Source organism: Hippocampus guttulatus, chromosome 8 (genome assembly GCF_054856545.1).
Source record: "Hippocampus guttulatus isolate MCC_2025c chromosome 8, RoL_Hgut_1.0, whole genome shotgun sequence".
In the NCBI taxonomy this organism is placed as follows: Eukaryota; Metazoa; Chordata; class Actinopteri; order Syngnathiformes; family Syngnathidae; genus Hippocampus; species Hippocampus guttulatus.
Window position 1 is genome coordinate 17,549,075 of NC_141268.1, and position 143,510 is coordinate 17,692,584.

General features: G+C 43.7%; 6 protein-coding genes and 1 non-coding gene across 20 annotated transcripts; 2 read left to right on the forward strand and 5 right to left on the reverse strand.

Moving 5' to 3' along the window:
• The first annotated feature begins 7,976 nt into the window (after positions 1-7,976).
• LOC147201555 (twist-related protein 2-like) lies at positions 7,977-14,111 on the forward strand. The gene is made up of 2 exons (XM_086117778.1): positions 7,977-8,970; positions 13,285-14,111. Exon 1 carries the CDS (start codon positions 8,208-8,210, stop codon positions 8,778-8,780), a length of 573 nt encoding a protein of 190 aa, XP_085973904.1. The 5' UTR covers positions 7,977-8,207; the 3' UTR covers positions 8,781-8,970; positions 13,285-14,111.
• Positions 14,112-15,161: 1,050 nt separating this feature from the next.
• Positions 15,162-50,769, reverse strand: LOC147201556 (histone deacetylase 7-like). 3 transcript variants are annotated; one of them, XM_086118157.1, is made up of 25 exons: positions 50,476-50,766; positions 35,834-36,015; positions 35,566-35,653; positions 34,990-35,104; positions 34,823-34,899; positions 33,922-34,035; positions 33,670-33,761; positions 33,038-33,136; positions 32,582-32,735; positions 31,679-31,923; positions 31,021-31,215; positions 30,416-30,611; positions 29,451-29,584; positions 29,211-29,331; positions 29,006-29,055; positions 28,149-28,256; positions 26,959-27,014; positions 26,053-26,140; positions 25,632-25,751; positions 23,665-23,762; positions 19,582-19,700; positions 19,362-19,495; positions 19,192-19,276; positions 17,316-17,463; positions 15,162-16,370 (listed from the first exon to the last, which is right to left on the reverse strand). In XM_086118157.1, the coding sequence occupies exons 2-25, from the start codon at positions 35,963-35,965 to the stop codon at positions 16,328-16,330; spliced, it is 2,811 nt and encodes a 936-aa protein (XP_085974283.1). In that variant the 5' UTR covers positions 35,966-36,015; positions 50,476-50,766; the 3' UTR covers positions 15,162-16,327. The 3 variants fall into 3 exon arrangements, 2 of the variants coding, with proteins under 2 accessions (XP_085974283.1, XP_085974284.1); XM_086118158.1 differs by lacking the exon at positions 50,476-50,766 and adding an exon at positions 45,254-45,571; XR_015101644.1 differs by lacking the exons at positions 15,162-16,370; positions 17,316-17,463; positions 19,192-19,276; positions 19,362-19,495 and adding an exon at positions 21,200-21,356 and having other exon boundaries at positions 19,584-19,700; positions 50,476-50,769.
• A 13,141-nt stretch (positions 50,770-63,910) lies between these two features.
• LOC147201557 (vitamin D3 receptor B) lies at positions 63,911-94,025 on the reverse strand. Its single transcript, XM_086117551.1, has 10 exons — positions 93,939-94,025; positions 93,187-93,260; positions 79,375-79,522; positions 78,207-78,337; positions 76,464-76,660; positions 75,461-75,560; positions 74,671-74,851; positions 72,290-72,441; positions 71,845-71,961; positions 63,911-70,519 (listed from the first exon to the last, which is right to left on the reverse strand). Exons 3-10 carry the CDS (start codon positions 79,518-79,520, stop codon positions 70,266-70,268), a joined length of 1,278 nt encoding a protein of 425 aa, XP_085973677.1. The 5' UTR covers positions 79,521-79,522; positions 93,187-93,260; positions 93,939-94,025; the 3' UTR covers positions 63,911-70,265.
• A 6,380-nt stretch (positions 94,026-100,405) lies between these two features.
• Positions 100,406-100,477, forward strand: trnaq-uug (transfer RNA glutamine (anticodon UUG)). Its single transcript has one exon. It is a non-coding gene; the product is annotated as a tRNA-Gln (tRNA).
• Positions 100,478-100,665: 188 nt separating this feature from the next.
• Positions 100,666-127,926, reverse strand: LOC147201559 (tensin-2-like). Of its 8 annotated transcripts, XM_086118716.1 has the most exons (28): positions 126,516-127,926; positions 126,147-126,185; positions 125,918-126,026; positions 124,010-125,715; positions 110,927-110,959; positions 110,803-110,852; positions 110,523-110,703; positions 110,232-110,282; positions 110,039-110,161; positions 109,897-109,961; positions 109,463-109,546; positions 109,029-109,141; positions 108,870-108,930; positions 108,570-108,645; positions 108,323-108,452; positions 107,920-107,985; positions 107,725-107,835; positions 106,029-107,351; positions 105,803-105,944; positions 104,253-105,049; positions 104,038-104,169; positions 103,845-103,937; positions 103,648-103,725; positions 102,963-103,040; positions 102,505-102,673; positions 102,343-102,411; positions 102,069-102,098; positions 100,666-101,926 (listed from the first exon to the last, which is right to left on the reverse strand). In XM_086118716.1, exons 4-28 carry the CDS (start codon positions 124,124-124,126, stop codon positions 101,782-101,784), a joined length of 4,317 nt encoding a protein of 1,438 aa, XP_085974842.1. In that variant the 5' UTR covers positions 124,127-125,715; positions 125,918-126,026; positions 126,147-126,185; positions 126,516-127,926; the 3' UTR covers positions 100,666-101,781. The 8 variants fall into 8 exon arrangements, with proteins under 8 accessions (XP_085974842.1, XP_085974841.1, XP_085974843.1 ...); XM_086118715.1 differs by having other exon boundaries at positions 126,147-127,926; XM_086118717.1 differs by having other exon boundaries at positions 105,803-105,941; positions 125,918-127,926.
• A 150-nt stretch (positions 127,927-128,076) lies between these two features.
• On the reverse strand, positions 128,077-136,152 carry eif4ba (eukaryotic translation initiation factor 4Ba). Of its 5 annotated transcripts, XM_086118722.1 has the most exons (16): positions 136,085-136,152; positions 134,415-134,555; positions 134,321-134,350; positions 133,886-134,091; positions 133,605-133,721; positions 133,425-133,479; positions 133,160-133,309; positions 132,655-132,777; positions 132,338-132,505; positions 131,977-132,244; positions 131,768-131,856; positions 131,430-131,673; positions 131,294-131,331; positions 129,664-129,793; positions 129,248-129,320; positions 128,077-129,044 (listed from the first exon to the last, which is right to left on the reverse strand). In XM_086118722.1, exons 1-16 carry the CDS (start codon positions 136,095-136,097, stop codon positions 128,970-128,972), a joined length of 1,920 nt encoding a protein of 639 aa, XP_085974848.1. In that variant the 5' UTR covers positions 136,098-136,152; the 3' UTR covers positions 128,077-128,969. The 5 variants fall into 5 exon arrangements, with proteins under 5 accessions (XP_085974848.1, XP_085974849.1, XP_085974851.1 ...); XM_086118723.1 differs by lacking the exon at positions 134,321-134,350; XM_086118725.1 differs by lacking the exon at positions 129,664-129,793.
• A 1,787-nt stretch (positions 136,153-137,939) lies between these two features.
• LOC147201561 (keratin, type I cytoskeletal 18-like) lies at positions 137,940-141,602 on the reverse strand. Its single transcript, XM_086118728.1, has 7 exons — positions 141,112-141,602; positions 139,983-140,065; positions 139,431-139,587; positions 138,769-138,933; positions 138,550-138,675; positions 138,225-138,445; positions 137,940-138,127 (listed from the first exon to the last, which is right to left on the reverse strand). Exons 1-7 carry the CDS (start codon positions 141,517-141,519, stop codon positions 138,106-138,108), a joined length of 1,182 nt encoding a protein of 393 aa, XP_085974854.1. The 5' UTR covers positions 141,520-141,602; the 3' UTR covers positions 137,940-138,105.
• Between the last annotated feature and the right edge of the window lie 1,908 nt (positions 141,603-143,510).

A 143,510-nucleotide genomic window follows, 5' to 3' on the forward strand; every position in this document is an offset into this window, starting at 1 on the left:
GGTCGTTTTTTTCGGCTAAAAACGCCTTACTATACATGGTCTTTTTTTTGGTGAAAAACGCCTTACTATACATGGTGGGGGGTTTTTCTGTGAAAAACGGCTTACTATACATGGTCGTTTTTTTCGGCTAAAAATTTCGTCCAAAAATGCCTTACTATATACATGATCGTTTTTTTCGTCCAAAAAGGCTTTACTCTACAATCTACATGGTCATTTTTTGGGCTAAAAACGCCTTACTATACATGGTCGTTTTTTCGTGGAAAAAGGCCTTACTATAGATGGTCATTTTTTTCGGCTAAAAACTTCGTCGAAAAACTTCTTACTATACATACATGGTCGGTTTTTTTCGGCTAAAAACGCCTGACTATACATGGTCGTTTCTTTCGGCTAAAAATTTCGTCCAAAAATGCCTTACTATACATGGTCGTTTTTTTTTTTTTCGTCTAAAAACGACTTACTATACATGGTCGTTTTTTTCGTCTAAAAACGACTTACTATACATGGTCGTTTTTTTCGGCAGCACAACAGCTAAATCCTGCTGCACCATCTTTGCTTCATACTCCAGGCTTTTTTTGTTGTTTTTTTGGTGTGTAGTGTAGTTTTCTTATGAAATGACTTATGAATTGGCTTGCGAAATCTGGACCTCTTAAATCGAACACAAAACGGATGTACTGGCAAGAAACCATACTTAAGGCAATATGCGGATGCACGGGTTGATTTTACCTTCCGCCATCTCATGGAAGCGCATTTAATTTTCTGTCTGTGATTATATAGATAGCTGAACAAAGATAGAGTTGTAAATCATGAATAATAATTTTCCAAAAAGTTCAGTGAAGGTTGATCATTTCCTGTCTCATGTGGCCCATGGTTAGGAATGATTGATGTACCTAATGTGCACATGATTCTATAAATGGATTATCTGTTGACTTAATGGCAAGTGAGATGTAGGGTGGCTGCAAAGGGTCAAAAAGGAAAGTTTTTTTGTGTCGAAGATGCACTTGGAGTCAGTTAAATACTCAATACTCAATCATGTTTCATCTGTCACGTTGACACTGCCAGCAAAGCCAGTAATGATGTGTCATGATGTTTCCAGCGGGGTGAATTTTCAAGTAAGGTCACTTTTTCTCCACTCATAATTTCATTTTTCACATATTGACTGTTTTATTGACCTTACACATGTTACACGACGTGACAATTTTGGACTCTCCTTGAGCAGCGAACGAGAGACTCGGGAAAGCACGCAGAGGCCAGATGGTCACTTTGTCTGCTGACTCACTTGAAGCCCTTGCACAGAATTCAAACCGACTACAATGAATTTCATCTGCTGACTCAGCGGTGAAAATGACTTTCATGTGCTGACTTGCTATAAATAGCGTTGCTTCACGCCTGATGAATATGCAAAAAGATTTTTGTTTGGCGCCCTTGCCACGTTGTATGTCAACATGAGCAACTCGATGTCAATAGAAATACTGATGTGCATTTATTTCTTTGCGTGTCAACCCACAATGTCCTTTTTTTTCAAGAATTTGGGTCACTTGAAGGCTCCTATCAACACTCGGGCCTCGGATGTGTTTCACATTAGCACATGCACACAAAGACCAGATGACCTCGTGTCTACACATGTGGACATGATGCAGCTTGTCCACGCAACCTTCCTCCTGGTCACGCTCTCTTCGATCGCCACGCAAACAGAATCACTTTCCATCGTCGTCAAATTGGGTCACAGGTCTTTTGTAGTTTTATTTAAAAATAAAAAATAAAAAAAGTGGTGGCACCGTGGAAGGTTCGTTAGCACTTCCACCTGACAGCTCTGGGGTTGGAGGTTCAAATCTGGGCTCCGACCTTCCAACCTGTGGAGTTTGCATGTTCTCCCGTGCGTGCCAGTACTCCGGTTTCATCCCTCATTCCAAAAATATGCATATTAGGTTGATTGCTTTCCAATTTACTGGTGACCATTCAAGGGTCTATCCTTGCGATAACTCTGGGATAGGCTCCATCCTGCACTTACATGTATTTTACCAAAGAAATAAAATTGCGTACCGCGTTTTTCCGTTGAACTGAAGAATTTTACGTCACCGAGCTCAACTGGATTTTGTTGTTTGAGGCTTTATGATTACCATAACATCTATGTGAATTTTCATTTGCCCGTCTATGGCATTTCAGATTAGTATACATAATTTTTCCCCCCTAAACGCATTTCATCGAATATTCTCTGGCTGGCCAGATCCTTTCACTGCACTCAATCAGGAAACACTGAGGCATTACTCTGATGTTATCCCTCTACTTCTAACAAAACCTAAGCTTGCATGTTTTCAGGGTTTTTTTTTTTTTTGCTTCGATAGGTTGCGATGGATCGTTTTATTCACTGGATAACATTCTTTGCATTACATTGGATGTAACGAGGCATGATCCTCAGTGGTGACTTTTAGATCCTAACTACCGAGCGGCTAAAATTTGTCCACAATGGACTTCCACTTGTCACAATCATGCAGTGTAAAAATGTCCAAAAGTGAGTCATGGATTCGACCCCAGCCGGGCTCGACGCGGCATGCCGCAGTTCCTTCTCAGTTGTGAGCTCCAGCGGGACGGACCCCTGAACTTAGACAGTGTAATCAGAGCCGGAGCAGGATATTAGCTAAATTACACATGAAAGCCGGGATATTTGAAGGAAGCCTGTGCACTAAATATTATGATAAATTATAGCCTAATGCAAGAAGATAAGGCGCAGCTACACAAGAATAATATAGGCAGGCACGCAGCAGGGGAGCTTGCTGGTTTGGAAGAGATACGGCGACTCCATCCATGAGAATGATGTCTACAAACATTTGCGAAAACAATCTCACCTCAGGGTCCACTTGGTGGCTGCTTTGGAGCTTGTGATCTTATCACATGATGCTCAACAGATGGCAGGTTTGCTGATTTTTTTCCACTCAACTGTCACAGTTCGAAGATACAACATCTGAAATGCCCTGAAATACACAATCGACTGGCCGGGGTGTTTTCATCCCTTAGAGTCGTCATGACAAGTGCCACTTTTTCTATGCAGGAGGAGTGAACTATTCTTCGAGAGGAGACAAAGGGTGTGAAGAAACGACGGATGGAGCAAAGTGGAGACTGTGGAGTGTCAGCATCGAGAGTGAAGACTCAGCAACGGGGTAAGTTAAGAGTGATTTTTCGATATTTTCCTCATTTCTAGCTGCGTATCCTCAAATAATGATGTAGTAGTGGCAACTCTGTTTTTTGAAATGTCATAGCTATCAATTACAGCGCATGCTAAAATCCATATTGCGCAAGATTTTCAAGGTCAAATTTAAAGGGGAAGTCAAGTCAAAAATATTCTTCAGAGTAATATGCTCTATGCAGCCCCACTAGTCAAAATGCCGCATTCTGATGAATATTGCATTTGTGGGATATGAATTAGGCCGCAAAACCCACCGGTGTTTATCCATATCAGAGAGCAACCATTTTGCCTTATACAGCCACTTAGCCTCGGCTGAAAATGACATCACGGTGCCGACGGGCTCTGGTTACGACCGATAACCCTTTTTTTTAGGTTTGGTCAAGTGAAGGTCGCAGGCTCGGCCCTTTGGCACTGTGATGTCATTTTCAGTTGCCAGCAAGGCAAAATGGTCACCCCACCTAGATGGGCCAAACCGGGTGGATTTTGCTCCTTAATTTTTAGACAAGTGGGGGTTGTATCGAACATATTGTTGAAAAGAAAATGTTTTTCATTGACTTCCCCTTTCAAAACCAAAAAATGAAAAATCTCCAAAACCTGATGTGCTCGAAAAAAAGGGAAGGCCTTTTGTAAATCAGCATCAAAAATACATTGAGGGAGACATAAAGCCAACTCAGATTTTACTTTTTTTGTTTTTTTCTAAACTTTTCATATGTATGAATGTGACTTGTCTACTAGATTAATATTTATCCATCCATCCATTTTCTGGTCCTCTTTATCCTCACAAGGGTCGCGGGGCTAGAGCCTATCTCAGGTGTCTTCGGGCAGTAGGCGGGGGACACCCTGAACCGCTTGCCAGCCAATCGCAGGGATTATTTAGAAGAGCGTAATTGTTCCCAATGCAAGTGGATTGTAACATGAAAAGAGAAGGCGGTTCAGTAGACGTTATACTACACGGCGACATCTGAAGTTTAAAGTCGACCTGTCGCTAAACACCTGTTTTTGGCATCTACCGAGGACTATCAACTCGCCAGACTATAATGCCCCGTGGAGTAGCGACAAGGCAAAAGCCTTCTTCATACTTCTGCAACAAACCAACCATTTGCAGCCATCTTCAAACTTGCTTTCGTCAGCTACCTTTTCGTTTTGCACCTTCATATCTCAGCTCAACTTCAAACCTATTAGAGCACTTTATGACAAATCTTGCCGCGTTCAAAAGTGCTGCACAGGGAGTCCAAATTAGTCATACAATAACAAAGACAGTTAAAACAAATGAGTTCCATAACATCAGTAAACACCGTAAGACAGCCAAACGACGCTGAGTCTCATGCTGGGTCAAAACCTGTCGAGTAAAAATATGTTTTTAAGACGGGTTTTACAAATTAAATGTACAAAGGAACATTTTATTTGATGAATGCTGGGCCTCTTTGTCTCCAGCCTCACTCAGCGTTGACTCAACCTGCTTATCACCCACACCTCCAGTCCTCATTATTAGTTTGCAACCCCCCCCCCACCCCCCCGGCACCCCGAGCCCACCACCGCCATCCCCCACCTACACTGCACCCTCAGCCTCCCCCACCCGCCATCCTCCTCCCCAGCCACTCTAAGTGGATACCCCACAGGAAGGGCTTCTCCAGGGGGGAAATGGGTCCCAGATGTGTGCCTTTGTGCCACTATAGGCTCCTCAGGAGGGATGGAGCCATGGAAGGATGGGTGTGTGGCTATGAGGGGACGCAGGGGAGTTGGGGGGGGGGGGCAATGTGTGGGCAAACATCAATAACAGCAGCCGAGAGGGCGAAGACTCCCAGCGTGAAGTCGAGGGGGAAATTTTAGGATCGGTTCCTTTCGGTTGAGGCTATATGGATTTCTAAACACATCACTTAGGATCGGTCACAGTGTCGTACACCTTCTCTCGGCGCTTCTCTGACCTCTGGCCATATGATGGTAATTGAATTGACTGCATTATGAACTTAAAGAAAACTGCTTTTCTCCTTTATTTCCCCGGAGCTCTTCAAACGCTTCGCCGTGGCCCGTATTTCATTTCAGAGCAAACCATATGGTGGAGAGAGCCCAAAAGACAATACATATCTCGGCCTTCTTTGATACCTAAGCCCCCCTCTGTGTACGTGTGGAAGCCTATATATACACCGATATATATCAATATACCTGTGATCTATTCTCAGCCACAGAAAGGGTTAATTATGACCACTGTGGAAATAAAACAAAGACAAAAGCAGGGCCCAAGTGTTTAGTGAAACATTATGTCAAGGCTCTGACAAGAAAATGAAATGTGCAACATCAATCAGCCGATGAGGACCGAGATCAAACGGGCCTCCGCACTCCTGCATCTGGTTCTGTTTGGACAGCCTCGCCCCCCCCACTCGCCTTTCTTTCCCCATTTTCTCCTTCTCCTCCCGCGAATCTGCGACATTCCTGCTCGGCCCCCCTCGCTTTGTTCACTCATGTTTTCCATCACGGTGGCACGACGCCACGCTTTTGCTAAAAAGGTAAGCGGGCGGCAACGATGGCTTTCCGGTCCCTCCGCCGTCTCCAGCAGGTCTCCCAATAAAGCCAAATCTAAAACCGATCAATCCAAGAGTGGACCGGGCGTGTTTTGTAACATGGATCCTCATGTAGTTCACCGTCTCTCCTGTTTCGAAGGCCACGTGAGTTTCAAGCTGATTGAACCCAAATGGGGGCGAGCTACTTTCCGTTGAATGAAATGTAAACCGGCGCAATCATGGGGCTCATCAAAGATCCTCACACACAATCACACCCACGCTGTCGAGGTCCACTTTGAACCATTGCTGCTCAGATGTCTTTGAGGTCACGTCGGCTTTCTTCGGCTCAGATCAGGAAACGTACAAGTCGGAACCGATGGTGGATGGTGAAGGAGTTGAAATTATTCAGAGTCTGTACAGTCATTCCACGTTAGTCACTCTGATTGTGACGCAGGAACGTTTAATGCTCATGTAGGGTTGCAAAATTTCGGGGAACAAATGATGGGAATGAATGAGAATTCATGGGAATGGTTGCGAGTGAGGTGATAGTTCACGTTTCGGTTATTGCGGCTTTGGTCTTTTGCCAGGTTTCAATTTGTGACCATAACTTCATCTATTGTAGGTTTACCTTGCTATTTTGCAAGTTTTCTTGCTTTCTTTCTTCCTTCTAAGTCAGACCAGTCAAAAATGTTTGATTTATTAATTTAATTTTTTTTTACAAATACAGAGACCCTAAACATTAGAGATCATCGACCCCAAAAACCACACTTCCCTCATTGTGAGCACGTTCAGAAATACACTCTGAGTGCAATGCATCATCAGACTGTTCGGCAACTCAGACCGTTGTTCAGAGTGTCGTTTGGTTATTTAGAGCCCCCCCCCCCCCCCCCCCCCCCCACAAATCAGAGTACCGGAGTCCAGTGTGTCAGGCAGTACAATTAGACAAAAAGTTGAAGAAATGAACATGGGCGGAGTGGGCTCAAGTACTACATTAAAGTTTTTCATTTTAGTTTAAACTGGCTTACCTTAACCAGAATCCTGCATTGCGATATACAATCCTGGTGCGTTAGGGCTGTAAATGTAAGCTAGTTGCCAGGATTACTGTTGTTGTTGTTGTTCTTCTTCTTCTTCTTCTTCTTCTTCCCCCCCTTCTTCTTCTTCTTCTTCCCCTTCTCTGCGTTTTCTCAAGATGAAGATAAAGAACTTCTGCCACGAGTACGGAAGTAGAAGAATGGTAGTGATGGCAACTAGCTTACATTTTTACAAGGATTTCAGAGCGCCGCTATTTATTCTTCATTTTGTATTTCAAAAGTACATTTAACAAGTGTAGCAAGCGTTTAGAAGGTTTGGGAGCAACCATCCATCCGTCCATCCAAGCTGGAGCCTATCACAGCCCACGCAAACTGGAGCTGAGATCCAAACCCGAAGCCATTTGACAGCGTGGCAGATGTGTTAGCCAAATGTCCCACCAAACCGTGATTACACAACATGTTGTCGTGGAGTGAAGCAGCCCACTGCGTCACCACCGCCAGTTTGTTAGAAAAGTGTCTGGAGCTCCACTTTTTTTTGGAGGTTTCCAAATGGAGGTCGAGAAACATGTGTTGACTTGAGCCCGAGGACATGGATAGCACAATTAGGTGCTCTTTCACCTCGGCAGTCTCAGGTCATCGGGCCACGGTGGGGTTAAAGGTTGTTCTGTCGTTGAGCAGCACAGCTGAGGCGTTGGGTCATCAGCGAAACAGGCATCGGTCAGGTGTTGGAGGTTTTATGGATCGGCGTCTCCACCGAGGGAATCCTGACCCCAAAACAGACTTCTTAACGGTGTTGAAGAAGGGACACCTCTCATGTCACCTCATCGTTGAATTTGAAATGAGCAGATTGGAAAATCTTGCAAAGGTTTTGTACTTTAGCCAAGGAATTTTAATTTCACGATAGGAGGAAACTCTGACTTTTTTTTTCTCCGACTGTTTCGCTAACTGTCAAGAATGCGACTTCCTTTTGATACCAAACGTTGGCTTTCAAGTCTTCCCTCCAGTTGACTTTTTGTGTGATCGTGAATGAGACGAGAGCACGCATGTGGGCCCAATCTGGAAACCATAAAGCCGCCGTCATCGCTGCAACATGAAGTCGGGACCTCTGATTGGCCGAGAGGACCACTTACCCCCATCCTCACATCACCCGCCCAGCCGACACGCACTTCCTGCTTCCCTGCCTTGACCACGTCCCCTGGAAGTATGCTGAGCCAATGAAATGTGCCCACAGGCACCAAGTCAGCGTTTGGTTATAAAAAGGGCGACGGCGGGGTGGCCTGTCAGATGGTTTGTTGTTGTTCTGTCTGCCAGGTTGCGAAGGGAACGCGAAAATCGAACGAAAGTGTGAATTCAAGAACGGCCACCGATGGAAAATCAGTCATATTAGAAGAAGAAGTAGGATTTTTCTTCTTTTTTTTTCCGTTTTTTTTTTTTTTTTTTTTTTTACAGCTGTCTGAAAGACTAAAAGAGAAGACAGAGGCTTTTGGAAGGTAGAAGATGAGAGAAGAGGTGTCTTGCACTAACTCCCCTGAAGGAGGTCTTGGGGCCAGCGAAGAAGAACTGGAAAGGGGCTCCAAGAAGAGTCAACAGTCAGGTCACCGAAAACGGTCTCCTCATTCCAAGAAAGACAGCCTGGCTCAGACGGAAGACAGCGCCGTCAGCAGTCCAACCGGCCTCCTGCCAACCGGACCCAAGAGGGTGAAGAAGAGTCCCTCGGCCGTGGTGAGCCTGGCCCCCGACTCGCTGGGCCCGCGGCTCGACCAGCCCTTTGAGGACCTGCACTCCCAGCGGGTGATCGCCAACGTGCGGGAGCGCCAGCGCACCCAGTCCCTCAACGACGCCTTCGCCTCGCTGCGCAAGATCATTCCGACGCTCCCTTCGGACAAGCTGAGCAAGATCCAGATCCTGAAACTGGCGTCACGCTACATTGACTTCCTGTATCAGGTATTGCAGAGCGACGAGATGGACGCTAAGCTCGCCAGCTGCAACTACCTGGCCCACGAGAGGCTGAGCTACGCCTTCTCCGTCTGGAGGATGGAGGGCGCCTGGGCCATGTCCGCCAGCCACTAGGACCCCCTCGCTCCCGTCTTGACCCGCCGCCTCTTTCTCCCTCTATATCTTTTGTACATTTCTTATTTAAATCTCCTTGTCTGACCCCATCAGCCTTTCACCTTTTGAGCCCCCGTTGCTTCCACTGCTCTCTTCCTGTCTGTCCCACCGTTAAATGACTGCAGGAAGACACTCCATTGCTAACTCCCAGGTATACACACACACACACACACACACGTGCATGCGCACACACACTCGAACCCTCCATGACATCTGTGCACAGGCCCGCATGTTTACGTCGACATTATAAAGCACGCACAATGGCTTTTGGAAGCCAACATTTGCCTTTGAACTCGACAAATAAATAACGAGGCAGGAAGGAAAACATGTTTTCTTTCTGGGTGAAACAATCGCGTATAAACACGCCACACGCCATGCATTTGTGTATGCTTGTGAGATTAGTTTAATTCTTCACAAGGCAGACTTTGTATTCCAATGGAGCATTTGCATGCCGATTGCATTACGTGTGTATGAACGCAATCAAAATGAAAACAAATAAATAAATAAATAAATAAAACACTTTCGGGTTGTCTTCAGTCGTCATAATAATCCAAATAATCGTGGGAATGTCTTACATTGGAGCAAAATGCAATCTGCGCTTTGACAAATTGTCATGTATAATATGAATCTAAACACAGAACACACAGAACCTTTTTTTTCAAATTATTGCTGGATTTTAATTATTATTTAGAATGCCGGTTTAATTCTCAGAGATTTTATGAAGTATGACACAATATTGACAAGGAAGCTAAGAAAGAATAACATCGATCCAGGGTTTACATTTGTGAACTCCAGTTTTTATTCTGCCAGTTTGAAAATATTTCGGTGGAGGGAGGGGAGAGTATTTTAACCCAAGACAATCACATCTGCATCGAGTCTTAAGAACGAAAAATGCATACTCGCATGGATTAAAAGAACAAAACAAAATGAAATCAAATAATATGTATAAATCGGTCCAAAAAAAACACATCACCTCTAGAAAAATTGATAGTCCAACAAAAAAAAACAAACGCTTGACTATAGTTCAATTATAGTTGCCCAAGATCATCTTCAAAACACTTTAAACAAAAACTTGATTCTGAATGTAAAGCACGTGAATGTAAAAGGCGATTGAGCAGGCCTCCTTCCCCCTTCGCTCCCCTCGTGGGGGGGATTTAGTATGTTGCATGTTGCGTGTTGTATGTTGTATCCAGTGTCGTGCAATCAGGCGGCGGCGCTCGGGGCCCAGACAAGCAGGAACCTTTAGATTGGAAACACTTGTGAGCTATTTGGAAGGTGTGTGGACTCGGGTTCTGGGTCATGTGTGCATGTGCGCTTGTGTGTATTTGTTGTCAGCTTTCATTAGCGATGCAGAAGTGTGTACCAATGTGTGTGTGTGTGTGCGTGTGTGTGTGTGTGTGTGTAATCTGTAAACAGAGATCATTTTATGTTTACCTTCATTAGCAATGTCGATGAAAGCACTGACACACACATCCATGTATCAGTGACTGAAGCAAAAAAAAAAAAATAATAATAATAATAAATCATAAATAAATACGAGAAAAGTGCCCCAGCGCATGCCAAAAGACGGTTAGCGCACATGACAATGTCCAGACGCAAAGGAGCAAGCATGTGCTGACTGCAGGTGCTCCCCCACGGTTATTACGAAATCTCCAAGGGCCTCAGCGGCGCGATGGAAAGCCGAGGCCGAGCGTCCTTGAACGCAACGCGGTAGTCATTACCGTTCACTTTGCCGGATCTGCTTATTATCACGAGATCGGCCTTCAGGAGAAAACGTCGAAACGTGGTGGGCCGCAACGGGCCAAAGCATCTCGTCGTAGGAGCAGATGTGCTACGCACCTATGCTGGAGTAAATCAAAAGTGCTGTACTAAAATGCCAGTCGAGATGATTTTTGGATGACTGGCAAGGAGAAAGTCCACCTTGCAGGGCAAGGTTCTATAAAGTTATCTTCAAGCGGTTGTGCTGAAACGGACACCACGTGAGCCGGTAGCAGAAGGACGTGATGGTCTCTCAGCCAATCAGCGAAGAAAGAAAATGCTCGCGATGGAAAATATATGACCCTCATTCTGGGGTCAACGACCTTTTCGAAACCGAGAGCTACACCTTTCGGAGATTAATGGAAAGGACGACCAGTTTTATAACAAATTTGCAATGACAACTACCTTCAATGAGATATGACCATTAATAATTAATTGTATTAATCTCCGTGAAGACACCGATTATATGCTTTTTCACGATAATAATCAACAATAAATTCACAAGGTAGGAAGCCGCTAAATAATAACTTGAAGCACTTTTTTTTTCTTTTTCCTCGAATGATCACTTTTACGAAAACACAATGTCCCATCGCTGGCGAGCTTTTTTTTAAGGCCCCCGTGGGCTCCTCCCGCGGTCCTTGCGGGTGGCCTGGTGCCCAGGTTGGTGAACCTTTGCACTCATGTATCATTACTACGAATGTAACACGAATGATTCAAGAAAAAAAAAAAAACAGGTCATGAGATGCATTGCAAATACGTTTTTTGTCATATTGCCACAACTACAAATGTTTGAGTGAAAGTTTCGTCAACAGCGGCAACACATTTTTTTTTTTTTGCTGACTCCTAACGCATTCAAATGTAGAGCTCAATGTTTTGCAAATATTTGTGAATACTGTTCCAAAATTAGATTCTTGCTTGTGAGAAAAACGCTAAAGCCATGAAGTTCGTTGCTTTTGTGGAGAAATATTGTTTGACAATTTGAGTATGATTTGTATTATCCGAGAAGTTAATTAGCCGTTCACAATGAATTTTTGCATTTAAAAAAAAAAAAGCACATTTAACGTCATCTTCAAATATTTACGTCGCTAGGTTCTGTTGTTGCTTTGCGCCGCATTTCTAGACGTCTTTGACACCCGTCAGAAACAAAAGACCACATGGATTCGTCACGATGAGCAAAATTATAGCCTGCATTGTCACGCTGAGTGTGCCTCGCTGTAATTAAATCAACTCGACAGTTTATGACACACACGCATAGACACAAACACACACAGAGCCAGAGGAGATAGAAGTGCAGCGCATTTTCATTGTAGTTATATGCAAAAAGAGGATAGCTGTTTTTTTTTCCTCCGTCACAAACAAACATCTCATTTTCCAAGCGCCACACCGTACATGTTTTGTGTGTGTGTGTGTGTGTGTGTGCGTGTGTGTCTGTGTGTGTGTGCACGCGCGTGTGTAATGTACAGTTTGGCCTGTTGAACGCTCTTCAGTTCATCATAAATCTCCGGCTGCTACTCTGGACTGATCTGAGAACAGCTGTGGCTCATTTTTTCGAAGATTCCTGCACAAGTTGCGGTTTCTGATACCGGTCTTTATATGTAGACACACACTGGAAATGGGAAATTAGTGTGTTGACTTTTGTACACGCGTGCAATTATCCAGGAGTGTGTGTTCGTCTGCGCGCGTGTTGTGTGCATGCAGCTGCACGGATGGCGATGCTTGGCCGCTTGTTTGATACGAAGGCATGAAAATGCCACGTCACTGAAGATGGGTCACTTTCTGTCACACAGTATTTACCGTATTCATGCTTGGATTGCTTTTCAAGGTAGCCCGATATATGTCTGTTGACCTCTCTGTATAATATCTCTTTTTTTTTTTTTAAACACCAAAAGTGCCTAAAATTCAAATGTAATGCAAAACAATATTTTTTTTCCTATGGTTAATTTCTCCTTTTTTGTGAAGAGTTATAATGTCCATATGAGTGTAAAAATTGTTGATTGGGAAAATATTTAAAAATTTGAAAATATTTTTCAAAATGTCACTATGTGCTAAATCACACCGAAGTCATTGACATTCCTACTGAAAAATTACTGAATGGCTTAAATCATAGGTGTCAAACTCAGGTCCTGGAGGGCCGCCGGCTGCCCTGCATTTTTTCCAAGTCTCCCTGTTGCAACACACCTGATTCAAATGATCAGATCATCAGCAAGCTCTGCGCAAGCCTGACATTGAACCTGTTCATTTGAATCAGGTGTGTTGCTGCAACAGGGAGACTTGGAAAACATGCAGGGCTGCGGCCCTCCAGGACCTGAGTTTGACACCTATGGCTTAAATAAATAATAAGATTTAGTTTGTTGAGAATACTGGTATGGTGTATCAGTACAGTATAAAAAATTTCTGCTAAATTATATATTTAAAAAAAAGGCAAATAATTTTTAAGTTACTGTCGGCTGTGGGAATAAAATGAAAGCAAAAGTAAAGAAAAAAAAAGTTATAAAAAAAAAACGACGTGTGTTGGGGAAAATGTCCTTTCGGAAGAAGTGGAGCTTCCTTGACCAAATGCCTGCTTTTAAGCGTGTGAAAGTGCATTGCACAAGGTACTTCATACTTTGTGTAGTAGTAGTAGATAGTCAGAAAGTAGCATAACAGTATGTGGTCAATATGGTGGTGTCACCGACTATGTTGACCCGTCTCTCTTTTTCCTCTACAGAAATCCAACAAGTGGAAAATTCCAGCCGACAACAATGAAACCTTCCCGCTTCGCCGCCATCCTAACTTTTTTTGGGGGGCGGAGGGGGTAACTTTTTTCCCTTCCGTTGGACCCGTGCTTGACATGTGAGACTGAGATGGACTCCTCCAACATGACTCTGAACCAAAGGAGCATGACGGTCCAGGAATGGACGCTTCCAAACAATGTTTTCATCGACGAACTGCTGGCCTGCACTGACAATGAAACAAGACGGGCGCCTGTAAGCGCTTCTGACGCGGGCAGGCACAGCCGTTGAATGTTTACAGCTAAAATGCTAATAAGCTAATCACTCTGGCTCTCAAGGCCCCCCGCTCGCGGGAAGAGGGAGAGCATGAGGAATCAAATCTGATTTGGTTCCGCAGTCATCGGACCACTTTTCGCATCTGATTCTTCCTTTGTAAATAAAATGAACTGCTTCCAATTTCAAACACATGCAGAAGCACTTCTTCTCTTGTGCTGCGTTATACTGTAATGCAAGAATATATGATTGGTGTACGCCTGGGATTTCTTGAGGCAAACGTGTTGTTAAAATGTGTGTTGATCAGGAATCGCTGCCACGTTAAGAGGGGCAGAAGTTGCTCTTCCATTTGTATAGTTTTGGATCTGCTTGTGATCATCTTTGTTGTGTCGGCCCCTATGGCCAATACAATTTTTAATTTTTTTTTTTTGTAGTGACTGCTGCATCTATTGGTGTATATCGTCTTTCAGGAAGATTTAAATCTAATCATGTTTACATTTACTTTTTAAAGTCATGATTGTTTTAAAAATAAAAAGTGGTCATGCGGTAATCTGTTTCCTTCGTGGAATCGAGGGCCAAAGAATGTGGTGCAAGTATGGATTACGGTAGTCTTAAAATTGGTTCAATGCTAGCTAAATACTATTTTTAAATAGACAGCACAGTGTGGTGGTTTGCAGGTCAGCCTCACGGAGAGATTCTCGGTTCGAATCTCAGTTGAGGGGTGTTTGGATTTCCTGCCCTGTGCAATTTAAAAACTTTCAATTGTTCATATTTGTGAATGTGAGTATGAACGTCCGTTTGTCAAATGTCCGACTGGCGGGTGATCAATGCAGGGTGAACCCCAAAATCAGCTGGGATACGTTTCAGCTCATCTGCGACCCGAACAAGTGCAACAGAAAATGAATACTAATTGTGCCTTGAGCCTTTAGGGAAAATGAGGAGCAAAAATAAAATACATTAGCACAAATACACCTTTTTTTTGTAGTGATTGCTGCAAATATATTTGACCACATGGTTATGTCCATCAAAACGAGGGGCATGTTGTATACACAAATTTATATCATTAATGTTAATGTATTCCTTTTAATTTTATTAAAATACATTTATTATTAAAAAAATCACTAAAAATAACGAACAATAACTAATTACTGTATCTGAATCTATATGAATACAATTATCATGCCAATGATTAGCAATAATTGTGAACAGGTATTAAAATAGGCGGGAGGCCGATAAAAATGAGGAGCCAACACATGTTTCTATCAATCTTGGCGATTGTTTTCATTTTGGAAATAGTGACTTCTATGGCATACCGAGGAAATTACAATGTCCCATCAGCGGTGAGCTATTTTTAGAACAGGAGCTACCCAAATATTTGACCCAAGCTACCCATGTGGTTCTTGTTGACCCTCGGCTAAACGATATAGTCTTTTGCTTAAACGAGGGGTTGGTCGTGCTGAACGAAATATATTAATAGAATGTGAATATGAACGATTATGTTGATCAATATTTGTTATTTATTTTATTTGTCAAGTAAAAGACAATAAAAAAGGGGCTATTTTGCAGAAATAATTTAGCTGAGACCATGTACACAAAAAAGTCAACTTTTTCAAATGAATATAATTGAATCTTTTTTTTCTTCCAACAGTATAAAGATTAAAAAGCAGACAATCAAAAAGGCATCGTGTCAATGTGCTCTTTTACACAAGTTGGTCAGGTACTTCATTTCACCGTTTGGTCTCTTTAAGTAAGCACACGGGGCAGTTTTTTTTTCCTTTTTCGTTCTGTACAAAATCAGCTTTCGTTTAAGACAACAGGTGAATAAGATATGTCAGATGCAAAGTACAACGTCAACATAGTAACAACGGATTGATCAGCCAGCTCGCCATGATTTGTTTTCACATTGTGAGCACATGAGCGATGGGGGGGCAGCTTTCGGGCTGCATGAACAACCTGACCTTAACAAAGACATAAAGAGCAGACAAAATGTATGAAAAACAAAAGAAAACACGGCGCATTCACATACAAGAGCACCTCGGAGAATGTTACACATAAATAACACAAAATTACAGAATCCTTTCTTTGAGATGGGAATTTCTTTTTCGACATTTCGGGGATACTTAAAAACAAACAAACAAAAAGACATTCACAAACTTCTTAAAGCCATGCCAGTCCATGGACGGCACATGTTGTCCTAACTTAAGTAACGACGTTCAGTTGCGAACATGAGTCAGTTGAATCACAAAGGCCTTCTGCGGCGGAGCCAGAGTTAGTGAAGACATACAAGTATTATGTACTTTTTACAAAAATACAGCAGGAATGCTCATCCACAGGTAGAAAAAAAAAACACTTGACACCATCAAGTCCAAGCGACTCCCCTTCCCTCCGTCCCGGTGGGCATGTGCACTGTGGACTCCTCACAACATGACATCAATCATCTTCGATTGGTCACGCCGCATTGAGGCTTGTCTCGTGTGTAAAGAAATCCTTGCAGATTATGATACGATGACGGTGGGCTCGGTCAAAAAGCACGACATCCAAGGCCAATTGAAAAGATTTTAAAAAAAAAATCACTGTCGCCGGACCAGAAAAAAAAAATCTCTCTGAACTGTCAACATACGCTGGTACATAGTGCAAAATGAATGATTTCTTTTGGCTATTCATGTCTGCTCTCCTTCAAAGGCACATTTGTGTGTGCGCGTGGGTATGCGTGTGTGCTTCCATTAAGGAACGCGAGAAGGTCGTCTGCTTCCGAAGATTCCCTCTTCATGTGGAATGACTGTTCTCTGGCATTTTTGCTGCGTTTTTCCTGATTCAACAAGAAGCACCGTTATGAGTCATGTGATTCAGCACACGACAAACCAGTTCAGTGAACTCCCTCCTTTTGCTAACCGAACCTAATTGCACTCTTTTTGTGGTCTTCCTGTAAGACCAAAAGATGCTGTCCAAACAGACGGGATGTTAACATCTGACTACAGCTAGCATTGGCCACCAGCTAACAGCAAACGGATTTTTGGCGGATTTACGTTTGCATTTCGCTAACCTGTCTGTAACAACATGGTTAATGGAGCGCACCTTATCCACACCATAATATGTTCTGTGTTTCCTGATTTGTCTAAAAACAATATTCTGATTAATATTGTATGTGGAATATGAATTAAGCAGTAAAATCCGCCCATTTTTATCACTCTCAGCGGGCGGCCATTTTGCCACTTGCTGTCGACTGAAAATGACATCACAGGGTCTAAGTGCCCAGGTAACGGCCGTCGTGGCTCACCTGTTTTCAAACTGAGCCCATCATTTTCAGTCCGAATCAATTCCATAAATGTAATATTAAGCAGAAATCGTGTTTGGACTCGTCGGGCACAAAAAACATTGTAAACAACATTTTCAATTGGATTTTCCCTTTAAGTCGAGGTCCGACAGGCAAATAATGCGATTTGCGAAGTTAAAACCAGAGAAACTTCTTAAAATGATGCAGAGAAAAGTCCATATCACTATTGGCGGTGGTATAAGGCAACAGCTAACAGCTGGTTGTTGCTTAACATCAGCGACGGGAAGTAACCAGAGAGTGGTTTGTGGTATAATCATTGAAAGAACAAGTGTGTCTTTGACTACTCAGTCAAAAGTATAATAAAATGGCAAACGGGATCCGACCAGAAAGTTTCCATTTGTGACGAGCAAACCGTGAATAGGCGGGCGTTTCGCCGTACTGGCAGATTTTTTACACATTTGCCGTAAACATTTGGCTAACCTGTCGGAGGTGCCAGCTCCCATGGAAAGCGAGGCGATGGCATCGACGGCGTCGCTGTCCGAGTCTCGCCTCAGCCATCGCCGCTGGGCCTGCAGGTAGGACAGCTCCACGGTGGCGGCCGAGTCCTTCACGCTCTGCCAGTAGTCACCTGACAGGAGTGAAACGGAAAAGGGAGGGGTAGGAAGATGGATGTCGTGTTAGCGGCGAAGGCTGTCATCTGCTCGGCGCTGTTTAATGTCACGCCGTCCAAACAGCCCGCTGTCTAAATATCCCCGTTGATAACATCAGAAATGTAAACTGAAAGGGCGTGTGACACACATTGAGAGGAAGTTTCAATCAGGCCAATGTGTTGCGAGAATACAACTCCCATATATTTCTCTCCAGGCCTAAATCATAGGCTTAACATTCCTGTGGCTTTGCAAATATTTTTAATTAATCTAATTTGGTTGGGATAACATTTGTGCGCAATCAGGAGGGGATGTTGTGAAGGTCGTGTGCCAGAGAAGCGTTTGAAGATAATTGGAGCCAGGGCGGCATTGTGTGTGCGAGTGCGTGTGTGTGTGGGATGGCTGGAGGGAGGGATGAGCGCCGGGGGTGTCAAGGAGGAGAGGTGATCGGGGAGCGGCGGTGATGAGGAGGAAGAAAAAGAAGGTGAGCACTTCGGAAGATTCAATTACAGAAAATAGAAAAGGAACTATGCCGGGATGCTGCGCGACCTTTGTTCGATTTCCCAATGGAAACTTTCCCCAAAGGAAATAATAGAAATGAATCCATTCCAGGCTTAAACTGTTCCTATCATTACATGGTCTATTCGGTACACAGGCAATGTTTGATGTAACACTTTGACATTGTAAAAATGTCTTAGACCAAGCTGGGCAGGCTGGCGCTTCAGACGGAGTGTCTTGGAGATACTCAATTTGGTGGAAGAAGGTTGATATGAACCTTGCGTCTGCTCAGACCAGTGCAGTGTCGATAGCTGGTCTGGTGCAACATAATTTCATTCATAAATATGTTCACAGCGGGGAAGTCATCCCACTGGGCGGCAAAGCTATTCATGGGGCACACGAATGATCGGGGCAGGGGGACCGTCTCCATCTGCCTACTTAACAGCGCAGGTGTGTTTCCGCCACGCCGCGACTGTAGTGCGCAACTAGCGCGCCGCGTTTGAAGGGAGTGAAAGGAGCCGCTTTAATTGGCCATGATTGAAGTCAGATGTGACCACTCCCACAGTGGCGCAGCCCTCCCTACTTTTCTGCAAAATTATCAATATCGGGTCTAACCCTCCTCCGCACAGAGCAAGGTTATTACAGTCCGCAAAAACTAACAAAAAACTATTTAACCCCCCCAAAAAAAAAATTCTTTGACGAAATAATATAATAGCAAAAATGGACAATTTAGAGTGTTTAGTTATCCAAGCCAAGGTTGAGCAGACCTAAGATTAAAAACACTTTTATCCAAAACGTCACTTATTAGAGTGTTGTTTTGTTGTTGTTGTTGTGTTACAGTAGGTAAATGTTTAAAAAAAAAAAAAACTTTTTTTTGATCACACAGTGAAGTACATGACATGCAAACACGCAAGGGAAAATGTCACATAACACATGACCTTAGTCCATAACGGGACTTGAACTGTCATTCTTGAGGTCCAAAGCTCAAGTCTTAACAGATGAGCTCCTGCTACTGTTCAAGTGTTACCTTTAGGAGCCATATTACAGAGAATTTACTGTTTATTGTATCCAAATGGTTGAGTTTCAGGTTGCCTGTCCACCCGTCAAGTGTCAAATTAAAGATGCGAGTGAATCTGACGGAAAATATGTGCTTTTTTGTTTCTCCCTGTTGATGCTGCCAGCTGTGGTGTGTCTTGGTCATTTTTGCTCACCTTGAACCTGGATGACACTCAGTAGTGACTGCACAGCGTTTTCGCAAGGCTTTTGGTCCAACACTGATTGGGACAAAGGCTCCACCTGACGTACAGAAAGGAGGCATGTTGGTATGTGAAGGCCCCCCACCCCCACACACAGATGTAATCACCCATCCACACATTCTCACCTCCATTCCCAGCAAGGCGCTGACGCAGGCTTCAGAGGCGTCACAGATGGCCTTGAGGTCATGTCCCCCCTCCAGAGCCAGAACCACGCGACCTCCGGCTAGTGACATCAACTGTCGAGTGAGGAACCCAAAACCTGGTAGGACACAAGCACACACATCAAGTTGAATCCAGATCAATTTTGCGCTTCCATCTGTGAATGCAAGACCAACGGAGTCTTACACTTGGCTGTGACCACATAGCCGCCCAGCGACGGCGAGTGGCCTTCGACTGCGTCGAATCCGGCTGAGACCAGCACCACGTCAGGGGAAAACTCGTGGGCGATGGGCATCACCACGGCTCTGCGGAGGATCACAGGCAAATGTAAACATGATGACTTCATGCCTTCGCCGAGATTAGGGGCCTGTTTGGAGTTAACAGATGAACCCCGAAATCTGAGCTCCTCTTAAGAATTTGGACTAAAAACTGTCATGGCGAAGACATAGAGGCTAGCAAGTGCTAAAGCTACATGGTACCAGCAGCCATGCAGCCCCGATTTACATTTTTCACATTCCTCCAATGAAGCTCTTTCAAGCATTTTAAAAATTAATTTCACTATATGGTATTTTTGTAATTTCAGAAAGAAACATTTTTATTTCCTTTGCATTTATCCATCCATACATCAATTTTCTGATCCGCTTTACCCTCGCCCAGCTGGCTTTGGGCGAGGGTACACCCTGCACTGGTCGCCAGTCAATTGCAGGGCATATAGACAAACAATCATTCACACCCCTGGACTATTTATCTAACATGCATGTTTTTGGATTATGGGAGGAAGCCAGTGTACCCGTAGAAAACCGAAGCAACCACAGGGAAAAGATGCAAACTCCACATAAGAAAGGCCATAGCTGAGATTCCAACCTGCGACCTCATAAGTGTGAGGCTAACCACTTTTTTTACCATGAAAATGACACTTGCAAGGTGCATGCAGCCTCATTCGTCAAAGTAAGCGATTTAGCTAAAACTAACTGCGGTTACATTATTATTTACATTTGTACAACATTTGCTTTTTAAATGTTTGACACTGCGACACATTATTTCTATTTCCATCCTTTCCTTTGGGAGAATATGTTTTCAATTCCGAAAAAGAAAATTTGTCCCAGATCTGATCACTTTGGACCTTTGAGGTTTCAATCAACATGACAAACAAAAGAAACATGAAAGACAATGGTGACGATGGATGCTCCATCGATAGTGTGACTGACAATTCACTGAAAAATGTGTTAATTTGAAAACATTTGACTAATGATCGAAATGTGACGCGTGTCATCGGTTTTGATTGGACTGGTGGGAAGAGCAGCAAGGGGTGAGAACATGTGCAAAGGGAGCGCTTGTGAAAACAACGTGCGAGGGAAGGCCTGCGACACAAACAGGTAGAAATCAGATACCCTGTGCACTCCAGGGAGAACACTTTTCCTTGGTTCCTACTTCCTTCCCTCACCGGCTGCCAAAGCGCGCACACGGCCCATGCCGCGTTTGATTCTCTCTTTCCTACGGCGGCACTTCAAAGGCGTTTGTGTGCGTCTGGTTCCTATTAGGAGCTCGTCCCTCTTCTCACGTCACTGACAGCCACCCATCTGGGATCCATTGGGCCTAATTACGCCGCCTTTGGATTCTCAAACAATTGCACCCCCTACTTCTTCCTCTCTCCTCCTCTGTATTCTTCTTTCCTCCACACTTTTGGGAGGTGTCAGCAGCCATTGAAAGATGAACACCAAAAGCTACTGGCCAATAGATTCACCTAAAATATGGCCCACCGTCGTGATCCTCCAAACATACACAAAACATCATGACACCTCACCTCGGTGCAACTGAGCTTTTGCTTGATTGTACTTGAGTCTCTCCACCACTGGGAACCACAAGCCTGTCACATACAGGCAGCCAAAAACTGACACACATCACCAGCGACCTGAGTCTGGCTCGCTTTTTCCTCCATCCTGAGGAGAGTCCGGAAGACCCTGTCATCCAAACAATGGACTCAAATTAAACTTCGAAAACTGGCAGGGCACGGACAGCATAAACAGAAACTTACGATGCGTTAAATTGTGTCCATTTAGCCTGTTATGCCTTTCGTTGCTCTAATCACCTAATGAGAACAAATGCAGTGAGACATTATTGTTCCATTCACATCCATGTGTGCTCTACTGTTTGAAGTTGGTGAAGAATGTCAGATTTTGCTCACTTCTTGACTTCATTACAGCAATTCCTTGATTGATTGCAGCACAATTTGATGTTGGGTGGACAGATCAACTAATTGCCTGTAACCGGGAATTCTATCTATCTAACTAGCTAATAATCCGGATAGACAGATGTGTATCTATCTATCTAGCTAGTTAGTTAGCTAATTACCTATCTACCTAGCTAGCTAGTTAGTTAGCTAGCTAGATATACAGATATGAATGTTGTAAGGAAAATAATTTACGATTTTAAATTTTTGTCAACTTCTATGGCAAGTTGGCCATGCATCCACGATGGCTCCTTCTACCATAATTATTCTGCTCAGTTACAACACAGCCATACAAATGCCCGTTAAAAATGCTGAGACAGATTGTTGTGTTGACCGAATTCAGAAAAGAAGTTTTACAAGGTTTCCCTCTTTTTGGGGGGTGGTGGGAGCGGGGTTGCAACATATCCCTGTGATGAATTGGGATTTACAACATACATGAATATGATTGCTTTTTTAGCCTCAAATTGTGTGTGTGTGTGTGTGTGTGTGTGTGTGTGTGTGTGTGTGTGTGTGTGTGTGTGTGTGTGTGTGTGCGTGCGTGTGTAAAGAATGGCCCAAATGGTTGAAAATGCTGTCATGTAAACTTCCCCTGAGGCTATGGTACATCCTTACCAGGAACCTTCGCCCCCTCAGAACCACACAATACTGCAAATACTGTAAAGCAGGGGTGTCAAACTCATTTTTGTCGCGGGCCACATTGTAGTTACGGTTTCCCTTGGAGGGCCGTTATGAATTTGGAGAAACCATATAAATGTTTAATCACCTCCACATATTACATACACAGCGCACAACAAATTGATGGATAACTAGTTTTAAAATCAGAAGTCAATAATAATGATTGTTATTGTGGATTACTGCAAAAGGCAAACTGAATTCACTGCAAAATGTGTTCATTTGAAAACATTGACTAATGATCGAAATGTGACGCGTGTCATCAGTTACATAGGACAATTTGAAGTTTTGGTTCAGACTTTAGCAAGCATCATGGAACTTGGCATGCTTGATTTGCTTTCGCGGGCCATATAAAATGATGTGGCGGGCCAGATCTGGCACCCGGGCCTTGACTTTGACACCTGTGCTGTAAAGATTGTGGTTAGCTAAGGAAGTTTTACACATTACAGTTCTTATTTCCCGATACTGGGTTAAAAAAAAAAACTACTCCGGAAAGAACCAGTTGTTCCTTAATTACTGTTCTAAACTCTAGTAAACACTGGACTTACTGTTTCAAAGCCGGCAACCCAGGCCTATGGCTTCTTTTTTTGTAAATCATTATGGGTAAGCTCATTAGCATTTCCCTTTGACAAGGGGCCCACCCACCAAGCGAGAGGGATGTTGATCTGTAACACGGTTTCATCATCTGGTGGTGAGCCACGAGTGGAAACATTTCACAGTATTGAGCTGAACAAACAAATTTATGATCGGAAAATAAAAACAAATCAAAGAAAATATGAGGTGAGTGACAGCCAAAAGTCTAAATTCTTTTCTGTGGATTGGTTTATCATGAGAGGAGAGATTATATGACTGTCAATGCCTGAAGCTTGATCAAATCATAGTGTAGGTACACTGTTAAAAGGCAAATATGTAAGCATTGTGAATATTGTTTACCCTTGACATTTTTCGGATGACCCATCTAACAGAGAAGTTTCATGTTTCTGCCCTGGCTTGTGGATTTAATACACAGCAAAGTTCAGCTCCGCAATTTTTACCGGTACTTGTATAACAAATTCTATTCTGTAGGCGTACAATTTAAAAGTCATCCATCCGTCCATTTTCTGGAGCATTTATCCTCACTGGGACCTAAGTAAAATGAGTATTCAAAATAGAATAATGACATATTCAAACGAAAAAATATACCACAATTACTTCAAACACACATACTTGATATTTTTCAAAAACATGTATAACCTTTAACATGTTTTCATTTTGAAAAAGGATAAAGCCATCGTAAGTAAAAAAAACAAACAAACAAAGTATGTTACTTAAAAGCTGTATTCCTGAGACTGATGTCAAGAATTGATGGCAACAAATGTTATTTTTACCTGAATGCAGCCAAGTACTCCGCATCACCCATGGGAGGTTTCAAACCACCTGTCCATCCAATGTTCACATTGAAGCCCTCGCCTGCCCCCGCACCGACCTGTAATCGCACAGTAAGGGCAAATGTTCAAAATGTTAATTGAAATGTGCACTCTGGGTTTTTTTTTTTCAACTGCTGCAACATTACATTTAGGTCGAGCCAAGGGAGCTCCTTCGACCCTACGTATTAACGTGAACTAAAAGGGAACTGAGGCCCAGTCTTGGAAAATAAAGGTCGAAGGATTCCTCGTTCTCTTTGTAGTCCTGCTAACAGCCATTTAGCCCCTCTCTCAGGCCTTTGCCATCCGTCAATGTGTCAGTTTGAAGGGAGCGTGTGGAGGCTGATTGACACCCTCTTGGCAACAAGGTGTGGTAGTGTGTGTGCATGTGTATGGCGGAATGCTGATGAGCATTGCAGAGCGCCCGACTCCATTCTTCTCTCTGAGGACGGGATGTTCACAGGGCAAACACAAAACACATGAGGCCTTCCATCCTCTGCCAACTGGTAATGTACTTGCTTGCGCGTGCGCGCACAGCCACACGGGCGTGTGCGCCACACACACACACACATACGCACACACACCAAACAGTCACACAATTCCTACTATTGCTCCAAGTATCTTGTGCTCTCTTCTGTTCTGCGTCCTCCTTTCATGTTGAAAGCGTTGCTGGAATCGATTAGGACTTTGCTGGTTACTGTGTGGTACACAGCACTCTGCGTTACGGCTATGACATCACAACCTTGCCCCATGGTGAGTTATATACCTACACGAGGGGACAGTTAGACTCCAGCGGTTTACCGCGCAGCTAAACAGAGGTTGAGGGGCCACTTAAGGCGAAACCACATCCAAGTCAACAGAGTGTTTTATGTACAGTCCTCATCGGGGGAATTTATGGGAAAACATTGACCATTTACCCTCATTATTGGAGGGGGAGTGGCAGAAAAAGATGAAGGAACGTGTGGGATTGAATGAGTTGTGAATTCGATCATGGGCACAATGGAACTGTGAACAATCGCCGCACTTGGTTTTTGGGGAAGGCCGCAGGCAAATTTCATCGGCATCTTCAGCTCATATATGAAAACAAAGACATGTAAGCATTTTTTCATGAGGTTTACCCTAATCTCCATATACATGTGACAAATACAATATAAAAACTCAGATGATATTTAAAAGCAAGTGAAGACTGAGCACAACAGCAAAAGTGAGGTTAGAATTGCTTTAACCTGGATCGAATATATTCGGATAGTTCCTCCCCCCGACATCTTACATCAGTGGCAGATTCATGAGCTATGTGAGCAGATGAGCGCACTATCAATAATTATCTCTCAGTGAATTTGAGTTTTAAGTACAGGGGCTTCTCCAGTGTGGTTGATATGAGTGCCTTTACTTGTGCTACTCAAGGGGACATTACGCAAGACTAGAGTGATTTCTAAAAGACTTGCCGAGGCCCATAATGATAACTACCACTTACCTAATCATAGACCTCCCATTGAACAACATACTTATTTTAAACATCAACTCAGAATGCACAGTCACAGATGACCACCATTTAACCCAATGGACATCTTTTCGTGACATCATGCCCGCAGCTACAAATGGGAGCTTTTGTGGCCCATGTTGAGAACTCGAGGACTCTTACACAAAAATGTCAACAAAATGTAACAGTGAGCTCTGGTCAACACATAAGCATAATGTAACACTTAGTGTTCCAACATTCGGACTGTTGTGCACATTCACCTGCATGTAGCTAGCACAATACGGATAATATGGGTGGCAATGCAAGTGTATGAATATTAAGCCAACAGCAACAATTGAATTCAACACAAGAGGTTGCCAGTGGGCCTACGGTATCTTGGTATCTTTCGCAACGGACAGTTACTCTACCCGTGGGAAAGCGGTGAAAAAGACAGCTCTTTGTCAATGGCTACCTCATTAGGATGTCCACCACCGGGAAAAAAGTTGCCGTTATCGTAGCGATGTAGCGATATATACAGGACGCTCGGGTCGTTGTAGAAGGCTTCCTGGGTACCGTTGCCATGGTGAACATCCTGGGCAAAGATGGCGACAGAAGGATTTAGGTTAACAAGCGAGGCATTCCAGACATAACCCAAATAAGAATTGCTTGGAACGTCCATGTCAACATTTCTCAGAAAGGAAGAAATGGCTGTCTTGTATTGAAATGCAATGATGAAAAAGAGAGCGCTCCAGCATCACGCACTGAACTCGACAACAGAAGCTTATTTGCGTTCACAACTGTAAAAGACTGCAGTGCTCTTGTACTAATCGTGTAAAATGGTGTGTTTCTTCCTGCGCATAAGGAAACTGGCGTCAGGCTATATAGCACCTCACCCAGTCCACAATGAGGATTTTGCCCACGTTGAGTTTCTGTTGCAGTTGCTTGGCAGCGATGGCCACCGAGTTGAAGAAGCAGAAACCCCTGTGGACAAACAGGAAGGCCATATGTGTTTATCGGCATATCATCAGCGTATTAATATCAAACAACCACCATATGGACTGTTGGGACATCTAAAACAAGTCATGTGGGTGCTTATTGAACACAGGTTGGGACAGTCACAACACGGACAGCCCTTGACACGCGAACGTGTAAATATTTTCGGAATGAAGGCTTTTTCGGAGATGAGGGAAATGTTTTAATAAGAGAATGTCACGCTGAGTCCAAAATCTTGAAACTGCGAAAAACAAAATACAGAGGCCACAGACTATGTGACAAAGTGAACACACGCTTATCATAAAATTTCCTCCTCGAGCCAAAAGATTTCTCTAAGCATTTCGAACAGGATGTGATGAGGAATGAGCGTAGAATGTGGCGGAGCAGTTCTTCCCACCCGCCCGGCAACGGTGGAAAAAAAAAATGGTGATGTGTGAAAAACAGTGGAGGAATGTTCGTGTCAGCACTGGCTGTAAACTGTGTGAGTGAGTTTGTGTATGTGAAGGATATAGTGTATATACAGTCATCTCATTTAAAAAAAAAAAAGTATAGAATCCCATAAATAAGTGGTGACATGCCCTGCCGAGGACACACACAACCAGTCGCAGCCGAATGAGGCTAAATGCTTCCATTCAAAGACTGTCACAGATCCACGCCCACCCATAGAGTGCGCACTCAACCTCACACATGCTCCATGGGCCCGGTCTTGATCAAGTCAAAAGTGCAGTTAATATGTAATAAATGCTTTGGGAAAAACAAAAAAAGAAAGAGAGAGAGAGAGAGAGAGAAAAAAAGAGTGCGCTTACAGAGGGGAGGAGTGCGTGGCATGGTGCCCGGGCGGCCTCACCACTGCAAATCCGTTCTGAAAAAGGAGTGGAAAAGAAATTCAAATAAATTCAACACCTCACCGACTGAAATGTGCCACACATCACTCGGGAAAAGATTCGCGTCTGTGTGTTTACACCTGGAGGTGCTGCTGCAGGTAAGTCAATAAGGGTGACAAATCCATGTCGACAAACAATCATGTTTACCTTCGCTCGGAACTAATAAATGCAAACAAGCAACTACATAGTGAGTGGGGGGTGGAAGGGAGGATAATTAATTACCCGGTATGTCCTATTAAGAGAGACTTCTCGCTGGGCTTGATTGTAAAAAAGTCAACCAAGACCAAGTGTGTGTAATTTAGCACTTATTAAGAACAGCCATCAGGTAAAGCATGTAAATCATGTATTGGTGACTAAGGGTGAGTAGATTTTGTATTCTGTCATTTTATGATACAGTTAAAAACTTATACTATACCGGTATGAACATTTGGAACATTAAAGTGATCATTAAAACACTGTCGAATGAAATTAAAAGAAAAAAAAAATCCGATTGGGAATTAGAAACACAATCAAGTCAACCAATGTCATTGATCTTGTAAATAAATAAATAACTAAATAAATCATCGTCATCATAATAATAATACATTTTATTTGTGGCCGCCTTTTCGAAGCACTCAAGGACACCTTACAACAAGCAGTTAAAAACACAAATACAATACAATACACAATAAATAAATAGTTTTGTTTATGTGTGCGTGTGCGTGTGTGTTTCAATCGTTTTCAGTAAGCTGTTCTCAATGCGTGGATCCCGGCTGAAGGATAATTTAAAACGTGAACCCAAGGACAAGTTGGGGAATATGAGATCCAAGGGAATATGATGTCCAGTGACTTAGAAAAGGGTGAAAGGGTTTTCCCATTTACATACAATGTTAAAAAAAAGAATGTTTCAGATTTAGATGTCAGAGTTCGGATTTCTTGTTCCACATTGTATTTAGTGCTGGCGCCGCAATCCCTGAACGGCATACAATTTTGCCACCGTTAGGATACTCGTTCGCGAGTGTCCTTGTTTCAGGTTTATTATTTGAAGAGAGTGTTTTACCCTGTTTCACTTCAGCTTTGAAATGCCTGCTTAATTATCAGCGTTGAGAATTTATTGAGCAATAAAGACGCACCTTCAGGTCTCCTTGCGCCACCTTGAGTGCCAGGTCGATGACACAGCCGGCAGCGATACGAGACGCTGCTGCTGTGTGAAACTCATTCCAGATCGTGTCATTATCGACCTGTCAACAAGATAACACAAGAATTCATTCAACATTGCGTCTAGCTCTACATACAATATGTAATGTTTGATTACTTTGTAAAGACGGGTTGGTTTTTTTTCCCCCCCAGGGTTAAAGCGACAGTAAGTCGGATTTATACGTTTCATCAACTATTTAAATCGTCTTCAAAAATCTAAAACCAAAATGGATCCAAGTCAACATCCAGCCGCTTTCTACACGACTCCTTTTTTTTATTCAGTCACATGTCTGGCAGCGTCCCACTGTGGAAGAATAAAATCAGAGGAATTTCTTTTATCACAAGCGTTGCCATCTTGTTCCAATAACTCCGCAAGAAAAGTCATGAGACGGAAATCCAGGCAGGATCAGTCGTCTTATCAACTGATACCCCCCCACTCCCCTCCTTTCCTCTCCTCTCCTTTCAAATGAATGCCTTTTCTGTCATGTTGACTGCTTCACAGAGAATTTTCTTTTTTTACAGGAGCATTTTTACCATCAAGATGTCGATTTTCCCTGAGTAAGTTTACCATCACTGCTGCTTCAAAACAAATTCGTTTCTTGCCTCCCTCCCACCCCCCACACCACCTTCTTTTTTTCTTGTGCACAAAAACTACACGACTTGAAGGTCTGTCTGCTTAATTAAGTCATGACGAGTGTCAAATTTACTTTATGGTGATGCAATGAAAGATGTGGTAAGATTCCTGAATGGCGATTGAAAGATGTAAGATCGCCATGCAGGCAGTTACACTCACCCCCACTCCTCCACATGGTAACATTACAAATATACGTTGAGCCAAGATTCCTACAGGGAAAAAAAACAACAAAAAATGATTACATTCAGTCAGGGTGTTATTATTCTTATTTGAATTACCGTTTATGTCAGTGACTTGTTCTCGAGCGCGCTTTATAAATGATTTGGATTGGACATAGTGATGTCAATTGATCTGCGACACTTACGAGCCAACTTGGGGTTGTCGATCTTGAGGCGGTGCAGAGGGTTGGTGCCGTACCGGAGCACGTGTTTTTCAGAATGGACCGACTGCAGCTCTTCTAAAGTGGCCTTCCTACTTCCGAGATGCTACAAAGCCAACGCGGATGCACACAAAAATACAGTCGGGTTTTGACATCCGATCTCAAAAGAAAACCAACATGACATTCCCCGTCAGCAATGAAGCAATGCCTCATTCGGTTTCAGACCTCACACTGGCTCCGCAGGCCTCTTTCATGCAGTCGGCACCAAATGCTCTGGACTCTCCCGGGATGCTCGGGGTGGCTGCTGTTGTCCCCGCAGGTGCACTGGTGCTTTTGCATCTGAGCGTCATAGACTATTCCTTCACACACACACACACACACACACACACACACACACACACACACACACACACACACACACACACACACACACACACAAGGTTAAACATACTATGTCACATTTAATGAACAGCAAAAACTGTTCTCTGCATTTGACCCATTCCGGAGAAGCAGTGGGTGGCCAGATCCTGCGTCAGCACCACTTTCTACCCACAACCTAATTACTTTTTATGTCAAAATACACAAGCTGTCACTTGTGAGCAAAAGCGACCAGGCACTTTATTTTCTTCAGATTCTATCCAAAGTCACCCGTCTGATCCGTTTTTTAAAATTTGGTGCTGTTAGAGCGGGGCTCGTAAAACCCAAATAAATGCCAGTTGCAGCTTCCAGACTGCCAGGGTCGGATTTTGAGAATGTCAGCTGGGGTGAGTGGTTCCACCTTGCGACTGGCCACAAAGCCGCACCAGTTCCGAGCCAAAGCCACTTCAATATACATGTGCAAGTCAGAGGACAATAAACATGGCACAGACGAGTTGGACTTGGTGTGAGGTAGCTTGATTCCCAGAGCTTTGACAGCAAAACATTAACAGCCTCGAAACCAAACCGCCATTCAAGAGTTCAATCATTTTGAGTTGGGAATAAAAAAAATGCTTTAAAGGTGTCGAATCTGTCAATGGTCATTTTTGAAACATGAAATCATAGTGCAGATGAACTGTTCTGTGTTTAATACATGACTGAAGAGGGGGTTTTTTTTTTTAATGCGCAAGATTTTTGAACACAGAGGAAATGTTGACAGGCAGAGAAAGAAAAAAAACCCCAAAGTGTTTCTGGTTTCTTTCTGCGTGACTCACCAGTGGTGAAGCGGAGCTTCACATCTGGAGCAGGACTGGACAGAGAAACGGGCACGGTTGCGGATGCATTGGGAAGGGGAGGCAGGGAGGTAGACGCCGGAGAGGACTGGGTTCGGACCAAAGGCTGGTGAGGCCACATCAGGATAGGCACGTTAGGCGAGTCCATGTGGAATCCTGATCGATGCACCAACTGCCTCTGTGATTGCCACGTGAAGCGATCAGAATATAAGAATAGAACAAGCGGGGACACATGACAAACTATCAAATCAAATTTCCATCCCGTGTATCCCACAACCACTCTTGACACTTAAGTGAGTCTGTCTTGAAATTGAGTCTAAGACCGGCGTCAGCTGTTTTTTTTAAAGCTATAGCGCCCCCTTATGTTAAAACAAATATTAAAGGTGGCGCAATTAATTCAGTTCAACACTCAAGAAAAGATGGAAATAAATCCTTAGCTTTGTATTTCAGTCATCGGCGGATATTTGATCGAGAAGATTTTGGATTACAACATGCAAGTTTGGATTTCAAAATAATTATTCATTCAGCGGCTTTGTTCAGAGCCCAGTGGTGAGGTCTCGCATACACAAAACAACGTTGATTTTTACCTGGCCGACGGAATGCGAGGTCTCAATCAGGCTTTCCCGTGAAGAGGTGGTGGACTCGGTGTCATAAACCGAGTCCGTACTGGCTGAGCTCTGTCTCCTGCGACAGTTGTCCTCACAAACCGAGCCCGGTTCAGAGCCGCACACGGATCCGGACTCTGATCCAATTTCCTCCAGGTCCATGTCCTCCGATGGGATCTGTGTCAAATGAAGACGTGGACATTAGGAAGTTCACACAACCATTATTGAGACGAAGGATACATTTTTACCTTTCAAAAATCTTACAGCGTGTCACAAAACAATAATGTCACAAAAGGTATAAATCGTACACTGAAATAAGAATGATCTCGGTCACCTTTACTCACAAATTGGGCCTGCTTAGAGGAAACACAAAGCTGACAAAGACGCAGAAAGTCATTCTGCGGTATGAATGGCAACAGGTGGGCACACAGGTTCATTATATTCTTCACCATCCAATAGTATTGAAATATTCTGCCTGTCACTATACGCTGCTGGCATAATTTGGACAAAGATACATTGTTTGCCTCTCATAACGCACTTACGTGCCTCAGCACAGTGGTTGGGAATCACTGCTACAACCACCCTAATATTGAACGAATTTGAGTGGAGCGTGCGTGCGTGTGCATCCACAAATCCTCACCTTGCTCAGGAGGGAATTCAACTTGAACCTCTCCATGCCACTCTTGTGGCATTGCTGAGGCAGCTGGTGCTGAGTGTGACACTGAAGGCCGGCGTGCAGAGTCAAGGGCGAGTGGCTGTAGGGCGGAGGTTCGGAGCGTGTTCGCTCCAAAGGTTTGTGGGCGGAAAAGGTGTTGAGGCCTTCCTTTCTTGTAGGGGAAGTCAAGTGTCGTTGCTGTTGCAGGGAAGGAGGACTCAAACCTTGATCTGTGAACATTGGGCAATCACAATACGGGAATACAATAGGAGGAGGGGCAGAAAAAAAAGAAAGGGAGGAAAAGAAAAGAGAGAGGAACATCAGAAAATGATCAAAACGCACAGAGTGTAAGATGGAATTCAGTTAGAATAAAAAGAACCATTCATAGTTCATGCATATGATTTGCATTGAAAAAACCCCCCAGACGTCTAAAAAAAAAAAAAAAAAGCCACATCTCAAAACCAACTGAACTATATGTAGGATACGACTGAAGACTGGAGAATGCATTAACACCCAATGGTCACTAGGAGGAGGCCTTGTGTTTATTATAATACAGTCCCAGCAGCGTGTGTGTGTGTGTGTGTGGGGGGGGGGGGGGGGGTATTTAATTTACCCCTTGGAGGTACAACTAGTGACAAATACCTGACCTGCAAGGGTCACTAGCTTTTTAAAAAACATTGCTCAATGTGTTCATGAAGACTAGCTTGCAAGGGAAATGATTTCATTCTTATTTATTTTGCAAAGAACAATGAAAAAAAAATGGAATCAATAAACCAAAATGTTTTCTTTGCCTGAATCTGTGCCACAATATATCTGCAGATTGCCAAATGTTGAGCTATTTTGTATTTGTTGCAACAGGACAAACTCAGTAAGTCATTCGTGACTCACAGGAGATGAGTTGCGATTGTACAAGCCCGGTATGCGGTTCCAATATGAGTACGGGCTGCAAGCCGTGAGCCTGGGCTGGAAAATTTCCATCGAGAGGTAAGTAGACTTGAGGCAGAGCGGATACTGCCAGAGTCCTGGCTACTCGCAGGTCAACCTAGATAAAACAAATTAAGAAGGTGGAGAAGGGAAAGACAGAATGAGAGATGTCGAGGACATAAGACAACGCGCTTTTATTCTTCTGAACGCAATCTCAACACACGGATCACTCTCGATGAAATTCCTCACGGTAGTCAACGCAGCAACAAAAGGAGCACTAACCTTAATAGATCAACTATGCAAAGAATTTGGGTTTGGCCCATTAAAGAGATGACCACACTCGAGCATTTCCCTTTCTTCACACTCCCAACGTCGACTCCTTGAAAACAATCCATTGTCAACGCTGAAAGACTGACTCACCTGCGCGGGAAGTCCTGCAGTGATGTTGGGCCTGGCGGTTGGATTGGTGGGCAGGGTGAAATTGGCCAATCGCCCATCCTTCAGCAGAAGCTTTTGGGCCTAAATCAGATGAACGTATTGAGTGCAAAAGGACTGTGCAAATGATACAATACATTACGATACATCCTGACTTATATCGATCTTTCACAAAAGCTGATCACCAAAAACATCCTGTTCATTATCATCTGCGAAAGAGCTCCAAAATATTGTGCATCACGCCACGAGTAATTTGAGGCCATGTTATTGTAGCGCTACATACACACACAACGTCGCTGCAACTATTTTTATGAGACGCGATCATTAAAATGGGACCGTAAATAGTGCGGCGCCCAGCGGACGCTCTGACTGTTGCTCTGGCGAACAAACAACAGGAAATACCACCACGGACTGCTCTGTATCATGTCGACACATTCTTGTCAAGGCATTTGCTATTGCTGTTTATTTGTAACGTGATGGCGAGCACGCGTTGAAGAAAATGAAGGCACCCGAGAGAAAGGCTTACGTTATCGAACACATAAGGTGCAACCCAAACACGACAACTCATACAGATCGGAAAGTCCGATCTCATGCGGAGGATATCCACTTGTCGGTACCTCGTGAGCGAGTGGGAGGGTTCCATTGTCTGAATGGAGGCTGTCGTTGGGAGAGCTACGATTGGATGCCGGAGTGCTGCTGGGAGAAGAGTCTGGAAGACAGATTTGCCATATTAAGCCAGTGTTTGTGAGATCTTTGTAAATCAGCCACGATCGGCATCGGAAATATGTTTCAACAACAAATCATGTGTTGCCAAAATACACCAGGGTCACCGATGGTACATTGGTCCAAGCAGCGCGCAAATCGTCTACCGAGAGTTTCTGTCCTGTGCTTGACCGCAGGAGGGGCGCTGATCTTTCTCTGCAACGGGTTTGGTCTTGTGCTGATGAGTTTCTTTAACTTCCACTTCAGTGTCGGCTCAGACACTGCATGCATACACAAAAAACAGAAATAAACACGTGAGGAAACACGCGCACGACGCACAACACTCACATGCAAATATATATCTATATTTAGCCCGTGAATGGCAGCCTAAAGAAAACAGAAATGAAAGACGCACAAAGTGCCTCAGAAAAAAAGAGAGCACCACACAGATGAAGTAAAGCTATGAACTTCAATGTTAAAATTTTAACATCCGCTAAAGAGATTAAGCCAATATCCGAACCATGTCAATGGCATAAAATGTTTATTTCAGCGTCCGGTACTGCCCCAACTCAAAAAACAAAAACCAAACAAACAGTATCTGGTTCAGAAAAAAAAAAAAAAACCACCAAAAACAATAGACGACTGGAATAAAGCATGTTAATAATCCCAGTAAAGCAAGTCGTGCTTGGTGTGCTTTCGGATGTTCGCGAGAGGATCTAACCGCACCTCCTGTCATTCTCACGGTGAGAGAAACCTGCTGTACTCTCACACAGTTCATTTTACACATACCTAAGTCAATGTTATGTAACTGTTTTGCTCTTTGTGTCTCACTGTCACTGTTGCTTTTACGACTTGGGAGATTTTGCTCTCTCGTATTCTCTTTCTGGCCCTGCAGGCCTGGCGTTTCAAAACTCGCCTTCATGCTAACAGAGAGTACGCTCCCGTTCGTTTTTTTTTTTTGTTCTGTTTTTGTGGCTGACGAAATCCAAAGACAGTTAAAATGGAAAAATCACAAGTATTTATTTTTTCTCACATGGAGACGGGAACAAGAAAGGAAGAACGGCGCACCTGTTCTCCGCAGTTCCTTCCGCTGGATGTCACCGGGTGACGACTGAGACTTTGGGGGCATGTCTGGAAGTGGGCGCCTTGGTAAGCAAAACAAATTTTGTTTCACAAATGTACACTCAGAGGACTCTCTTTTTTGTTTGTTTGTTTGTTTGTTTGTTTGGACTGACCCGTATCCTGGCGTGGGACTGTTGTGTTTGGGGGTGACCCTGTCATGGGTGGGCTGGCTCTTCATAATGATGTGCTCTCTGAGTTTCTGCCTCACCAGTGGACTGGCTACCGCACCTGCAGGTCAATGTCGAGATCAAATCATGACCACTTCTGCGAACACTATGACTCCATATTTTTCTCTCCTTGAGGAATTTTGGACGCCTCCAAATTGCACCGACAGGCCAACCGCACCCTTTCAAGTGAAACTGAGAAAATGAGGAAAATCCGCAATATTTCTTCTGAACAATGGCGCAAGCAGGATGGTTGACGAATAGCAACATCAAAAGTTGTCCCCGAGGCCACTCTCCGTTTCCTGTATCGGGTACAGCTTGAGGTGCTTCCTGAAACAATCTGTCCGGTTTGACGTCGGTTTTTGCATTAACGCAATTTCCTTGGAATCTGAGCGCAAAATGGCTGGAAATCCCCTTTTTATTGGAACATAGATGCAGTGACTCAGATAAAGACCATGTCACCAATCTGCCAAGAACAGAATCGAACACCGTGAGTCAATCAATCTTGTCCACAGGAACACTCACTTTGTTCATTTTTGCTCTTTCGTATTAGCTGCTGCAGCTCTTCTTGCTTCTCAGCCTCCATCTCCCTTTGCCTTTGCTCGGTGTTGTACTGCAAGAAGAAAATGATGATGAAACCAAACATGAAAATTCGCAAGGACCACGCTACCAATGAGTGGTCCATGGAAAACATTGCTGCTTCACAACAGTGATGAGGCGGTGGCGACCAACGGTCTGAGTTTGCGCAGGTGCAAATCCATCTGCGAGGACTCAAGGGCACGTTTGTACGTACCTGCAAGTGTTGGTATGGAAACTGAGAGCAGGGCTGAGAGGTAAAGGGTCCCAGGAACAAGGGACGGTGGGGGGCCAGCATAGCCGAATCTCGGCCTGGATGAACCAGCCTGTGGGAGACACTTAGGTCCATGGACTGCTGCCCACTTTTGGGTAGTGAAAGACCTTTGCTGATGGCATCCACTATGGAGGGGAACAGAAAGAGGAAGAAATTATTTTTACTAATGGGCGAACGGGTACCTGATGACGTATTGCGTCAGACATGTGAGGACAAACGGTAAAAGACAGAAAATCGACTCCAGCATTAAAAAAAAAAGGTCTTGTGACTTGTGAAGTCAAGGCAATAAGTTTGAGTTCATTATTCCGTTTTTTTTCCCTCTCCCAGGGCGAATTAAAACAAAAAAATAAAGGCAAAATTCAGCACTCGTGCGACAAGCGAACCAAACGTCGGTTGTCTGAAAGATAGACAGATAGATACAAAGGTGAACATGATTAAGCAAAATGTGGCAATTATGTGGCAAAATGGAGAGCGCCACTGGGCTGCAACCACTTGTGCTTTCGGGGGGGAAGGAACAACATGACATCAGCGACGGGAAGTGGAGTGACTTGGAAGGAAATTTACCGAGCCTATTCGCCTTCATATGACTGCAACCCACAACATTGCTCAACATTTGTCATAAGACAGACAAACTGTTCTTTTTTACCGATATGTAATAGTGGAAAAGATTCTATTATTAACCCTTTCAGGGGACAGCGGTGACGACAGTGGGCAGCTTATCATGTTATCGGGTTACAGGGTGCATGAAAGGGTTAAAAATACAAACTCATCAAACCAAACAGAAAGCTCAACAAAGCGTCGTATATCCTAAGGTGTGGCGAGGCCCTAGGCACCTGCGAATGGGAACTGACGCCACCACGGCTGCGTGCAGGTCCGCATGCCGCTGGACACTACGGACGGACAAAGGTCCAAATTAAAGCTCCGAATGGCGACAGTAAACGTCTCTTCAGTTTCGTGGTCACATGCAGCTCCATTTTGGGCCCAGTTCCCAAAAGTCCGACTGACTCACAGTGAACTAATCATCTCTGTGAGGGTGTTTCGGGTTTGCAAAAGTGTCTCCCACGCCCGCTTGCACACGGCAGAATAATGAAGGGAGTCGATGAGACCAGGAGGATTTACAGTACATGCTAATGTGCATGTAAGCTTCATCCGTTTCACTTCTGCTATTTGTCACAGACGGCCTTGAGCAGCAGCGTTCACATTCGCGGAAAGTTGTGAGGGATTTCTGGGTATTATTTGAAACGGCGAGGAATGTAATCAATCCTAAAAAGAACACCTGGATGGCACGGCTGCCTCAAACTCAAAAGAATTTGGGTTCATATCATAATTTGGGCTTTTCAGTGAGCAGTTTGCATTGTTTTTCCCATGCGTCCATGGATGCGCTCGATACAAGAATGCTGCGCTGCGATTGAATGGTGACCGTTCGGGTCGTAGCCCGCTTTTCGTTTGTTGAACAGGATGAGCGGGAGAAAATGGATGGATGAAAACTAGAATCAGTCACTTTAATACTCACTTGTCACACAAAATAAGCAGGCTAATAGTCAAGTCATGTGGTGCACATGGAAATCACAACATGATAAGATGCCAGGGTATTAGCGAGGGCAGGCGAGCAGGAATTAGCTAAACTCTTTTCAAATGTTTCATTGACTTTTATTGACTCTTTTTTGATGTCCCGTGGTGTCCAAGAAGACGGTCTTATCGGTTACAAGAAAGACGGATGATTTACCGTCAACGGGACAATGTAGTATTTTAAGCTGCGGCCGGCTGCTTTGGTAGCGTGTGGAAGAACCATACATGGCCACCACAGCCCATCACCGAAACCATTCTAAAATATTCACATTGGTGGGTCTTAAAATTGTAAATATACACTTACAGGACACTATATTAGGTACGCCGACAGAATCCACTTTTGATTGGCGGTCAAGGTATTAATTCAACAATACAGTGTGAGTATTGGAGGAGTTCTCAGGACTTTTTGCAACCCTCCCATCGTGTGCGGTGCCGTTTCAGACCGGCGCAAACTCCAGTTAAACTCATAAGCATGGACCTGAATAAGTATTGTTTTTTGCCATGATAAAATCTTTATGTGTTTTATGAATAACCAGAACGGTACAGTATCTCAAAGTGATCCTGTGTGAGTAGTTTCTCTCTTTCTCTCTTCTCATTTTGAGCATTGTGGCGCTAAAAATAAACAGGAGACAAACTTCTGGTTTCTGTAATGGCATATTTGTTTCACAACCATCCATCCTCTTTCTGTGGGCCTTCTGCACGCAACGCATGCACACACACACACACACACACACACACACACACACACACACACACACACACACACACACACACAGACACTTGTGAACTTCCTGTATCTAAAGTTAGTCTTCACCATAACATCCTCTTGGTTCATTTAGGCAAGCAGAAGCTGCTATTTTGGTTGAATAGATTTACTGGCACATTGCTGCAGCTCGAGAGTGCAGATGTCTGTCAGCTGTATTTATATCCACGCCGCGGCCTAAAAGTTTGGCTTTTGTTTATTGTTGGGTTGAAACGAATGCCACTTTTGTCACTGGACGGAGTTCAGTCTGCAAGTCACGCTTTAGACTAAGTGAGAGTTACTATTTGCGTACATACAGTAAGCACTGCATCATACTTGAGGCTTTGACCTGCTTCAATTAGCAACGGTGCAGTGAGACTATATGACACACGCATGCGGTGACGTGCGCAGAGGTTCATGACTGCCTCGACTTGTTCCCACACTTTGAACCACGCGGCCTTGAATGTGATGCGGTTTTTTTAATGACTTTTTACCGATGAGCTTGAAGCCGTTCCATAGTCATTGTTATTTTCCCCCAAAGTCTCGTTACATTCGACCAATGAAAATACCGAACACGTCACAGTGGACCAATGAAACCGTCTCAGGCCGCCTTCATACTGAAAATTCATCAGCCATTTGCGGTTGGAGTGTCGGCTGCCCAAAATGTGGAAGTCGGTATGCGAAGAAGATATATATAAAAAGGAGACAGTAGATAGAGCGAAAATAAGCATCTTGAGTTAAGTGTAATGAACATAGGGAACAAGTGCCATAAATACAGCCATCTCAAATGTAGCCACCCCTCAGTTTGGCGACTGACTCCTACCGTCGCTGGCAACTGACGACAGGTGGTAACGGCTCGCCATCAATTGCCCGTGTCAATTAATGGGTGTGTTGTTGCTTGAGCCGCACGGGGAGCGATGCCTCTCCCAGCTGCGCTTCGCTTCTTGGCCGTGTAGCCAAACAGGAAAAGTGCGCATTCAACTATTTTAATATTTAAAGCATTGACATGATTGGACTGAAAGTGAAAATGGATGTCGAGCACAGACCAGGGAACTAAAATGAAAAATAATTTCATGTAATCATCATTAGGTTGTCGCTTTTTTTTTTTTACTCTTTCCACGCCCTGACATGATGACAACAAACACCAACACTCCCACTTAGATCCACTTGATTGGGTACGCCTGCGGATTCGATCTATCTATCCATTTGAGCAGCTGGAGCCTTCGTCTGATGAGGTTCATTCAAAGAGCTCACTCAAAAATCATCAAAGGTATCAAAATGAGCTAACCATGATATTTGAAACAACTGTCGGCACTCGGCAGAAGATTTCCAAAAACCTACAACCCCAGTAATTATAATCAGCATATTTCCCAACGATTAAAGGCTCTTGCATTTTATTAGCTTGTGACAGCGTACTGACGTCACCGTCATGCCCACTTTTAGCAATTCATGCTACTTGCCACCTAGCCCCGAGTTTCCCGCCCTCCCCCCTTCTATTCTTACGTTGAGAGGAATGCACAGCTGCTGGGGACATTCTGTCCCTCTGCTTCCGAGCAGCTGGAGTATCAATCTCCAAATGCGTGCATCCATACGTGTGTGTTCTTGTGTGTGTGTCCACTCTATGCCTGCCAAGATATTATTAGCTTGCAGTTGCTTCTTTTGAGTGTACACAGCAGGTCTTGGTGTTTGCATATGTCGGAGTGGGCAACAGTTGAAGGTGCGCGTCCGTACGCATCAGCAATGGTGTGTGCCGGTGTATTAACAGGGCCCTTAATAGAAGCCATTTGTTTCTTTTGAAGGGACCCCTATACTATATTGCTAAGTGCATCTTTCAGCCCATGCAGCCAGCGCGGCTTATTTTTAGCGTCACCTGTCGTTGTGCACACGTTACATTGTGCGATCATGCAAGCGTGTGGTCACATATTAATAGCAGTGCACAGTGCATTCTTTGTTATGATGAACGTGGGGCATCAAGTGCATTAAAAGCGAGAGCAACTGCCGCCCCACACGTGTTTGTAATGGTTGCCCACGCAGTTGGGAATAAAATCAGTCCGAGATAATTGCGGTGCAATTTGTGTCCTGCAAAATTTCACTTTATCATTGATTATCAAAGACGTCCAACGGTATGTGCACAAACGACCCACCCCCCTCTTGTATTGTTTACAAATCTGTCGAAATATGCGTTTGTGAGCACTTCTCCTTTCCCGAGATCATCGGTGTGGCAGGGCTGGACTGGCACTAAAACTCCATGCAAAAGGAGAAGTGTTGCGCTTGTCAGAGGCACAAATGGTGGTCACATCAGACACTGTCCGGCTTCCTAAAATTATTGAAACCCACCGGCCCTCATCTAATAAAACTGCACATTTTCGAGTGGCCTTTTATGATGGGCAACACAAGAAACGACACTGTGCCGCTTATTTTGTACTAAGGTCACGGGTCAACCGGTGCCTATCCCAGATCACTTTGGACGAGAGATGCGGTACACCCTGAACTGGTCGCCAGTCAATCGCAGGGCACACAAACATGTAGACAAACAACCATACACACCTTCGGACAATTTTAGAGTCTTCAATTAACGTTCCATGCATGTTTTTGGAACGTGTGAGGAAACCGGAGTACCTGGAGAAAACCCACGCAGGGCCGGGGAGAACATGCAAACTCCACACAGGAATGCCGGTGCCGGGATCGAACCCACAACCTCTGCACTGTGAGGTCGACGAGCTAACCACTGGACCACCGGACCGCCCCCGTTGTAAGTCATGTTAAAATTTAGCTACGGTCGCCCAAGTTGGGGTGGATTAATTCTATCACAATTATTTCCTTTGGGAAAAATTGTTTGAGAATTCAAAAAGTGAACTGGTCTTATCATAGCTCCTATGCTGTGTGCGGTTTGCACTTTGCCTGCCACGTTCTTCAACTAACATGAGTCACAAAGTCTCTTGATATTCCGTCCCTGAGGCTGTGCAGGCTAAGCAAGGTAAGGTACTGTCAGCTCACTTTTAACGAGCGTGGGCGTGATACAATGTCACAAGCTAGCATGTTCTTTAGTGGGACTTAAATTGATTTCTCGCAACACAGACAGACTGTCGTTTGTTCCAAGTGTATCGCTACAAAGGTCATCCTGAGTGGACGGGCTGCTTCCCACGAGACTGTTTTGAACTGGGAACATATGAAAAGTGTTATTCGGGCCATTTGTTTACACGAGAGCATTGATGGAAGCGCAAACGGTGGGAAGCCAGTCTGATGCAAAAATGATTGAAATGTATCGCAGTCGAGAGGTTTTTAAATTTGACTATTTTGTCAGCTACAGGCGAAACTTTCTTTCTTTCTTGTTGTGTGAATGAATTCCTGGATTTATGTATGGCGCTGAGATGAAAAAGTTTTTCACCTGGATAGTTTTTCACACTAGGTTGGCTTCTGGCACCATTCTGGTATTAACTTACCAGCAGTTTTGGCTTAAAAATAAATAACTCAAATGTTGCTGGCTTTGTTTGACTCGTGTTGCTACTGCTGATTCTTCCCATCTTGTTTCCCACACACAATAAACAAGTAGTCCTATTTCTGTTTATTGAGGAGTGTATCACAGTCATATGAGCTGAAATCTGAAATCAGGAACAGGAAATGTGATCTACGGCTGTGGCCTGTCCAGAACACTGCGCTTATTGTCAGCACGCCGCGACGGATCACGTTGGCAAACACTGGAGACTTGTAAAAGGTTATTTCCTGGGTAAAAGGTTGCGATAAAACGTACACGCCAAACGGATACCTCGCAATGACTATCTCAGGTTTACAGGTGGCTTCACTTCACGATCAAGCCTTTACGAATTGAGTAAATACATTCGGAGCAGGAGACCAGAGGATGGTTGGTTACCTTCACATTCAAAATCAGTCAGGCGATTACACAGATAAACTCAATCTTTATTTTTGGTAATTTCTATTTATTGCCGATAAACACTGATAAGAAGCCTCGACAGCCCAATCCCTTCTTGTCATGACTAAATTAAGAGATCCGACTCATCCTTTGGTGGCTGAAAATTTAAATTTCTTTTGTAAAGGCAGTATAGAAGAATTGTTGTTAAAGCAACAGAGCCATGAGGGCAATCGCCAAGTGCATGCAGCATCTGCCGTTCATTAGTTCAGCTCGAGTGGCTTGTAAGATGACAGGAATGATTTCATTCTAGAGTAAACAGTAAAAAATAATAAATCTAAAGAAATGCAAGTGGCATGCTAGTTGAACTGAAAATTTAATTTGTCTGTAGGTGTAATTGTCAGCGTGAAGGGGTGTCCGATTTGTTCGTCGCCGCATCCCTTCCACACAGGGTTTGCGATTGGCCGAATCCCATCTAACGTTATCATCGTCGTATCCTGCTCGATTCCGTTATTAGTCCCTGTCGTTCTTTTGTTTCAGGTGCTTTCTTTCCCTCTCAAATTTGGTTTGGTTGAGCCGATTTCAGCGCACCAAACTCCTATTTTCGCACAGAAAAATTGTTAGACGCTAATTCTGGGTCACCGTTCTGCGTGACCTAGTATTAGGGCAAGATTAATGGGGGGAAAAAGAGGAAGAAGAAGAAGGGAGAAAAAAGGACAGCAATCAATTCTGTCTATTTGTTCCATCACTGATGAAGCCTTTGATGAACAATAAACCACTGCTGGACAGCAACAAATAATGTCAGATCTCATATCTTTATCAGGCCTCTTCCAAGGAACAGCCCATGAGGCGGTCACAACTTGAGGTAAAGTGACACCCTTGGTGTTGAATAAAAAAAGGCTGCTTATTGTTCGTTTCCAGCCTTTCACACACACGCATACACCGGCGGATTCGATATCAAGCCATTCAAAGGACGAATGATATCTTCTATAAATGAGATAAACAGAGGAACACATGATCTGAGAAACTTGAGAGGCAACAGAAAGCCAGACAGTGGTGTCAAATCCTTGGATAAGGGCGCGCACACACACACACACACACACACACACACACACACACACAAAATGAATGTAAGTTGAATTCTGCTAATAGCAGCCAAACTATGACCTCACCCATCCCAAAAAGGGTCACGTCATGGCAATATTCCACGAACTGTTGCTAAGCGGGTGCGTATTTCTGCATGTATCACGACTCTATACATGTGCAGATTTTCATTTTGAGGCGCTTTGAGGGCGTGATACGCCAACGCTTTTGTCCCGTGAATGTAAACACATTCAACACAGCTGCCCAAAAGTTCTGACATTACGCAAGCAAACATCTGTTGCCTAGCAGAAAACTTTCCAATTTTATTGCGAGTCGAAATTAGTCCAGCAAGGGAAGGGGGGGTCACATGCACGGTATTTGTGATTTTTGTCTCCTGTAGCATTCACGTTTTCGTAACTTGGAATATGTACATACAGGGGGTCAGACGAATGTAAATATAGCCCTGCTTCCTTCCTTCCTTCACTGAAAAAAATATATACTTTTCTGCTTTCCTTTCTTCCTTGGTTCCAACCTTCTTCCCTTCTTTCTACCATCGTCTATATTCATACCCCTGTTTTTTTTCTGAGTATCTCCTCTCTTCCTTTCTGACTTCCTTCAAAACCCCTTTTTCTTTCATGAGTCGAAGCAGGTTTTTATTTTGCATCTTTCCTTCCTTTGCTAAAAGCTACGTTTCTGCCTTCCATTCTCCCGTCACATCTGTTATTTATTCATGCGCCCTTACGTCCTTCCTTTCAGCCTTAAAACTGCTATTCTGCCTCCCTTCCTTCTCCTCTTCCACCGCAGACCTGCGAGTTTCTTATTTTCTTCATTGCCTCCATGAGTTCCTTCCTGCTCTCCTTCCAGTATCAGAAGAACACTTTTTTAAAGTATTTTAAATACACATGTTAATTTAAAATGCAGACCTGTATGTCTACTGTGTGTTACAGTATACAGTTCGGACCATGAATATTTGACCAGAAATCAAATTTTACAACAAACTGTCACAACCTTTGACATTGGAACAATTTTGGCTTTTTTTTCTGTTTGTGCAGCTTCGGGATGGCTTGTTTTCCCTGCACAGAAAGCTTCTTTGACCCTATGTCTTTGCAACAAAACCTTCCACATGCAAACAACACACCTCATATCAACTCCAGGCCTTTCATATGCTTAATTGGTAACGATGTAACCCGAAGAATTAATCAAACCTGCCCATGAAATGACCTTTGAGTCAATTGCCCAATTACTTTTGGTCTCTTTTAAAGTACATGCTAAGGCGCTGAAACGTGCATTTCCTTCATCCAATGTGAAAGTGGTTAGAGTGCTCTCAAATGAATGCTGGGAGTCGGCACTTTATATCCATGGTCATTATGTAACGATAATTGGAAGATGTTTCATTCAACAGGTAAAAACAACAACAGCAACAATGGTGGAGCGAGAGGAGGGGCTGGGGGCGATGCATTGGCTCCAGGGGAATATGCTCGCACTCCACGGGTGCCAGGCCAGAAAATTGGCTTTTGGGTATTTTCAGATTTTTCTGTGGATTTTCTTTCTCTCCACATTTACCCTTGTTCTTCGTATGGAATATATCATGAATGTTTATCAGGGTTTTTCGAAGAATTTGGGGGATTGTAAAAAAAAAAAAAAAAAAAAAAAAGGTTAGGAACATAAAAATGAATGTTGATCACTTTTTGATAACGTGCTTCCAGGTTTTTGGTTTGCGGACCCTCTGCAATAGCCTTGGCCACCCCATTGCCCCCACCCTTCCAAGGATAAAAGTCTAGCTCTGCCACTGAACAACAACAACTTGTTTCAGTATCATAAATACTGTATATATATATATATATATATATATATATACATATATATTTGTTTTCATTATTAAGCTTGCAGGGACCACGTTAGCATTTAAATTGAAAATGAGTTTGAACACATATTTAATGAAATATCAACATTCTCACCGAGCATAACGAATACATGGCGATGCCATTCGAGTTGTGTTGTTTTGTACAGCAACATTAAAGACAGGACAGGGCTTATGTTGAAGTCGTCGCTTTCGTAAGGCATTTCCATGTTAGCTTAAATGTTAGGTAATATTGCCTACCTGGTGAAGGTGAAGTTCAAAACAGTCGAGGCATTTCCATTTTTGCATAATAAGACCGATGGGTTTATTTAAGGGAAGAGTATCGTGTCACACAAATGAAACATCCTTGTGGCCGTTGTTAAACGACTGACTTAACAGGTTAGTCCAACCCGGATCTCACACTGAGCGGCAAAAGCTTGTCGCTCGTGACGGTTGCTGCTCGTGCTCGCATTCGGCCTTGGCTAGCGAACTTGGACGCACTGAGTTCTCGTTCGAAATGTGTTCGCAGTGACTGAAAAGTGTTCCTCATTCCTCGCCGCTCGCACGCAGTCTCACCTTGAGTGTGACACGAGTGGGAGGGCGTCATCTGCTCAAGTGAGACTTGAGGGATGCGCAAATGGCGTGGGTGCGGTTTTTTTTCAATCTTGGAAAGTATCACGAACAGTCTGAACACAGTTTATTTGTAAATTTGTCGGGGGGGGGGGCGGTGTTTGTTTTTGTATGATGACAGCTGTAAAGAATATTTGGTGTGGCCAAAAAAGGTTGTCAACGGATTAGAAACGCCTTTCAAAACAATTAAGTGCACACCTTACTTGGCAGGTTGTGGTTCTCTCTCTCTCTCTCTCTCTGTCTCTCTCTCTCTCTCTCAAAAGAAAGAGAAAACAATGATGCCAATGGCCTAACAGCCTGATGAACTTCAGGAATTGTGCAGTTAGTGTCTAATCAAAGCATTTCTCAAACAGTGGCATTTGTCTACTCACCTGCAGAGTACAAGGCATTTATTTGAAGGAAGAAGACCTTTTATTTGGATGAATTCCCGCAGATATTCGTAATTTCCTTATTTGGGGGCGGGGCTCGGTCCCACCTGCTGCTGTACTATTTTTTTTTCTTTCAAATGAGATGTTCTATTTGAGGTGAGGCATTTATTTGTTTAAGGGGGGGGGCATGCATAGTTAGAATTGGGCCGGCTGTGTGGAGTGTTTGTATAAAATTACTCCCACATCTTTGACCATAGCAACAATAACAAGGAGGAGAGTTTACCAGTTCAATATGGTTACTAGATAACAATTTAGCTTCTTTTACGACTGTTACTAGTGTTAATCTTAATTCTTCTTTGTATTTCCCCGCATGTCCCTTGGCACGACGGCCCCTCTCGCAGGTCACTCTTGGTACTACGACAGACAGTTTGGGGGAGTGCAGGTGCTGCAGTCAGGAGACACATTATTTTCTTGTCATGTGTGGGGAAGCATTACATTAACGAAGACACCAGTTAAAGAATACAAGTACAATGTTGCAGTAATGATGTTTATGTCCAATTGATTCTGCTCATATTTTGTTATTATTTATAATATTTATATATTTTATAAATAGTATATATATATTTAAACTATAAACAAATAATAATATATATCATATATAAATAGTCTTATAAATTAGTCTAATATTATAAATATTAGACTCTAATATTTATAATATTAGACTAATTTAATATATTTATTCTACAAATATATTGATAATGCTTTATTTTATATTGCACTTATATTGAACTGTGTACAGTTCTTTTCTGAAACATTTATTTTGTGTAATGAAACACTTAATTTTTTTCTCACCCCCCCCCCCCTAATTTTGCTGCTGTAGACTGCAAATTTCCCCAGTGTGGGACAAATAAAGGTTATCTTATCTTATCTTCTTATCTTATCTTATCTGCATTGCTCCAATATACACCTGCAGTCACAGTGCACAGCGGTTCATCATTTTCACAGAGTTGCATCTCTCGCATGTTGTCAAATCTCACGTGTCCATCTCCACCTTTCGTCAGAACAAACAACGTGCGACAGTGAATCCGAGCCGGTGTTTTATTTCATTTGACCCAGGCTGACCCTGAACATCATCAGATTAACCATTGTGCAGCTCAGTTGATTAAGAGGAAAACGGTATGGCTTGAGTGAGAAAACATCATTGTCTCAACAGCTCGTACTTCCAGCCGACTGTGGCCCGAATAACTGGCGGTACTGTCTGTTCAAGTAAATTGAATTTCATGGTAATTCCTCCAAATTGAATGATAAACGTTTGACTCCCAAGTATTATCTTTTTCCGTCCAGTGGGTTTGGTAGCTGTTGTTTTGCGTGAAAGCTAAAAGGGAAATATCACGAACATCATATGACCTCTAGTTGCTATTTGGACCAGATTGTAAATCATTTTTAAATGAGTAGAGCGTTAAGACTATAATACGTTTTCTCTTAACATACAGTTCCTTTCCCTGGTTGTAGCACTTTAAATCAACAATATTGCTGAGGCAATAAGGCACATGAATTTCAGACTAATTTATTCCTCCGAAAGTGTGTGTAAACATTGAGAGAGGCTGCCTCTCAAACCAAAATTTAAAAAAATTAAATGCTTTGAGGACGACGCTGTGCTAAAAGCTTTGGGCCACCCTTCACCCTGTCATTTTGAAATAGTAAAAGAGCAAATGTGAGGACAGATTCGCATTCATTTTGGATGAGAATCTGGATAAAGTTACGGGTTCATGTCACATTTGCATCAATGGACCGCCCCTTATAAATTCCAAAATAAAATAATTATCCCCGATATTTGTTTCACGCTTATTTTAAAGCATTCCGATAGGTTGAGTTTGCAGTTCATCTCTAAACTGAATTTGAAAGTGAAAAGGGTGAGAATGGAACACATGGAATATGTGGGTAGGACTTCAAGGTGGAGTTTTGCGGCCAGTAGGCCTTACTCCTCTTGGAGTCACAGGAAGCCATTCGGAATGGGAGGAATGCAGTCAGGCAATACGTTGATGGAGGGAGCAGCGCTCGAAGGGCACATTGCCAGAGAGCGTGCTGGAAGGAGAGTGACGGTCTGCGATGATGACGATGATAGTAAAACACGGAACAATTAAGCATGCCACCATAAATGACACTGTCAAAATAAACACGAGGCGTTTGCCTTCGTGGTTGCCTGCTGGACAGGACGTGACTTGATATAATCACGTGACTTGGTAATCAAAGTCTTTATTTTGCTGGAAAAATCTTTTTTTTTAGCTTCCCAACACACGTATAGGATGCGCCGCGCGTTGAGGAAGCGAAATGGAGTCGGCGACTGCATCGTAATGTTGACGCAAGAAGGTCGCAAAGGCTTCTCGGGGTGGTGGGTACCCTCGAAAACCTTTCCACTCCCAACGGCGAAACAAAGTCAAGCCACAGAGGGGAGAGATAACGCTCGGCGCTCGATTTGTTCCTCTGGAAACTGACTGTGAGAGTGGAAAGAGTCCCACTGGGGAGTTTAGCTCGAACGCATGCACTTCTTTGCATCGCGGGCTCGAAATCACTCAAAAGGTGGAACTTACGGAACAAACATTTGATGGCAAAATCATATGGCAGAAATACCACCCGTGTACACGACTGCACCGTCTTATTATCCAACGTTGTGTAAACAGAGATGAGTGTCGAAAAGGTACAATTGTATCTTGGACATTTATTATATGTGCAAGTTCCCTTCGCTGGACAGAAAAAAAAAATCCCCAAATATTTAGTTCAACAGCTTCCATCATGCCAAAATCCTTCTGACGGTCTTTCTCTGTGCAATTAGGCCTCCCTTGGCAGCCACTTTCAAATGAGATCAGATTCCTGCAAATGAACTTTTTTTCCACCAGGGGGTGGTACTCACACAAGTAACGTCATCTTTCATTTGTTACCGAAACACACAAGTGCCTTCAATCTTCATTTCTTGACTGGGGTCATATGACATCAGGAGTCCAACTGCAATTTCTAGGGACGCTCCCCAGACCAATACTGTACATACTTAGAGGTCATGCACCAGACGCTCGGTCCACCATCAACAGAGTAGATTGTAACGACGTGATGCCATTCTTTGCAACCAAACACAACCCACCGAAGACGCGTTACTTGCACGGGCTAAAAATGTACAACTTTAAAACCTAAACACACTCCTGTGTCCCTCAAGAGCCACTTCCGCCTAACTGGCCTCTTAACCTGCTGCCCCCTTGACCTTTCCAACCCAAATAAATATATTAGAAGTGAATTCAAGGGCGGCACGGTGGTCGACTGGTTAGCACGTCCGCCGACTGGTTGGCACATCTGCCTCACAGTGCGGTGGCTGCGGCCTTCCCGTGCGGAGTTTGCACGCTCTCCCCGTACATGCGTGGGTTTTCTCTGGGTATTCCGGTTTCCTCCCACGTTCCAAAGACATGCGTGGCAGGTTAATGGCACACTCTAAATTTTCCATAGGTGTGATTGTGAGCACGAATGGTTGTTCGTCTCTGTGTGCCCCCCTGCGATTGGCTGTCAACCAGTTCAGGGTGTTCCCCGCCTACTGCCCAAAGACAGCTGGGATAGGCTCCAGCACCCCCCGGCGACCCTTGTGAGGATAAGCAGATTAGAAAATGGGTGGGTTGGGGGATGAATTCAAAACACACACACACACACACACACATTGAGGGGCGGGGGAGAGAGAGAGAGAGAGCTAAAAAGGATTTTGATATTTTTGGCTGTTATTATAATGCAGTTTTAATCATTTGGTTGAGTTCCACTGGATCATGGTGGCGAGAACCATGATCAGTTCTGATTAGTATGGTGGAAATGTGATTTATAAGGCGGGAGGAGGGCTTCTGTAAAAGATATATTTTTATCTGGAAAAAAAAACAATACGCAGAGTAACTTAACCCTGTTTTGAATACTGCTCGCTAGGAAGAAGCGCTATCTGGTGTTGGGACAACTACTTCCGTACTCCCAGCCTCTTTCCGGGCTTTAACTATCCAGCCTCCATGTCATGTTCTGATCCCTGTATGTCCGTCTCCTGCAGCACTGCATCGCATTAATGTTCTGTTTCACATTTTTCTCAAAGATTGAAGTGGACCCTCTTTGGGGTGGGTGGGTCTGTTTCCAATTTTCTCCCCTTCCCCATCTTAAGGGACAACACTTGCAAAACTAAACAAATACAACCAATGCACACAATATTTTCTTTTCGGACTGCAATGTTTCCTCTTCTTTTCATACGCACAAACACGAGTTTTCAAAAGCCTGTTTTCACTGATAAAAAGTTCTCAAACTTTCTCACATCAGTTAAACCCCCCCCCCCCCCACAAAAACAACTTCCACTGATCAGATTAAAGAGTATAAAAAATGACATTGGCAGTATACTGGCCACCGATTCCTACTTTCTATTACAACCATATTTATTTTCGAAATATATATATATATACATTGTGTAATATTTCCTACCAGCTTTGAGGTTCCTCCGGTCAAGTTAAACAGTGGCAGCAGGTCTGAGAGGCTGTGTGAGAATGCAGATCCCGCTCTGACAGGGAGTGGTGCTGAAGCGCACACTGACTCAACCGCTTGACACAACTGCCTCTCCGATGTCTCGCGCTCGCCTTGGTGTGAGCGCAACCAACTCGTCTCTCTCCTTTCACCCTCTCTCGTCTAATCACTCCCTTCAGCTCACTTTTTTTGTTGTTGTTGTTTTCACAGACGACGCAGTTGCTCTGACGTATCAACCTCCCGTAACTTGTTAGTGCCGCCCCTGCGCCAGCAGCCGCACAGAGGTCGTGTGTTTCTCGGAGCGCGCTATAGTGTGCGTCCGCGCGCGTGATTGTGTGCGTGCGTGCGTGTGCGTGCGTGTGCGTGTGTGTGTGTTGCACAGCATAACAGATTGAGTTTGTGTCTGACAGACAATAGCAGGAAGTCTTCATTTAGTACTCACAAAGCACAGAGGATGGAACTAGAACAGCGCTGAGCATTACCTGAAAAAAAAAGAAAATAATTCAGTAGAATGTGTTTGTTTGTTTGTTTGTTTATTGAACATAAAACATATATACAGTAATAATTTGACAGAAAATAAGGTAGATAAAAAAAGTAAAAGTTGAACAGAACATGATGATAACCAAGAACCAAAAATCCAATCGCAATTTACTTTTTAATCATACAATGAGACAATGGACATGTATCGTGGCAGGATGTGTCAGAAAAGTTTCAGGACTGACGTCCCAAAAGATCTCTTTTATTTCCAAACTACAATTTTTAACCTTTGAAGTGAATGCAAATGAGATCTAACGCACCTTTCAAGCCTCTGCCTTGCCTTCATGTACTCCTGGAATGTTTCTGCCCAGGGTCTCTGCTTCACCATTTTCACAGCCATCTTGACGTGGTCCAGGTCTTCAAAGAGGCAAAAAAAAAAAAAAAATCTTCTCGGCCAGGAAGTGTCAGATGCTCAGGGTGTTATCGTCTTGCCATAATTTCCACCTCTTCTCGTGCACTGAATGAAGCAAACACTGATCTTGTGAGGATATCGATGTGCTGCTTGATTGTTGGGCCCTCAACGAAGGGGAAAATTGAAGCTTGTAGTTTGCGTGACACCAGTACCCCCCCCCCCACACACACACATGCTAAACCATCATATTCACCTAATTTTAGCAATACATACAATGCAATATTTTCACTCTTCTGTTCGGCTGCAGATTACCCAGGGTGGAGATGCGTGTTCTGAGTGGAGAAATTTTACAAGAACAACGTCATAAAGTCAGCTGTTAGCATTGTGCGTTCAACGTGATTAGTTGCACAAGGCCACTTATTTATTCCTGACAATTGCGTTTCAGAGACATGAACAAGGGAGAAAAACACAATGCTGGGGATTTAGCCGTGCCAATCCTATTCTTTTTATTATCAATCTTAATTTAATTGTTATTGTCATGTCTGAAAATGTACAAAGCGTTTTGTTTTCATCCATCCATCCATCCATTTTCCGAACCGCTTGATCCTCACTAGGGTCGCGGGGGGTGATGGAGCCTATCCCAGCCGTCTCCGGGCAGTAGGCGGGGGACACCCTGAATCAGTTGCCAGCCAATCGCAGGGCACACAGAGACGAACAACCATCCACGCCCACACTCACACTTAGGGACAATTTAGAGCATCCAATCAGCCTGCCATGCATGTTTTTGGAACGTGGGAGGAAACCGGAGCACCCGGCGAAAACCCACGCAGGCCCGGGGGAGAACATGCAAACTCCACACAGGGAGGCCGGAGCTGGAATCGAACCCGGTACCTCTGCACTGTGAAGCCGACGTGCTAACCACTGGACTACCGGGCCGCCGTTTTGTTTTCATTTGACCCAAACTATCGTCTGAAATATTCCGATGAAATATTCATTGATGGCCAAAATTGGAAATTATGATGACAGTTGGAAAGGTTATCTGCACTCTCTCACGGTTTCTGTCTGACATGTTAAGAAGAAAGAGGGTTTATGTGTTAGGATATTATTATTACTAAGTCGCGTTTTCAAGGGATCACGTAAAAACAGACACTCACACAGACAGACATGCACGCGCACGCGTTTGCAATCTAGCTGAATGTGCAACAATAGCAAAAGACAATTTCATACTGATAATGCCGTTAGCCTCCGTTATTTTTGTCGAACCTGAAACACCAAATCAAATTGACACACTGTCACCAGTGGCACCACGTCTCCCATTTGCTCTCGCCGATGGCTAGCCACCGTACGGGACAACAACAAAACAGTGAGGCGTGTTTGCTTTAAAAACAGCAAAGTATCTCTTGGTACTGCACAGAGTTGTTCGGTTTCCAAATTTAGAATGCCGCAGGTGACACAATATTTGTCCTCTTGCTATATTCTCCCCTGCATGCTATTGTCATTTGTAGATGTATATTTGTTTTGCTGGCCGACAGCACGTGATACAGGCTCGACGCCGACATATGCTGGCTAACGTAAGCCCTGCATGGCCCTGGTATCACATTACGCCACACACAAGGTCAGTTTGACTTGATTCTCTCAACAGGATGGAAAACAATGACCGCTTCAAGCTTTGGTAAGATAAATGCACCTCGTTATGTCGTTTTTTCTTTTTTCTTGAATGTTATGAATTCGTTTGGCCTCAACGTGGACAACATGGCCTTAAAATAACATCTCACATTTTTTTCCCCATAAATAGCCGATTCCCAATTTTCACGAAAAACAATTAAAAATAAGCATGCTTTCTCTTGTGATGTTTTTTAAATTAAAATATATGTAAAGCCGATCCTGAATCACAATTTAACAACTTAAGTGACAAAGAGTAACGTCAGACCCGACTTGCTTTCATGCTCTTTTCTTATGTAAAGTTGCACGGGGTGAGGCAAGGTGACCTCGGCAAAATGATTTGCAAGGTGGCATTGTTCGGCACGAGACTGCCTTCAGTGGAAAATTCCCTGTGTGGAAAATTATTTTGCTCATGACGTTTTTTTTCTTAGCGGGCAACTAAAAACGCTCTTTGCTTTTTGAGAAATAGTCGCTCGCGGGGTCGGAACAGACGCTAAACGTAGCGATGCTGCTTTTGTGAACAAGTATCTATCTTTTCGCTGCTATGTTGCTGGTGTAAATAGTGCACATAAGCGAGGAAGACAGAAATCACCCCAAAAAAATAAATAAAATTGAATGAATCGAATCGAATCGCCCTTCACCCGTCGCTTGCCCTTTAAATTGTTCCACACGGAAATTAAGATGAAAATTGATTAAAAAATAATAAAATAAACTCTCAAATTTCATTTGACGGTTGAATCATGTCGCATAATTGCTATGTTAGTCAACGAAACACGAATTCCCACATGGCCAAAGGCACGGGTTTTTCAGCCGACACAGAGTCAGTGGCGCATCAACCATGTTAGTCGTTGAATTAACCTGTTGATCTCTTTCCGAGGGCGCGTTACGTGTCTCCGCCCTGTTGCTGAGAAACGTGGCTGAGCGGGTCAGCAGGGAGCGTGACCTCAGCTGCCGTGTGGTCTGCCCCTCCGCTAGATGCCCTGGATCAGCCTTGTGGTTCAAATGTAATTTCATCCTTTGGGAAAACACACTGACCAAAGGAAACTCATTTCTGGGGGTCATGGACTTTTGTATTCATGAAGCGGGAGAGGGATTTTATTGGTCTGAGTTCCTCTTTCTGAGGAGTACTGTGTTGGGGGAGGGTGAGGGGGGCGTTCAAGACAGAGCAACCTGTTTATTTGATACATTATATTTAGCGGACATTGTGACCGTTATTTTTGGCCACCTCGACGCAGTGAGAGCTTGTGTCTCCATAAAAGAAGCAAAACCGCTTGATTTTTCCAAACATCTAAAGCAGCCCCGCTTTGACACAACATTTGGAGCACCGGGGAGGACAAGAAGACAAAACCAGAGAAAAACGTCAGCCGTAGATAACAAGCAGCTCAGAAATCCTTGAAGAATACAATGGGATCTGCATCATCATCTGGAAACGTGCTAAGTGGAAACATGGAGCTGAAAGGAGACCTTCAAATTCACGAGGAGATAAAGTACAGGCTGCTAACTGGGAAATGACTTTTAAGAATGAGATACCAGAATGATCTGCCAGATATTGTTTTCCTCTGCTCTAACGAGTAATGAAGGCAGGGTCTCAGTGGAAGAACTTTGCTGTAGAGACGAGTCAGGTTCAAGTACACACACACACACACCGACCGTATTTTCGACACTATAAGGCGCTTTGGAGTATAAGGCACACTTTCAATGAATGGCCTATTTTAAAACTGTTTTCATATATAGGGCGCACCGCATTATAAGGCGCAAGGAAGAGAAGTTACAATAGTGCATTATGCATCCACTAGATGGAGCTACGCTAAAGGGAATACAATACAATACAATACAGCTTTATTGATATAGAGCTTTCCCAACCGCTGCAGCTGTGACAAAGCGCCTTACTGAACATTTAAAATACTACGTCCAAGAAATCAGGATATTGATCCATACATGAGGCGCATCAGATTATAAGGCGCACTGTCGACTTTTGAGAAAATGGAATGCTTTTAGGTGCGCCTTACAGTGCGGAAAATGTGGTGTTCCTAACCCACTCGCTGGATAGCTGTGGATTTTCAGCAGATTGGGTAATCCCAAATTGGGTTACTATTTCCTCCGCCGAATGCACTGCGTATAAATAACCCAGCATTGGCTCTGTCCCTTTTGGACCCAACGCTGGGCTAGCTATTTCACCAACTCCGGGTTACTCTTAACAATAGGCTGAAGAGCGTGGAAATGTTGTCCCAAGACGTGTAAACTGCATGTAGTTGTGATTTCCTCCCCCGGTAGTCTGGGGAGCATTTGGACGCCAAGTCCCATGTGAGGGGCTCCAGCTGCAGTCCCGATCAGCTTTAGCGCTCTAGAAAATGGATGGATGGACCTTGTCAGAGTCAAGGTGAAGGTGACACACTTTCCCACAGCTGAATGCGAGACCAGCCAAAATAGATTTTTCATTGTTAAATATGTCATCCTTAAAACAAAGCAATGTCCTTTTGCGTATATGCCTCAGTGACCTCTCATAGAGGCGCGCTCACACACTTTGGAGAATGTGAGACTCCAATCAGGCCGAATGGCTAGTCGACCTGTGTCGACAGGAAGGGAGAGTTTCCTGAAAGGTCATGCTTGTTCCAGCCAGACCAAACACTGCCTAATTGCTTTGTTGTTTGTCGGGCCGGGCCTGTTTTTGTGTCGCATTTTTTCCTTTGTTTAGCATTCCCAAGAATATTACCTGCAACAGTGGCCAAAAAGGTGGGGAGGCTCAAGGAGGGAAGTCTGAGGACTACAACACAGAGGGAGGAAGGGAGAGAATATAAAGGCATGATGTGTGTGTGTGTGTGTGTGTGTGTGTGGAAGGGGGTGGAGGGATTGCCTCTGACTTTCCTTTTCCTCTTTCAAGCTAAAAATAGCAAACGTAGGAAGGTGGTGATGGGAGGACCTGAATGAACAGGGGTAATTGGCAAGAGACAAACAGCTGGGGGAGAACATCTTTTTTTGGGGGGGGGGAGATGGCGGTCTGCCATGCAGCTGTACTCTGTCCTTCAGGCTCTGGCTCCCTCTTAACATTATTACATCGGCCCTTTCTTTCTCTCAGACACGTACACTAAGCGGGAAGGAGAGTCATGGGCCCCTGACAACCCCGAAGAAGCAAAGAATGTGCAATATGAGGCAAGGGAACAGCTGTACAGCGGGAGAACAGCAAGCGGAGGGGCGGGGGTCAGTCCATTCACAGAAGAGGTACAACTGAAGAGAACCTTTCTGGAAGTGGAATCAACAAATGTATTTAATCAAGCCCAGAACGTCCCGGCTGGGACGGCGGAGGCCCGACAGATGTGTTGCTCAGCTGTTGCTTCAGAACCGATCGGCTTGTGGTGGTTGGGTCTCTTATTAGGTGGGCTCCCTGTGGCCAAACGGTCTTGGGAACTTGGATGGAGGCGTGCAAAAAAAATGATGTGATGGAAATATGATAAGGTCACTCTGGTGATTCTTTACTTTTGCCAAAGACATTAACATAAAGTAGAGGTTTTTTTTTTTTTTTTTGCTGCATTGTTTCAATGGGCTGTTCTACGCTTCATGGTGCACAGAACCATATCTGAAGTCCTCATTTAAAGACCTTGCAAATAAAATTCATAGATCTGGTTGAAAACATGTTGAATGATAATTGCTTGAAACTTGTGAAAGACAATATTGCAACATTCACAACGGGTTTTCCTCCCCAGTGTAAATGGTCGAGTTGCACCAAAGACAAATTCACAATGCCTCCATGGTGACTTTGAACGTAAAGTCCTTCATCCAAACATTGCACAGGGGAAAATTCAACGTGATCAAAATAATTCGTAATTCTCATCTACCATTTCGGTTAAATTGCTTAATTCTGGCGACAACGCACCTGAATGAGGCCCACTTCTCATGAATTCCCCTCCCTTACAGCTGAAAAGCCAAACTCTTTGTGGTTGGACATCACATATCGCAGCATTCAAAGTGTGTGCGTGTGTGTATATGTGTGTTTGTGAGACCACCTGCACCGCCTGTCTTGCAACCGTAATAGCTGAGCATGTTCCTGCACACCCGACACCACAGCCTGCCCGTTGGTTTCCGTTTTTCAGTTTACAACAAACTAAATTTCGTGTGAAAGTAGAGTGTAGCATGTCAACATCCTACACGGATTGTCATGAACTCACCGATTTTGAGATCCGAAAATCAATATGCGTGTATGCCGGAATGAAGGCACCGGTGCCGATATTTTAGCTGAAAGGTGAGTTGAGTGGTGAACCTTCCTGAGATCGAACACAATCCATTCCGTTCGCGCGTTCAACCTTCAGTTTGTTCGTCTTTACAATTACAATGAATTACCGAGCGCACTTAATAATTAGAATAAAATAAATGAGACATACAAAGTATTCATCGACCAAGCAATGTACTGAAATGACGGCAAAATGTAACATCTTGCGTCTTATCTGCATTCTATCTTCACTGTATGTAGGCCACGAGGGGAACCTCAGACCCCACAAAAAGGTCGACAGGTGTCTCACCGCCGCCAGGTGCAAACATAAACGTAGCACAACCCAGCTACCTTGACAAAAAGTACAGTAACGTAATACTCACACGCATGTGGAGAGCCAGATTCGATCTGCCCCCGACAGTGAATGTGGCACACAGCCTGGGAGCAAATACCACTTCGCACATCCAGCCACCTAAAATGAGCGATTTGGCACCACCCGCTCAAGCAGAAAACAATCACACAACAATTTTTCCCATTAAAAAAATGTGCACATGGTTTTTCCCACATTACGGCTGATTTGTCATTTTGCTCATGTTTAGCAATTGTGTCTGAGTTCAGGCTACAGCTCACGTGCGTGTGCCTGTGTGATCTCAGTCAAAGGATGTTCAACATGCAGGAAACCGCAGAGATACTTGCCTTCGGTTCCACGCACGAGTTTATGCACTGTATGTGCTGCATATACAGTACACCCTATGCAAACGCTGAAATCTTACAACAACAAAAAAAAAACGTGGCATGTTGTATTTGTGTTTGTGTATCCGATTCTATCATGGCGAGCGGCTGATTCTACAGCACTGTGCTTTTATACTATTGAAGAAGTGTGATGATAACCATAGAACCAGAAATTGTACTTCCTGTGACACTTAATGACAATATGAGCAACAGAATTCATCCATACTTCCATCCATTTTCGGATCCGCTTTATCCTCACAAGGGTCGCGGAGGGTGCTTGCAGCGTATCCCAGCTGTCTTTGCAGTGGGAGTGGGAGTTTCAGGGTGGGAAACACCCTGAAACGGTTGCCAGCCAGTCGCATACAGAGACGAACAACCATCCACGCTCACACTCACACCTAGAGACAATTTAGAGTGTTCAATCAGCCTGCCATGCATGTTTTTGGAATGTGGGAGGAAACCGGAGTACCCGGAGAAAACCCACACAGGCCCCGGGAGAACATGCAAACTCCACGCAGGGAGGCCGGAGCTGGAATCGAAACCTGTACCTCTGCGCTATAAGGTCGATGCGCTAACCACTGGACCACCGGGCCACACCGACACAATTCATAAATGATCAATTATGATACATACATGTTAATTTCACCAAGCAGACGCTAACATAAATAACATGTAGTCAAAAGCATAATGCCGCTTGATGAGCACAAAAATGAAAAATGAATGGTGCAGTGCTACTGACCACTAATCTCATATTTCACATGGATTTAGCAATTTCATTCTTGTATTACCCACAAAAAAAACCCTAAAAAACACACACAGAAAAAAAAAATCTTCCAGTTCTCTTCTCACGACATGTCTGGGAGGCAATTTAGTCCACTGAGACTATAGCCTTTATGTCCCGGTCCATATAAATGAAACTATATTCACAACTCGACTGTTTTGTTAACCAATCCGATTTCAAATTAAGTCTTCCCATGGCCAAGTTATTAGAATAATGCTGTCAATGAGAATCGTGGTTCTGAAAAAGAAGAGCGTGTCATGATGAGCAATTTATTGCACCGTTCTGTTCTATCAAGTGAAGTAAAACTCTGATGTGGACTTGTGGAAATATTATGGTTTTCATAAGTACGTGAGTTCACTATAAAAACAGACAATGCCGAGAAGATGATCCGGTATGAGGTTGTTCTTTCCATTCATCTATTTGCTCTACTCGTATTGTGAGAGAAACCCAATGAAACCTCTCAGCGGGACATTTTCAGGACTTTTTTTTTTTTTTTTTTTTAGTTGTTTAATGGCAGATTTAGCAAGACATTCCAAGCGTTTCTGATCATGGTGGATCCATCCGATGGCCATTTAAAGCAAAACGTCACATTTTTTTGTTGTTGTTGTGGTTTACTACTGCTCTGTTCACACACACAAACAAGCACACACTTCAAAACCGGTACGATGTGCAGCTCAAACCGTCCGTTGATGACTTGCCTCCATCCGCACCGAAGGCAGACAGCTGCTAAAATACTCCACTTTATCCCATGAATAGAATGAAAACAACATTCGGAGTTCAAACTGTGTCGCATGGGAACACCTTGGAAGAGTTCCACCCGAGCCGTATAGTACATATAATGTCGTCTGGGCCATTATAGAGCCCACAGGACTGACGTGAGTGAACACACTGTTTGTCTGCATGTGTGTGCGTGTGTGTGTGTGTCTGCGTGAGTACATTTGTGCGTGGTATAAATTTAGGGCAGGGGAAAAGATGGAGGAAGGCTTTGTTAGCTGTAACTGCAGCCATTATTTACCACGAGATCACTTTGTCTCACGCACGCATGCGCACAGACAGACACACGCAGCACGTCTTTTCGTCTCAGCCGGAAAATGATTAGCGACGGCACGAGAATAACGTTCAACTCGGGAGAAAAGAGGATTTTAAAAAAAGGGCCACGTGCAAGAAAAGTAGTGTACAGTAAAGCGCAACCTTGATTTAACAGACTAATGTGGCGAGGGGGCATCCGTCAAAGCTAATTGTGCTGAAGTACTTTTTGTTTCGTGGCCTAAAAAACAAAACAAAACACCCAATAGATCACAAAATTATGATTTGGTACTTTTTGTTTTGCAGCCTAAAAACGCCCGGGACAGCGAGAGTTTATCGTCAGGAGTTATAAAAAATGTTTAAACAGCCTTATGTATTGTCAGACATTTTGGTATACTTTCCTTGTAAAAGAATATGACAAATGTGTCAATATTTTCTAAGTCTGGGGGAAAAAAATCATTGTAAAAATGTTTTTTCCTTGATTAATAAAAATATGACAAAATGGCAAGATTTCTTAAAACAATGTCATGTATGACTGAGCTCATCCATCCCAGTTGCCTAAAAAGAGGCCTTAAAAAAAATCCCGGAAATTTGGCTCAATTAAAGTAAACGGCCACCTTTGATGAAGCACGACTTGAGAAATCCGAAACTCCTTGAATGAAATCATCTGGATCCGGGTTCTTAAGTAGACTATACAGACGCTTCAAAATGGATCTGATTCCGATGATTTTGTTTTGTGCAACACTTGACAAAATAAAATGGAGTAAATTCAACTCACGATTTTTTTTTTCCAGTGCAGACAAACAAGCTTTCCCATTCACCTTCACGCCCAAGGACAATTTAGTCTTCAATGAACCTACTAGCGTATCTATTTTGGGAATGAGGGAGCCGATGACCAAGTACCCCGAACATTTCAAAGATGCATGCATTATTTTCCCAATCCCCAACACCCCATACGTGCATTTTGAGCCTCGTGAGAAAGTGGTGTACTCGTAGCGAGCCGGAGAGGAGAGGACCATCATGCGTTCCTCACATTCTGGACCAAAACCACATGGTTGCTTCAGCCCTAATGACATTTGGATGACTCGCATAAAACAAGGCCATCCAACTTCCAATTTGAGCGGGCGCACAATCAATGGACATGCCGTGAGGAAAAAGGTCAATCTGTTCTTTGCATTTCTAATGTGACCCAAATTGTTTTGCCCCCCCCCCCCACCCCCTTTTTTCTTCTTTGCACATTATCCTTTCATGTTTGGCTGTTTAGTTTGAAATCAAACTCTTGACTATCTCCCTCTCACACACAAACACACGCACACAACGCTTGTTATTGCTGGAAAGCAACAACCGCAAGTGGGTATGTGCCATAGCCAACAGTCTTCTCTCAAACTGAGATCATAAAACAAATCACACTGAGAGCGTTCTCACAGAGACCGGGTGTGTTGCTCTGAAGCACACAATGCTTTTGAAACCTCCACGGACAGAAAAGAGAACAACTCGATTTACACCCAACTGAGTGTGTGTGTGTGTGTGTGTGTGTGTGTGTGTGGACATCTTTATCTGATACCCAAGAAAAGTGAGCCTCACCCAAAAATTCAACAAAAGCCATCTCGGAAAGGGTCCTCAAGTGACCTCAGAGGCTGAGACAACAATTCATTTCCACTGAGGCGCAGTAAAAACAGTTTGACATTATTTGTCAGTACCATGCATCTTCTCAGCTCTATAAACGATATCAACTTCGAGTGGGTGTATACCTGGAATTGTCGCGGAACCCCATTCCAAATGGAGGATCTTGCTCCACACTGTTGCAACTGCGTTGGCTCATTTTCATGAGACCAGGCTCAAATAGTTGTTTTGACAAAAGCATGTCACCGACACCCGGGAACTGTTTAAAATTGCTTTGGGATGCAAAGTTCATTTGTCTTCTTGAACACTCCCTCTGTGTTTGTATCTCAGCAACAACGTGCATGGGTCAGTATGACCCGCTCTACGTTCATGCATCCATCGGTCCATTTTCTAATCCGCTGATCCTCACAAGGGTCGCGGGCATGCTGGAGCCTGTCTTGGCTCTCACCCTGAATCGGTTGCCAGCCAATCGCAGGGCACACAGAGACAAACAACCATTCGCGCTCACAATCACACATAAGGACAATTTAGAGTGTTCAATCAGCCTGCCATGCATGTTTTTGGAATGTGGGAGGAAACCGGAGTACGCAGAGAAAACCCACACAGGCACGGGGAGAACATGCAAACTCCACACAGGAAGGCCGGAGCCGGAATCGGACCCACAACCTCTGCACTGTGAGGTCCACGTGATAACAAGTTGATCACCGTGCCACCCCAGGTTAAATATTTCTCTCAGGAAAAGGAAAAAAAAAAAGATAAGCCAGGCAAAATGAATTAAATCCTTTTAAATGTTTGTGTCTAATTTTCAAATGGGTCAATTGGCCACAACAAAACCTCTGAGCTAAAGTCACTGTGTTCCGTCTTCTTTGATTATTGTTTCCGACTATTTTGTTGGACTTGAGAGGTTCCACAATATCAAGCCATGATGCCCAGCATCCTTGCACATCGGCCGACCTCGACATACCCCAACAATGCCTGAGATAGCCGTTAGTGGCTGATTCTTCTGACATATGGCCTGCGAACGTGCTCTCAGCAATGCATCCCGGCGTCAAAGCATCGGGCGAACTCTTTCTTCTCGCTCCGCCGGGACGCGGGGGCTGCCAAAACGTGCTCACCTAAGGGATGTCGCTGCAACCAGAGCCTCTCTTTTCCTTCACCTAACCTCATGTGCAGATGCAACGGTTTGAGCAGACCGCAGGAGCGCAAGCTTATCAGCAGGCAAAACAAGTGCCTCTGCTCCGCACCAGGCGTGACAATTAACTGTCGAGTCAGGACTGGATTTCTCTGATAACCTTTTATTTGTCGCCCCTGTATGCGACTCCACGTGCAATCTCCTTCTTGACGCGGCCTGCCAGAGATGCAAATAGAGATGAGCTCAAATCTCATCCGGCATATTGGACTCATGTCAGATGTGTCTTGATACTAGTCTTCAGTCTGCGTGCTTATGTGCCACCACAATTTTGTGGTCACGCTGTCCGCGAGCGTCTAACTGATGCCAACTCCTCCTGACCGGCCTGTCGAAGGTCATCAGGTCAGTGATGGGTTGTTTGGCTCATTGGGAAAGAGACACTACCCTCTAGTGGCTTATTGTTAAACTGCACTTGATTCAAGCCAAAAAATAAATAAATACCTGACATGCATCCCTCCTATTTTCTGAACTGCATATCCGGGGGTGGGCAAAGCTATATTGAAAAAAAAAATACTGTTGAATTTTACTCACTTTTTCTTTCATCAAGTGGTGGCAACTAAATCAAATCATCTGGGACTGGATATATTGCTCATCCCCAAATGACCAGGCCCATCTGTATGTTTTTAAAATCAAATGTGCGGAGGGAGGGGAAACAAAAACTGGTTGTTGTTGAGAACAGCTTCCCAGTAATTTGATTCCCAGGAATCACTTGTTTGTTTCCCCGACACATGGGCTGATCGATTCAGTGATGACATCACATATATACTGGATACAAATATACTAGGTTTTGGATCTAAACTTTTCGGTCTCAAAAGTTTGGCTATTTTCACTTTGAAAGATGATACCAAGGCTACTTGCCAACCTTTAAATTCTTTAAAGGGAGAATACGTTCAATATGCTGAAACATCTTTGGTATTATCCTATCACCGACATCAAGGATAGCTGCATGATTTCATTTCATTAGACTCTATTAGAAATTGAATTGAAAAGGGAAGTGCAAAAATCTTAACAATTCCCCTTAACAATTCGCGAGCAGCTCGAGCGCATCCCAGAGCACATGAAGAGACAACCAGATTCATCCTCACTGAGTGGTCATTGAATGCACGCTCTCTGCCTTTCGGTTTGGTTTTAGAAAAAAAAGTGAGACAAAATTGTAATATCAGTATGCTTGAATACTTTTTGTTTGTTGTTGTGCCGTGCGTTTCAAAACGTACATTTGCTCGGGCTCAAATTAGGTTGCTCAACAATGATGTACCGCACGTACTTCAAAGATTCCACACAGAAGCGTACTGCACTGTACAAGTGTTTATTTTTGATTTGCAAAACATCGGACAAAATCATATTACATAGACACAATTTCTTTTATATAGAAAAGAGATCTTTGAGGGGGAAAAAAAGACACAAAAGATAACATTACAATTACAATAAAATTTAGGTGATCTAAACCATTCTGATAGCTAGAGCCAAGCGTGACCTATACATGAGGCCTCTTGTGGCAAATGCAATCAGTATGCGTGCATTATATCGGGTTACATTAAGTGCTTTTGTTGGTTGAGGCATTTGAAATTGAATGTGGCTAAAATTTGGCTTCAAAATGAAGGAGTAGAATTTTATGCCAAATTCTTAAGTACTACGTCATAAGTCAAATTCTGTCCCAGTCACACGTAATGCTGGGGGAACGCGGTGCGGTGTCCCTGCCGTAAAAAGGTCATATGGCACACAATTCTGGCTACAAGTCGCCACGGCAACAATGTTCCTCTTTTATATTAAAAAAAAAAATTCATTCAGTGTTTACCTGAAGCAGTTTGACATGAGGACGAAAAGTGATCTTTCTCCAATGAGTACCACTACGATCCTATGGGGGAGGGGAGGGGGGCAGTGAGGGATCAAGGGAACGGCACTTTGGACCATACCCGCGTTATGAAGTGTCACTAACTTGGTGATGCTTGATGAGTTAAAAAAAAAAAAAAGAATGAATGAAAGAGAGAAAGAAAGCAGCATTGCATGTAGTGTCGCCTCTTCTAATTCCCCTCTGATCAAACACGGGCCGGGATTGACACAAAAGTTAGGGGAGTAGACAGAAGATGTGACGAGAAAGATGCATATTGTACCAAGTGGGGCTAACACACCTCGCATTGACTCCATCAGCCCCGCACAGTCCCTCCGGTTACTTCCCTAACAAGTTCCATCACCTCCACAAAAGGTCCTCACCCAGGTTTGCCTTTCCAAACTCCGGTAGCTTTAAAAAGTCTACACACCCTACCAAAATGCACATTTTCGTGATGCTTCGGAGAAAAAAATAAATAAAATCCACTTTTGACATGATGATAGCAGATTGCTGACACATGGACACAACTGGCGCTTGCCAGAAATTCTTGCAGCTCCTTCAACATCACACAGTTGCATTAATTTCCATGCGATTGTTGTAGCCGGGCATGTGGTGTGTGTGTGTACGGGATTGACCGATCACATTCCAACTTTGCTGTGAAATAGGACCTGCTAGCATTTCAAATACTGCTCGGGTGAGATTTTCCTGACGGGCATTTCCAAGGCTTTAGCTGTAACATGGACTTAAGTGAGGACAGTCACCGTGAAATCGAGAAAATATGACCCCCACTGCGATTTCTAAGAGATGTGGACATCTTTACTAAATGAATGCAAAGACCAGAGAAGAAAACCACAACAATGAACGAGTTGCAGAAATTTCTGGCAAGTCGAGGTCGCATCCCACATGTGACAACAATTCACACATTTTTCAAATGGTTTTCTTTTTATGGGAATTTTTTTTTAAATCTCATCCAGCACTCTTCTCTCTTTGTCATTAATTTCAATTTCACACAAATCTCTTAAATGATGTGTGTAGAACTTTTTTTTTTTTTAAATTCCACTCTAAACATGCTTGCCGAGGACAATATTGGAGAGAAGAGGGTAACCTCTTTCGAGCCAGTGTGAGCCCCGTGGGTGCAGGCACAAGATTTAAAAATAAAAACACTCCTGGTATTTTGTGCGTTCGGGGAGGGGGTGGGGGCAAATGCTTAATATGAGAAGACAACTGTACAACGAGAAAACAAACAAACCCCCCCAAAAAACGATGAACGACTTCATTAGCTGGACTCTCCCAAAATCTGCGAGATATCTCTGAGGTAATCATTGAAGTATGACTCATTAGACAGCAATAAATATCAACATGAATACAAACATTACAAAAGTAAAAACTGAAGCAAATGCTAAAGCATAAATTTTGAGTTAAAAGAGGTAGTTTTTTTTTTGTTTTGTTTTTTTCTTGTTTGTTTTTTTTTGTTTTTTTTTTAGGTTGACTATGGTGTACATCCATTGTGGACACTCTTCGTCTTAAGAACTACATTTAATTTGAATCCATTACAATCCCTGTCATAAAGGCGGGAACGAAAACTCGAAGAGAAGGTCTGGGCTGGGGCGAGGAGCCGGCTTCCGTAGCTGCTTTATGGACAGGATTTGTAATGGCAACAGTCATATGAACAAACTTTCCAAGGAAAAAAAAAAAAAGAACTGTAAAGCTTGCTGGTGATAGTGTACCATGACGCGAGTATTACAGGTATTACGGTTTGTGGCGCCGCCGTCGTCGAGTCGAGCGCGAATCTCCACTAAGGCGGACGCGTGTCATCTGATCTGATCTCCTTTAGCAGTTAGGATTTACGAGGTCCAGTATTCCAACAAACCACCACAATGTTACAAAGGTTTGAAGCAGCTTTTTTTTTTTTCTAAACGGTGAAAACAATCGAAACGGGAAAACCTCGTGTCGATATGAGCGGATCGATGATATGTACAATGTGTCGTCGTCATGAACGCTAGCTTCCATGTTACTTTCGTCCTCTAGAATTTCAATATCAGCGAAGAACTCTGGGACCCTGTTCTTGTGTGGAGGGAAGTCTCCCCGTGGCACTTTTACATTCCCCGAAATTCCTTACTTGGATCAAACATTCGCATACCTCCGAAGAAGTATGACGTCTGCACCGAAAAGAAAATCAACAGCAAGAACACGAGAAGGTCCAAAGATTACATATGTAAGTTTTCATGTTAGGAGAAATAAAACTTTTTTTTTTTTTTTTTTGCAAAATTGCGATTGGTGATATAATTCATCATCGTTTTCCTCGTAATAAGTTCTTCTAGTGGGACTTTGTTACCATAAAATGTATTTTTTTTCTGCCGCAAAGCTTATTGGTAAAATTCATTTTGGAATATTTCCACTTTCGGCTCTTCTCAAAGTATGTACTTTTCCCCCTCAGTGTCGACCTAATACTCCTTTGTACAAATTGGCACCGCTTTGCTGTTTTAAAATGAAAACGTAACAACCCCAGAACCAGAGCTACATACACGTTTACATAAAGTATGTAGGAAACCTTCAAAAGGTCAGTATTGAGTTGGAAAAAAATTCAGAAGAAAAAAAAAAAAGAGGGCAGCATACATCCGTTAGCTGTCCTGGCATTAGATGCACACGAGTAGTACGGCCTACAGACACTAAATCCTCCCGTTTGTGGACATGAGCATACCGTGTACGTTTGCATACTGGACTGGAGAGTCCGCCAACCAACGTATATTTGATTGACAGGGAAATATTTGGTGTGATATCCCCCATGTGGTTGGACTGGCACAGGTTACCAAGAGTCGAAGTTCAACTTAAAGCCACAGTGCGAGAGAATGGTCCTGCTGGTGAGTCGGATTCGGCTGCTGCTGCTGCTGCAGTTTAAAGCGACAACGCTCTCGGATGAGGAGAAAAAACGAGCAGCAGCACGATGGATCCAAAAGTCGTCCTGAGATGATGTCAGTGGAAGCGTCATAAGGTCTAGCACAGGAAGCATTACGTGGCCGAATCTCAGAAACAACTTTCACAGATGTTAAAACATCTCGTCTCCGGTCAAATGGCTCTTAAGATCTCGTGGCGGCCACCCGTGAAAACAGTCCGCACTAGACAGGAAAGGGAGTTCTGCGCTCAATTGATCGACCGATCAATGAACATGTTGGTGGATGTGCATGCGACATACTTGGATATATGAAATACATCATGTGATCTGATGGACACAAGTATACAAAAGCAATCTTCATAGGTTATTGACAGGTCGCCTTCACTTTTCGGAAAGGAGCACCAGCAACGGTGGCCAAACGGAGACAAAAAGGCTTTCGATCAATGAAACAACCAACGGATCAGCTGTCATTAGGTTTGAGCAATTGAACCATAGCACCAAATAATAGATCGGCCTAGTACTTCGTCTTTGAGGGTTTCACGAGCCATTAGAACTGTCACGTTCTCAAGTGAACAGTCCGCTGGAAATTGGTCGGATTGTCACCTGACCAAATATGACTTTAATCGACAAACTCCATCGTTGCAAAACTCGAGACGGGTGAGGAGTAATCAGTTGATCACAACAAAATTCCAAAAACAGCAATATTCTATATTGCATATTTTTTTTCTCCATACAATTTAAATACTATTTATAATTCTCTTTCATTTACATTTAAATCTTTCATTTTCACTACATTTGCTTTACCCTGGTACAAAGTCACTTATATTTGCAGTAAATGTCCAAAAAACCCCAAAACAAATACATAGATTTTTTTTAAATTATAAACTTAATGGGGGCAGGGGGGGGGGGGGGGAATCCTAATATCCGGACTTTCTCCTTGTAAAAGGGGGTCTGTCTTTCAAACATTACAACTTCATTCTTGTAATATTCCTCCTTCTACATTCTCATCTAAAACGTGTCCATTTCTTTTCAAACCACAACATGCAACCGGCTTCTGTCATGTTTTGACAGTGAAGGCCTTTTTTCCGAGATGCATATTTACAACTTCCATCAAAATTCGGATTTGAATACTTCAGAGCACAGGTGTCAAAGTCAAGGCCCGGGGGCCAGATCTGGCCCATCACATCATTTTATGTGGCCCGCGGAAGCAAGTCAAGCATGTCAAGTTCCATGATGCTTGCTGAAGTCTGAACCAAAATTTCAAATTGTAATGTTTAATCCGCAATAACAGTCATTATTCTGATTTTAAAACGAGTTTGCCATAAATTTGTTGTGCGCTATGTTTGTAATATATGGAGGTGATCTAACATTTCGATGGTTTCCCAAAATTGATAACGGCCCTCCAAGGGAAACCGTAACTACTATGTAGCCAGCGAAAAAAATGAGTTTGACACCCCTGCTTTCGAGTAAATCCTGCACTCCCACTTAATGTTCAGAGTACATGGTGGCCGTAAAGTTGACGCACGGTCTGACCGTTCTATACTACATTGCATATCTTGTATTTCCACAAAACAGCCAGTAGGGGGCTGAACAGCACACAAGAGCCATCTGGAGGCCCTCAGGCAGGAGGCGCCGAGCAACTAAACCAAATCCCCCACTCCCCCAAGCTCCAAGACATTCTCCAAAATTCACTTCCCAGTCAGAAACGAAAGGATGTGATCCCCCTGCAGAGGTGTGGAGCTGTATGCAAAACTCCACACCACACCGAGCTCACGATATTCCATGGAGGAATAACCTTTGAAATGATTTTAGGAAGATGAGGTGACATTAAAAAAAAAAAGAAAAAAAGCAACGAAAAGAATATGGAGCAATTATATCCATTCCTATGCCAACTCCAAGTATGGTATACAGCCATATATTAACAAGTCAGGCCTCTTACTGAAGCCTTAATTCACTAATCCAGTTAGATTTGGCATTTAGCCCTTTAAAATCTATGATATATAGCATATAGGCTTGAATAAATGGTGATACAACAATGCTGAGGATACACATGGTAGCAATTAGCTATTTACAAGGAATAAACTATATAGGGAAACAAACTAAGGAGCAACAAGCCATGACGTTGGCCCGGTTTGATTGACAGACTGCGGTTACAAAATAAAATAGTAGCTAACACATTTAGTGGCTGATTCTCACCTCCAAAAACCAAGCAAACCAAAATCCAATCTGCTAGATGACAGACCAACACTCTGCAGTCTAACCCGAAATACTGACCGTTTTCCTTCATGGGCTTGTGAGGCTAATCAGAAAAAAAAACCCCCAACAAAATAAAATTGTTAGCATGTTGCGCGGGTGGCCACATGCCAAAGAGCAGCAAGATGGTTTTCCGAGACGGTAGAGGAACCATACCTTTGGTGAGAGATGAAAGGTTGGTATACATAAATATACACTGCCTTGGAGACAAGCAGATGAACATGAAAATAACAACTTAATAAAGTCATGCAGAGGCACTGGTTTCATCCAATAAAACGTCATCCGTACGGTATCTAAAGCATCCACAGAGGTGATAGAAATATAAAACAACCCCGGTAAAAAAAGAGGTAGCTCAACGGAATGGCTAAATGAATAACTGAGTGTGTCGGTTGTTGCTGCTGTGCACTGTGCGCGTGCACAACATGTCCAGGCGTTTGAAGCAGCGTTGATTTAAATAGACAAAAAAAAAAAAAAAACACCTTAAAGAGGCAGAAGTATGCTTAGCTTAAGTTGTACTGAATGTGTAGTTCCCTTGTTTACTGTCGCTTCAACATCTGCTTGCTCTCCGTACAGACTCTTGAAAGAGACGCACATACTTGACGGCCAATCCAGATCATCATCATCATCAGCTTCCTCCCTCCATTTTATCACCGCATGGGTGTGGTCTCCCCTTAGGAGACCTCGCTGCCAAACACCTCCAGCACCAGCGGGGTGAGCTGCATGCTGTGCTCTGGCTGGAAGGAGAGCGAGCGGTACTGTTTGGAGTGCTCCTCGTTGAGGCTGCGCAGGTCGGCCAGCTTCTGAATCATCTTGGCATAGAGCAGGCTTCCTCCGGGGTGGTTGAGTTGGATGTAGGCCTGCAGGGTCTCCGACAGGCGGTCTTGAAGGACTTCGATCCGCGCGTGGTCTTGCACACCTGGGCGGTCTGTGGGGTGGGGGGTGGGGGGCGGAGGGGTTGGTCAAATTCTGTTTTGCGACAGAGTCTGGTGTTGTTATGGAAACCACGGATGTTGAATGTATGTTGGTTGACTGATCTTCGGTCACTAGCATCACTTCCGGGTCGTTTCACTGTATATTCTTACTTGCATAAATAACGTATGCATTATATGTTCCGTTTGGGACATCGTGACAAGACCTGAGACCCTTGCTTTCAAATTGTGGATAATCACATATTGTAGGGATGGGGATAAATATTTATGTGACACCTCTACTGGAGTTACTGGTTTGCTCACTTGGGGACTGAGTAGGCCACCGCATGACCTTAATATACTTCTGTCTTGAGCCACACGTTTGTTTCCCTGGCAGTAGGTATTGGATCACAGTCATGTTGGAAGAAACATCTTCAGCCCATCTTCAGTGTTCTTGCTAAAGAAAAGATTTCAGCGAAGATTTGAAAGTGGAGTACCTAGCTCCGTTCATTGGCCCTTCAATTTGGTGAAGTCGTGTACCATTTGGAGGAAAAAAAAAATTCCCAATGGACAACTGTTAACGCATTCACTCCCAAAGACGTTTTTCAACGTCTTTTCAGACTTGGTCCAGAATTGGCTGGTACTGAATGAGTTTAACGGCTCAACTGTGGTTTCCTCTGACCACATTTTTTCCAAGTCTTACCAGAGTCATTAAGATGTTCGCTCGCAAACCTAAGGCAAGCCTGGACATGTGCGTTGAGAGCAGGGAGACCTTGTGGGCACTGCAAGACTGTTGTCCATCAGGGTGCCGTGTATATCCAACATTTCTGCCTTTGTTTTGCTAATATAGAGTAAGATCCTGCTGTATACGATACTGCTCCCTTCCTTTTCCTCAAAATCATCCCAAACACAACCAGTTAGGCATGTTTGCGTGTCCAAAAAATAATAATTAAAAAAAAAATCACACTTGTTACACTTCCCTTTGAAGGTTAGTCATTTGAATGCGGTACATTTGCGTTTTATACCAATGTTCTTGTTTGACTGTCATTAACAGGATCTACAAAAATGTGTTTTACAGCCTGGAGCTGGATCCGTTAAAAAAAAGCTCATCCTGAATGAGTTGTTGGGGATCTTTATGGGGATTTTTATGGATTTCAACGGATATTCTATTACCACAAAGTGAACTAACCAATTCAGCAGGGGATCAAATAAACATTTCGCCCCACAATATGTACATTTTTTTGTGACTCTTTTGCCTCAGGAAGTCCCCCCAAAAAGGACATAAGGCAACCAAGATCCCTGTTAACCGCGCGGCCTACAAATAGTGAGCAGCACGCAGTACCTGGAGAAAGTAAGCAGATGGCCATCAGCAGTACATGTTCCTCCTCGTGCAGGCTGAGCTTCTTGAGGCCCACCTGGAACTTAACCAGCGGCTCCAGCAGCTCTAGAGTGTGGCCCGCTACAGGACAAACGCAACAGATGTCACATGGCACGTTATGATTACGTTCACTTGCACCATCTGGTGAGATTTCCAGCAGTATAATTACTATTTGACGAGAAGTATAGTTTACAAAAAAATTGAACTGCAGAGGAGTACTTGGACACACTACCCTGTCCTCCTGCCTCATCCTCCGCAGTGTAGCCATTTTGTTTTCGTTTTTTTTTTGGTATTATACGTGTCAATTCATGTTCAGGACAGTCCCATATGTACTAAAAAGAGCCATCATGAGGACAAAAAAAAAATGCAGAGTGGCGTCAAGTGTACATGTGGTAGCATTTTGACTGACCTTTGGTGACATCACTGATCTGGTATTTAAAGTCGGGCGCACCGCAGCTCCAGGACATGTCTTCCAGGTTGAAGCTTTGATTTGAGCGCAGCATGATCACCTCAATAGCGCTCGACTTGAGCAAGGCGATCTGATCCTCTGCAGTCAGCTCTCTGCAAGAGAAGATGCTTTTATGTTAGCATTCGCCAAATTGCAGCTCTTACACTACAATTACCGTATTTTCCGCACTATAAGGCGCACCTAAAAGCATTCAATTTGCATAAAAGTTTCACAGTGCGCCTTATAATCCGATGCACCTTCTATATGGATCAATATTCTGATTTCTTGGAAGTAGTATTTTATATGTTCTGTAAAGTGCTTTGTTACAGCTGCCGTGGTTGGGAAAGCTCTATATAAATAAAGCTGTATTGTATTGTATTCTCTTTGGCGTAGCTCCATCTAAGTGGATGCATAACACAACCGCAGCCACTATTGTAGCTTCTATTCCATGTGCCTTATAATGTGGTGCATATTATATATGAAAACAGTTTTAAAATAGGCCATCCATTGAAAGTTCGCCTCATACTCCGAAGCACCTTACAGTGCGGAAAATGCAGTACAAATAACTGATAAAATGATGTCATACTATAGTTTAATGATTCATATGCATGATGTTTCATACTGACCAATACCGAATGTATGTACTTGCATAGCAATTCAATTTCAGTCGCGCGTCAAGAGTCGTTTATCGTAGAAGAGGGCAGAAACATGGCCACTTCGAGCATTGTCAACAAACTCTAGCAAGGTTCGTGAATGTGTCCAGGAATGGAAATAGAATGTGGATCTAGGACGATCTCTTGACTCTTGAGTGAAGGTCCGGGCTTAAGCGAGAAAAGTATCGGCGAACAAACATTCCCCAGGTAATCCAACCACATCCATCACTTGCAGCCAATGGCAATGACAGCTTTCAGGAAATACAGGTCCCGGCTCGTTTTAGCACCGACTTCATGGCCCCAAGAGGTGACACACTTTTTCCAAGCAGAGTTTGTAGCGTGCGACAAAAGGATGATTGAAGGGATTTTCTTCAATAATCAAAAGATTGCAGTCCATGATTCATTGAATGGCAGAACGATAGCATGAGCTCACATGACATTAACCTGTTGCAAAGGAGACGGCATCAGCTTGCTTTGGAAAAAAAGAACGTACTTCATATTACAGGAGCGCAAAGTTTTTTTTTCATGTAGAGGTCATCAACTTGTAAGTAAGAAACAAAAACAAAACGTTGCTGCACAGATCAAGATGTGAACTTAAAATAGACAGTGGTGCCGTTGTGACGCCAACACCAGTCATCCGATTGCAGTTTTATAATGCATTGGCCATGACTCGGATGTGATTTTTTTTCCATTCCCCTCAATAAAGTGCTCCAAGTTTTCCCTGTTGGTGAGTCAGCTGGATTGTAAAATACGTGTACTGGCTATAGCGGCAGGAACTCGGTAAATTGTGGTGCATATCCTTCCTGAGACTGCTGGAAAGAACATTTAACCAAAAAATAAACAACAACTTGCTCTAGTTTTTCAGTTAATAATGTATTAAAAACCACATTTAGATACACGCTGGTGTTCAGTTGCATTGGGGACCTCCGACAGAGTCAAACACAATCTGTAGTGGGATACCAGTTGACTTCGACATTTACATTTCAACCCCCTCCCCCCTTCCTGGAAACAACAAAGTGAATTGATTACTTCCAGGAAAAAACTCTTACATCACAAAATCTGTATTACCTGTCAAGGCAGTTTTTTTTTTAATGTAACATTTGTGAGGGTGCTGTTAAATTGGAATGATATGACTTTACATAAAACGTAGTCTTACAAAGAATTAGTAAAGTAAGAGTATGTAAATATCCGGTGAGAAAATGTGGACAAAGCTGTTCTTTTTTTGTAATCCGTAAAGTAGAAGTAGATGGAACGTAAGGCCAGGGATGTTGTGCCTCTTTTGTCATCGCTTCTGCTATGCTTCACGTCCAATTAATCACTTTAAAAACGTTGCTTCTGCGTGTGCTGGGCCGTGGAGGATTAGTGTGTGATCATGTGGTACCGTTTCATCGGTCCAATTGGCCAAACTGTGACGTGCCGGCACCCGAGGCGCCTTTCCGACAAACCAAAACAAAATAGATGACACAAGCAATAAAATGCCTCCAAATATGAGGAGTGGGCAGACTGAAGCCTAATTGAACAGCATAAAATGGTACAAAGTAAAAAAGTGTTATATCTTGCATTAAAACGACTCTGACGGGTTAGCGCCGCACTACCCGCGCATTGATCGTATCTGGTTGTTTTTTTTTTTAAACATTTCATTCTGGTGAAAATGAAACATGACAGTGTGACGGGTGAATGAAGACGTACCTGAAGCCCGGGATCATCTTGGCAAAGCCAATGACCTTCTGAATGCTGTAGGACACCAGGTCGGCCAGGTGGGGCAGCATGGAGAAGCTGGAGGCTTCCTCTTCACTGGAATCAGGGCTACTGCCCTGCTCCTGATACATCATCATCAAGTTGTTTAAGTTCATTTTGGTGTCGACCGATTCTGCAGCCCCCAAAAAAAAAAAAAAACAACACCAACAACATATGTATATCATAATAATATACTGTATGTCTTCGATAAATACAAATATTTCAAGCTAAGCGAACGGACAGCAGCGCAAAGAGGATGAAAGCTCGGATGACAGCCTTGAAAACACATGAAGCCCTTCAACATCACCGGGGTTATTTTCAGTCATTTGCTGGCGCCGCGTGGAGGCTGTGTGACCGTGCCTCTCGCCGTGTGCACCGCATTAGTGGCAGATGCATTAACGAACTTGTGTTTATAAGCGGGCGTCAAGCGTCTGCAGGGTGCGAGGCCTTCGAAGGATCTCCTTTGCATTCTCAGTAAGGCAGTACAAACAAATTATATAAGCCAATGAAATAAGAGGGGGGAAAAAATAGCTGGCTCCAGTCAATTATAAATACTGCTCTTTTCGAAACCGATTCTGTCATGGCCGTACAAGCGCAGGCTCACATGTTCTTCTGATTTATGTAACTTTTTAAACATAACATTTGCTTCTAAAGGCAACCGTACTGGAAGGTCTCTTTGACTTATTACACCCAGCGGCCAATGTTGATCTTGAGGGACGTTTTCATAGAGCGAGCCGCTCACCCGGAGAGTGACTGAAGGAATCGGAGGAGGCATCCGACAGAGAGTGGAGGGAAGCGGCTCTGCTGGCGCTACGTGTCACTGGCCCCTCGCGCACAGGAGGCTGCACGTGGGGATAAGAGAGCAGAATATTACCGTAAAAATCGGAGAAGAATACCGTGCGGATGCTCGTTTAGTCCAATGTAACGTGAGGAGCCCGTCTTGATTTCTATCACGGGTCCTTGGATGACACTTAGGTGGCATTTATGGTGTTGACAACTGTGAACACTCGACATGATCATTGCGAGTTCAGTTGTTACTTTGGCCCCGTTTGACTATTGCAGCATCAACACGGCTCATTTTTGCCAGTTACAATTTACAAGATGTGAGACACGGAGAAGACTTGGCCCCATGTCGTAACTTTAAGCTTATTGGTTTGAATGCCTCTTGTATTTATTTATTTATTTATTTTGTCTTGGGTTGGAGTGAAAATGTTCGTTATGAGCGCTAGACGGAAGCGGCGAGCTTCACAACAACCAGTAGCTTGGCAGCGAGTGAACAACTGTTCAAAAAAAATAAAAATAAATAAGCCAAGTGCTTGCTTCAATTTGTCAGTCAACTTTAAGTTGACTGGGAAAGTGAAATACAACAAACAGATGACACATTCGACTAAATAACCACTTGGCCTTGCTTTACGACGGTCCCAACATTCAAAGTAACACCAAAAAGAATGGCGCACAATGAACTAGTTTGCGCGGTGGGGTGAGAAGATATCCGGGGGAACAAGAAGGCACGCTCACTTACCAATGTACAATTTCCACAGATTTTGCCCTTATGAATGTTTTTCAGACAAATAGTTATAATACTGACTTGACAATTGTGTTAGGGATACAACACGCAGCGTATAAATTGTGGTAGCCCCGTCGCCATGGGAACGCAACCCTATCGTGAACAGGAGCCCCTGTATTTAGTTTGCTACATGGCTAAAAGGTGACCCGGTTGTTGTTGACTGCGGAATGTGACAAACCCGAAAGCGGCAAAAGTCAGAGTAGGAGTCGTCGAAGGTTTTGTGGTGCGCCTCCACCAGTGTGGCAATGACTTGACTCTGTTCGTCGGTGAGCCGAGGTCGCCGGGCCTCCCGCTCCGCTTCGCGTTGGGCCTCCTCGTCCTTTCGCCGTTGAATGAGGTCCTTCTTCCTCTGCACTTCTTCGTCTGTCAAGATGACTGTGTTGGGGGAGGGGGGGGGGCAAAGAAACTGTCAATCATTTATTTGCATATATATATTACATTCCCACCCCCCAGCCCAGCTAACAGTTAACAGTTACAGCCTAATCTATAGCTATAGGAAGGCCCTCATCGCGTCTTTTACATTATGTGTTTTGCATTGCAGTGACAGCTATGTCAATAGAGCAGTGGGCGGGGGTGTTGTTATTCTCCGGAGGAAGAGAATGGGAGGGGACCAGGCCACATGGAGACCCCCGCTGCACTGAACAACTGAGAACATTGTCTTTGTTTCTGTGGGCTCCTTGTTGTTCCAGCCACTGAATTAGCTCACAGAGAGAGCGAGAGTGAGCGAGCTGGCTGTCAATAACATGCCGCTGTTTTTTGGGAACAACATAACAGAGGTACAGGCCTACGGTTCCTCTTCGTATGCACAATCGCAGTTCTCCCCCCGCCGCTACTCCCCGTTAATGACCCGAGCTGCAACTCGGAGGTTTCGGGATAAAAGTGGCTTGTGGAAAATGTGATGATATGGGGGAGACAAACAAAGTTCCATTTCCTTCTATTTACACATACTGCATAAAAATAAAAATAAACACAAAAAAAAACTAAGGGAAAGAAGAAGGCCTCGGTAGATTGTGCGCAACAGCAGGTGTTTGAACTTCAGCTGGAGAATAATTAGTCTTTACAACGTGGGCTGACTCCACTCGTTCAAACATGTCAACATTCTAATGGGGGCACAAACCCAGCGATACTTGACCCCAGTCCAAATATTAGGTAATATTTGAAAAAGCCACCTCATGACCCCCCAAACACCTTCTAGTCCACTTTGATACCAAGAAGAGTAGTAGTACAGTAAACAATATTTTCCAAGTTGTGTTTTTGAAATTGGAATACTATGTGCAAATTCCAATGATAATTATGGTTGATTTTCACACTTTTCACATTTCTTTGTTCACGTTAAGTAAAGTTTGTCTTTCGTTTAAAAAGTGAAGCACTATTGAAGGAGGCGCAAAAACCGCCAGTCGCTGAATGAACGGCAAAAACAACTCAGACGCAAACGCGTTGCTGTTACACCAGCATTGATGATCTTTTTCTTCCCGCTTTTCTGTTTATTAAAGCCCATCACGTGTTACGACTCACACGCACGCCCACTTGATGCACTTGTAAACGAGTCATTTCATTTCCATTTGACAACTAGAAACACCGTCCAAACGCTCTATGGTGAATTTCAAGAGTTCAACAAAAAATAATCGAACACCAGGCCTGATGAAGGCGCCCAGCTATTGAGGACCTCTGCTCTGTAAGGCATTTGTATCTTTTGTCAAAGCTGTATGGATGCCTTGTTTTTATTGGAGACTAAAGACTTGATCCGCGTAATTCAGCGTTGGACGGACTATAATACCGAAAGCATTAGATGACACAATCTTTTCGTCCTACTTTAAACTGGGGCCGTGCCGCAAAGCACCAGCGTAGCAAGATTTCCAGTAGTACGGCGCACAATTCAACACAATGCCTTGCAACGATCTGGGTCGGCCGTCATACTTACACTCTTTCATCATGCCAATGTCCACACAGCGTTTGAGCCGGCATGCCTGGCAGTGGCGCCTGTTGTCCTTGGTGATGGTGCAACTGCCGTTAAAGGGACACGTGAAGGAGGCCTTGCGCTTCATACTGCGCCTGAATCGAGCAAAAAAATAAAATAAAACCCAACACTTTTAGACTTTTATTGCAGCTTATGCAACAAACTGCTCTCAGGTGGCATAAACGTCATGTGATTTGACGCTCCGGGAAAATACAAAATGCACTTGTCCAAACATGTTAAGACACTAAAGAGTTTAACTGATGAGGCGTGGTGAACATAAATCATTGCCTTTTGACTTTTAAATTGAAAACGGCACAAATGGATGGATGGACAGCAAGAAATCTACAAGTGCCTTCGGAGTCTTGCCTGAGGGTGATGCAAAGCGTCATCGCGCTTGTGGTGGGGGAATATTTCATGCATTGTGACACACCTGTTGGACAAGAACATGGGGCTGAACAATTGATGAATTGGATGTTAAATAGACAGTATGAATTTGTTCAAAGGAAAAGACTTGAACCCTACACCGGCCGATTGCGCTAACACATCTCAAATTGAAGCCTTTGGTATTTGGAAATTGCAATCCACGACGCCGCCACGTCAATTTGAGTTCGAGCAATTGGTAATTGTTCGGCCCAACAACAAACACAGACTCAGAGGAGCAAAGAGGAAGGGAACTGTTTGACACATCCATCTTAGCCATCTTTTCCGGCACACAGAAAGTTATGTTGCAAAATATTTCCATAATAATACCAAAAAAAAAAGAGAATTATTGTATTTACTGTACTTGCCAGCCCAGAAATATTAGTATAAATAAGCTGGAACTGCTGCTTGGTATTAGTGTGCACACAGGGTGTACACCAATGCTGTTTTCAATGTGTTGTTATGTAACTGAACCGTGTGTGTGTGTGTGTGTGCGCGCGCGGGAGGTTGCACGACATCGGCAAGACCTGTGTTTGCACACTACTAGGTACGTGAAGCAATTTGTGCTGTTCAGCAGGATGGTAAAGCTGTTCCACAAAGCACACGCTAAGCACATGGAGCCAACTATGCGGACCATGTGCTTCCATTGACATCAACTCATCGGCATGCTTGCGATGTCACCGGCCGTTGGCGGCGGCGCGCATTTGTGTACCTGAAAAAGCCTTTGCAGCCCTCGCAGGTCATGGCGTTGAAGTGAAAGCCGGTGGCTTTGTCGCCACACACGCCGCAGATTCGAGGCACGTTCCTGTCAAACTCATCGGGGGCCAAGGAGGATGTACTCACAACAGTGGGCTCCATTACTGAACACAGAGGGAGAGATCACAAGGGAAATGTGAAGAAAAAAAAAAAACATTGAAGTTGTAACCAACTGCTATTTTTCCACAAAGGGGGCAGAGTAAAATTTTGAGAACATAAAATCACGAGAATAAAGGTGCAACTTTGTGAGTGTCAAAGCCCTGACAAAATATAAATGTAAGAGTCTAAGACCAGCACCCAGTAGTACATCTCTATATAACTGCCATGTATTAATAATCAGAGAGCGCCATTAAATATTTGTTCAAAAAAAACAAAACAGTGGTTGATGATCAAATTAATTTTTTCCCCCCCTGAAAAACAAATGTTTGCACAGTGAAAAGAAAACTGCTCATGTTGACATTGGTGTTAATGTGCCAAGATATTCCATTTATTCAATTTCTTATGTTTGGGAGGCTAAGGTGTACCTTCCCAAATATTCTTAAGTTCTTGAAGAACTTTTCTCTTCACTCTACGGTATCTGTGATCTCTTTTTATAATATATGTTTGACAAAATGTTTCTCCCTGTAAGCCAGATAGTGTCCCTTATAGAAGGAGAGACCTACGTTTCTAATTTGTCCTTTGTATGGCGAACGGAGTGTGTACTGTATGTCTAATTGCAATAGGCAACACAAGGAAAAATTCCCGTTCAACTTCCAAAATGTGCGCTACATTTGTTTGCCCTCAGTGCTCGGGCATCTATTTCAGTAAATAGCCTCGTGAAAGGGACCAAAAAGCATGTCACCACAAGGCCAGCATCCTCATAAACAAATGCGCACTGTCCTTTCCACAAAGCGCCTTTCTTACTGTTTTCTTTGCTTCTACTGCGGAGTGAGAGTAGGGCCGGGTGGCGGGAGGAAATGTCGGGTCAAAAGAAAGGAGTGTAACCCAACCAGACACAAACCTCAACAAAGTCACAAATCAACCGCAGTGGGGCGAACATTTCAAGTGTTTGGGACCAATTACTTCATCCATCCATTTTCTGAACAGCTTTAGCCTCACAAGGGTCACGGGGTGTGCTGGAGCCTGTACCAGTTGTGTTCAGGGTGTAGGCGAGCTACACCCTGAATCGTTTGCCAGCCAATCGCAGGGCACACAGAGACGAACAACAATCCACGCTCACACTCACACCTAGGGACAATTTAGTGTTCAATCAGCCTGCCATGCAGGTTTTCGGAATGTGGGAGGAAACCGGTGTACCCGGAGAAAACCCCCACAGGCACGGGGAGAACATGCAGACAGGAAAGCCGGAGCTGGAATTGAACCCAGTACCTCTGCACTGTGAAGTCGATGCGCTAACCACTCGACCACCTAATTGCTTCATTATCAACTCAATTTCTTTCGACACAACATATTGGGAACTTTCTTCTTGTGACACACCCATGCCAACGATATGTCGATCAAAGCCCAACGAGATCGCTTTGCTCATCCAGGCATCGCGTGGCTCAAGCCTGCGTACTAAGTTGCTTGTGTGTGTATCACAGCATCACAAGCTTATGCATATGAAAAACTATGGCACAGTGCGGTGAGTGAGAAAGTCGCAGCTTGACACTGCCTCAGTGACAAGCAAATATTTGTCGGTGGGAAGGAGCAAAAACACCCAACAGAACCACAATGACAATAGACTAGTGACAGACTGTTGATGGAAAAAGCCTGTTTGGTCTGCTGAAAACATGAGCTCAGGCCAGTTAATGGAGAGGAAACACAAATCGGACTTTCTACTTATACAGGGAGGAGGAAAGTAGACGTGGTGGTTTAATGTGGTGACACAAATTCCGTTTTGTTCGGTTCACGCTGGCAAGGTGGCGTACTCCTCTTATTTTAACCACTTCACTAAGAGTGTGTGTTTTTCTCCCAGCCAGTTTAAGAACAAAGGTCAACAGAGGCGGTAATACAATCGGCCACGTTGCAGAGATTTTTGGTCATCTTCTCACAGCGTGGTACGTGTCTCCTAAGACTTGATCAATAAATCCACAGCTCGATGGCAGTGTCAATCACAAGGTATATCAAAACCCAAATAAGGATTGGCAGTCTGGGCATTACTTCTACAAGAACACCGGCAACGCACTATTAGCAAGTTTTGTTTCGTTTTTTTTTTTTTAAATACATGACACTATTGTGGCAGTCGTCGTGACGAGAGATGAATATTTCACTTCATTTTCACAATTGTCAGAGCAACAAAAAATATGAATGACATACGAAAACGTCTTTGACGAATACTTTAAATTTAACGGGGATGTTCTGGACTATTATTTTGAAGCCAATGTAGCTTGAATGTGAATAAAGCTGCCAGCAGACGCTGTGCCATACTTCACGTCTTCGTAGATGTAGGCCAACTGACTCCCCCATACCCGACATTGTATAGATCTTTTTTTTTCACCTCAAACTATTCGTGATTGACCCAACAGCCCCCTCCCGGTTGCAGCCAAGTTGCGCTCTCCATGCCGATTGACGCAAAATGAGGTGTTTTAAAAACACCACGGGGACGCACTGCTTCAAACAATACATGGATCTTATTCACTCTCATTCTAAACGGAAATAGTTCATCTCTCAACATAATGAATAAAATCACGTGTAAGTCAGCTACTCCCAGCAGGCGCACTCATTCACGTTCCAATATCACTGACCAATGAGTGAAATCCGCCCTGTGTGGTTCCATTGAGCCTTGACGGGTCATTACGCTCAATGCACGGTTGTATTGAGAGGGGCTCTAAATAATTCATCAGGTTATTAGACCAGATCCGTACTCATTCCAGTTTCATGCACGCAATATAACAAACGGCTCGGAGCGATGGCTTTCCGCTGACTTTACCACTCTTGAATAATATGCATTGTGTTCCTGACTATCGGCAGCATCAATCACACTTGCGTTAAGAATAAGCAGGATGGTCACAGAGCGATTTGTTTGTGTGCTGCCAGGTATGTTGTCCCCCCCACCACGGGCTGCTTGGCCTATACAAGCATGCCACTTACTGAATGATTTATTTGTATGGACTGTATGTCTGTGTGTGTCTTTGTTTGTCACTTGGACATGGGTGATTTTACACACACACACACACACACACACACACACAGACGCAAAAATCAATAAACCGGCAAGTCGTTTTACTGGTGCATTGCAGCAAAACAACAACTTGATAAGTACAAGTTGTTTTAGTCTACGGCGCTACGAGAAAGACACAATTCTATTGACGCAAAATAAATACAGGAGATTACACGAACACAAGAAGGTATTATTATCTTAATAACCAATTAACTGTGACAGTTCCCAACGTGAAAAAAAAAAGAATGTACAACTGGTAAAGAGACCTAATGGTTTTGCGGTTTCATAACGCTTTGACAGTTTGACAATTTTGGGAACACTCTTGCAGCGTACCGGCACCGATCCAACCTGCATTCCCCGCTACCACCAGCAGGTAAATTCCAACCGCTCTTCCCTCTTCCATCTCTTTACCGTCACAACAACGCAAATGAACGAAGAAGATGAAGAAGACTATGGTGGAGAATACCAAAGAGGGAACAAGCAGCAAAGCTCCCTAAACCGCACGACGGAGTCAAGGAGCCAAAACGCAGTCCCGTAATAAAACGGACAGAATTATACATCACATGAAGTGGGAGAGCCACATGACAAGTATGAGCGGGTGTTATCTTACACCAGCTGAACATTTACGGCTGCTGTACAGTGCGGAGAGTATGTCAAATACTCTTCACTCTTCAAAGTTGCGGTGAACTTAATCCGCTGGCTTACCCAAAACACTGGTCAGAGTACAAGATTGATTTCATAGCTCTATCCCCTCAAGTGACCCATTCGATACCAAGCGAGCACAAACATATGCAGCACTGATGTGTGCCGAAGGTAGAAATGACAAATATTTATAGTCATGTTTAAAGCTGAGGTTCGCCTGAGCCCACTTGCTTTTTGCCTTGGGCAAATCCTCACAGGGGGTTGCCACGGACAACCGCACATATACCGTTAGTTTCAACACCCGCCTGTGTTACAACCGAGTCACAATCGGGCCTGGCCATGCAGACTTTTCTCATCTCCTTGCCTGTGAATGGCCGCTTGCTGCAGTCAGGGAGGCACGGCCGGCATCAACCCACAGCAAAGCGGTTCGGAAGGAGAGAGGGATTTATGCGAGAAGCAGGCCAGAGAAGAGAGACGTGGAAAAGGGGGTGGGGATGAGGGGGGGGGGCAGGAGCGACGAAAGTACACGCAGATCCTGCGAATGAAGGAGGGAGTGACCTCTTTGTGACTTTCTGGCTCGTGTAGCCCAAGTGGACCCAATCTATCTGCAGCTAGAAAGGGAGGACGAGTTTTAAGCGCTGGCACACAGACCTGGAGCACACAAGAAGACATCAACACAAAAATGTCTGCTTTAGAAATCTAAAAAGCAGGCTAAATATACACGTTCATGGGACACTTGAATTACAGGCTAAATATAAAAGTGTCTCATCCCTGTTGGCTTCTCATCTTGGGAAGCATCAAGGGGAAAAAGTGATTTATTTTGCTTGGTGGAGTCCCATTTTAGTACACATAGTTCCATTTCCAAGACCTGACTTTAAAAAAAATGCACAGCTGTAAATTGATAATATATATAATAATAATAATACATTTTATTTATAAGCGCCTTTCAAGACACCCAAGGACACTTTACAATAACAAAAAACACAAAACAATACGGTTGATGTGTTTTTATTTTTGTAATCTGTCCTAAACCTACAGATGAGGGACACTCGTCAACTGTGAGAAAAAAAAAGAAAAAGGAAACCTATCAGGGCAAAACAAAAGCCGTTTCTCAATTTACATTCTTGTCAATGCATATATTCCGTTCTTAAGTGACAACATGCCCTAATTACTCACTGGGTGTGTCCATTTTATTTCATACATGCTGCATCTCAAATATGTAGATGCCTCCTCAAGTGCTGAGGCTAATATGGCACAAACTGGTGGGTGGTGCGGGTGCGAACACTGGAAAATAAAAGAGGCTGTGCTCTCTTTGTTTTCTTTTTGGGTCGAATCAGAATTTCCTCTGCCTCCAAACCGGCAAATTAGCTGAACCGGTAGAACTGCTATTTTTGGATGTCATGTCTCAAATTTAAATAATTTCTCTCGTGACACTAACCATTCATTTTCACAAAAAGAGGCGATTGATCGACAACGATTTGTCTCCGTTTCAGTGTGTCTGCCTTTTTACTGTTCCCGAAGGCCGTTTGGTGAATTTGTTGCAGGCTGATGTGAGGATTTCAGGCTGTTTCATCGCAAGCATTTGCGGATGCCTTTCCAGATGAGCATGCTCAGCACTTGTGCTTTCGTGATACAAATGAGGAGAGACCTGAATGTTTTGCAAGACTACCTTTACATGTAGTCAATATTCAGGTTAAGGTCAAAATTCAGATTTCTGAAATTTTTTGAACAGCCAGTTTACATGTGCGTAGGCAGAGAGGTCCTCCGGCATTTGAATGACCCGATGTAAGCAGTGACACAAGGACACGGTGACGCAAATAGACGTCACATCCCGCTTATTATTTTGGACCGTTAATAAAACACATTATATTCATGTCACTCACCATTGGAATAAAGCAGTCGGTTTCCTCCACCCTCCAAAATTGTGCTTTTGATCTGGGTCTCTGAGCTCCGCCATGATTATTTATCTCTGCTTGTGTATTTCCAGCGAGTTGAGAGCCAGACATACGGACTTAAACATATGTATGTGTGTGAATAATCGCACTGCATCAGTTTCGCCACAGATACAGAAAATAACGTGAAAAAAATCAATGTACTCAAGTTAAGCTCGCTACGCCAAGGATGGCGAGCACAAAAGTACTTCCTGTACTTCAAAGACCAAGATTCCTTGCGGAGAGAGCAACAGCATGCGCAGAGAAGAAACCCGTCCCTCGCTCCGAGGATGTAACACGATATCGCTTACATAACACATTATGCGGGCTAGAAAAGAGGTAACCCAGGGGCCTTTTCCGGGTTTTGAAAAATTCGAATAAGAGCACATTCGAGTTTTTGTGCCTTTACAAACCCCAATATTGTCAATCCTCTGGTTTTATAAAGGTTTTTATTGACTGCACATAAATGTAGTCAATTTGGAAGTGACCATGCTACCATTCTCTGTTTAATAGTAGATTTGCACACTCTTGAGGCCTTGCTGCTAGTTGTTGCTGCTAGTTGTTGGTCGGTTCATGCTAGAACCGACCACCTGCTGATTTCAGCAAGGCGTTTGTGTCCAAAATACGCGAGTAGCGATGAGTCAAGCCAAAGCTATAACCGTCATTGCGGAGTGGCATATCTGACTGACTGTCAGTTCAACCCCTAGTAGGCGCATTACTTCATGCAAAAAGAAAATAACTATTGTATAGAATAAATAGAATGTTTCTATTGAAATCAAATTGTAGTCTTTATTTCCCATAGAAAGATTCGCTCCTTCTCTGCTTTGTGAAGTAATGTCAGAGCAGAAACGAGATGTTTGCCATGCTAGTTGGCTCCCGAGCCACCTTGGTAGGAAGTCTACGGTACTTCATTGATATCTGATGAAAATAAAACACATTTTCATCAAAAGTGCAATAAATAAGGGCATTATCAAGTATCGGGACTCAAATGTACATCATTAGGATTGGACAGGAAAGTGCATCACTCATCACTGATGAGTGATGCAAAAGCACCAATGTCAATTTGTAATAGTCTTCCATTTTCAGTCGCGTATCTCATTCAGGTACCTTTTTCTCATGAGTTTCAAATACCGGTGTATTTGCGGGAATTAGCCGTGTGTCCGAGAAGCAGTAGAAGTTCCGGCTGTTGCGTTCACTGCGGTAAGCTTTGAAAGGGAAGTCGCCGATCTGGTTTTGTCTTCCCAGTGTTTGACAATATGGTGATTGCTGTGTCAACGACATGAAGAGCGTGACAAGAGTGGAACTATTTAAAAAAAACAAAAAAAAAAACATGGTAAATAAAAGAACCAAGACTAAGTCTACAGGTATGCTGTACATACTGTATGCCTTTTAAATCTTGAGTACACAACCTTCAAAGGGCCATTTGACTCTGTCCACATGAGGTCAGATGATATGTATGAGAAAAATAGGATTCAACATTTCTTGAATTCTACAAGACCGCAACCGCTTGGGTGCTTATTTGTTTTTTAGGAACTGCATGGCAATGCATATTAAATGGTCGAAGTGACCATACCTGTATCGTGTATAGGCTGTGTTCTCAACCCCTGATGCAAGTAACACCCCACTGCAATTCGTCCCCCATTATGAGGATGCCAGTGGTACAGGATGGGTCTTCCAGAATCTGAATCGATTCAGTCCACGCGCAGCGCATTCACCTTGAGCTAAGCACGTGCATGGCCACCACAGAAAGACGTCAGTAATTGAAGCCTCAATGCCGATTCACCATGGCAACAGAGAGAAACACGTCAAGGTACTATTGCCACTACAGAACAGAGACGCTAACACGGGCGTGCAGTGGCTATGAAAATATATTCTATTTTTAAATAAATGAATGAATGCTGTGCCATTGTGGTAAAGTGAGGCAGCGTAAGGAGGAAGCTGATGCGAGTGTGAAATTTCATGAAGCGACGAAAATATTTAGCCACACTTGAAATCGCAGCATAGCTCCTTAGGTGAAAAGGGGCCATTGTGAATAACATCCGATTTTCGTTGAGGTGCGATCCAGTGTTGCAAAAGAGTATACACCTATACACGAAAGCAGTTTCAAATGGAATCGGGAGACATGAGGTATATTTTGCTCTGCCGAAATTGGACCTCGGCCAGACTCTTGCTAAGTGACTTTCAGCAATTGATTGACAACCTCCAAAGTTCCGAGAGTTGTTTCGACATGAATGCAACGCATAATCACAGGACTTTTGATTAAGTAGCTCAGCAAGCCGGGCGAAAGAATTGAGCGAGCTCTTAGTGGCTTTGACCGCCGCCAAATTAGATTCATCTCAGTCTGAGTGGCAACGTGTCCATTATAATTTCATAAAACATAAAATATGAGCACAGATGAATGCTTTGGACATCAGCCACTTGCATTTCTGACTGAGGAATTCCACTTTGATTTTTCTTACAGGTGTGTGTATGCTCAGCGATGATCACCATTCCGGTTAACAGCCGTTGAACGGCGACGTCCCACCGGTAGACAAACTGCTGCTTTTATGCAATACGCGCTCCACCACCACAGCAAACTCCAAAAACCAAAACGGATGCCCGATGCAAAGTTTGCACCGACGTCAGCGCAAATTCGCAGCGTGAGAGATGAAGGCATACGGCCGGAAAATCAATTCAATCAAAGTAACTCGTCTGGGAAAGCCATCACATCATTTTACATTTGATTGGGCCTCACTGTCAAAGGAAATTGTAAGAAACAGACAATTGGCATTTGCTTCAGGTGGGAGGAGACCGGTATCAAGTCGGGGTTTGGCATAAAATACCTGCCAGTTGGCAGGCTTTCTGGAGCACCACCTCGATCACTTATCTTGACACGAGCGTAAACAATAATGGCGTCTAAAGTGTACTGTGATGCTTTGTCGTAATGGGGCAAATGTGTGCACAATTCAGATGGTGCAAAGCTTTTAAGATACATCATGGGTGTGTTTACAAGTACTAAACATTTCAATGAGCCCCGCGTCCCAGTACAGGAAAGTGCTTTAATTGGATTATTTCTGTTCGCCGTGCGCGCATGCTTGCGTGTCGCGGTAAGATACTCCAAAACGGCGAAGATCCAAGATACACAACGGCAGGACTCCATTGCAACTTTGGAACGCCGTAACACTGTCCTCTGCTCGCCATTTAATTTCCACAACCACCGATGCATTAGTGTGTGAGCACCAAACAGGGAGGTGACCGATGATTTCTGAGTTGCCTTGTGGCGAGTACCCACACACAAGGAGACCACAGCCGGGGAAACCGCCCAGATGTTAAGATTAACTTCCATTAAAGTTAACAAATTGGACTAGCATCCAGTAGATCTAATAAGGAAGCGTAGCACGACTGAGAGTTGCGACAATGTGGATAAAGTGGAGGAGCCAGGCAACACCTCTGAGCAGGATTTGGTTGAAAGACATTGTGGAAGATGGAGTGTAAGGTGGTAAATTCAAAAATGAAAACTAAAGAATTCCCGCGTCACGGCCCAAGAATGTCAGCAATGAACTTTGAGACCACATCCCAACACACGAGTCAAAGCCAGAATCTCATCCGGACCTAAAACAGGAGTGAAAGTGGGAAATAAAGCTGTGGAAAGAGGCCCTCTCTGACAGTCTAATGAGCATTCTCCGTGTCTACGTCACGTGAAACATCCCGCAAATGGTCCTAAAAGTGTTAACACGCGGCCAAAAAAGTCCTCGACACGGGGGTGAAATGGAGGGAAAAAAAACATCAAGGAAAAAAGAAGGGAGGAAGTTGTGGAGAGAGAAAGAGAGAGAAGGGAGGAAAACGTAGGTTGAAATGTGTTAGCGCATACCTCGGGCAGGTCACTGCGAGTACAGAAGATACATAAAACAAATCGGATCTGGAACGACCCGGGTTACTCAGAAGGGGGCCACAATGGAAACATATGGGCTTTTAGTCACATGTTAACGGCACAGCCACTGCTGTGAGAAAAGAAAAAACAAAAACAAAACAAGGAGCGGGCAGGATGACGTGGGCAACAAAAGCGAATAGTTAGAATAATCAAAGTTAATGCTTAGAATGTCCTCGGAGAGCACACGAACGAAGCAGAACAATTGGGAGCAAACGACCGCAACAACGCCGATAAAGAGGTTTGCAATGCGGCAAAACAACTGGTGGAGCCGACTAGTCCAGTCCTGTCCCTTCTCTTCCTTCTCCCAAGCGCCCTCCCCTCTGCGGGTCTATCTCGTGCGCCCCCCCCCCCCCCCTGCGATCACAGGGAGTATGTTACAACAGCAGTAACAGCACATGACAAGGTGACCTGTGCCCCACACAGGATGGGCTAAACTGGGGTGGAAGCGGGTGGGTGGGGAAGTGGGGGGGGCTCCGCGTCCAACTCTATGGTCTCTCGTTCCCCTACCCAGGCCCCTGCTGCTGGCCAGCAAAAGGGAGAGGGAGGTAGTGACGGCGGGTCTGCCCCTTATGCTGGGCCCCTTTGCTGGACTCGAGAGAGGAGGGAAAGGCAGAGAGAAGCCCACTCAAACACACACACATTGAGAGTCCTGTTTATGTCTGTGCTGAATATGACAGAGAATGCAGATTCTCAAGCACACACGGTCATGCAAGGAGAGCTACCTGGACAGAAACTGGACGGGCAACAAACGTCCACTCGAGCCCATGTTATATCACCATTAAAAATGCTGCCTAAAAATGTCAATGATTTTGGGAATGCTGTCCAAATGGGCTTGAACAGATATGAAATATTGAGGACAAAGGGGGGGGGGGGGGGGGAATCATTATAAAAGACAGTTGGGGTGCGCTTGCCCATAGGGCTGCTCGATTCTGAAAAAAACAAAAAAAAAACATGACTCTTAATTATTTTGGTAACAATGATCATTGCGATTATTGAATCAATCGTGTATTTTTTTGGTACAAAACAAGAAAATGGTACACGTGTAAAAAAAATCACGACAAATCAAATGATATGAAACGCGGATTATTTAAATTCTGTTTGGACCATCCAACATTTATGAAATAAATTTCTTCAAAGGTGCACATTTATTGAATTCAAGTATGGTTTCCTTGTATAAACCAACATTTGCATTGGAATGTACTTTCTATACACTGAGAAATTGCCATTGACCCCCTGCAACATTTGAATAAACTATTTCAATGGCTCTCTCAAGTGCAACATTTGAACTCAAGTATGTTCGGTATAGTATCAGACATGGTAAAATGAAAACTATTTCGATGTTATATATACAATTATGCCAACTTTGTAATTGTTGAGTATAATAATCGAGACCGAATTTCGATTAATCGCCCAGCTCTACTTACCCATGTGACATTTAAATGTTTTGGGGGGAAAACAGAACAAAAAACTATTCGATTTTTGGAACATGAATGAATCAGCAAAATCCTTCCGTTTATTTGCATCTCAGGGGGCGGCCATTTTGACACCTGCTGTCCACTGAGAATGACATCAAAGTAACTATAAGAGCCAGGTAACGCCCAATCACGGCTCACCTGTTTCTGGGTTTGGTCATGTGATGTTCGCAAAGAGCAAGCGGCAAAAAGGCCACCCTTGTGATGGATAAAAACGGGTGAATTTTGCTCCTTAACACGAGAACACCAGAGATGTGATTTTGACGTTTTTGATGTGATATTACACCATGTTGACAATGCTGCAGGCCTTTTGACTTTTCCTAATTCCGCTTACATTTCATTCCCATGGTGCCATTTGACAGTATTCAACAATGTAAAAATAGTCACGAGTCACTACTCCCTTCACTGCTACGCGTCCGTCAATTTGACGACTCTACTTATGTTTTTAGCGCTAGGACGGCGGCGCCGCCGGGTTTCCATAGGACCCAGCGGCTGCATTGAAAAACACTACTGGTCACCATGATCTATCGGGAAAAAAAAATCTTACGTAGAGGATGCATTCCACGCGCTTCAAAATATTGACTAATCAGAGGATGAACTGCTCAGCTGACACACAGCGAGTCCGCGTAAATAAAGCCCCCCCGCGCTGCCCCGATGAAGAATTGCGTGCAGTAAAATAGTCATGGCATTGCGGGCAGTGCACGGCAGGCAGTCAAAATCAATATGTGGTGTTTGGTCACATAATTTTGAAGAGAAAAAAAACTTGCGGCGTGCGCTCCAGACAAGAGTGGTTTTAGGTGCCAATCTTTTGATTGTCTTCCTCTTTTTTGGAGTGAAGTACAGTACAGTAAATAATGTCTTTTGCGACACGCATCTCCTTTCCTTGGCCACCAAATTAACATATTTTATAAGAGCTGAACCGCATGCAGCGCGAAGAGCCGCACGGGACAATACGTGGCCCGCCAACTGTTTCTCGTTCATTTATATGACGACATTTGCATTAAAAGATACGCGACAGAATTTTAATGCACAGAATACCGTTATTAGACTCTCGAGCAACGGGAAATAATCATTTTCGCGCGATGCATTGAATAACAGAAATCTTTAGCATGGAAATATCAAACTGCATGACACTGTCCCAGCGTTCAATGTTTATCGAATTTGAAGATGTGCCGAACGCGCTGCGCTCCCTTCCGAGAAGTACTCCTTTCTGCTTGAGTTGCTCTCCATCTCCAACAAACATAACCCGCGCGACGCGTTTGACCTAGAAACGCTCAGCCACAGGAGTTAACCGAGGACCTGCGCAGACATCTGAGAGAACTTCCCACTTTATTCGTTACAAAGGCATCTGTGGCATGGACATACAAGTGGCTCTTAACGGCTCGGCACAACGGCTTCTTTCACTCTGTACGTTGCACGTGAGGAGGAAGCCAGCAATTAATACGGTCACGAAAGGAGGGAAAGGGCGGGTATCTTCCTGTATGGGTACCTAATGGACTGTACCATCCCCACCACACACACACAGACACATCTCCAGAAACAACATGATGCAACTACATTTAATCAAGGAAATCCTTTGTGTAAGATCACTTCCAAGGATTGCACGTGGGTTGCCACTTGTGACAACGAAAGAGGAAAAACACAAATGCAGCATCTGTACTTCCTTCCAAAACTAATACAGGTTTGCATACGAATTCAATGCGGAACGTATGCCCGTGGTGATTGAGACAGCTTTATGGTTGGAAAGGGAGAAGCCGATCATTAATTTTCCACACTCAGGAAATGAAGCAGTCAATATCAAACTAACATTTGTGCATGGTACAAACAGGTGCAGAATACAAAGAAACGCATGCAAATTGTCTGAAATAAAGCATAATCAATGGAAGGGAGTCATAGGGACAATTAGTGCCTGATGTGCGGGGGGGGGGGGGGGTTAAAGTAAATGTAGATTTTTTTTTTGTCATGTTGCCATTTTGACATGATAATAAAGTGGCTCGGTGCTCAGTGACTAAGTAAGCGAGATGCTTTTATGTATAAACAAATCGAATATATGAGCATTAAAATCAAAGCATGTGTACTTGTGCACGGACATAAGGATTATGAATCGCTTTGAAAATTTACAGGGTCTCAAAGCAACTGAAGTAAAAGTGAGTGCAATATTCTCTTTTGTAAGGGCATGAAAACTGGTGTTCAGAACATACAGAAAGAGACACTATTACAATAAACTATTAATCAGGTAATTGATGGCTAACCCCCCCCCCCCACACACACACACTGTCCATCGATGAAATGCAGTCAAACGCCCATGCCTACTTGTGACGATTATGTATTAATATATGAACATGGTATAGTATATCCATCAGCCACAACAGAGAGTGTAATGATTGCCCGCGGAGGGAATTGTTTAAAGAATTTAACAGCTATTTGCAAAACACACTTCAATATTACTGCCCTGATAGTCAATTGCAAGCACACTATTTCTTCCAAATGTCCATTTTACTTGGAGGCTTATTCCCTATTAATATAAGTATGTAAATGTGACATTACATTACAGAAGTAATTGTATCTTCTGGAGTTTTTGTTGTTGTTTTTTTCACCAAAAGTGGGCATTTTCACAGCAGGGGGAAAAAAAGCAGTGAGCAGCTTTTGCTTATGTGTGATAGAAATGGCTCACCTGAGGATTTGGCATGCCCTTGAACACTGGCTGAGACTTGAAAGCTTTCCTCCGTTTATCCCAAGATGTTAATCCTGTCCAATGGAAAGCAAAAAGGCATGTGGCAAGTCAGTGAAGGGGGCCTTAACCCTCGGACCTGACCTACAATAATAGTTTTACGTAACGGAGGAATAGTATCAACCCCAAACACAAAACGCGCGGTGTTAATCATCACACCACCAACGTTGTCATCCGAAGTTGCGCAACGTTATGGATACATCGACAAGTTTATGAGACCCGACTGGCGTTGGAAATTAAGATTTCGTAAGGAAGAGTCATTTCGAACAGTCACCATCTGGACTTTTGCACGTTCGCTCTTGTGCAATGCGAGTTTTCACACCTAAACAGCTGAACTCAACTTTTCCACTAATAAAGACCCGAGTTGCTTTTGGTCTTCTTCACACGCCGTCTTCGTGCGCGTCCACTCCCAAGCTGAGCTGGATCGTTCCTAAAAGTGGCGAGACGGTGGTGTTTCGCGAATCTCATGAATGTGGAAAAAAGTCGTCCGCCCTTCCAGGCGTCGGGCTCGCACACACGCGGCGACACTGGTAGTGGCTAACGCTTAGCGTGGTTAGCAGGCTAGCTTTAACCCTCAAGCGCGAAACAACTTCAGGCAGGTTGTTTAGGCGAGCAACGGCCGAGCGTGTCAAACACTCAACGGGGAAGAACAAAACACAGACGCTCTAACTGTCGGAGAAGAAATTCACACCTACTGTAGTACGACGACATATATCCTTGGGTCTTCAGTAACCAAATAGATGGCCATTACTTTTTGTTATGCATCGCCTCCTCCTCGGAGCCTCTACTGGGAAGAGGGATTTCCTCCCCGCCCACATACTCCCACGTAGCCAATCGTGCGTGAGCTCCGCGGATCGGCCTTGATCTCGTTGGCGACACTTCTGCATAGCTCTGCGCCGATTGGTCAGCCTTGATGTCCGTCGCGCAACAATCCAGCCCTTGAAACAGGGGTGTGTCGTGACGTCAGAGGTAACGAAGAGGTAAACAAATTTGACCGCGTGAGCTTAAAGCACCATGGTTTTGCCTCCAATGTGTGTGTGCGTGTGCGTGAAGCACTGTGCAGACCCCCGGTGCGGGGATTACCGCGACATCATTATCAACGATGTTCCGTCTCGACTGGCGGAGATTGTTCAATTTAGGCCATTTGTTTCTCTGCACACATGGAGTCTTTGTTTATGAAACGACGGGTGTTCCGTATGTGAACTGAACATGTAAACATATTTGTTGTACACCTTGTCCTCGGTCGAATGTTGAAATCGCGCCATCAGAAGATGCACATGCTCACCCTCTTTTGTTTTCATGCGTCTCGCCTTATTGTTTGACATCCTCAGAATGTGTGCGGTCAGGCGTGTGGAGACGAGGGGTGTGTCTACGCTGCAGTGCACTGGTAGGCTGCGAGGCAATGCCGCCGTTCTGAGCAGCGTGCTGCCTTACACTCGCAATGCAAAGCACACCGTGTGCACTGAAAATAGATGACTAAACAACGCCGATGAATAATATTGATGTTTTGTGGCGCTTTCCTTGAGTAAATATCGAATCCGCTGCGCCTTCACGCTTCACTTGTTCACATGGCATTTTTACGTCCACCGTCGTGTTGCACATTGAAGCATGGTGCACGGTGGTGTAAAGCGTGTGTTTGTGTGCGCGTGCGTGTGTAGGAGGCCTCTGTGAAGGTCAGGGGTGTGTCTGTAATAAAAACACGGTAAAGGGGGACAGATAGGAAGGAGAGAGGAAAGAGGGAGAAGGGCCCCATCCGGCTTCTTATATCCGCTTCCAACCAAAAATTGTTTTTGGACTCCTGCTGTAGGCCTCGTCAAAACTGCATCTGCAAATTCCATGAGTTTAAAAGCTTCATCCACACATTTCCCTCAAATCTGTTCCACATACATTTGTATAATTACAAATAGCTTACTGAAAAGCCGTTTGTAAATGTTGTAACACAGAGCCCTGGTGGCAACTGGTGGCCCGCGAGAACACCCTGATCGGTCTTTTGATTTAAAAAATAAAAAAAGACACTATCTCTCTCTCTCTCTCTCTCTCTCGCTCTCTCTCTCTCTCTCTCTCTCTCTCTCTCTCACTTTCTCTACCCCCTATATATTTGCAACCCCTCCAAAAATCTTCAAATAATGCTAATAAATATTCAACTTACATTTTCCATGAAAAATGGGAGGGACAATCCAGGACAAACCGGAAAGAATCCAAAATATGAAAAATATTGAAAAAAATTTTTAAAAAATGTTGAATCTGCCAGTGCTGTAATTCGAATATGCAGGGGTGGATTGTAGTTGTAAGTTGTAATATCACCAATCACCACTAGATGACAGACATGTCTTAGTTGCACTTACAACGGGGGTTTATGCTGCCTATACTGTATTATAATGTTGAGTAGGCCTAATAATATTGGGCAGGTTTGGAATGATGTGCAGGACAAAAACATAGTGCACCTCAATATTATTAACATTTTGAATTAGTTTATTTTTGTGAAAAAAAATGTACAAAATGAATTCTTGCATTTATTGTTGCTTTCTTGTTCAGCTGTTTTGTGCTGTCTTTGAATAGTCATTTTTTTGAGAGAGAGCCTTTTGCACTGGAAAAAAAATTACAGTCTGTGATCATTTTGTTGTTTGCTTCAAAGCCTTTGTTGTTGGGTTAGGATAGTGGATCATTTGGACATGCATTGAAAATGTATTCGCAAAACTGACATATATAATGAGCAAGTATTTTACACATATGTATATATTTCACCCATATTTAAGATAGCATTTTTGTCACACATTTGGTGAGGAAATGTGGAGTCGCCCCAGGAGCACTGAGGAAAAATTGTGCCCCCTTTCAGAATTTAAATTGCCCTTCCCTGTTGTATCAATACTGCATACAATCAAGTGGAAAATTCTCCCTGGAAACAATACTTCATTTGTTCCAGGTCTGAACAGTCTCCATCAGAAGACTGTCATGGAATTTACAGGGAGAAAAATCTCATTTTAACATCTGTAAATGTTCGAAATAAATTAAACTAAGAATAAAGTTACAAAAAATGTATTTTTAGAGAGCAGTTTAAAAATAGCCTACTGGCTTAGACACCCGAGGGAAACGCGCTGCGGAGAGAACAGTTTTACAGCATTTTATAAGTATTGTCAGGATAAATAAAACAACGCAATCAGTTGTATCACACACATTTGGTGCTGAGCAGTAAGGAGTCACATGCTTCTCTGAAATCTGTTTCATTTGAGAGAAAAAAAATGCAACAAATTATCTTATTTGTGATGGGATCATAAAATATAGAAAAAAGCTACAGAAAAAGTAAAACACTTATGGACTTATTCAAAACAAATGCTGATGGTTTGAAGTCTGAATTTTGACCCATTTGAACTCCAAATGGAAAGGCTTTTGGGGCACTCGGTTTAACATGCGTGTGGATAGCGACATTTGTGCTCTGTCTCAAACGCATGATGATATTGTGGAGGCGCTGTGGCTAGCTGCCGATTCACACAGTGGCTGGTAGTAAAGTGTGTGGGTGTTAGGTTTATGCTCATCATTTGTCCTGTGGCTTGGGTCTCGTCCAAGTCTGGCACCGGGTCCAGATTCAAGCGTCTCCGCTTACAGGCATTTATTCAGCTGTGTTGCATCCATGTCCGACTTGGATTTTGCCTGGGCCAAGTTGTGTCCTCAGATGCTCCGACTCGCACATCGAGCTGGGTAGCTGTCTGGAAAGCATGAGGGTGGAAATCATAAATCAGAAACACTTGACCCACTTAAACTGAGAGAATTTGTATTCGTGGCATTTGCGCAGTGACATGAATAGCTTGCACAGTCGAGCTTATATAGAGACACATGCTTTTGGTCAGCCAGCGTTAAGCCAGCCAGAGTTGACTGCGTGCTCGTCAACGGCGCAGGCCGACTACTACAAAGAACACCAACAGTAAACTCTGTAGTTCACGTGCTTTATTTGGATGCATATGAATATGAACACGGTATTGTTGTTTCAGACAGATTGATGGGCTTGTGAATCGCAAGTCTCAACGTGTGGCATGTGAAATCGTACAGAGCTGTAGGTGTGAGAGTGAAGAGGGATACGTTAACACACAACACACAGATGCTCCACCCACACTCAAAATATACACGATAATCTATCTTCGTGCACAAAAACCTTGCAATGGAAATTCACTGCGGGAATCGACTCACAATGGGAATCGACTGACCCTGAATGAGGGCAACGCCAGCTGCAAAGAAGTGAGAGGATCACGACACTTACACATGGACAGGTTGACGTCATTATTTTAAGTAAAATATGCCGTGGATTTGTAAGTCCAGAACCAACGGAGCCCGCATCAAAGTTTTATTGTACAGTATTTATCAACGTAGGAATTTAGTTTCTGCATTGCCTTAAACAATTTGTAAACTTGTCTAAATGAGAAAACATTTCGGTTCTGGCTTCGACCATCACATATCCACCGAGGTGTTATGTGACATTAAGATATCCTTTATTTGTCCCACACTGGGGAAATTTACAGTCTACAGCAGCAAAATTAGTGGGTAGAAGAAGAAAAACAAAGTGTCTGCATGCACACAAATAAATGTTTCAGAGAGAGCTGTACACAGTTCAATTAAGTGCAATATAATTATAGATATAGAGATGCATATAGACATTATGCAATTGAATGTATTTATGTAGAACTATCGTGCTGCTTAAAAATGTAAAAAAATAGGATGGGAACAACTTCAATGAATCATTCATTTTCCCTAAGTTTTAAAATAGATATACAAAAATAATACATATGCAAACATTTTGAATTGAATATGCTATATGCCATAAATAATTCCAATAAAGAGTATGTTTAGGCTAAACTGCATCTTTATATTTTGCCACTGTTGCAGTTACACTTGGATGTTTTAATTAAGAAGACGGTTTCAACTATTGTGTCCGAAAGATATTGTTTAAGGCTGTTCCTGGAGTTGGAAACTTAAATGCACATATACACAACAGGACTTGCTAAATTAGTTGTTACACAATTGTGGTGTAATGCAAAGAGAGATGCTGACTGGGATTTATTCAAACACAGGCCAAGAAACTCTATACTTCGCACTGGAGTTCAAATGTTTACCTCCAGAGGCCGGAGCACAGCTGCAAGTGGGCTGAGCAGCCCCTTATGGAAGCCCCTCTGGTTCCCTCCTGTGGGAGAACCAAGGAGACCATTAATTACCTCTTTGGCTGGACGAAATGATCAATTTTGGATTACAGTGCAATTTAGTTTCAAACCCTAAATCGAAACCCTAACCCATAGGTGTCAAACTCAGGTCCTGGAGGGCCGCTGCCCTGCATTTTTTCCAAGTGTCCCTGTTGCAACACACCTGATTCAAATGATCAGATCATCAGCAAGCTCTGCGCAAGCCTGACATTGAACCTGTTTATTTGAATCAGGTGTGTTGCAACAGGGAGACTTGGAAAACATGCAGGGCAGCGGCCCTCCAGGACCTGAGTTTGACACCTATGCCTTAACCCCTAATTTAAAACCCAACTTTGAAGCTCTAAACCAGGGGTGTCAAACTCATTTCACATTGTGGGCCGCATATAGCCTCGGTAGATGTCAAGTGAGCCGGACCATTAAAAATGACACCATACTCTGCTGTAAATAACCAAAATAATATGTATATCCTTTGTTTTGGTCTAAAGAAGCACAAGAATACTAGGAAAATGTTGAAATTTAATGAATATATTTTTTACAAAACATTACATGAAGGACCTTAGATTTCCTTAGACAAATATGCAATTTACTTTTATCATTCACATATATGCATTGCAGCTGATCCCATTGACTGTACAAAGGCACCAAACCTTAACAAGTAATTGGTATTGAAAAATATAGTAATGCACTTTTAAGATTAAACGAGATTTATAAAGAAAGGAATTTTTAAAACCATTTACACGAGCATATAAATTCTAAATGTAATCCCTGCCTACACCTTACAAACTAAGGAGAGTGCTATAATATGTGTAAAGAATAAAGTATTCACATATCCTTGATAGCGTCTGCTGTGTTGGGTCTGGGTCTGGTATTGTCTTCTTCTCTGATCAAAACAAGGTTGTCTTTTTCTCTGATCAAAACAGTGTGTCCCCCTAGCGGATATTTCATGAATTGCACCTCATTAAAAATATTCATTCCGTGTCTTTTATGCATTTTTTCACTTTTAAATGATCCTGCGGGCCTGATCAAACCTCCTTGCGGGCCGGTTCCAGCCCGCGGGCCGTATGTTTGACACCTCTGCTCTAAACCAAGTGTGAAACCCCAACCTGGGCAGAACCTTTCCTCACTAAATGCCCATTGATTACAGCAGGATGCCTCTTCCACATGCCAATTCATCTATGGACGGATGGACATGCAGTCTTTGGTGTGGGTGCTATGGACCCCCCCCCCCCCCACCCCAAAGGGTGGGTGCCTGGGGCTCCACCCTCTGTACGCCCCTGCTCTATGTACAACAGTGTGTCATGACTTAAGTATTTGCCCAAAACATCCACTTTGCAGCAATGGAAGGTACAAATCAGATAATAATTGCATTGCATATATGACGACTTGCATACTTCATATTCACTTAGCCTTGTTATCGGATCACACATGGGGTATTTGACAGGACTAAGGACCATTATGCCCTTTCTCTATTTAGGGAAATTGTTTTTTTAACACGACGTAACAAGCCGAGATGCTGTTTAAACGCATCACGATCCCCCTTGCGCAGATCCATCACACAGACGAAATGAGAAGCATAGTACTCGTACCAGACGTGTGGTTGTGTGAATAGCACGTTGAACAAACCAACCGTGGATTAACTACCTGGCTGCTGTTTTTTATTTTAAATCGTAAAATCGACAAGTTTGGATGTCATGACCAACAAGATAATAAGACTTCAAATTCTGCCATGGTACTTTAGGTCATTTAGTCTTTCGGTTCATTTCACTCTCGACGTCGCGACGCCCTCTTACCTACCAGCGGCTAACTTGTATGTTAGCACGTCACGCTTACGTTAGCTTGATGGAGTTGCGTCAAAAATACTAGATTTTGGGAAACATGGATTGTTTATACGTCCACGTGGATCACTGAACCAATTCTGCAGCTGGAGTGTATTAACATGTTGTTAAATACCGTAAGAAAATAATGAGAATCACCCAGGTCCCGTGGTGTAATGGTTAGCACTCTGGACTTTGAATCCAGCGATCCGAGTTCAAATCTCGGCGGGACCTCGTCCTTTTAATACCGTATGTGTGTAATTTGTGACTGAAGATCATAAATTATATTTTCGGATTCGAACATTTTTTAATAGTGCTTGTCTTCATTATTGTCGCGGGGGAACTGACGCCTGTCCCTGTTTGCAGATCTCAAATACCAAATTTAAGATTTTCATGTAATAATCAGGCATACACATTGGGCGTGTTTTTTAGCACTTTATTTCACACATAAAATATATTACTTCTTTTCCAGACGAACGTTATGAAAATTACATTTGTGCTGGTTATACTGTTTGTAAAAAAAAAACAAGTGAGAAACATAATAATAAAAACATCAAACTTGAAATATATTTTTACAATTGATGTCTTTGGTTTGGTTGCGTTTATTGTCTGTTACCAAGGATCTTGGTTGGTTTGTGAAAATAGAAACAAATCAAAGAGGTCAAGACCAAATATGTGGTCATTCTGAGGCATGGAGAAAGTGAGCTCACGTCTCTGTTGAAAATGACCTAACCAGTGTGACATGTTTCCCCAAATGTGAAACATTCCAGCTTTAAGGCATGATTTTGTTATATCCTGTCACAAAAAAGTTAATATCGATATTCTGTCTTTGAGTTGGTTGATTCATTTATGGCTGTGTTACTTGAGCTTGTTTTTTAATGCCTTTGTGTATTAGCTCAGTGCATTCCATATCCTTTCATCTTAAATACAATTAGATGTCGGTGTTTCTTTCGTGAAGCAGAGGAAAATACTGCCTGTCACAAGTACTCTGTTTGTTGGGCTAAATTTATCCGTCTCAAATTGGAACTTTCCCTCACTTTCGGTTTGATTTTTCAACAAAACCTCTTAATCTGAAAACTTATATGTATTACTTATACAAAGCACACGAGCCACGTTCTTAAACATTCTGCATGTAATTCTGCACATCGGGGAAGTCGAAACCGACATTTGATTACATTTGAAATCTCATGCACCCTGTTACCTGATAACATGATAAGATGTCCACTGTAGTAACCGCTGCCCCTGAAGGGGTTGCAATGTGCAAATGTGAAAAAAAAATATTTTTTTATACTCACATTTTAACATCTAATTATTTGCAACAGAAAAAAAATCATTCATTTTCTATCCAGCAAACTAATTGACACATAGTGGAACATACATCCACGGTTGATCAACAATCAATTCCACACAATCCGAAGAATTACAGATCCTCTTTGGTAATCCAATGTCAAAATGCCTGCTGCAAAAACAAATCAACAATCAAAACAACAAAGTTAGTGGTGGCCAAAGTCTTCTGCACTGTACATTGACTTCATGTTTCATCTGCGTAGCTGCGGGCCCAGCATAACCTTATTGATAAAGTTGACAATGGCCACAGCAGGTTGCTCTGGATCCAGCTCTGCGAAAAGGTGGCACACGTTCTCTGTGGGGCTGCCCGTTCGCCTGGCCACAAAACCAAACATCCTGGCGCAAAAATGAAAGAAACGGTCAGAAACTCCAGAGAGGAGCCATTTTTTTTACAGCATGAGCAACATAATGCAATCCATGTTAATTGCCGTGCAAAGTTGGCAGTATGACTTGCGAAAACAGGAACTCAAGCACTTACTTGCTGGACGTGCTATCACTGTTAGTCCATCTGAAGCACGGCACACAAATAGAAACAGAAGACAATTGCAGGAATACATAAATCAGGAGCTAAGACTGATGATCGAGACTCAAGACTTGCAAATAATTGCATTACACACACACACATCAAAAAAGCGGTAAGCACTGATGTTTCGGCCTTTATTAGTGACAACTGCCTAAAAGTTTGGAAGCACACACACATCCACACACTAGTTTTTTTTATTTTTTCTTATTCCCGGGGCGTTAGGTCTCACCTCTGGTCTTGGGGGTCAAGACTACTGAAAGTCACACTGCTGATGGGGTAGTGTCTCCGGAAAAATAACCTGTGCAAACACAACCGGCATCAGAAAATGTAGTCCAGTTTGAAATGTGTTGTCATCAACGTACAACATATTGTAATGATGTAACCGAGATACCTTCTTTTGCTGTCCGTTAGGGTGATGCCCTGAGAGGAAACTTTAAAATGGACCACTGTTGCAGCAGGACGTGGACTCAGAGCCAGTGTACTTTTGCTTGCTTTGGAAATCGCCTCCGGCCCCGTTAATGATTCCGTGTCCACGGAGTTCAGGTAAAGAACGTTGCAGGCTTTGGAGAGAGCACAGTCATGGATTCAAGGCGGTGTGCAGCATCGTGAAACTATATTGCCCTCTGCTGGTCAAAAGTAAGAACTGCTAAAATATCCTGCCGCGCAACTTTCCAAAAGCATCCGTCCATTTTTTATCCTTGTCCACTGCGCACCTCAAAGTAAAACACACGCGAGAATCCCCCTTCCCAAATTTCGACTGCTCTTTTTTATGCTAGACTGAACTAAACCGTTTTTTCTTGACGGAAGTGTCACTTTAGGTCAGCAAAAGTACTTCAACACAAGTGTTACCTGCTCCCTGTTTGAGGAGGTCAGCCGCTGTGCTTGTGTTTGTTACACTCCGGAGCTCCTGAAGATCCCCAACCAGATCTAAAACATTGTATACTCGTGTTACATAGCGTCACCTCATAAATAAATTTTTTTTCATTTTACACGGGAAAATAGTGGACAGTAGAACCTCCAAAGTCCAACCAAAAAACCCCAAAGTGGTACAATGCGTTGGACCAAAACTTCACAACTCCGCCGGTGATAGCAATGATGAAAAAGGTCACGATAACCACAGAACTGGACATGGATCTTATTCAACATAATAAAGCAATGCAATTTATGAAACAACAAACAATGATACAAATTAATTGTACGATGCAGGTTAACAGCGTGTAGCTCAGAGTACAACCAATTTGCAAACAAACACTGTTCATTTCAGATGGAGGTGAGTGCTCATCCGAGGTAAGTAGTTTTCTTTTGCGCTTGTATGAGTTGTAGATGTTAAAATGGTATATAAACAATACCTTTATGGTGAATAAAATATTTGATGGCGAAAGTGTGAGCAATGTATTCACTTAACAATTCCTTCAATTCACTTCACAAAAGAAAGAACATCAACATTAGAAGAACTTGGTTGTCAACGAGTGGAGGAGATTGTCTTCAGCTTTGAAGGTTCCACGGAGTATGACGTGAACTATGTATATATTACCTCTTTCTGGGATGCGAAGGGCACACGGCAAAGAGATGGGTGTGATTGAATGTTGGTACACCAGGGCTGATAAACTCCCTAAAGCAGGATTAAGTTAAAAAAGAAAAAAAAGAAGAAAATTGTGTACAGGTCAAAAATATGACAATCAATACTGAATAGCACACAAAATGGAGATCGTTTAGAGAAAATGAACTGACCAAAATACGCCTCATTCTGACAGCCCTTGATTTTGACACCCCGCGGTCCTGTCTCAATGAGGAAATGTCGCACAAGCTGTTCCACGGCATCTGCTGTGAGATGATGAATTGTGTGCGGGAGGTGAGTATGAAACTGTCTTTTGTCTACAGACTAGAGAAAAACAACAAAAGAAACCCCAAACTGTGACGATACCTTTTGTACCAGTGATGTTGGCATTAGGAGGGGGTGTGGCCACTTTGAGGGCCAGCCCGTAGGCACCTTGGAACGAATTACTGTCTCTAATGAGGAAAGTTCCTGGTTCCTTGTCCTTTAACACCGCTATGGCTGTGCAGGAGAATAAACACAGGAACGAGGTATACACCGAAACATACACCGCACTGGTGTATGTTCCTTAGGGTCAAACTCACCTTGGTCTCTGGAGATGCCTGGTTTGTACCAGTACTTTGAGCTATCTTGGACAAACTTTGCGTTGACCCTGATGTCCTCCCTGCTGCTGCTGAACTGCGCGTAGCCCTGCCGCTGCTCTGTCATAGTTGCGGGCAAAGTCACATTGTGCGTCGGTGAAGGCACCGGAGAGCCTCGTAAATGTGAAACGTGCCCGTTTAAGGATCCCGACGTTGATGAGAGTCGTTTCTTTTCTGGGAGTGGTGGCTGAGAGGCCGGGATTGTGATCGCAGTGTAGCCAGTGTAAGGGACATGGGGGACGTTTAGCAAAGGGTAGTAATAGGGTGCGAGCGGGAAAGTCGGCGTGTGGTAACCATCCGGCACAGGTGACGGTGGCTTGGTGTCAGTTGAGCCGGCTCTCTCAGGCGTTAGTCGATGCTCTGGTGGATCTGTAGTGGACGGGGAGCTGGGACCTGGGGACTCGGTTGGAGAATTTTGCAAAGAGTTGCTGGAAGGGCTCGGACTTGCCACTTGTGTTGTGCCGCTGCCGGACGGGTCGTCACCGGGCGCATTTGAGCTATTGATTTGGTCATCCACCGGGGTGATGATGATAGTGGCATTATGAGAGTGACCAGCAGCCTCGTCATTTTCTTTGACGTTGACTTCCTGGAGTTTCTTTCCATCAGATGTACGACTCTGAGAAAGTTCACTTGAAGGCGGTCTGATGTTGGAACTTTGGGATTGTTCCGTCTCTGCTATTGTAGGCGTTTCAATGCCATTTGTGTTGATTTCCAGTGCTATTGAGGCTTCTTGACTTAAGCTGCAAGTATGAAAAAAGGTCAAACTGCTGCATCCAGTGTGAATGGCTTCGATGGTCATCGTATCGGAAATCCTGCCAGACATCCTCCAAATGTCAATAATAAACTCGAGGTGCGATGAAAGCGAGTTGCTATTGCTAACAGGGCATAACATGTTTTTCTTAGCTGGAAAAGTTTCTGATCACCAACAAAGTTTTGGCAGAATTGTGAAAAGAGAGGCAAAACATTAAACGACTTCCAGAGTATAAATTGTGCTCTATTGTCGAAAAAGTCACCATTATATACGCAGGGAAGCAGTTTATTTCCAAATTTAGTTCGGAAAATCTAATGATGTATAAAAAAAATTACTGCCGTAACATAAACACAGGAATTGATAGCAAAGAACAGAACACGAACCTCAATTTGCCAAGAAAATATGCATCAGCTTTTTAATGAGTGAAATATGTTAAATGGTAAATGTGCTTTTTTTTTTTTTTGCTTTCAAAGTAACCAAAGCGTTTAACCCCCCCCCCCCCCCCCACCCACCCACCCTTATTCACTACGCCTACTAATGGCGAAGCTTCAGAAGCAACTGGGGTTTCAGTGTCAGGGCCTCAAGTTTAAACCCACAACCTACAGTTTGGGAGATCATTACTGACCCACACGAGCCATGCTGCCCCCAGCATTTTAATCTGAACAAAGGCGACCGTCTAAAACTGCCGGACAGGGCAATCGATGCCGATTTCCAATCATCCATTTCGCCAAGGTTTACCTACCTGTCTTCTGTGTGGGTGGGGCTGCCGCCGCCAATGACTGTATAGTCATGATCAGAGTCCAGAGTCTGAGCGCTTGATCTGTCAGGTCGACCCTCCGAACCCTGCGATATGTCAACCTCTGCACTAGGTATGGCCTTTTCTACTTTTAAAAAGTAAGAAACAAAAAGAATCAGACAAAGGTAGAATGCAAAATATATTATTCTTACTTAGTCCTATTCCTCTTTACCTTTGAGATGCTCCTGCTGCTGATCCTTGGCTCCCGCAGGGGTTTCTGGAAGTCTTCCTCCCCCAAGCGAGGGGCTACTGGCCGGCAAAGGAGAAGCTGACCCAGAGAGGTTACCCGAAGCATAACCCCGACTCCCGTGGCTGTCAACGGGAGACGACTGATAAGGAGAGCAGGGGCAAGATTGACGTGGAGGCGGAGGCGTGTGGTATCCGCTGCTGGCTCCATCCCGAATGTCTATCATAGGCTGGGGGCTGGGATAACTCTGCTGTGGTCCAAGGATAAACCTTTGCTGCTCTGCACCCTGCTTTAAAGCGGCAGAGTGACAGATGTGATAAGGAGGGACGGCTGATTTACATTGCCAGAAGTCAGCTTCCCACGGGTTTTTGTTTTCCCACAATGCCTCTCGAGTTTGTTGTAATCCCACTGCTTGGTCTGGATGCATGGAATGGAGCACTCTGACTGAGGCTGCCTGGTGCTCCCGCCTGCTGGAACACTCCCGGCAAGGGCAGCCAGGGGACTGATTTGGCGGAGCAAAGAACATCTCTCGGTATGGGCTTGTAAGTAGGGACTGGTGGGAAAGGTGAGAGCTCGGTGCTTGGCTGGCATAATGGAAGACTTGGCACTCGTCATTGTAGTGTCTGCTAGAAGCCGGAAGTGTGTGGCCGTGTGAATGTGGATATTCTGAAGCGGAATAAGGGAAGCAGGGTCTGTGGAGACAAGGTACAGATGGAGGTGGCTGTTCCCAGGCTAACTCTGGCAAAGGGTGGACACTATGGCGATGACAGAGTTCCATATGAGCCAAATGAGGCGGAGGGGACGCAGACTTGGATGGTAAGGTTGGCAGAGTTTGACTTTTGGGATGTTTTCTGAGACTGTTGCAACATCCAGCGCAGTGACCATCAGCTAGGCAGGGCTCTTGCTCCCATTGCCGCCCCACGCCTCCACACGTGGTACGAGCTCGACCGCAACACTCTCGCGCTAATCCTCCGGGATTTGACAGTTTTGCATCGTCTAAAATCTCGGTCTCTCTGTCCTTTTCTTTCCCCCGTACGCTCTCCCTTGTCTCGGTGTGTCCTTTATCCGTCAGACTTTCAGTCGTCTCGTTTCCAGGATGAGCGGTGAAGGATGAGCGGTTCTCGATGTGATCAGAGGGGACACGGCTAGAAGTGCCGGTGAGAATCTGCGACTGTTTGGCCATCTGCGTCGTCACCGTTGGGCTGCTGGCGAGGCACCCGTTGGGTGAGGAAGTTGGGCCAGGTCCTCGTCGTTTTCTCACCTGTGCGTACAGACTACCATCCAAAGGGCCCCTTGTATGAGAAATATCTGGTGGAAACAGGAAGTTAGGATTTATGAGCCACCGGAATGACTGAATTAAGGCTTAAACTGTGCTACGCTTTACACTAGTCACTAGAAATGCCCGGTGTCTGCAGACCTGTCTAGGTGGTGGCCATTTTGGCAGGGAGCGATGTTCCCCTCAAACGCACTACCCCAACCCTATTTCATTATCAACATATCGATTTAATTTGGGCGGAGCGGCACCCCAGCGCCATATATTGACCAGCTGCCGCCGCGTACTAGCTCAGTACTACAAACTGACTATCGAAGCTTGGTGATGCCATGGAACCACAACGTATCCAATGTTTCTCAGTGAGATGCAAACGAGTCCAATGAACACCACGGGATGCAACTATCTTACTCTCTGGGCTGTCTTGATGGTGCAGGTTCAAATTCTCGTAAGAGTCCCATCTGACCACTGGATCTGACGCGTTGTAGTTCACTTTGACGGAGGGTTCTGTCTTCTGGTTTTCTTGAAAGCGTACATGAAATTGTACTGAGTACAAGACAAAATACATCAATGATGTTCAAGATTTCGGGAAGTGGAAATATTCACCGTTTATTTTTTCCAGCCTGGTAGAAAATATAAACTCCACTGCAGCATCGCGAGGGAACCTGTCATCTATAAAAAAAGATGTGCATATTAAACAGTGTTTAAAATATCACTGCGTCTACAGAAATGATAGAAGCACTCATAGAAATGATGTGAACTGTTTCTGAAATAGCACAGGCCTCAATCTAAATGACTGAAAAGTTCACGGGGAAACAACATTTCAAAGGTATTGTTAATCACTTTCACTGAAAAGTGGTATCATTCCGACATTGTGAAACAGGCATCACGCTGTAGCACATTGCTTGTAAGTCATTTTCACTCTTTTTTTTTCTCTTTTCCAAAACGCGGCCAACTATCCCATTTAGCCTCAATGGCATACTACACTATGGGGACGCCATTATTCTACCTGTGCAGGCTACGTCAAGGTCCTTCTTCCCAAACCACAGCTGGGCACCATGAATGGTGCACGTGTGGAACTGGATCCTGAATATCACCTCTCTCTCTGCTGCCTGGCTCCGTCGATGATAGCACTTGACCTAAGAGGAAGAAAAGTACTTTACGAAAAGGTTCATACATGAAATCGTTTCAAGCTATTTCTACGACATAGGCAAAATTGATTGGACAACCAGACCGTTACAGATGTAGTTTCTCACCATGATGTCCCCCTTCAATAATAACGCCGGCTCCATCGTCACACACAGCTTCCGGGACCTAGAGGTCTGCGGGTTGCTGGAAAGACCCCCAAAGTGCAAATCAGAGCTTGATTACAACCATACAAGAGAGCAGTCAAAACACAAGTCTGCTGAGTACATCAAATGTAAACAAGGTGAACTTGAACATAAGCAGTGGGGCAGCCACCATCTAAACATAGACGGTGACCAGTAAAGGGAACTTCTGTCTGGTGTAAAGTAAATAGAGAACATAATGGAACAACTAGATTAGTGACTACTCACTAGACACAGGAAGTGTAGATCAGCTGTAGTGATTGGTAGATCTTTACAAATGGAAAGTAACCTGCAAAAAAAACAAACAAAAAAAAGCTTTGTTTTTGCATCAACTATTCATAAAGTTGAACACCAAGGTATTCTTGAACAACTTTACATAAAACTGACCTCCTCCCGTCTGAAAATTTGGCAGTGATGGAATATGAATCTGATGGAGGAACAAGGGACTGCTATTCATTTTAATGGCACCTGACAGCAGGCCACCAAAGTAGTAGATGTACCTGAAGATGGCAGGTGAGGATCAGTCGATGATGGAAACAGAAGAACAATGAAGACATTCTCTATTCGGTTGGATTTGTGTCTACTTTCAGACTGGTTCATCGGCACAATCGAAGAGATTTTAGTGTGCGTAAGACTTCTTTCAAGCTGTAATTGACCAAGTCTACCACGAGGTTGCGCTGCTGTTCACCAATCGTGCTTGTCGTCACTTGCGAATTCAACCGTCAAGTGTACCTAATGTTGTGGCTTGTGAGTGCAAACCTCAACACAAACGTCTTAGGGGGCGACACCTGTGCTTGTGTGTGTCCGTGTGTGTGTGAGACCTGTTCTGAGAGGGCTGAAGGGAAGAAGAAACTTTGTCCTCGCAAAACTTCCGCATGGCCAGTGTGGTGAGCGCCTGTTCCGCTCTGCGGACACACGACCACAATTTAATATAGAAATGTGAATGACACTGCTATGACTGGAACAACATAGTTAGAATTCATGATGCCGATTATTCGTCAAAAGATACTGCTGAAATTCTATAAAGTCTTAATTATAAGAAGCTGTTCAAGGATAATTATGACTTAAAAAATATGTTGCTGAAAGGACACATACCGGTCTATGTATAGCAGTGTCTGTATACAAACAAAAAAATATATTTTCATGTGGTATTTCCCCTTTTTAACAAATCTTTCCGTTGTATGACCTGAATTATGAGAGGCACGTTCCATAGGGAGGGAAACTTCATTTCTTAATAATTGAACAAATGAATTACCCTGCTGATATCTTGCTGTAGTGCATGTAAGCCGCCACAATGACACCTGTCTTCCCTTTGTTTCCCTGTCAGGGCAAATGACAATATAAATCTGAGAAGGTCTGAAGTGATTCACGGTGTGCCACGTTCAGGTTGCCCAGACCTTACAGTGGAGAACCGCTACATTATTGGGATCAGCGCTCAGCCACGTCTCCATGGCCTTACACACGGTACAGATCCTGTCCAAAGGTGGAGCGTGGAGATCAGGCCAACCGAAGTCCTGCACCTGCAGCGCAACAAGAGGTGGGCATTAAATATTACGCGGCTTTGGAATGACGTACACTTTCAAATTGTACCTTTGGGATGAGTCTTGTGATGTCATGTCTCTTTTCTGATAAATTCAAAAGCTAGAGGGAAAACACAGTGACTTAGATATTCATATTTCAAACAATGCCAAATGTTTTGGAACAAGGTGGACATTATTCTGTTTGTGCTGATCAACCGCATAACTTTCTTTGTCAAGGTTATTGCAGATGTCTTGGGTGTTATTATATGATGCAGGTGATCTATATGAGTTACCGGCATGAGGTGTAAATGCATCAGTTAAACAAGCGTGGGTATTTAATTTTTTTTTTTTTGTGACCAACCAGAAACTTGTCCTGGTGCTTGGATTTAAGCATTGTCGCCATTCCCTGCAGCTCGGCGCAGTATCTCTGTTCCTCAAGCTCTGGCATGAAGAAGACCGAGATGATCCTCTCCGTGATATAAGTGAGGTCAATGTCGTAGTGGCGCTCCATCACCTGCTCCATGACTTGCTCCTCACTTTTACTTCGAGACATTGAAACCATTTAAAACGGAAATGCTGTGTCTTTCTTTCAGGAAAAAAAAAAAAGGATGCTTTCCATGTATCATCGGTGGCTACGATACCTCGGCATGGAGCTTCTTTTCTTCAGTGATGTAGATTTCATGGAATCTTGCTGAAAACCATACAGAAATGTGGCTTGGTGAGGGTAATACAAATATCTCAATACGAATGCATGGCCAAGCATACCTGCTCTGGCGTTGAGGCACAGATGGTAGACACCTGGAAGAATATGCATGAGGTTAGCAATGGTGAAAAAAAACAAAAACATTCACATTTGCAAATAAACATGTCTGAAAGAACGAAGAAACGCTGAGTTGCGTGACGGATCCTGCCTCTAAATACTCATCATAACGCACTTCACATTAAATTACTGTAACCTCACCGTATGGCATTCTGCGCTCGCAATCACATCATCTCAACCAAGAAAGAACCCACGCTCTTAAGCACCCCCCGCAATGAGCCACAGGTTTAAAAAAAAAAAAAAAAAAAAACATTCAGGCTTTTGACTTCCACTGGAAACCTTGTTAGGCAACACATTGTCAACTTTTCACCTTTGAACCCTTCAACCAGAATGAGTGGCATCCAAGTGGCCCTCTCAGACGTTGGGCCGGCCAGTCGCTGACAGGTGTCAGCAACAAGTTAACAAGTCTCATGCCTGTACAAGTGAATGCTTCCTCTGACAAGAAACATTGCACACAGTTATTGTCAAGCTGAGGATATTGTTTAGTGTACATCATAACAATTCGGGCAAGTAGCTGCCTATGGCGCTGAGTGAAATTTGATTTTCCAAAACAGAGGCCTTCAATCCGGGCGGCCCGGTAGTCCAGTGGTTAGCACGTCGGCTTCACAGTGCAGAGGTACCGGGTTCGATTCCAGCTCCGGCCTCCCTGTGTGGAGTTTGCATGTTCTCCCCGGGCCTGCGTGGGTTTTCTCCGGGTGCTCCGGTTTCCTCCCACATTCCAAAAAACTTGCATGTCAGGCTGATTGGACGCTCTAAATTGTCCCTAGGTGTGAGTGTGGGCGTGGATGGTTGTTCGTCTCTGTGTGCCCTGCGATTGGCTGGCAACTGATTCAGGGTGTCCCCCGCCTACTGCCCGGAGATGGCTGGGATAGGCTCCAGCACCCCCCGCGACCCTTGTGAGGATCAAGCGGTTCGGAAAATGGATGGATGGATGGAGGCCTTCAATCCTTAATGACTCAAATGTCTTCAAATGCTACCAGCACAACAGCATTACCATGTATTTTTTTCTAAATCAGACAGCAATTACATTTACCATTGAGTATAAAACAAAGTAGTATCACAGATTGCTTCACATTCACATTTAGTGAACGGCAAGTCGTTGATCATAGCGATGCTAAAAATATCTTAACTTTTTATCTGGTTCCAGTTAAAGATAGTCTTGTTTAAATGGACCCTCATTCGAAATCCTCACTGTAGACGAGGAAACCATGAGATGCTATCTTGCTGCTGGAGGCTGTAAATTTCCCCAGTGTGGGACTAATAAAGGACATCTTATCTTATCTTATAGCTCATTTCACATTTTACAACACAATGCAGTCCCCGTCTGTTTTTTTTTTTTCACACTTCACCACAGCTCCCGATTAAGTCTTTCTTTCAAGCACATACACACGCAGATGGGAAATATGGGGCATAAGAGACACAGTGGGACATAAGAGGGCGTGTAAACGTGACCGTCGGGGCAGAACACCTCTCCTTTGGTCGGTTTAATAACGGTGGTTAAGAGGTTGGAGGGCGCTCGGCTTCAGGAAGCAACAGTAGGAGACAGACTACATCCACGTGCATCAAAAACACATGCACGTAGAGGGTCTTGACATATAAAGACAACAGAGAGAGACACTCGAGTCAACAGGAAACAATTTGCAACAGGATGTCAACGCTGGTCAAGAGAGGTTGAGCCATGCACATGCATGTGTATTTGGTAGCAAGCTGCAGGCTCTTGGTGAACGCGTGTGGAGTGTGCGCAGGAGCCACCGGCGGGGGCGGGGGGTTGGGGGGGGGGGGGTGTGTTACGGCATCTGGTTCGGCTTGTCTTGTTCATCAGTGTGCTTTACGGCGGCGCCAATGACAGCACGCCACCACGGCCTCGGGGACTGACGGGGTGCCTACCGGTCGGACTGGTGAAAGCTGACATCAGACAGGGGGAGAAGTGACTAAGCCTTCTCATTTGAAAGTGGAACGGCAAAAATAACCAGAGCTTATTCTACATTACACCATCTCTCAGTACGTCCGCTAAAGGTGAACAATAAGAATGGCAGCCTCATCATTTAGGAGAGGCTGAAAGTATGAGGCAGTTGCAATTCCTTTTGAAGTCTGCCTTGACACCACACGAAGCCTCGCCTCAGGACAGGATGAGCACAAGTATCTGGGCTTTCCCGTCATTAACAACACGGGACAAGAGAGGACACCGTGAAGAGCATCACGAGCAGAAGTGAGTCCAAAACTTGTACAAAAGGTGAACAATGCAAGCTAAAACGGACTCTGTGTTGGGGAGCAAATAGAGAAGCGGGCAGACGGTGAGCGAGTGATGTGGATGGGATGGGGTAGACATGTCAACAGCTGAAAATGCCTTCTGAGCAGAGCACAAAGATGTCAGACAGCTATTTTCATCAAGCCCCTTAATATAGATCACGAGTCCCTCTGGAACGCTTAAAGTTTCCTTTCGCATTTGATCATTTAAAATGTCCAAACCCCACCACTAGCGCCAAAATCATATACTGTACATACAAACATGCATGTTGCCTGAAGACCAGCCACAACATCATGAACACATGATCCTGTTCTTGTGCGTCTCCAGCAGGTGGCAGTGGAGTGCGTTTCCTCCAGCGTGCACACGTGCTGCCAATTTGATCATCACGCTGAACCAAGTATTTGCGGACTGCCAAGATCCCATGTCTCTGTCGGATTATTGACCTTGTTGCTGCTATTGCTCAAGTGTTGTTGTCTAGATCTCTCGATCTCGTCATTTGTCGCTTTTGCGATTTGTAAATATTTGGAGTTTTTAGTCTTTCTTCTTGCTCATGTTTTTGTTTTTGTGAATTGGACTTTAGTCATTTTGTTTATATTTCAGAGTTTCTTTTCCCTTGCCTTTGCAAGCGGTTTTTATTCATGTCTTGTTTTCCTGCTTCTTTTGACCAGCAATTGCAGTTTTATACGTTGTCGGTGCGCTTTTGCATTTAATAAATATTTTTGCACTGACTTTTGTTTGTGTCAACCTTTGTGGGATCCGATCGCCATTCAGTTCGTCCCAGAACTGTGTCAGACCACTTGCCCACCCAATGATATTGTTTTGCGGTATCAAAGTAGCAGAAAATTACAATGGTAACCATGCTCAGTTTTGATTAACCCTATTAGAGAGGCATCCATTTAACATCATGTTTATTACTGCGCTTGTCGTTTGCAGTGATGAACACTGTTACTGCATCATAACGACAGTTGTCTCATATTTTTGTTTCCTCGTTTACAGTAGTTACATGCAGGGAAGTGAAAAATCTTATGAATACACGATTGCAAACTACAGCGACGATAACAAAAACATTGTTTAGCTTATACCTCCTTGATGGAACTCTTTTATTGGATAGCGTTATATCGTACAAGTGCTTTGTCGGTATAAATACCATGGCAATTGATTAAAAAAAAAACAAACAAACTGTGAAGTCCATCTGGAATTATTAATCCTGCCAGCATGGTGACAACTTCAATATTAAACAAAACCAAACAGCACGGTTATTGCTCCGTGATGGATATGAGGAAATGAAAAAGATGCAAACAGGAGGTGCATGCAGCCACGTGTGTCCCTTGTCACTTTAGATAAGGCCAAGAAAAACGTGCTGAATTAAACCAAGCCGAGTATTATCGTAGTTTGCCCGGTCGCAACAATAAATAGTTGCTTTGGGAGGCAATATGTCAACATGTTAATCTGGTAACACAGATGCTCATCAGCCAAATCCATTGCTGACCTAGTGAGGATACCTCATCTCTACATGCTCCTCAGTGATCTGCTTTATTACCTGTGGAGAGATGGTAAGCCAAAGGCAGTTCATCGATAAAAGCAATACAAGTGTCCAAACTCGTCCCTCCAAACAAAGACAATAATACACCACTGGTGTTTACAAGATCTGGACATCGTCCTGTCACCATCCTCACAACCATACAATTGCAGAACAGCTGTTGTGCAGGGGAAGATTTTGGAACCATGTGTACATCACTCTGCAACATTAGCATCCATCATATTGTTGATGGTAGAACAGCTGATTAACATTGCGGGGGGGGGGGGGGGGGGGAGTTTTGTCTCTGCTTGGTGCCCTTGGGTCAGATATGATGCATGCAAATAAAGTAAGGTTTACATGGTTTTAAGCTCCAATAGATGGAGTCATTTAAATCATGTTCATCCGTCTTTGATACAATTTCTTCAGTTCAGTGTCTCCCGGAGCTGTCCCAGTTGATTTCCGGCAAAAAACAAAGTACACTTTGGAAGGGCCGCCGGTCAATTGCAAGGCACACATGTATAAACAACCATTCACATTCACAGCGGCACTGAGTGGGAACGGAACCCACGAGAGTGAACTGCTACCATCGTACAATCACTTAACTGTAATATTAAAAATTCAAACGTGCATATTTATTTTTTTTTGTGGGTCACACCGCGTGTCTATTTTTAAGATGCAGTATACCGTATTTGCACCAGAAGAAATCCTCTTTTGGAGCAAAGTAAAAACACTCCATCCATTGTTGGAAGACTATACCATCAGGGAATTACGTGCTGCATGAACAGAACAAGTTGACCACTCACAACAAGAGACACCACACAGTAGATGTATGGACAAAATAGACGTTATAAACTAAACGGAGTGTCCGTGCCGAGTGCAATTTATTTATTTTTTACCTCTCAACAAGCAGCTTCAGTCCTTGCCTCCCTCTCTGAGCAGTCCAGTCTGTACATTGGCATACACAGCCTCCCTCCGTCCCTCTCTCGGTCACACACACAAACCCATTGCTCACTCTCTCCCGCTCTGTCTCATATGACAACACGCATGCACCCTCGTCCACAGTGCCAGCAGCACTCACCACATAGCTTTTTTTTTTTTTTTTTTTCCTTTTCCCCCTCCCGGCCTGTTTATGGCGCAGGCCACACACACCCACATGGTAAAACATGCCTCCCCTGTGGAAGGACTTGCTCTTGCTTTTGCACTCATCACACACATCAATGCACCACATGCACACAGTGGGCAGATTGAGTATGCCCAATGACCTCAGGATTAAAATGTCTGCAAGAGACAGAGGACAAAATGCACAAGTATAGCTTGAATTAAAAAAAAAAAAAAGAAAAAAAAAAGGGAGGATGAGATAAAATCCCAATTCCGGACCAAAAAAACGCACACACAACACTGACTGGCAGATTTAAGTTCCCAGAAAGCCATAACACACACACACACACACACACGCACACGCACACACACACACACACACACGCACACGCACACGCACACACACACACGCACACACACACACACACACACACACACACGCGGCCCCGCCAGCTGCCTCTCACCTATTTGTGTCCTCTACACCAATCACTCCATGGCATGCATCCATGGGACTCTTGTTATTTTCTATATTTACACTCTTCTTCCATCCACATTGATCATGGTCCTTGGTGACCACTGAATGTCCAGCAGTCACCCATTGCACTTGTATTTGTCCATCTCCGTGGTAACCGAGTATGACATTAAAAAAAGAAGGAAAAGAAAAACACAATAATCCTCTTTTAGGGGCAGGCTGCGAAGGCACAACAGCTGGTAGTGTCCAGTGGCGCACTATTAGGTCATTTTGTGTGAGATTTGAAATCCCGTAGGGATTGGAGGTGACCAGTGTTCCGCACAAGGGTCATGTGGTTAATGTGCCCGTTGTGTGGCAGTTTGGGAAAGCCAACTTCAGCTAGCGTCCCATTTTCTGTGGTCTAGGACTCAGGTTTTTCCAAGTTCTTCCTGACGAAACACATCCAAACATACCTATGAAGGCAACCCTTCCTGTTCCCACATTTTTCCATACAGTGTACTGGTATGTTTGTATTGCCTGCTCAATCATGAGTATTATTTATTTCATGCACCATACAATTCTGTCCATAGAGACCATCTGTATATAAGCAGCATTATTATTTTTTCATGCATAAACCGCTTTAAAAGCTGCATGTATTTATCTGCTTTATTTTTATGTTTCGTTCATGTTAGGGGTCGTTATGGCTGTTGGTCATCATAACGTGCGTGTGTGCGTGCACGGTCGATCGCAGAAGGTTGGTTGGCTTGAAAAGTAGATCTTTGATCAAAAAAGGTTGGGGACCCCTGGTTCAAAACATAAGTGTCAAAATCGGATCCTCGACGGCCTGCATGTTTTAGATGTTTCCCTCCTCCAAATCAACAAGCTCTGATCATGATCCTGTGGCTTTTAGTTCAATTTACGGTATGTTTCACATTTTTCTATATGCTGTCATAATATATTAGCAGTAGACAAGAAACAGGTCCACATTTAATACACGTTGTGCAGCAACTGAGACGTAACCGCTGTAGGTTATACCACAATGAATTACTCATACCGACCTGGCCGGCTGCTGTTCGAGAGGGGAGGGGGGGAGGGGGGGCTTTTCCAAAGCACACATCTAGGTCAGCGAACACGCCTCGTCCAAGTCCGTGCTACGAACCAGCCAAGATTGTTCTTACTGTGGCTTCACATGCCTTGCGAACTGTCACCATACACTCCACAAACAACAAGTAGAGCTGAGAGATGCGTTCAAGGACCGGGTGAGCTCTTTGAGCTGACATGGACGTACGCGCTGAGGATTTCAGCTCACCCTTGCAGAAAGCAACAGAGCTTTCTGTTGTGTGCTGGCACACGTCATATCCGCATCCCGTGGCGAAGTGCTTCTCAGTGAAGGCATGGCCCACTGCTTTGTATCGCTGCAAAACAAACCGGGAGGTCTTGTCACCCGTTTTCTTCCACCTTTCCACACGCCACAACTAAAACCCTGCTCATTGAACTTTCTCTTCACCTTGATTACAACCTTCCCAAGTGTTCTTTTCAACTACACAGCTGTAGAAACACACAGCGTAACTTGTGTGGACTGCTTTTTGGCACTCTTGCGTAAGGGTGTCACCTGCAGCTGCACCATACCCAAGGCCCGCCACACACTGATCCACCTGACTGTAGTAAGTAACCGAACTGGAAAAAAACCCCCAACAAGTTGGCGATTGACTTTCGCACATATAGGACCACTCGTCAGCATGGAAACCCCCCCCCCCCCCGTTACCCACGGCGTTATCGATAAACAGTGTTTAAAGCCTCCACATGTACTGTGTTACATTTTGTATTTAGCCACAAACAACATTTGTCAAGGAAGAAGCGGTTTGCTCTTGGCCACTATAGCTATAATAACACAAAGAAAGGAATAAAATGAAAGAGTGGATATTTTAGAGGCCGTTGGCGCCGTTCATTTCCTGTACTCTCCAAAGGTTCACGTTTTCATCCACTGGTCCACACATGATAGGTAAAAGGGGAGTGACCAATTTTTTTTGGAATAATCTTTCTGACACATTAGTTAAAACTGTCATTATGATCTGACAGTATAATACGGTAAATATGATCTGTGGAAAAAGCACAATCTAAAATAAAATAAATACCATAAGTGTTATAATAGCACTCCGTAACAAATAAGGTGAGCCTCTGGAATAAAAAGATACCGTAACAGGTCAGCGTGAGTCCATAGAAGATTACCTGCTATGAGTGTGCCCGCGAGTGCATGACGAATGACTGACCGCCTCATAAATCACACATACTGCCTCTGATTTTCCCTCAGGCGCGGTGGTTTCTTACAAATTTAGAGGCGTAAGATGGGTCAAAATGGCTTTTATTAATATCATAATTAAAGCCTGGAATATTTTGGGCAAAATTGCAAACTCCCAACACACACACACACACACACACACACACACACTGCTACGGAGTCCAAATTTGCAAATACTGTACAGTAGAGCATGACTCCATCCTCCCTCCAAAAATGCCTTCTAGTATGAATCATATTAAATCAACAAGTTTTTTTTCTTTTAATGGGGGGAACGGGGAACATTCATCCTTCAGATGAGTGGCTGCAAAACACCCTACCTGTACACACTTCTGTTCCTGTAAAACATACATACATACATACATTTTCCGAACCGCTTTTATCCTCACTAGGGTCGCGGGGCGTGCTGGAGCCTATCCCAGCCGTCTTCGGGCAGTAGGCGGGGGACACCCTGAACCGGTTGCCAGCCAATTGCAGGGCACACAGAAACGAACAACCATTCACACTCACACCCACACCTAGGGACAATTTGGAGTGTTCAATCAGCCTGCCATGCATGTTTTTGGAATGTGGGAGGAAACCGGAGGACCCGGAGAAAACCCACGCAAGCACGGGGAGAACATGCAAACTCCACACAGGGAGGCCGGAGCTGGAATCGAACCCAGTACCTCTGCACTGTGAAGTCTGCGTGCTAACCACTCGACTACTGGGCCGCCTCCTGTAAAACAAATCCCTGAATTTCCTTAGCCTTGAAAAAACATTTCCTGCACGGCTTGAATATTTTTTTCCTGCCTTTTTCCAAGGCCTGGATTACAGGCAGAGTATTTAACCCCTAACTCCAATACACAAGCACCTTTTGATTATTCCAACACTGCACAGTTTCACGGACACCCGCTTGAATTCTGAGCTCATTCACTGTGATGCATTATAAAAGAGCACTTTCTCCTATGTGTTGTGAATGGACTATAAATCCTTTATGAATAGATATGTATAATGCATGAAATAGCAACTTTTAACTTGAGCTGTTTTTTTTGGGGGGGTTACATAATGTAGAGTGAACATGGTGCCCCCCCCTCAATAATGTCCATGTGTTTTTAATTAATTCGTAGTTATTCTACTGGTCTTAAGTGGCATGTTTACAGAGGGACGATTATTAAAGAATGCCATTAGTTGTAGATGGTAAACATATCCACAATAGTTCTCAGTTCAGTTCTTTCTAGCAGCACGTTTTATAAAAACCTGTTCTTGGTTGTTTGATGAATAGTGCTCAGGTTTGTATGATAAACATGCACAGCCGGTTCTTGTTAGTTTACTTAAACAGCGGACAATTTCCTGCCTGAAATCAACACCAACAACTAAGAGCCACTTTTCAATTTGATTGTCCCCAAGATCTCCATCTGTTTTGAGCAATATCCATCACAAGGTGGCCATGGTTAAAATACACCGTAGGCAGATTAGACCTGGACCTCATGATCGCAATCAACGATATTCTTTTTGATGATATGCTCTGTCATCGAGCTGCCAATTGCCAATAGCCAAGGGCGCCATCTACGGGTCAAATTATAGCAGTGCAGCTCATCCAACAAAAATCGAATATTGATGGGCAGGCACCAAGAAACGAAAGAAAAGGCACACAGCACTGTGCCTAAAAGTCATAATTAAAGCTCTTGCTAATGGAGATGACTAATTTCTTTTCACGTAGCTCTAATACACCGTCAGGATGTAGGGGAAAACCCACAAAAGCATGGGGAGATCACGCAAACTCCACACTGATTTTGAACACAGAACCTCTCAAGTCTTAAGTCAGACTTGCTCACCACTCGTCGACTGTGCTGACGTTTTAAAAGCCATTAAGTGCGAAATAAATGTGTCCACTATAGACTTATATAAGATTAAATGACTCGCGGTAACATTAAGAACAACTGAATGCTGGAAATAGTAACGGTGTTGCTCAAAAGCCCTGTACCAAAATTGAGCTACTACTCCAAGCCATCACTTTTGAGATGAAAAAGGTTTAAGGGTAACATTCTAGCTGTATCCCCCATTTTGGTGAGGTCGTTTTCAACCATTTTATTTTGTTTGTGTAACAGTGAAACGAAGCTTGAGGGACGTTGCGTCTCCAGGGGGATCCCATGACTGTCAGCAGCAGTGTTAAATTGACGTGGTAAAGGCCCCCACCCATTTGGAGTTTTATGGCCAAAGTCTGTGTCACTCTCCAAGCATGTGAGACCACTGCACACGTCCACTCTACTTGTCTTTTGCTCCACTGTTGTGAATGATGTGAATGCTTGCTCGAATAGCAGGCTAGCTAGTTCAAGCTATGTTGCGCTGTGACTAACTGAAATGCGTGAGATGTGGGTGTCCTTAACAATACACATCAAGGAGTTTGATTAATGTACATGATTTGAAATTTGGTAGTTATGAGAAAAATCTTCCAGTAGTAGTAGTTGTTCCTATTTGTAGAACCCCTGGAAAAGAATAGTAAAATGACCACTTCGAAAAACGTCCTGTTTTTTGAAAATTTATTTTTGGGCCTTTTTTAAAAACGGTTTTACTCATGCCATGGCGACAAAATGCTTTGAAAACAATTAAGAGGGTGCTAAAATGTTTCATGTGCAGGTTTCAGGGAAATGGAAATTCACGACTTTGATCAAATACATCCATTCATCCACATTCTAGACAGCATGGGTCCCCAACTCCTACCCCTGTAACCCGTCATTCATTTTGATACCAACAAACATTCTCACCGTCACTGAGTGGGAACCCAGAGTATGCTGCTTGCATGAAAGTCATGCGAGTACTCGAACCACGACAGTCACCAATGCAAAAGGTCACATTAACGTGGTGACTCATAAATATGAGGAGTGGACATTATGAGCTCAATCTTACAATATTTAACTACATTCTGTGATGATATAATCCATACGGAAATAAAACGTGTGTCAAATTCGTTACAAAATTTGGAATACTACGCAACTATTTTTTTAGAGCTTTTAATGTTGGATTTTAGAATGAAGTGTCATTTTAAAGCATAATGATGGCCAACAATGTTTGAAAATGAAATGTAAGATTTCAAGACTTCTGCGGAAACAGAGTGCATGGAAAATTGCTCAAAAAGTCTACCTATCTAAGAATTATAACAAAGTCTCTTCAAGAGGGCCTTCACACAAGTGCTTGGCCCCTAAAAATACACCGCTGCACCACACGTACACACACACTCTTGAAAATGAATACTGTACTTGAGTACCGTGACACACCCACTCCATGCTAAATGCATCGGCCTGTTTGGGTTTCCTTTCGTGACACCTTACTAGTGATGACATACATGGAGTCCCTCACACACACATGAACACATACACACACACACACACATACAGTCCAGAAGGGACGGGAGCAGGTGGTAAGCCAGGAGTATGCTCCAGTTCAAGCAGGGTATTTATAACAGCACGAGTAAGGGCAGTCACCTCTCAAGAGCCACAAAAATTCTGAAAATAGGTGCGGGAATATGTTTGTTTGTGTGCACATGTGAGACAGAGTGAAACACAGAGGGAAGGAAACTGGACAGTACAATTGTATGAAATTAAAGAGTGCCGAGTCCACCCATTCTGCAGAGACCATGTTATCATCATTTGGCAGACTCAAAGACTCACACGTGCAAGGAAATTCACACAGGCTCCTACGCACACAAAAGCAGGCTTTAAGGAATTTGACGCTACATGTGATCTTGGAAATGTTTTTATTTTTTTGGTTGAAATCCAGATGCCCATTGTAGATCGGACTCATGTAACCTAACACGTGCGTAAAAGATTTTCATGAAAATTCATGATAATAGCATGGCACTTTATTGGGGATTTATGACTTCTTTTAAAATAAAATGTCATGGTGATGTTCCAGCGCGCTACAGTGATACAGTGCTATGTCATGTTAAAACACATACATTAGAGGTGTGTGACCTCCTCCCGCAAAAACCGACAGACACTTTTTTATTACAGGCTTCATAAAACTTCACCAGAAGCTTCCATTCACAGCAATGTGTATGTGTGTGCGTGTGCATGTGCGTGTGTGTCATTCCAAAGTAAAGCTAGCAGACAGAGAGACGACGTGTCAAACCCTGCATAGTAACCTACACCACCACTTCCTTTCAACCCTTAACCCCGCAGGACATGATTAACGGCCATCACCGGACAGCTCATTTCATCAGTAACGATGTTCACTACATGGACACAAGTTTTGAGACATCACGCAATTTCATTTCCAATGAATCAACTGGTCAGCCCTTCTGCAGCTATTAAAGCTTGTGAATGTGGGATTTTTTTTTAATTATTATTATTTTAAATCTGTGATTTTGGTTCACAATTTGTCATAGATCATCTCAAAAGCATTGGCTGGGATTCTTCCACACGCCTTTATGAAGTCATACAATTTGCATTCTGAAGATGGTGGTAGTGTCTCATGTCAAGGTCTGATAAATTAAAGGAGAAGAAGTTGAAGTACTCCTAAATAAAATGCAGTACAGGTTCATCAAATGTATTTGCAGGAACTATTATTGCAAAAGTATTGCTATGAGTAATTAGGGTTTGAAGTTCGGTCCAGCTTTCAACACATGGAGTTGACTTATTAGAACTTGTAACAAAACACGTGTATCTTAAATCCCATATTTCCTCATTGGACTGACAAGAAATGCCACCAAAACATTACAGCCTGGCCCACCCGAAAATTTGGGTTTTTTTTTGTTAAAAAAAGAAATTTAATAACAAAGTGACATGAATAAATAGAGTACAAAATTTCTACATTTGTCTTTTTTTTTTTTTAATTCAATGGACTTTGTGATGCTCCTTCTGGTGTGTGCACCTCGGGAAACTGGGGACAGTATAATACAAACATAAGAAGAGTCATTTTTCGCAAGGGATGTAAAATATATACCCGTTGTCTGTCTTCATATGTTGCACCTCTATTTGTGTTCAAATATCAATAGCGTAAAGCATTATAACAGCTCGACGCCGATATTATTCATTAGTCAATGGCATTTTGCATTGCTTCTGAGCATCAAAACGTGTGATTGTCTTAGTTTAATGTTTAGTTTGAGAGTGAGCTTCAACTGGGAGTGGCATTCAACAGCTTGACGACTCCTTCGTGAAGACCGGCTCACTATCTGCCAAACAGCTGCTTGTGAGGTGACGTGAACTGAAATCACTGTCACCAAGTATTGCAGTCAAAGCAAAAAAATAAAAACAACTTCAAGAAAAAAAATCATCCAAGTTAAGATTTGTAAACCCCGCAATCGTGTAAGACTGCCTGCCACATTTCCAATTCGTGGAACAGCACTTGTTTTGGAATCTGAGACTAGGCAAGGAGTTTTTCAGGTTATAAAACGAGTTGTTAACATGCCATGCAGTACAGTTGTTCCCCCACTCACCTCAGCGAGCTGCAGGATCTCAGGGAGTACCTCAGGGTCGGTCTTTAGAGCTGTGTCTTCGGGGTCATCTTGGTGGTCCTTAATCCTCCTGGTGACCAGGCTGTGAATGCATCCCATGTTTGCAGCCTTTGGTGGCCCTTCACATCAATTCTGTTCTCCTCTGAAGTTATGTCGCCAGAAGAGAACCTCTCAAAGCTTGACATCCGAAGTCCGCTTGCCCAACATGATCCGACCTCCTGCTGACTCCCGCTCCTCTGGCAGGGGACTTCTTCTCACTTCTCTTCTTACAACTTCTCCTGCCACCCTCCAATTTCCCTCACACACTTCCCAGTCCTCTTACACTCCGGCTTTCCTCACTCTCAAAGCATGCGGGTGCACACTCAGCACCTCCCGCCTCCCATTCCACTTGCCAGCACCTTCCTCTGCCTCTGAAGACCCTCAAATGCGACACTCCCTTGCCGAACTCACCACAGACCCTCCTGTCATCCGCCCTCTCTTTCCATCGGGCTCCTTTTGCTGTCTCTGCATGGGGGGGAGAAGGGGGCAGCTGTTTATGGTCCTTCCTCTTCCCCGGTTGGCTTCACTTCAAGCCCCTCTCACTCTCTCGCAGAAGGAGCTGCTTGCATGCAGCCTGACCCATCCAGACTCTTTCTAGTCTGCACACCACCGCAGGATCGAGCCTTCTTTGGGCTCCTTTTCTTCACTGAGACGTGTGCTTGACTTCATTTTAGGACGCGGCTGTAGATCTGCATTAAAAAAAACCTTGGGGTGGATAAAAGATTTGTTAAAATGTTATTGTTTGTCATCTATATGTGCATTGTTTTTCAACAGTGCGGCTCGTGAGCCATATACGGTGGCGCACATCCTAACCACACCTATGACAAAATTGCCATTTTGACACTGGAAAAAATATGTGCACATGTGCAAAATATGTTCTCTTAATACACAAAACTGCTGAACAGCAAAGCAACATTAAGTGCAAGAACTCATTTCGTGCAATTTTTTTTTAACATCAATCCACTCAAAATTATTATGTAATTCAGGTACTATGTTTGTCCTGAATGTCATCCCAAATCCGCAAATCATTAGGCCTACTCACGCAGTACAGGGCAGTATAAGACCTGGGGCAAGTGCAACTGACATGATATTGCCATCTAGTGGTAAATGGTGAAATTACAATTAACTGGAATATGTGACTTTAATAAATCCATTTGGAGGAAATTTACAGGAATGACAAGTTAATTCATATTGTGAAAAAAAAAGTTGACTTTCAACAAAAACTCATTGTATTAGACCTCAAACTGTGGCATACCTTATCAAATTGAATCATTGTCGCACTGAGTCACATCGTTCCACTTTAAAATGCAACATATTGTGTCGTGTCTCCTGTGGTGTCAATCAGGATTCATTGTTCAGCTTGAAAGTACTCTAAGACCGCAGCGTTTTTGGCAGGAAAGAGCAGAAATAGACTGATTTCCATTCTTGATTCCACTCCACTGGGACGGAATACAATGATTGTCTGTGTGCTTGAATCTCAACACGGCTCGCCTTCTATGCACCACACGCTGAACTGTACAGTAATTCCTCAGACAAAACTCGGCTTTTAGCAGACTGTTGGGTAGAGGAAAATTTCAAACAAGAAGTTCTTTCTACGAGGAGGTTTTAAACTGCTCGAGGTGTTCTTCGGCTTTATGGCCGGTACCGATCTGTGGATGCAAAATAAAGGAGGCTTCAGTCCATGAACATGTTAACATTTACTGTACAACCAGACAGTCAGTCACAGGTTTATGATTGATGACATCTTCAGGCACGAGAAGAGTAGGTAAATGACACCAGGACCTAGGCTGTCATATGCTGTGACGGGTGATGGTGTGTGCGCGGGTGAGCGAGAACCAGCTGCTGACTCACAAGGCGACACAGGTGGGGGGCCGGAGCCGAATAGTCTCTTTCAGGATTTCCAAACCTTCCCAGCTCTCGATCCAACTGGGAATTTGGTTCTTCGTCGCACAAAAATATACTGGGAAAAAAAATGATGCGTCAATAACATGAACTACTGATAAAGAATGCAGAATATGTGAATTAAAACGTGTACATGCTTGATGGTCAATAAAGTTCATCAACTTCAAAGCAGGCTTACCTGGAAGGCCAGCACACTGTGCGCTGCAGCCGAGCACAACTGGTGTGCACCATGGAGAAAAAAAATTGTCAGTTGGCGACTCAAACCCATCGACTAAAAACGACTGAGCACCACACAACTATCGACGTGCTTCAACTGAAAAACGGCATCCCTGTATTCGGTTTTGATGCTCAGATGGAGGATATTATTTAACGGAACCACAAAAAAATAAAAAAGGCCAACTGTCAGAAAGAAGCAGATTGACACAAACAAAGGAAATGGGCAATAAGGGAGACTGGGCAGAAACAGTATCAATGGCAGAATTTCCAGGCAAAATCCATCGCTGACCAAAAAGTACATAAGGAAAAAAAAAACCCTGGAAGCACATACCTTCGGTCGAAAGTGTGTGTGGATAAATCAGGTCGTCAATTTTATTTATGTAGCCCTTAATGGCAGAAATGTCTCACAGTTGAGGGCATGTGAAGGGGGGAAAAAACACTGCTTTTGCAACATCTAAAAAGGCATCATGTCTGTGGAAATTTGTAAATGTAAATTTAGCACTAAAAATGAACCAATGAAAAAATGACTTGTGACTTAAAATGGACTCGTGAGATCAATACATGTACTTAAACGTAATAAAAATGCATCTTAAATTTAGTTCAAACAGTAGTGCATCATCAATAGAATGAAAGGCATCCCATTTACGATGCTTGTAAATCAGAACACGTTATTGGCATGCTGACCTGACCTTCGTGTGAGTGAGTGCGAGATGAAGCTCAGCAGGATTCTTACCAGCTGCCACCAGGATTCCAAGCTGCAGTAAGGGGGGCCCGGCTGAAGAAACATTGGGGATATGTCCCTGCAGACCACACTACAAGAACATCTAGATGGCAAAAAAAGTTGTTGGGACATCACAACTGGAGGAAGTCATCATCCTATGACTGGCAGGACTGCAGAGGAATAAACGCATTTAGGCTTTAAATGTATTGCTGGTTGATTTCATTCCGATTGGGTTTCATAGCAGCCTGTGGATGTCAAGTTTCATGAATGTACTACTTTCAACATCATTTGGTTAGCTCAGTTGATTTTAATACAATATTCCTCAAATAAAAGGATGTTTTATGTAACCGATTACAAATGTGTGAACCAAATCAATATTAACAATTTGTGACTTTGTTCAGCTACATTTTTGGGACCAAAATCATTTTTATTCAGAGTTGCAAAATATAGTCAAGACAGAGGTTTTGGGTTCTAATTTTGTTCTTCAACCTTAGTTCTGTCCCAGAATTTCCCATTTTCAGTTAAAACAGCATTTAAGACCTTTGGCATTCTTGCCATTTCTTCAGGTAATCTGGAAAAAAAAAGTATCCTAAATTAGTCATTCACTACATTAGCTTTTTCAGCGCTGGTCCTTTTCGGACCCTTCTTTCCCCTGTCATGTTCAAAAAATGAAATAAAAATACAAAGACATACCTGGGAATGAATGCCTGCATTCTTTAAAAAACATTCTTGGCATTGAATGAGTTAACGTGTAATCTATAGTTCTGATTATAACAATATCAACTTGCTTTATTGGACCTCCTGTGAAAATTAAGCTACAAATAAAAATCCACTGTGCAATTTGAGGTCATCCAAGGAAACGGGGGGGGGGGGGGGGGGGGGGTGAGAATCTCATCTCAAAATCAGCTTCCCGTCCCCCTCAATACCCCTTCTAATGTACTGAATTTGAACATGTACATTGGTTTCACACTGCATATGTAAAATTCAAAAATAGGAAAATGACGTATACGTCATTTGAGAATAAGAAAATGACAAAAGTTGACCCACATTTTTAGCACGTACAACCCGATGGACATGTTCAAATAAAGGACATTGAAAGGACTTCTCCAGTTGTGCGCAAAAACGCAAGGCACTCGTCGATTGGCGTAAAGACAAACAGTTGGGAAGAACGTGCTGTGTACCCCTTTTATTGCAAGCGGGAAAAAAGGTCATGTCATGAAATTCTCCCACACTGCAGCCCTCACATGAGGAAGAGGAGGATTTGTGGACAGCAGTGGACGACGGGAAGACGGCCAGAAAGGAGCGCAAATAAGACTTTCATTGAAGCGATGATTTCATCGGAAGGGATAGAAAGAGAACAAAGACTGTACAATGGTAAGGGCTGAACAATAATGGCACTTAAAGACTCGAGGTGAGTCATGAGGCGGCTGTTTAGTGTCATTCGGAGTGTTGAGTGAATCACGCCTAAACATGTTGTACAGTGGACATGTGGAAAACGTTCCATGCGTTACTTTCAGATTCAAAGGCAGTGCTGGAAGACAAGATTCGTGATTACGTTTTGGAGCGAGAAGAGTTAAAAGAATTGATTTTCAAATGACTAATAAAAAAAATAATTGATGTGGCCTTTGTAGGAGGTACGTAAAGTCATCATGGGAATGATTGATTCGAATTTAAAAGTCCATTACGGTGCCATAGCTACATCAACTAGGATCAATCCACCGCACCTTCGATCCACAAATGTACAAATTCTTTTTTCCCCCCACTTTTTCCATTTATTTATTACAATTTGTCAACGTTATCCATCACATTTCATGAGCTAAACACTCATATTATTCCCGGCCCAATTAAAACAAGTCCAGAAGGTGACTATTGTGTGGAACCTGAAAGAGTCCTCAAGAGTGGCAGAGGAGGGAGAGGAGAAGGGAGATGGAAGGGAAAAGACAGGTTTGAGGGAGGGAGGGAGGGCTGAGTGTCCTCCCGGGGGCTACTTCCGCATAAGGAGAATATAAGCTATGTGAGATTATTATTCTTGTGTTCATTTGCTCCTCTTCTTTGCCGTCTTCTCTACTCCACGTCGCCAGACTCGTCGCCGTCTCCATCCATTAGTAAAGCAGCGTACTTACTGGCTGAGCTGAACTTCTGAAAAAGACAATCGGGCATTCTCAGCAAATTCCGTTCAGGCAAATCGTTCAGTCGCTCATTATTTGGTGCCTGCTGCTGGTGGTTGTGGTGGTTGGTGGCGGGCTGGACTAAAATGTGGAGGTGGGGGGGGCAAGAGCTTCAGGAACAGCCTTTAGCAACAATGACAACTGCCAGAGTTTGATGCCCGGTGACGGACTTACAGGGATTGGGGCTTCGTCGTATTTCTTTGGCTCTGGCGGTGGTCGGGCGTCTCGGTCTCTTCTGTTATCCTTTCTACAGTCAGAATGAACCCGTAGGTTAACATTCATCAGCAAGACTAACAGCACTTGCCAAGAATACTTCAAACAGCAAAAAGCTGAAAGACGACAGGATCACGCACACCATCCATTTGGATCATCTACAAGCCGCTATCAGTCATAGTCCAAACTTGTTTTCTAGCTCATGCTATGCTGTTACTGATGTCGCACTCCAACTAAGATCAAGCGTTTTTAGGAGGGGGGGATGCATCAGCAGTTGTGTATCTTAATGTGGGCCACTCTTTGCAGATGCCCTCATGCTATCTCCCTGCCTGCTTTGGTTAACAACTTAAAGAGTTGCTAAGCTGTAAGTGGCTGACCTGTCTGCCTCCTTTCTTCGGTCTCTGTTGGGACCTTCTCCTCGCCCTCGCCCTGCTCCAGGCCCCGCAGGCCCACCTCGAGCCCGTGGGGGGCCCCGGTCCCGGTGAGCAGCGTCAGCCTTGTTCTCATCTTAAAGGAGAAGCCAGACAGTTGAGAGAATGGTTGGACGGTAACCTGTCGACTACACTTGCAACACGCGGCAGCAGCAAAGCCCCATCCGTGGCAGTCGCTGATGGAGGGGCAGTGTAATGCGGATCATTAAATGACAGTTGGAAAGTTGGGTCCACTGAGTCCCATCTTTTTTTCACCCTCTATACAGCTTTGCACTTACAGTAGGTCAAATTTAATTAGTGTCCCCCCGCTATTCGCGGGGAATTGAGACCGAGCCCTGCCGCAGTAGAGGGAAAAAAAATTGCAAGGACTTGCCGGCCCCACTAAATATGTTGTATCGATACCGCAAGATGGTGGTCAGCATGACTTTGGTCTAAATGAAGCGCCTCAACTCACCTCAAGGTTTCTTGGCACCAAGATGCCACCAAAGAAATACTTTTGTTTTGGCCCGAGCTAAAAAAAAGTGACAAGATGAGTTTCTCAGCGAAGGAGTGGATGATTTCATTGGGGGGGAGGGGGGGGGGGGGTTGAATAGGTGACTCCTCAAACTTTGAATATGCTGGGGAACACTGTATTTGCATTTTTAATCCCTCTGTAAAAAAACATCAATACAAGTGAGGTTTTCGTGTATATCTCCAATGAGACGCTTTTCATAAATGCATAGTTCATTTAGAGACAAACTACAAAAGGACTAACTAACAGTAAAACGTTATGGAAAAGTATTATTTTCATGGCCTTCCTGAATCACTTTTTTTAAAGCACCACTGAGGAACATTCTAATCTTTTATTTCGTTATGCTAATGAGCTGTGTCACCACAGGGACAGTCAATGATAATGAAAGATCTGAACAAAAACAAATGTGAGCAGCTTGTCAAATGGAAAACGCCACCTTATTGGCCTAACAGTTACCTCTATAGTACAGCGGAGCTGCACATTGGCTTATCTTCAGTTCTTATCTTCAAAAATAAACATGTTTCAATAGCAAATTAAACATACTCTGTTCTCGATAGGCAGGGGTGCACATAAAAAAATTGGCATGTCATCAAACGAGCACCAGAGGTTGATTGTTTTGTTTAAATCGACCCACCAACCTAATGGATGAACTTTAAGACTTACGACACATCTAGGCAAAGTCTTTCGTTGATATGTGTAGCAATGTCATGTTAATATTTTTTCAGTGACTTTTGCATCATATGAACACCAAATGGTACAATTTCTGGGGTGCTTGACTTTGGTGCATGACCTTTAAAAAAACAAAATCTGAGGGCAAGATACCAGTTAAGCTCTTGTCAAATCTTAAATAGCCCTTTAAGAGAGAAAAAAAATCATAATTACAAAATACAACTCTGCTCATCGTATCAGAGTTGATCATCTATCAACTTGGCACATTACTCAGGTAAAAGCGGGGTTAACTTCAGCTCGGCAGTGTTGCTAATTACAGCGCTTCCATTTTTGAAGTGTGAGACAACAATTGCTGAAATCACCCAGTGAGTCCACACGTTCAGCAGTGAGCCTTACCCTTTCCGGATCCTATTTCATCTGCAGAATTTGAGGAGCTAAAAAAAGAGGAGGAAAAAATTGCTATAATAATAATCGGGGCATAACGCAAGGACAACATCTATGAATTTGTTAGGCATCGGAATTGTACGCCCACCTGAACTTGGGAGGAGCTGAACCAACAGGTGAGACTGGGGACCGCCCATCATTGTCAGCGGAGCCACTGGTGGCCGCACTTCTCTTGGCCCAAGCATTCTCCTTGGGGGGAGGTGCTGGCATCACCTTCAGCGGTTCCTTGCTAGGGGCTGGCTGTGAGGAGGGTGCAGGGGATGAGGGCTCATCTTCCCTGCCGCTGAAAACCTCGTTTTCCCCAGAACGCTCGCTGTCTTGACACCGTGACCCTGGCAGATGAAACAATGGGAAGCTGAATTGTGTCGCGTGCTCTGGCCAAATTCAATTTCGATGTTCTGAGGTAAAAGTGTACGAAAATCTCACCTATTCCAGAGCCACTTCCTGGCTGGGAGGACTCACTTCCTGTACGAGATCTTTCAGTGTAACCTTCCTCATTCCGCCAGCTTGGATCTCTGGATATAAAAGATTGACTCAAATGTGTAAGAATCTAAAATCTGTGTCTATTTTGCAATCCCTTCCATTTGAGCATGCTATAATTCCAACGTTTTAGTGAAGGATGGCAAACGACATACTTGTCTCGTATCTTTCTGTCAGGGCCCCGACTCTTGTCCTCCTCCAGCTGCCTCTGCAGCCTCTCTTCTTGTTTTTTCAGCCTCTCTTCTACCTCCCGTTCTTTGGCTGCTGTGTCAACTGGTTTGGCAGCACCAAAGATGGAGGAGGCCCTGTTGCTGGACATTTGTGGAGCGGCTGGGGAAGATGCACTGCCACCGGCGCCACTACCTTCCTCCTCCTTGGGCACGCTGCGGGGCTTTAGATTCAACTTGGGCCTCTGCTGGGGAGCTGTAGGGGGGCAACGCGCAAGTTTTATATGAAGTGGTGAAGACCACTCGTTGACGCCCTTAACATCCAGTAAATTCCAAGCATCGCACTCACCTCGATCGTCACGCCGATCCTCACGCCGTTCCTCGCTGTAACGATCCCTGTCGCCAAAACGATCTCGATCTCCGTAACGGTCGTTGCTACCGCGACTATCATCATAATCCCGACGGAAGCTACTGCCAAAGGCACGACGGCCTCCTCCGCCACCACGAGAGTCATAACCTAGAAAGCGGAGATTGAAGGTTAAAAATATGAAAGACGAAACATCAACTACAAACTGGCGGTCGAGCAGGTTTATCGCAGTGTTGGATATACCAGTAAAATCTACCAAATCAAATCAACCCCATCTCCCCAAAATATGGCAGACTCACCTCCTCTATCGTAATCTCGCCGGTCTCGGTCATCGTAGCGGTCCCGGTAGCGGTCTCGTCCGCCATCATAGTCTCGTCGTGGACCATCGCGGAAACGATCTGACTCGTAGCGATCACGTGATCCTGTGAGACATTTTTGATTCGATCAACTTATTTAGCTAAAACACAGTTGTGTTTCTAGTTGGGTTTTAAGTTTCAAAAACTTTTTTTTTTTAAATTTCATGCTACTTTGTACGCTGAACAGTGAAGCTTTACTTAACTTTTTTTTAGTTTTCCAAATAGTTACGCGTCGATATTTGCAGGAAAGCATCTGTAGCCTCACTGAGCCGTTGTAATGCTCGTAAGTTATAAATAATGGTTCAAAGTATCTTGTTTTGCTCGGGGGGGGAAACCGCAATATCAACATCTTAAACTACAGTCACGTTCATCAACTAAACTTCCAAGAAGCAAATGCGGTAAATTCAGTGTTATTCCGTTCTTAAACTAAATTTGAAATGTGACTTACTCTCTCCAAAGGCATCGTCTCTCCTGGGAGGCGCATCATCGTCAGTGTCGCCACTAGGCCGAGCCCTCCAGTCACTGTCTGTCTTATCAGGGCCCATGTCTCCCATTCTTCCACCACGATCTCGCCCTCCCATCATTCCACTGTCTCTCTCTAAGGTAGAAAGACACCAGCATGGTACACATCACCAGTGGGATTCAGATTGAAGGATGGAAGAGACATCATAGTACAGTCCTTCAGGGGGGAAAAAAATGCATTCATTTCATACCTTTATCATTCGACTGGTCTGCTATATCCACCCGAATCCTTCGGTTTCCCAGGTTCTTTTGGTGTGAACAGAACGGCAGGTACAAATTAAAAAGGTATTTGTTACGCTGTGGCATGCCTTCTGTGGATTTAGTGAAGAGAATTTAACTTAAAAATGCATCGACATGGTGTGTTGCCTCACCTCCTCATTGAGACTTAAGGCCCTCAGGAGAGATTCCACATCATCAAACTCAGCATAGCCAAAGCCCTTCAACCTTTCGTGGTTGCTGGGTTCACGAGGCAGACGCACTGCACTGATCTAGAGACAAAGACAACAGATTCATATGTCAGTAACTTGGGGGAAACATTGAGGGGGGGGGGGGGGGGGGGGGGAGACATCAGCAAATATCACATCAAACAATCTTAAAACTGCAGGTTAACCGCGTACGCCCATCTCTGATGCCATGTGAAGTATTTGCTTACTGCCAAGCCGCGAAAGAAGTCTTTGATGGATTCTTCAGTGACATCATAGGGCAGGTTGCCGAGAAAGGCGGTGTATGGCGGGCTGCGGGGCAGTCGGGACCGGTCAATATTGGGCTCACGAGCTGAACGGGGCGCTGTGGGCAGGATGGACCGGTCAATGGGCGGGGCCCGGAATGAATCCTCATCTGTGTGCCACGAAGTCGACACTGGAAAAGAGGGACAATGGGAAACTGAATCACTCTGCTGTCAAAATAATCAAAAATGTGCTAACATTCACACTGTTATTCATCCAGTAACTTCAATTTTGGGTCAGGTGTGTTGAGAGTATTATCACATTAGAATGAATGCAATTTGCCTATTCAGAATACAGCTACAATGCCAAACGTAGAGTTTGCATAAAACACATTTCCCCCAAATAAATGATTGAAATCCTACATATATGTCTGCTCTTCAGGAATGTAGACCCTGAAAACAGAATGGAAAACCTTTAAAAAAAAACCTATAACATCTTATCCATTTCAGTGCTCACCGTCCCCATCCAAGTCATCCGTTTCATCAGCCCAGCTAGTGGTTTTGACGGGGTAGCTGGGAGCCGGGCCACTGCCTCCACTTTCGTCCGCCAAGAAGTCGGTGAGAGTGAGGGTCTTTCCCTTCTTGTTCTTCTTCTTAGCTAAGGAGAGAACCACAGAGAGTTTGCAGATTGACTTATGCTATCATGAAAATAACTAAGTGGATGTCCATGAGGAAAGTGTTGATGCAGTCAAAGGAACCATAAACCCCGAATATTTCATAGTACTCTTCGGACTGTAATATTTATTAATTTACATCAGAGCTCCATTCGCAAGCTATATAACGTTGTTTTATTTCTTTAGTATTAATACTAGCGCACATGTGTTGTTACTGCTGTGAAAATTTAATTTTCCTCAAAGAATGAAACATGTACATATGAGAAAAGAACCTGGTCAGCATAACAAACTTCTAGTCCACGTTGGCATACAACCTTTGGTAAGATGAGACAAAACAATCTCTATGTTTTGATGAGAATGAATGCACATTAGAAAAGACTAGCGGTGGTTGTGGCACATTCAGAGAGCATCCATGCGTGGCAGAATATTCCATATTGTTCGAATGGCAAAGAAGTGCGAGACATAGGGTCCGATTTGTTTTGATCAGAGGCAGAAAAGGAAGAATAATGCTGACTCATGCCTGTCGTTACACAAAACTGCAAACAAACGGCACGTTATGCATTTGACTACTAAATCACTCCTGTTTGCATGTTCATACGCCGCTTATGCCTTCTGCCGATTTAATGTGGGGTTGTTTTAGGTCAACGATCCGCACCAATTTGACAGCACCGACACGAAAGCGACTAGCAACTTCGTCGCGAACTTTTTGGATTCTGTGACACAAGAGAGAGCTGGTGCTGACACGTGGCAGTCAAAAACCACTCAATTCAACGAGGTGATTATTCTTGCGATGCTAGCCGCAGCTTAGTCAGCACAGGGCGTGCTGCCAGGGAGCGTATCACTGCTGAGCTGGCTAGCTTTTATGGCCTAGCGAACGTCGCCGCGCCACGAATCAAGTGCGCAGTCGTCGCATCAACATTGGACCGGAAAAGACTGCGGACTGCCGCAACGATGAAAGGCCACCACGAACGTGTGTGGCGTGCGAGTTGAAACGCGAGAGCTGCCTTGTTTTAACTGCGCACAGACGCCGGGGAGAGCGGCCGCACACGTGGGGAGAGTCCCCGGATAGCGCGGACTGGTCGGCCCAACCCCTCGACTAAACGCGCTTGCGTCCGTTGCTGCTTAGTGTGCTCCGAGCTTTAGCTAGCCGTTGGCTAACACGTCATATAGCAAACGGAGGTTTGTAATACACAACACTAACTAACAATAATTGTTAAAAAAGGACATGACAGTTCCGATTTGTTGCTTAAGAAACCAAAACAAAACACCAATAACACGTGTAAAATGTTCAAATGGAGCTTGTCGTTGCTTCGTGCAGTTTCACTCCTTCGGCGGTTTCGTATGCACTGGCTTCAAAATAGAAACAGACCTATTTTCCACGCCGGACAACGACGAGGAAGTGAGCGAGGACGTACTTACAAGTTCCGAACGCGAAATGGCCGGTTATTGGTTGTTAAAACGGACTGAATTGTACCCCCAACCGAGCCTGTCGGTTCACCCACATAAACCTCACCTGACGCCGCCATGTTGAAGAGCGAGTTCGCGGTAGTTCCCGGATGAAGGCGTCAGCGGGTTATTATCGGGAGCGCGCATCCGCGTTCACGAGCTTGGCTGAGTCCTTTCCTCCGTTGGCCAGCATCTCCCAGCCATCATGGCATCGTTGCCTTGCTGCCAAGATTATAAAATAAGAAAACCTTTATTAGTCTCGCAACGGAGAAATTCCCAATTCACAGCAGCTAAGTTATGAAAGAAAGAAGTAAAACAACAAAATATAGGATCAGGGCACGTTTTCAAGAGGCTGCAAAAGTACTCACACTCCGTGTATATGTGCAAAATAATAATATTAAAATAATAATAAGTACATACTCTGAAACGTAAACACCAAAGTAAAAATGCATAGTTACAGTCAGTTAACAGTACAGTACTGTACAGTACATGGAATAAAAAAAATCCTGTGCACGAGAGCAGAATGATTTTGAAAGATAATCTAACTTCTTCCCCACAGTACTGTGATTGTCACTTATGATGCAATTATTTATTTCTCCAAAACCTGATGTGCTAGAAAAAAGTCACTTTTTTCAATCAGCGTGGAGAACCTTTTGAGTCACATAAAGTCATCTCTAATTAAAATTGATTGTTGACGAGAGGTATCTATTTTAATTAGAGTTGTTAACTTACTAAATACTTTGACTTACAGTATTTTAAGCGTTCAGTAAAACGACAATCCTAAAAAACACAAAGTACGGTTAGTATTTTTTGACATGCAGGGTGTTAAAATGCTTATAAATGGGACATGAAAGGGCTTTGTGGTGATGAAGGACATCAGAGTCCGACATCTTCCCCCTTCAACTCTGGCCATGACTAAATGCTCTAAATATTCAAGGAAACAATGAATCTCTTGATTCTGGAATTCCCTTAACGGCTTATAGAAGTGCCTTTATTGTGACTGCACAAAATGTCCTTTTATTTCTAATTATCCAAAAGAATGCTTTATACTATCGACTCACACAAAAAGTACCCCCCCCCCGCCCCCCACTTCAGTCTTCCAAACTACATTATATGTGAGTACCTTTGGTGAATTGTGTAAGCATTTGCGTTTTCGAGAGATTCAAGTCGCCAATGAGATAAAATGGGGACCAAAAAAAGAAAAAAAACCCATGCCTGCGTAGCTTTATGTGTTTTGAGTTAGACGCACTCTAGTGGCCAAAGATCAACAGTATCAAGGCACAAAATGTGCCACGGTGGCTCTTTTCAACATACTGGACAATTCATTAAGTATACTTGCACGCTCTGTACTTGCACGCCCTAGCAGTGTCCAATACAAGAGCTGTATTCTATATGTCTTTACTTCATCTTTTTTTTTCTCTATGTCTTTCCAAAACTATGTTGCTGTCATATAATGTTTCAAAGAGGTATTAATCAAGATATTCATTATTCTGGCTTCATCGTGAATTAGTGTTTAGTATGTTTGTTTACCTGCGAGTGAAGAGGTCCTGGGTTTGAATCTCAGCTCAGGACTTGGCGAAGTCTACATTCTCACCATGTGACTTTGGACAAGAAGCGGGGTGCACCCTGGGCTGGTTGCCAGCCCATTGTGAGGCAGATAAACAACCATTCAAACTCAAATGTACACTTTACAATTAAGAATCTTTGTTGAACTTAAAATGCATGTTTTTGGAATCCTGGGATGAAGCTGGAGTATCTGGAGAAGCCCTAGCTGAAATTCAAAACCTCGGGCTTCTAAGGCAGTCGTACAGTACTACGGTACTTCACCATGATGATGTCTTTCATGTAACATTCTATCAACATAATATAGTGCTAGAAATACGTTTTATATTGTGTAACAACAACAACAAAAACACCAAAAGTCAGCACTGACAGCTTTATTGCCGCCAGGTCACACATTATTGAGTGGGCATGTTCACTTTCATCCCTTGTGATGCAATTATGTTGGGGAATTCTATTCCTTGATTGAACAACTTTTTTGTTTGGACAGCCCTGGATCATCTTTCACAGGAACTGTGGCCGACAGCTTCACTGGAGGGCATCTTGGAGCCTGTTACACAACACAAATGAAACGGGTTGATGGTTTAAAAAATATTTTGAATCACTTTCAACAGTTTTTTTTTAAATCTCCTCCATCATTCACTCACTTGAAATCGCCGCCATCCAGCAGGCTCTTGTAGGTCTCGATCTCAGCTTCCAGTTTCACCTTGAGGTTGAGCAAAGCCTCGTACTCTTGCGTCTGCTGTTGGATATTGGCGCGCAGGTTTCCGAGCTCCTCTTCCAGATGCAGGATGATGGTGTTGTACTTCTCCATCTCCATGTTGTTACGTAGCTCTGTGTTGCGTAGTGTGTCTTCTAGCGATGCTTTCTGTTAAGCAATCGTGAAAGAGCAATGAGATGTTTGGGTGGATTGTAGATCTATTTAGCCGGATGATGTGAAAATGGACACAAAAAGAAAAGATGAACGCTTACTAAGCTCTGTTGAGATGCGAGCTCGATTTCCAGAGTTTGTATCTGTCTGCATAAGTCGCTCCGTTCCGTTTGGGCACCCTGGAGCGCCTCTGTGTTCTGTGATACTTGCGCCTGAACTTCTGCTGTCTAAAGTTAAGAGAAGGAAAGATATCACGCCGATGAACCAACTTGTCATTCTAATTACTTTGTTCATGATGACCCTTCACAGCACTGGCTTACCTGATTTTCATGCCAGCGTTTGAGATCCTCTGCATTTTTAACTCCGATCTTCTCGTAGTTGCCCCTCATATCCTCCATGATCTGGGACAGGTCTTGGCCTTTGGGGGCGTCGATGTCCACTTGCACACCTGACTGGGAGATCTGATTCCTCAGCTCCCTCACCTCCTACATGACAACACAGGGAAGACAGAAAACACACACACACACACACACACACATTAGAATTCACTCGAAAGAATCCATTCTCAAACGCGAGTGATGAAAATCATCGCTAATCAATTCATATAATGTTAATTTAGACATTGACCACCTGCTGTGTGTAGTGCTCTCATGTACAGTGACTGCATTGTATTTCAGAAATATTGTGGTGCCCGATTAGCTCTCAGTTGGATATTCATTTGTTTGCTGAAACACTTTAAATATGATTTGAATTGGTCTTATTAAAAAAAAAAAAAAGTGTGAACTTCTCAATGCAGTTTTTGGACTAATTCCTACTTTGTTTTGCTTCTTCACGTGAATCTTGCGCATTAGGTATTTCTCTCAATGTCATTTCTCCCGTACGCTGTCATTTCCACAATCTCGTCAATGTCTGAACGTTGAATGAACAGGGCAAACTTTGAACGGCAACTACACTGGCAATTGTTTGCCCACCGCACACTCACATTCTCGTGATTCCTCTTGAGGAATTCGAGTTCCTCCCTCACGGCTTCGATCTCGCTCTCAATGTTCATCCTGCTCATGTTGGTCTCGTCGATGACTTTCTTCAGCCCGGCAATGTCGGCCTCCACAGATTGGCGAATTGCCAGCTCCGTGTCAAACCTGTACAAACCAACACTCCATTACAAAACAGGCACCGCATGTTGTGTTGCATGTTGTCTCTGCGAAAAGCGTGTTTCTCCACATCTTGCAAGTGGAAACTTTTAAATCTGGAAAAAAAATAGATCATACCCGTATTTTGGATAAAACCAAGGTGTAACTTTACATAAAAATTTGGAATTGGGTGATTTGCATCCTTCATGTCCTCGCAAGACTGCTGGTATTCATAACCGTGTAAAGATGTTTTGGTGAGATACTATTCTCTTGTTAAATCCCAAGCGTGGGTGGAATTGTTTTGTCTGTCTCGCCAAGGCCAAACGACATGTGACGAGGAAGCCAAGGTTTGCCACATTTATACAACCCGAACTGCCCGAGAGCATGAAGAGAAATCAACATACTTGACTTTGAAGTCATCAGCAGCCAAACGGGAGTTGTCGATCTGGAGCACCAGACGAGCGTTATCTGATATCTTGTCGAAGATCTGAAAAACAAATCCAAGTGATTTGTTAATTGTTAGTCGGCGTTGCGTTCTGTTCCTCTTCAAAATGGAGTTTGCGTTCATCATGCAACCTTCGGGGATCGTGTAAAATAATCTGCAGATGTGATTTGGATCTCCGCATCTGTTGAAGGAACCGAGAGTCAGATTACACAAAGGGGGCATGGAAGAGTGGGAAGAATGTTCCGCTGGATCCCTTCTCCTCCATGAACAAAAAAAAAAGAAGTCATTTTCCTTGCGAATGAATGTTGTATAAATCAAATGTTCATGTGTTTACGTGAGTCGAGAAGACTAAATTCTTTGTGGCGGGGTGTGGGGACGGTGAATTTCTTTTGCACATCCTGTCTGGCAGGAAAGGGAAAACACACAACGCTTTATGAGTTTGGGGGAAAAAGTGTCATTTTGTGAAAGTCTGTGAAAAGAAATTTGGCATTTGGAGAAATCCGTGACATTTGAGTCCGCTGAGTGAAGCTGATTGTTATGCAAGCGGCCCCTCACGCACATGTACATCGACGTACACTCTCATGCTGGTGGGACAAGATCCTTTTGTGTGCGACTTTAGCAGACATCTGTTTCACATTGCTTGCCCACAGACACGGGGGGAGTGGCGTAGAATCTCAATTACAAGCGGCACAGTTTGGGGAACTTTTGTACGTGGAAGTTTCTACCCTCATGTTGGTGACTCATCAAGGGAAGTTGTGAGCAACTTGAAGCGCAGATTAATGGGGGGATGGTCAGAGTTGGGCAACCACACCCTTCATTCTTATGCAAGAAATGGGATGACTGACTCGAGAAATTGTGGAAAGAAAAGTTTGTTGAGTCTCAAATGCGCACTTCTTCCCAAGGTTCTTAATAAGGTGACGCTTTTTTGGATGTGACTTCTACCCAGGTTGGTTATGACTGAATCGCAATGGAAAAATGTGGGTCGCAGGATGAGACAAATTTTGAACCCCCGCGGTCGACCAAAATGCGCAAAATGAATGCAGCCTGCTGATCTTCTCATCATAACCCGACTGCCCGGTGACACCAACCTGTTTGCGGAGGTCTTCAATGATGGGTTCATACTTGCTGAAGTCTCTCATGTCAGGCCCTCCGGTCTTCAACGCCTCCCTGATCTTCATCTCCAGCTCCTGGTTGGCCTGCTCCAGGTTCCTCACCGTCTCAAGGTAGTTTGCCAAACGATCGTTGAGGTTCTGCATGGCTCCCTTCTCGTTGCCCGTAATTCCGGCTCCCATGCCGCCACCTGCTGCCATGGATCCACCGAAACTCACTCCTGAACCGCCACCCATTTTGCTGGGTCCAGAACGCAGTGAGTGCGAAGAGGCAGAGGAGATGCGGGTGCCAAGGCCACCGGCGCCGCCATAGGTGCTGGCAGCACTGTAGCGGGGTGAGATGTGGGATGCAGATATCTGCCGGAAGTTGGAACTCCTGTAGCTCATGGTGGAGAAGTTTCGTGTGTCACGGAGAAGAATGTGAGAAGTAGAAGCTTGCTGCTGGTCGGCGTCAAAAGAGACGATGGCAGTGGGAAGTGGGGAATTTATACTCCTCCTTCTCTCCTTCAATCTCAGTTGGCCTTTTTAGACCCTGCCCACTTCAACGTCGCCCCATTTTTCATTTCCTGCTCTCTCTCTCATGCTCTCCTTTGCCCGCATGTTTCCTTTTCGAACCTAGTGTGTCTTCAACTGTCATGGAAACGTACAAAGCATATTAGAGGCAACAAACCCCGCATGACCCATGCAAATCAGGTTCGTTGAGCGAGTGAGCAGAGGCAAATGAGGGTGAGGTTGCACACAGAAAAATGAAAGAGCTTAGCCAAAGCAACCAAATGCTCTTGCTTTACCCATAAAAGGAGTAATGTCTGCTTTTCATTGTAGCCCAGGCTTGGTCAATGGGGTACGTACGTAAAATATTTTTGCCACATGCAGCGCATCGAATGAAAAAATGTCAAGGTTTTGTGAAAATCATCCAATTTTAGCGTGAACCGGCAAATCACAAAGTTGACTGGTGATTGCTTAAACACCCCCCCCCCCCCAGCGAGAACTGAACCTAAGGCTGTAATCACATTTCAACACAAACAATAAGTTAACAGCCAAGACAATGTCTGTTCCCACATTCACAAAGAAAATCCAAAGGACACACAAACTTCCGAGATACCCCTGAGGTCGTGGAAACGGCGAGATGCACAAAGACACCGCGTTAGCTGATACCACGCTCAGAATACAATCAAAAACAAAACACAGATAAAGGAGACCTTTGTTCACCCATCACATTATATCTGCAGGTCCGCACATTTCGGATCTTCTATTGACACAATAACTTCTGAACATCTGGCTTCACAGATTCCTTTGATCGAACACGCTCAAAGAACTCTGAAGAAACAACAGCCGACATCACGAGGATCAACATGTCCACAAGTTTAAATATGCTACAGAGTGGAAAACATGCACAAGCTGAAGTACTGCGGAACTTTGATTTTTAAGGAATTTTCTCATGATGGAGAGTGTTCTATGAGAGGCCCTTGAATACCAATTGCCCCCTCTCATGACATTTTGTGGTTTATTTATTTATGTGTCTTGTCATTGTAAATGGTGCCTCCATCCCCTCTCCACACAAGCTGATTGCACCCTCAATGAAAACCAAAGCAACCCCGTAGCACCATTAGGAATGGGGATGACCCTCGTACCCTGCCTTGAACTGTAACCCTTTCATGCACCTTGTAACCTGATAAGCTGTCCACTGTAGTAACCGCTGTCCCTGAAAGGGTTGAAATCTGCATAACCAATATGACTGACTTATAGTGAGAGGTCTAGCTCTGCAACAACATCAACAGGGTCAAAAGAACTTTCCGTATCAAGACCGTCCAAATTTTAGTGTCACCGACCAGCTCGCTCACTCGCAAGTAAAGATCAAAAAAAGAAAAAAAAAACTGTGGAAAATCTAGTTTGTGAAGGGAAGCGGGAGATATAAAGAGGAACGAACGATAAATGAAATGCGCATGACTCAAACCGCATGACAGCGTTGCAGCTGTCTTCATTTGTGAGGTAAAACGCTGACAACATTTTGCTTCACCATCGCAACCCCGCAAACAAACAAATCAGGGTCTGCTCAAGTCTTGCCCGGATATGACATGAGAAACGAGAGGGTTTAGTCTTAGATGCACCGTTTTACTGTATGTGCTTCATTAAAACGTGGCCTTGAAAGAACTGAGTTACTGTTCTGTATCTTTGGTGTCTATTAACGACTTTATGATAGCAATGTGCATGTGCGAACACCTTAATTCATACTACACAAGAGACAAATCTATAGTTTTTGTCTTGATCAAGCCCACATCAACTTGAAGTAACATTAGCAACAATAACAACACAATTGACGAAATTATTATTTCCTAGTCACTCAGTCAATAATAATAAACAGATGAAGATAATTGTAA

What these genes read in the sequence shown, in the direction of transcription:
- LOC147201556 (XM_086118157.1), bottom strand. Translation starts at nt 35,965, where the DNA reads ATGGACCTAAGTGTCTCCCACAGGCTGGTTCATCCAGGCCGAGATTCG. An exon ending in AAAGAGCAAAAATGAACAAA is followed by an intron (nt 35,105 to 35,565) that starts GTGAGTGTTCCT and finishes ATTGACCTGCAG; the next exon opens with GTGCGGTAGCCAGTCCACTG. An exon ending in TACCATGTGGAGGAGTGGGG is followed by an intron (nt 28,257 to 29,005) that starts GTGAGTGTAACT and finishes TCTTGTTGACAG; the next exon opens with GTCGATAATGACACGATCTG.
- eif4ba (XM_086118722.1), bottom strand. An exon ending in CCTTAAGTCTCAATGAGGAG is followed by an intron (nt 133,480 to 133,604) that starts GTGAGGCAACAC and finishes TCACACCAAAAG; the next exon opens with AACCTGGGAAACCGAAGGAT. An exon ending in TCAGCTCCTCCCAAGTTCAG is followed by an intron (nt 131,332 to 131,429) that starts GTGGGCGTACAA and finishes CTCTTTTTTTAG; the next exon opens with CTCCTCAAATTCTGCAGATG.
- LOC147201557 (XM_086117551.1), bottom strand. Translation starts at nt 79,520, where the DNA reads ATGGAGCCCACTGTTGTGAGTACATCCTCCTTGGCCCCCGATGAGTTT. An exon ending in CTGACTTTTGCCGCTTTCGG is followed by an intron (nt 75,561 to 76,463) that starts GTTTGTCACATT and finishes CCCCACGTGCAG; the next exon opens with CCTCCTGTGCGCGAGGGGCC. An exon ending in TTCCTTCAGTCACTCTCCGG is followed by an intron (nt 74,852 to 75,460) that starts GTGAGCGGCTCG and finishes TGGGGGCTGCAG; the next exon opens with AATCGGTCGACACCAAAATG.
- LOC147201559 (XM_086118716.1), bottom strand. Translation starts at nt 124,126, where the DNA reads ATGGGATGCATTCACAGCCTGGTCACCAGGAGGATTAAGGACCACCAA. An exon ending in AAAAGAAGCTCCATGCCGAG is followed by an intron (nt 110,704 to 110,802) that starts GTATCGTAGCCA and finishes AATGTCTCGAAG; the next exon opens with TAAAAGTGAGGAGCAAGTCA. An exon ending in AGGCATCTCCAGAGACCAAG is followed by an intron (nt 104,170 to 104,252) that starts GTGAGTTTGACC and finishes TCTCCTGCACAG; the next exon opens with CCATAGCGGTGTTAAAGGAC.
- LOC147201561 (XM_086118728.1), bottom strand. Translation starts at nt 141,519, where the DNA reads ATGAGCTACAGGAGTTCCAACTTCCGGCAGATATCTGCATCCCACATC. An exon ending in AACGCTGGCATGAAAATCAG is followed by an intron (nt 138,676 to 138,768) that starts GTAAGCCAGTGC and finishes TCTTAACTTTAG; the next exon opens with ACAGCAGAAGTTCAGGCGCA. An exon ending in CTGGATGGCGGCGATTTCAA is followed by an intron (nt 138,128 to 138,224) that starts GTGAGTGAATGA and finishes GTTGTGTAACAG; the next exon opens with GCTCCAAGATGCCCTCCAGT.
- LOC147201555 (XM_086117778.1), top strand. Translation starts at nt 8,208, where the DNA reads ATGAGAGAAGAGGTGTCTTGCACTAACTCCCCTGAAGGAGGTCTTGGG.